Source organism: Eumetopias jubatus, unplaced genomic scaffold (assembly GCF_037043125.1).
Source record: "Eumetopias jubatus isolate StellerSeaLion01/CBP00866 unplaced genomic scaffold, mEumJub1_p1.0 scaffold_8, whole genome shotgun sequence".
NCBI classification, from domain to species: Eukaryota; Metazoa; Chordata; class Mammalia; order Carnivora; family Otariidae; genus Eumetopias; species Eumetopias jubatus.
Genome location: NW_028274814.1, coordinates 7343360 through 7487538, shown reverse-complemented (window position 1 = coordinate 7487538; position 144179 = coordinate 7343360). Strand labels below are relative to the sequence as shown.

At 37.6% G+C, this 144179-nt stretch overlaps 1 protein-coding gene across 5 annotated transcripts; it reads left to right on the top strand.

Moving 5' to 3' along the window:
• The first annotated feature begins 51259 nt into the window (after positions 1-51259).
• WAC (WW domain containing adaptor with coiled-coil) lies at positions 51260-135599 on the top strand. 5 transcript variants are annotated; one of them, XM_028120863.2, is made up of 14 exons: positions 51260-51337; positions 53021-53057; positions 54674-54869; positions 98955-99061; positions 105260-105375; positions 105964-106076; positions 110684-110992; positions 123709-123954; positions 125300-125422; positions 126309-126457; positions 129315-129433; positions 130903-131089; positions 132115-132242; positions 134137-135599. In XM_028120863.2, the coding sequence occupies exons 3-14, from the start codon at positions 54731-54733 to the stop codon at positions 134204-134206; spliced, it is 1806 nt and encodes a 601-aa protein (XP_027976664.1). In that variant the 5' UTR covers positions 51260-51337; positions 53021-53057; positions 54674-54730; the 3' UTR covers positions 134207-135599. The 5 variants fall into 5 exon arrangements, with proteins under 5 accessions (XP_027976664.1, XP_027976658.1, XP_027976655.1 ...); XM_028120857.2 differs by lacking the exon at positions 51260-51337 and adding an exon at positions 51770-52000; XM_028120854.2 differs by lacking the exon at positions 51260-51337 and adding an exon at positions 52124-52600.
• The last annotated feature ends 8580 nt before the right edge of the window (positions 135600-144179 follow it).

Genomic DNA, 144179 nt, shown 5'->3' with positions numbered 1-144179 from the left:
TCTCAACTCACTGAGTTTGGATGAAACAACTCTTTATCAGTATTTTAAAGATTCTTTTTATTTTTAAATTTTTTTTAAGAGAGAGACAGCATGAGTGGGGGCGAGTGGAGGGAAAGAGGGAGAGGGGGAGAGAGACGCTTAAGCAGGCTGCACAAATACTTCGTGCAAGTAGTTTGTGTATTTTTCTATCTTTATATCAATTATGTCCATTTTGGAATAGAAGCCTTTGAAAGGTGTGGTGGTTTGAAAAATATATCCACAAATTCTTTTTTACTCCTTACCTCAAGAGGTAGAACTTAATTCTCTCCTTGAGTGTGGGCTGGATCTAGTCACTGACTTCTAGGCAATAGATTTGGCAGAAATGATGTCACTTCTTTATTTTTATTAGTTTTTTAATATTGTGGTTAAATATATATAATATTGACTAATCATTTTTCAGTGTATGGTTCGGTGTACAGTTTAGCCTTGAGAGAGACCCCAGCGCAGAATCACCCAGCTTCACTGTTCCCAGATATGCGAAGTGAGTGGTACCTTCCAGTGTGTAGTTCCGTGTAATGACATTCACAGTATTGCAGCCAATACCACCATCCACCTCCAGAACTTTTTCATCACCTCAAACTGAAATTCTATCCTCATTAAACAACTCCCCACTCCCTACCTGCCCCCAGCCCCTAGCGACCACCATTCTTTTTTCTCTGGCAGTTTGATTATTCTAGGTACCTCATATAAGTGGAATCATACTGTGTTTGTCCTTTTGTGACTGGCTTATGCCATTTAGTATAATGTCCTCAAGGTTCATCCGTGTTGTCTCCTGTGCCAGAATTTCCTTCCTTTTTAAGGCTGTATAATATTCCACTGTACCATACATTATATGCCACATTTGCTTAGCCCTTTGTCAGTGGACACTTGGACTGCTTCCACATTGGGGCTATTGTGAATAATGCTGCTATGAACACAGGTGTACAAGTCCCTGTTTTCCATTCTTCTGGGTATATATCTATGAGTGAATTGCTTGATCACACAGTAATTCAATGCTTAATTTTTTGATAAACTGCCAAACTGTTTTACACAGCAGCTATACCATTGCACATTCTTTTTTGCATCTTTTTAAATATTTTATTTTTAATTGCATAATATATGCACCGTTTTACATTCTTACTAGCCGTGCACAAGGGTTCCATTTTTTTTCCACATCTTCACCAATACTTGTTACTTACTGGCTTTTGATAATAGCCATCTTAATGAGTGTGACGTGAGATGTCACTTCTGAAACTAGATTATAAAAGGACTTTTGTCTTAGATATGTGTGGCTCTCTGCCTGTCTCCATCACTCACACTGGGGAAAGTCATCTGCTCTCTTATGGGGAAGCCCTAGGGAGAGGGAAGTAGGCTGAGTACACTCAGGCAGCCCGTGGAGAGGTCCATATGGTGAAGAACTGAAGCCCCCCGTCAACCAGCCCATGAGTGAGCTTGGCAGGGGATCCTTGCCCAGGGAGGCTTGAGATGACTGCAGCCTGGTGAGAGACCTCAACCCAAATTCCTTCGCCAAGCTGTTCCCAGGTCCCTGACCCTTAGAAACCGTGAGATAACAAATGTGTGTTGTTTTAAGCCACTGAGTTTGGGGTAATTTGATATGCAGCAACAAATAACTATTCAGGGAGTAAGAATTTCATTACCAGTTTAGTCAACAGTTCTACAGATAATTTCCTGAGCCACTCTGCAGGGCACTGTTGTAGGCACCGGGAGGAAACAGTCCTGATCCCATGGAACTTACATCCTAACGCACCATGTAGCTTCTATCTATGAGTCTTTGTCTGAGCCAGGCTCTGCTTCAGACAGGAATGACTCCAGCAGAAAGGCATTGCAAGGGAATCACAAGGCTTGGAGGGCAGACTCTGGCTGAGCTTTCAGAACAAACTTGTAGTGAGGCCAACCCCACAGAACCAGCCCCACAAGGGAACCACTTCCTCAGTTCCAGTCATGAATCCAGACACCCCAGGAGTTGCTGCCCTGCCGTGGGCTCTTGGGCAGCACCGCTTTTGCTATGGTTCACACCACAGAACAGATGCCCTCACCCTAACCCTCTGCTGCACCCGCCTCAGAAAAATCAAATTTCTGCCGCTGCAGGGGCAGGTCCCCATCTTGGTCCCCACCTTGTTAGGCTCTAGAGGGCAGTCCGCTCAAAGAGGTGGAATGGGGCGGAAGGAGCCAAACTAGAATATCTCCTGGGATGTGACTGATAGGGGCTGACAAATAATCAGGAATGAGAATGCTGCTATAGCCGTTGCGAGGGTAGACCCACTGTATTGTGACCATCATTTGAAGGGAACTCAAAGGTATACTGAGTAGCTACTGTGTGGTTGGTACCAGATTATGAACTTTGTATTGTTATTTTACTTAATACAACAACCCTATGAAATAGGTATTATTATCCCCATTCTCAGGTGGGGAAACTGAGGCTCAGCCAGATTAAATAACTTGGGCAAGTTCCCATGATAGAGAGAGATTATACATATGTATATATATCTGTAGCAGGGGCATCTCCTTCCAAGCACAGGGCAAGAGACACTGCGTTCTTAGTGCCACACAAAATAATGATAAATAGGTGAGATGATTTGTTGGTGTTATTTTTAGTCTCTGTTATGGACTGAATGTTTGAATCCCCTAGAATTCTTTCGTGGAAGCCCTAAACCCCCAATGTGACTTTATTTGGAAATGGGGACTTTATGGAAGTAATTAAGATTCCATGAGGGGGTGGAGGGTGGAAGAATTGGAGAAGGTGGTCAAAAGGCACAAACTTCTAGTTATAAGAAAAATAAATACTAGGGATGTGATGTACAACATGATGACTAAATCTAATACTGCTGTGTGCTATGCCGGAAAGCTGTTAAGAGGGTAAATCCTAAGAATTCTCACCACAAGGAAAACAACATGAAAAAACATTACCCTTTCTTTCTCTCTTTCTTTCTCTTTTTCTTTCTTTCTTTCTCTCTCTCTTTTTCTTTCTTTCTTTCTTTCTTTCTTTCTTTCTTTCTTTCTTTCTTTCTTTCTTTCTTTCTTTCTTTCTATCCAAGATGATGAATGTTAACTAAATTTATTGTGGTGATCGTTTGACAGTATATGTAAGTTGAGTCATTATGATACACCTGAAACTTCTATAGTGCTGTGTGTCAATTATATCTCAATAAAACTAGAAGGAAAAAAGACAAAATGAGGTCATAAGGTTGAGGCTCTGATCTGATAGGATTAGTGTCTTTATAAGAAGGAACACCACCTACCTCCACTGCTTACTGGCTCTGTGACTTAGGCAAGTTACCTCTGTGCCTGTCAGGGAAAAATAATGGTGCCTACTTCATAGGGTTATTACAAGGCTCAAACGAGTCGATATTTGTGAAGCAGAGTGCCCAGCTCACAGCAAAGGTACACGTGTGTGACAAATAAATAAGAAACTGATAAGTCACATTCTATTAGGAGAACAGGAGCCACCTAAGTAGTTTGAGTACGAAGTTTATCACTGGGAATGAGAGACTTAAACAACCCCTAGGGATAAGGAAGGCAGGGATGATAGATAGAAGGCACGGAACGTGGATCAAGACAAGCTCCTTCTCTTCGACCCTTCAGCCACGCAGTGGGCGATTCTCAGAGTACAACTGAAAATCACAGGCAAACACCCATGTCAGCCGTCTGCATCTGCAGATGTTCACACTGGCTTTGGGGAAGAAGAGTCCCTGCTTATCTTCTGTCCCCCAGCACCTCTCAGATGCTTCCCTGTGCGCAGGGGAGATTGGAAAGTGTGGGTTTCAGGCTGTCTGTCCACAGCCCCCGGGAGAGCTCAGGAAGGCAGGACTGACACCAGGTCAAATTGATTTGGTTTCCCTCGCAACTCATTAGAAGTAGGAGGTTTTCACAATGAGATACCACCTCACACCAGTCAGAATGGCTAAAATTAACAACTCAGGAAACAGTAGATGTTGGTGAGGATGCAGAGAAAGGGGAACCTTCCTACATTCTTGGTGGGAATGCAAACTGGTGCAGCCACTCTGGAAAACAGTATGGAGGTTCCTCAAAAAGTTGAAAATAGAGCTACCCTACAACCCAGCAATTGTCCTACTCGGTATATATCCAAAGGAAACAAACATAGTGATCTGAAGGGGCACCTGCACCCCAATGTTTATAGCAGCAATGTCCACAGTAGCCAAGCTATGGAAAGAGCCTACATGTCCATCAACAGACGAATGGATAAAGAAGATGTGGCATCTATCTCTAGTGGAATATTACTCAGCCATCAAAAAGGATGAAATCTTGCCATTTGCAACAACATGGATGGACCTCGAGGGTATTATGCTGAGCGAAATAAGTCAATCAGAAAAAGACAAATATCACATAATTTCACTCATATGTGGAATTTAAGAAACAAAACAAAATAAAACATAGGGGAAGGGAAGGAAAAATAAAATAAGATGAAAACAGAGAGGGAGGCAAACCATGAGAGATTCTTACTATAGGAAACAAACTGAAGATTGTTGGAGGGGAGAGGGGTGGGGGGATGGGGTAACTGGGTGATGGGCATTAAGGGGGGCACTTCATGTAATGAGCACTGGGTGTTGTACGCAACTGATGAATCACTAACCTCTATCTCTGAAACTAATCATACACTATATGTTAATTAATTAATTTTAAATTAAAAAAAAGAAGTAAGAGGTTTTACTTAACTTCTGACTATCTTTGTATGTGCTTTGCCTTGATTTGTTATTCAACATTCAAAGAGCCCTCAGAGATCTTGTGTAAAGCTCTATTATCATTAGGATAATATACATCCTTACATTAAGGAAGACCATAGTTTCTATTTCTTTTACCTTTCCTTTGTGCCTTTTTTTTAAAAAAGATTTTATTTATTTATTTGACAGAGAGATAGAGAGAGAGCACAAGTAGGCAGAGCGGCAGGCAGAGGGAGAGGGAGAAGCAGGCTTCCCGCTGAGCAGGGAGCCCGATGCGGGGCTCGATCCCAGGACCCTGGGATCATGACCTGAGCCAAAGGCAGATGCTTAACCGACTGAGCCACCCTGGCGCCCCTCCTTTGTGCCTTAATAGAATTTTGCACTTGTAATGCACTATGTATGCTCAAGAAATTTTTATTTATTGAAGGAAAAAAACCTTTATGACCAAAAGGACTATAAGCAATACAATTCAAGCAACAACAAAGCAGACTGAAATTCTTTCAGATAAAATTTGTATTTTTAAAAATCTGCTTTCACTTTTTTTCACAGTAATAAAAGAATTTATTATGAAAAATGCAGTCATTAAAAAAAAAAAACCATGGCATGTCACAAAGACACGGGAGCCAGCCTGATGGGACATCCATCGGCCAAATCTAGAACAATTCGAGCACCAAAATAATTAATAATATTCTAAACGATTGAAAAATAGTAATCTGTGCGTCCATATTGATCATAATAGGTAATAACCAATAATAAACAGAGAAATAAATAACAGGATAAGGAGGACCCTTGCTCAGGGTTCACTGATCAAAGTGAAGATGTGCTGGAGTTGAATACTCATAGTAAAGCCTGCACTGGGCAAGAATCATCAATAGATGCTCAATCTAGGCATTTTGATGAGGCACTTGGTCTTAAAGTGTCTCCCCCTACACCGCTTATTAGTTGCAAAAGGGGAAGAAAAGAGCAATTAGACAATGGAGAAATTGGACACTTCAACTGGGATGATCCAAATCAACATTACCAGTGAAGAACAGATGGGCATCAGGTGCATCCAGAGGTGCTACCCTGAGAAAGGTACATCATCTGTGTAGTATTGTGGCCAAGAATGCACACTTGCATCTAATCATGAGGAAACACTAGCCAAACCCAAAGTGAAGAACATTCTTTTTTTCTTTAAAAAAAAAAAAAAAGAAGAAAGGGTGGGGAAGTTATATTTTTCAAAAACGTCAAGGAAAGCTGTAGAAATGTTCTCGACTAAAGGAGACTAAAGAGGCAGGACAACTCAATGCAATGTGAGCCTACCCTGACTCCTGTACTGGAGGAAAAATTCTACAAAGGATGTTGTTGAGTTAACTGACAACACTGGAATACCGGTCCCAATGGCAGATTAGATTAGACAAAGGCATTATATGGCGCTAAGTTTACCGAAGTTAATAACTGCACGTTGGGAAATAAACATCGTTGTTAGGAAATAAACATCGTTGTATGTAGAGATAAAAAGGCTTACTATATGTCACTTACCCTCAAAGTTGAGGAAAAAAATATTAGAAAGACATAGGTCAAAATGATAAAGCAAAGGTGGTAAAATGCTAACAACGAAGGAATATGGATGTTCTTAGTACTAGTCTTACTCTTTCAACTTTTCTGTAAGTTTGAAATCATTTCCAGATAAAAAAGGAAAAAAAATTTAAATCTCTGAAACCATTTTTCACTTTTGCCTAACTTTAATAGGACAAATTTCAAACAAATAAGAGATATAAAGGAAACTATAACCAAATCCCATGTACTTATTTTTTACAGAAAACTTTAACAACAGATAAGGGTCAAGTAGATTCCTGGACATGGTCTGGAAACTTAGGAATTCTCAAGTATGCCCTTTGATGGATACTTGTGTTGCTAGCAAAAGTGGCTGAGAAGGGTCTGCTTCTATCAGCCTTGAGGGCAAGGCTCTTGTCCAATCTCTGTTATCTTCAGGGCCCACTACACAGCTCATGGTAGAGCTGCTACCCAGCGGACTTTATTGTGTGGCTGAGTGAATGGATAACGAAGGGATAACATGGCCCTCAGAGCCCTATCTGTCCCCAGCCAAGTTTTGGGGCAGTGCTGTGGTTTCTAGGTTGCCCACCTTTCTCCATGAGTTCATTCCAGTGCCCTGAGAACGAGGAGAACTGGCCCCACCTCTTCCCTTTCAGCTCTTCCAATGGTTCTTCTAATCTATAGGGCCTTGCTGAAGCTATTAAAATTATCCAGACCTGGAGCATTCTTGTTTATGTTTCAGTCAACAGAGTTAACTGATGGATTTAATTCACATACCAATTTTTTTCATCATTCGTTCTCCCTCCTTTTAATGAATGATATTTGGCCCTGAATTCAGAAACTGTGCTTGGTTTTAAATTATCCATGCAAAACAAAATAGTTAAAAGATGATTTAGCCCAGGTTCTCTGGGAAGCAGATGCCAAGAAGGAATTGGAAATGTAAGACACTTATTGGGGAAAACATCTGTGAGGGATCGTAGGGAGGGAGCAGAAGGAGACAGGGAGAACTATTAGATGGTGATGCGGGTCTGAGATCCATGAAGAAGATAGGGAAGGAGAAAAGGAAGAGGTGGGGAGGGAGGGAAGGAGGAAAGACACAACCTACTTGTGGTTCTCAGAAAGTTTCAGCAAGGTTAGGAGGGAACCCTTGAGCCACACTCTCTCATCATTGGCACCCCTGTCTGCCAGGAATGGTCTCCTTCGTATCCCTGCCATGTTCAGTTACTGGCCAGGAGCAGACCATGAGAAGTGTGGCCAGCAGCTAGGGCTGGAAGCTGATTATGCTTCCTGCAGTAGGACATGAGAGGCATATCCCATTGGCTGCCACCAACAGTTATTTGCATGATTTAGGCTGAGCTGCCTTCTGCTTTTACCTGGTATGATCCAAGGCAAGTTTGGAGTTTCGGCCGTAATCATCCATCTGGACTCTGCGGTCAGTGTCATGTAGTTTTGAACAGGGAGGTATAGTCAGGGCATCCTAAATAAAAGGGACCCATGAAGTGCTGAAAACATTAAGCCATAGCTCTGCAGCAAAATAAGTTCTGCTTTCGTTTCAAAATACAGTAGGTGCATTATTTTCCTTTTGCCTCAAAAAGACACTGATTCCAGACGTTGGATGCCCATTGACTCCCCAAATCTAGTGGCTAAATTATTCCAAAGCCTCACTTAAGTATTTATTTTAAAAATTTATTTATTTATTTGAGAGAGAGAGAGGGCACAGGCGGGAGGGGCAGAGGGCAAGAGAGAGAGAGAATCTTCAAGCAGACTCCCCGCTGAACACAGAGCCCAACACAGACCTGAGATCATGACCTGACCCAAAATCAAAAGTCAGACCCTTAAGAGAAAAAAAAAAAAAAAAAGTCAGCTGCTTAACCAACTGAGCCACCCAGGTGCCCCTAATTATTTTTATAGACTCATTTATGGATCAAGAAAGCTTTAAATTTGCCTTTGTTTTCAAATGTGAAGATCACCTTATGGTGGGCCATCTTTGCGTCCACACCCTAGGCCAGCTAGAATATCTCCCCTCAGAAACACTGAGGCTTTCAGTAACACTGACTGACATCAACTAGATGAAGAGAGTTGGCTTTTGCCTCTGCAAGGTAACTATTTAGGAAGCCTGGGTTCTTAAGTGGCTTCCTTTGCAGAGCCTCCTTCACCAAATCTCTCATTTTGGGAACATGGTAAAAATGTAAGGATAGATCTAGTAGGATCTCGTGCAGACAAGCATAGTCTTGATTCAGAGGTGATGAAATCTGAGTTTGAACCTGCTACACTGCTCTCAGCAAGGCAGGTGGCATATCCAAATGCCAGGCAGTTGGAAAAGTTCCAGAAGGAAAGGGACGTCTAGGAGTAGTTATTGGATACTTGGTCACAGAATAGTGGCATTCAGAAGGGGAATTCATTCACCGGCCTAGATGAAGCTGGAGAAATGGAGGAGAATCCAGTTCACAGGGGTTAGAGGCAGTGAAGCATAAAGAGAAGAGTAGCAACCAAGTTTCCAACCCATTAAAGTAGAAGGCAAGGCCTCAGATACAGAAGTATACATGAGGAATCAATGTCCTGCAAATACTGGGGTGCAAGGATCAGATCCTACCAGCAGTTAGAGCCTGATTCAATGTTGGGTTGAGGATATATGGCCCTTGCTTTCATTCTCCACCATGTATAGAGGATCTGAATTATTCCAGTATGAGCTGGAACTTTCCGACCTTACACATAGGGACTAAGCAGCCCTAGATGCAAACTCCTAAGGTTCAGAATTTGGGAGACCATAACCTCAAGAAGCTAGAAAGACTTCTATGAACACTTCTATGTGTTCATACTTTAGGATGATAATTTCTGTAATAAACACTTCACAAACAAATCGAATGTCAATTTACTCAAAAGTGTAAGAGACTGTTAAAAAAATAACACAGTGGGGACTCATTGATCAAAATAGGATCCCAGAATAACTGCAGATTGGCTGTACTCACATGTCATCGAAACCACCAAGAAATCCTCAGTTTTCATTACCTTTTTGACAACATGATGAGAATGAACAGTCCTTTCGGATTATTGATGTATCAGCTGCCACTGCCATACACAATCAAAGCATGAAGTGAAAACTATATCAAGATGGTTGCATATTTAGAACAAAGTATACCTTAGAAAAAGAAACAGTATTAGAGGTTAGGGTTCTGCTATTTTCTTATTGCTTTATAGGGACATAAGCCTTTATCTGGTAAATTTCATAGTTAGAGGCATTTCTAGAGTATTCCTTTAAAGGTATTTAATCCTCTATTTAGCAAGCTTCATAAGCGAGAGGTACTTCTGGTCTTATAAATGTTTGCTTCGTTTAATGGTTTTTGGTTGTCTTCAAGTTTTTTTGTTTTTTGTTTTTTACAAATTATGGACCATGGCGTGCATTATGCAGCAATCTTATCATTATTTTAGAGGAAAAGAATGCTTTATTTTTGACTTACCCTTAAATTAAATATGTAGGGGAAATTACTAAATTACATACTTAAGACTAAGTCTATGGAATTCCAGAAGAAGGAGAAATTACATTGCCTATGTGCTCTACACCTTTTACCCCTTACCCTGCCTTGTGAAAAATTAATTATGGAGGTATAATCTGGTTAAAACATTATCAAGGCGATTTTGATGGGGAAAGAAGACAGTGAAGGGAAGGAAGCTTTGAGAGATAGATAAATAAATAAAAAGAAATAGACATGGCTTTGGTATGGAGACTGTAAGGCTGCATTATGGATTGATTTTATTTATATGTGTCTATTACTGCCTAAAGTCCTTTTTCAGTAACAGTTTACAGTGCTATGTCCCATTTCCTAATTTAGTACCTTCATGAGTCCAAGACTTGGAGTCTGTAATAGTTGGGCTCTACAGTTTTAAGGTGGTCATTGTGGTGTGGTTTCCTCAGAAGAGCTCTGTGCAGAGCATCTTCTCTTCAACGTTTGGCTTGTGTCCAAGGCTACATCTCACCCTCACCAACCACCAGTCATGCTGATGATTAAGACAATGAATTGGTTGCCCGGGAGCAAGATGGCGGAGGAGTAGGAGACCTGGATTTCGTCTGGTCTCAGGAATTCAGCTGACTAGGGATCAAACCATTCTGAACACCTACAAACTCAACAGGAGATCGAAGAAGAGAGTAGCAACAACTCTCTGAACAGAGAAGCGACCACTTACTGGAAGGTAGGACGTGCGGAGAAGTGATTCGGAGGCGATATTCGGGGGGATAAACGGTGGGGGAGGGAGCCTCCCTCGGCCACTTCTGGCAAGTGATAGAGCCACGGAGCACAAAACTGGAACTTTTAGAAGTCCGCTCTGCTGAGGGACGTCGCTCCAGTGGCTAAGCGGGGGGTGGAACACTTGCGGGACAGTGTGGTCTCAGGACCCTCGGGGTCACAGAAAAACCGGGGGTGCCTGAGTGCAGCAGAGCTGCCAGGTATTGGAGTGGGGAAGCCGGCTGCAGAGACGGAGCCGAGGTGCGGGCTCTCAGCTCGGGGTTGCCATAAACTGTGATCGGTGACAGTCGGGCCACCTCTCCTCCAGCAGGGACCCAACAAGCGGCAGAGCCGGGGAGACTCCCCTTCCTCCCCCGGGAGGAGCGGCGCGGGAGCGCACCACAGGGATCTGCTGGGTTTGGAGATTCCACATGGGGTCGGGTGCCAGAGATAGAAACACTCGGTCACAAGCTGGGTGAGCACGGAGTGCGGCCGGAGACCAGGGAGACAGGAGTGACTGCTTTTCTCTGGGGGCGCACTGAGCAGCGGGGGCCCGAGTTCTCAGCGCCTCCAGGTGGAGATTGGGAGGCCACCATTTTCACCCTGGTCCTCCAAAGCTGTACCGAGAGCTTTCAGGAAAAGCTACTGAGAGCAAACCCGAGCAGCTTGCTTACCCGGGACCGACAAGAGCGGGGCAATTCAGCCTCCGGCAAAGACATTTGGGAACCACGGCAACAGGCCCCTCCCCCAGAAGATCAGCACGAACAGCCAGCCAAGACCAAGTTTACCGATCAAGGAGAACAGGAGAACTCCAGCGCTAGGGGAATACTGCACATAAAATTCACGGCTTTTTTTTTTTTTTTACCATGATTCATTAGTTTTTCACAGTTAATTTTTTTAACTGTTCTTTTTTTTAAATTTTTCTTTATCCCTTTTTCAACCAACATCTTATCAATCCCTTTTTAAAAAAACATTTTTTATTTTTCATTTTTGGAGTCATATTTTATCCCTTCATAGTAGTTACCATTATTTTTGGCATATATATATAAGTTGTTCTCTCTTTAAAATTTTGAGATACAGTTTCTTCTAACAGATCAAAATATACCCTAAATCACTAGTGTATGGCTTTCTTCTAGTCTCCTGCCTGATCACATTCTCTCCCTTTTTTTTTCTAAATCTTCTTCTTTCTTTTTTCAAACAACTACTTATCTCATCAATTCCATTTATAAAATCTTTTATACTTTCATTTTTACAGTCATCTTCCATCCCTTCATTGTATCAACCTTTATTTTGTACATATATAAGTCTTTCTTCCTTTAAAATTTTAGGAGGCACTTTTTTCTAACAGACCAAAATGCGCCCAAAATCTAGTGCGTGGCACTGATCTATGCACTAGCCTGATCATATTTGATCATATTCTGTTTTTTTTTGTATTGTTCTGATTTTGTTTTGTTTTCTTTTTTTCTCTTTCTTTTTTCTTTCCTTCCCTTTCTTTTCCCCTAGTTTCAGGTCTTTTCTGATTTGTATAGAGTATATTTCCTGGGGACGTTGTTAACCTGTTAGCATTTTGTTCTTTCATTCATCTATCCTCCTCTGGAAAAAAATGACAAGACGAAAAAAATCACCTCAGCAAAAAGAACAAGAGGTAGTACCATCAGCCAGGGACCTACTCAATACGGACATTAGTTCGATGTTGGACCTAGAGTTCGGAATCATGACTTTAAAGAAACTAGCTGGGCTTCAGAAAAGCATGGAAGTTATTAGAGAAACCCTTTCTGGAGAAATAAAAGAACTAAAATCTAACCAAGTCGAAATCAAAAAGGCTATTAATGAGGTACAATCAAAAATGGGGGCACTAACTGCTAGGATAAATGAGGCAGAAGACAGAATCAGCGATATAGAAGACCAAACGATGGAAAATAAAGAGGCTGAGAAAAAGAGAGAGAAACAACTACAGGATCACGAGGGCAGAATTCGAGAGATAAGCGATACGATAAGACGAAACAACATTAGAATAATTGGGATCCCAGAAGAAGAAGAAAGAGAGAGAGGGGCCGAAGGTATATTGGAGCAAATAATAGCAGAGAACTTCCCTAATGTGAGGAAGGAAACAGGCATCCAAATCCAGGAGGCACAGAGAACCCCTCTCAAAATCAATAAAAATAGGTCAACACCCCGACATCTAATAGTAAAACGTATGAGTCTCAGAGACAAAGAGAAAATCCTGAAAGCAGCTTGGGAGAAGAGATATGTAACCTACAATGGTAGAAACATTAGATAGGCAACAGACCTATCCACAGAGACCTGGCAGGCCAGAAAGGACTGGCATGAGATCTTCAGAGCACTAAGCGAGAAAAATATGCAGCCAAGAATGCTATATCCAGCTAGGCTATCATGGAAAATAGAGGGAGAGATAAAAAGCTTCCAGGACAAGCAAAAACTAAAGGAATTTGCAAACACAAAACCAGCCCTCCAAGAAATATTGAAAGGGGTCCTCTAAGCAAAGAGAGAGCCTAAAAGCAGCATAGATCAGAAAGGAACACAGACAATATACAGTAACAGTCACCTTACAGGCAATGCAATGGCACTAAATTCATATCTTTCAATAGTTACCCTGAATGTAAATGGCCTCAATGCCCCAATCAAAAGACACAGGCTATCAGATTGGATTAAAAAACAAGACCCCTCAATATGCTGTCAGCAAGAGACTCATTTTAGACCCAAAGACACCCCCAGATTGAAAGTGAGGGGGTGGAAAACCATTTACCATGCTAATGGACACCAAAAGAAAGCTGGGGTGGCAATCCTTCTATCAGACAAATTAGATTTTAAACCAAAGACTGTAATAAGGGATGAAGAAGGACACTATATCCTACTTAAAGGGTCTATCCTGCAAGAAGATCTAACAATTGTAAATATCTATGCCCCTCACATGGGAGCAGCCAATTATATAAGGCAATTAATAACAAAAGCAAAGAAACACATGGACAACAATACAATAATAGTGGGGGACTTTAACACCCCACTGACTGAAATGGACAGATCATCTAAGCAAAAGATCAACAAGGAAATAAAGACTTTAAATGACACACTGGACCAAATGGACTTCACAGACATATTCAGAACATTCCATCCCAAAGCAACGGAATACACATTCTTCTCTAGTGCCCGTGGAACATTCTCCAGACTTGATCACATCCTAGGTCACAAATCAGGTCTCAACCGGTACCAAAAGATTGGGATTATTCCCTGCATATTTTCAGACCACAGTGCTTTGAAACTAGAACTCAATCACAAGAGGAAAGTCGGAAAGAACTCAAATACATGGAGGCTAAAGAGCATCGTACTAAAGAATGAATGGGTCAACCAGGAAATTAAAGAAGAATTTAAAAACTTCATGGAAACCAATGAAAATGAAAACACAACTGTTCAAAATCTTTGGGATAGAGCAAAGGCAGTCCTGAGAGGAAAGTATATAGCAATACAAGCCGTTCTCAAGAAACAAGAAAGGTCTCAAATACACAACCTAACCCTACACCTAAAGGAGCTGGAGAAAGAACAGCAAAGAAAGCCTAAACCCAGCAGGAGAAGAGAAATCATAAAGATCAGAGCAGAAATCAATGAACTAGAAACCAAAAGAACAGTAGAACAGATCAACGAAACTAGGAGCTGGTTCTTTGAAAGAATTAACAAGATTGATAAACCCCTGGCCAGACTGATCAAAAAGAAAAGAGAAATGACCCAAATCAACAAAATCATGAATGAAAGAGGAGAGATCACAACCAACACCAAAGAAATACAAACAATTCTAAGAACATATTATGAGCAACTCTATGCCAGCAAATTAGATAACCTGGAAGAAATGGGTGCATTCCTAGAGATGTATCAACTACCAAAATTGAACCAGGAAGAAATAGAAAACCTGAACAGACCTATAACCACTAAGGAAATTGAAGCAGTCATCAAAAATCTCCCAACAAACAAAAGCCCAGGGCCAGATGGCTTCCCAGGGGAATTCTATCAGACATTTCAAGAAGAATTAATACCTAGTCTCCTGAAACTGTTCCAAAAAATAGAAATGGAAGGAAAACTTCCAAACTCATTTTATGAGGCCACCATTACCTTGATCCCAAAACCAGACAAAGACCCCATCAAAAAGGAGAATTACAGACCCATATCCTTGATGAACGTGGATGCAAAAACTCTCACCAAAATACTAGCCAACAGGATCCAACAGTACATTAAAAGGATTATTCACCATGACCAAGTGGGATTTATCCCTGGGCCGCAAGGCTGGTTCAACATCTACAAATCAATCAACGTGATACGATACATTAACAAAAGAAAGAACAAGAATCATATGATCCTCTCAATAGACGCAGAAAAAGCATTTGACAAAGTACAGCATCCTTTCTTGATCAAAACTCTTCAGAGTATAGGGATAGAGGGTACATACCTCAATATCATAAAAGCCATCTATGAAAAACCTACAGCCAATATCATTCTCAATGGGGAAAAGCTGAGAGCTTTTCCCCTAAGGTCAGGAACGCGGCAGGGATGTCCACTCTCACCACTGCTATTCAACATAGTATTAGAAGTCCTAGCCACAGCAATCAGACAACAAAAAGAAATCAAAGGCATCCAAATCGGCAAAGAGGAAGTCAAACTCTCACTCTTTGCAGGTGATATGATACTGGATGTGGGAAACCCAAAAGACTCCACCCCAAAACTGCTAGAACTCATACAGGAATTCAGTCAAGTAGCAGGCTATAAAATCAATGCACAGAAATGAGTGGCCTTCCTATACACCAACAACAAGACAGAAGAGAGACAAATCAAGGAGTCGATCCCATTTACAATTGCACCCAAAACCATAAGATACCTAGGAATAAATCTAACCAAAGAGGCAAAGGATCTGTACTCAGAAAACTATAAAATACTCATGAAAGAAATTGAAGAAGACACAAGGAAATGGTAAAATGTTCCATGCTCATGGATTGGAAGAACAAACCTTGTGAAGATGTCAATGCTACCTAGAGCAATCTACACATTCAATGCAATCCCCATCAAAATACCATCCATTTTTTTCAAAGAAATGGAACAAATAATCCTAAAATTTGTATGGAACCAGAAAAGATCCCAAATAGCCAGAGGAATATTGAAAAAGAAAAGCAAAGCTGGCGGCATCACAATTCCGGACTTCCAGCTCTATTACAAAGCTGTCATCATCAAGACAGTATGGTACTGGCACAAAAACAGACACATAGATCAGTGCAACAGAATAGAGAGCCCAGAAATGGACCCTCAACTCTATGGTCAACTCATCTTTGACAAAGCAGGAAAGAATGTCCAATGGAAAAAAGACAGTCTTTTCAACAATGGTGTTGGGAAAATTGGACAGCCACATGCAGAAGAATGAAACTGGACCATTTCCTTACACCACACACAAAAATAGACTCCAAATGGTTGAAAGACCTAAATGTGAGACAGGAGTCCATCAAAATCCTAAAGGAGAACACAGGCAGCAACCTCTCCGACCTCAGCCGCAGCAACTTCTTCCTAGAAACATCGCCAAAGGCAAGGGAAGCCAGGGCAAAAATAAACTCTTGGGATTTCATCAAGATGAAAAGCTTTTGCACAGCAAAAGAAACAGTTCACAAAACCAAAAGACAACCGACAGAATGGGAGAAAATATTTGCAAATGACATATCAGATAAAGGGCTAGTATCCAAAATCTATAAAGAACTTATCAAACTCAACACCCAAAGAACAAATAATCCAATCAAGAAATGGGCAGAAGACATGAACAGACATTTTTCCAAAGAAGACATCCAAATGGCCAACAGACACATGAAAAGGTGCTCAACATCGCTCGGCATCAGGGAAATCCAAATCAAAACCTCAATGAGATACCACCTCACACCCGTCAGAATGGCTAAAATGAACAAGTCAGGAAACGACAGATGTTGGCAGGGATGCGGAGAGAGGGGAACCCTCCTACACTGTTGGTGGGAATGCAAGCTGGTGCAACCACTCTGGAAAACAGTATGGAGGTTCCTCAAACAGTTGAAAATAGAGCTACCATACGATCCAGCAATTGCACTACTGGGTATTTACCCCAAAGATACAAATGTAGGGATCCGAAGGGGTACGTGCACCCCAGTGTTTATAGCAGCAATGTCCACAATAGCCAAACTGTGGAAAGAGCCAAGATGTCCATCGACAGATGAATGGATAAAGAAGAGGTGGTATATATACACCATGGAATATTATGCAGCCATCAAAAGGAATGAGATCTTGCCATTTGCAACGACGTGGATGGAACTGGAGGGTGTCATGCTGAGTGAAATAAGTCAATCAGAGAAAGACATGTATCATATGACTTCACTGATAAGAGGAATTCTTAATCTCGGGAAACAAACTGAGTGTTGCTGGAGTGGTGGGGGGTGGGAGGTATGGGGTGGCTGGGTGATAGGCATTGGGGAGGGTATGTGCTATGGTGAGTGCTATGAATTGTGCAAGACTGTTGAATCACTGATCTGTACTTCTGAAACAAATAATGCAACATATGTTAAGAAAAAAGAAAAAGAAGAAGATAGCGGGAGGGGAAGAATGAAGGGGAGTAAGTGGGAGGGGGAGACGAACCATGAGAGACAATGGACTCTGAAAAACAAACTGAGGGTTCTAGAGGGGAGGGGGGTGGGGGGATGGGTTAGCCTGGTGATGGGTATTAAAGAGGGCACGTTCTGCGTGGAGCACTGGGTGTTATGCACAAACAATGAATCATGGAACACTACATCAAAAACTAATGATGTAATGTATGGTGATTAACATAACAATAAAAAATTTTAGAAAAAAAGACAATTGGTTTTTAATGAGATAGGGATAAAGATACCCTGTTTCTATCTGTGTTATCTTAGACAAATCATTTAATGTTTGTGAGTCAGTTTCCTCATTATTAAAATGAAGGGGTTGCACTAAGTATCTTTCAGTTTTCAATGTTTGTCTATGTACTTCATAGTTACGCTTTATTGTTAAGGCAGGTACTTGTAGAAGTTGATATTTTCGCTTGGAACTAGGTTGATGAGAATACTGTATAACTGTAGATACATTTAAAAAATTCAATAACTGTGGGGCGCCTGGGTGGCTCAGTCACTTAAGCCTCTGCCTTTGGCTCAGGTTATGATTTCAGGGTCCTGGAATTGAGCCCTGGGTGGAGCCTTACATGGAGAACCCCCCCACTAAACCCCCCCCTTCAAGCCCCCCCAACGAGCCCCTGGAGGAGCTCAGCAGGGAGTCTGCTTCTCCCTCTCCCTCTGCCCCTCCCTCTACCCCTCTCCCTACTCTTGCTTTGCGTGCTCTCTCTCTCTCAAATAAATAAATAAAATCTTTTAAAAAATTCAGTAACTGCGGGACGCCTGGGTGGCTCAGTCGTTGAGCATCTGCCTTCGGCTCAGGTCATGATACCAGGGTCCTGGGATTGAGCCCCACATCAGAGTCCCTGCTCAGAGGGGAGCCTGCCTCTCCCTCTGCCCCCGCCCCCCCGGCTTGTGCTCTCTCTCTCTCTCTGTCAAATAAATAAATAAAATCTTTTTAAAAAAATTGAGTAACTGTTCTTGCTATGTGGAAAAATGTATTTGTTAGAAGTGGATATTTCCATTTTGGAGTAGACTGATAAGATTATTTAACCATGGTGGACTCATTTAGACTCAATTCAGAGTCCCTATATTTTAATCCTACTCTGCCACTGGTTACTTTTGTTTTTTATATGAGTTATTGATGACATGAATATTCACAATCATCCAGCCTCTTTGGATCATTGTTTCTTGATAGGTAAACTTTTTTATAAAATTTAGGAAAATTGTTACAAAGTGTATGTTAATAATTTAGGCTCTATTTCAGTTAATGTATCTTAACTGTGACAAGAGAAATGTGAACTATTAAGCAAGAATTTGGATATATCCGAAGTGAATTTCTTTTTATTTAGATCACATTTATGGATTAAGAAGACAAGTCAAGATAAGTTTCCAAACAGGTAATGAAAGTGAAAGATAGAAAATATGGATGACAATTAAGAGACATGTGAGATCAATCCAAGAGGTCTAATGCAATTCTAGGAAGAGAAGAGAAAGAAAAAGGAATAGAGTTAGTAACTAAAGATACGATAGAGAAAATCTCTCCAAGCTGAGATTGATAGGGCCGTCATATGCCAAGCAGAATAAATTTTAATAAGACTGACATTTAGCCACATCCTCCTGAAATTTTACAAGAGTGACAAAGAACTCTTGGAAGTTTTCTGATATAAAGAAAACAAAACAATAGGTTAGAAGGCATAGAACCCATACTTTCAAAGTTCTGAAAGACAGTCACTTTTATATTCCAATTTTTACTGTACTAATCGTGAAATACATTTCAGTTCTTGGGTTCTTCTTGTAAGCTTGTCATTCATAAAACTACCTGCATTTTCTCATATGCATATTTTAACTGAAAAATTGAAATGCTTTTAAATTTAACTTCCTGGCCAAGAAGATTCTTTGAACATAGAAATATATACATTAAAACAAGGAGCTTGGTGCAATTAAATTGTGTATTTTTCTTCATTTCCAAAAACTTGATATGCAATTTGGATATACTTTTAAGAATTCATCCTTTTCCTAGGTATGAGCTTCTCCAAACTGGCAAGATAAAGAGGACATACAGTCTCGCTTTGTGCTAATTGTGGACTTTAAACAAAGTCCTTAGGCACTACTCAACACATAAAGCTCAGGCAACACCGAAATGCAAGTATTTAATGTCTCAGGCAAATTTTCCCCTTCTTCTTTTTTTTTTTTAGAGATTTTATTTATTTATTTGAGAGAGAGAGAATGAGAGATAGAGAACAGGAGAGGGAAGATGGTCAGAGGGAGAAGAAGACTCCCTGCCGAGCAGGGAGCCCGATGCGGGACTCGATCCTGGGACTCCAGGATCATGACCTGAGTCGAAGGCAGTCGCTTAACCAACTGAGCCACCCAGGCGCCCTGCTATTCAGAGCAAACCTCAGTTGGAAAGTAAGGGAAATCCTCAGGAGGAAAGAAGGAAGGAAGAAAAAAAAGAAGGAAGGAAAGCAAGCAAGGAAGCAAGCTCACGCTAAATCTGTCTTAAAAGCATTCGCTGATTTCTGTAAACTGGAGTACAACAACTACAGTGTAGGGTCAGAGACCCCATGTAAAGTGAAAACCCTCAAAGGAGACCCCATGGTGGATGAACTGCAAAATGATCTATCTCTAGAAAAAGGATATATAGTTGACCCTTAAACACTTGTGGGTGTTAGGGTTGCCCACCCCACATGTCAAAACCTAATTTCTATTAGCCTACTCTTGACCAGAAGCCTTACTGATAACAGAAACATAACATAGATAGTCAGTTAACACATATTTTCCATGCTACATATATGATATACTGTGAGGGGCTCACACTCTGCCCCTGGGAGGTCGTTGGGATCACGTCCTGTGTGCTCTTTGACTCCAGATCCATTTCACTGTTACCCATTTAGAGTGTGTAAACTAGTTATCTAGTCCAGGCAAATATTTAGGTACAAATTATGTACAAAGGAAGCAAATAAGCATATATGTTGCTTAAAGCCATTTAACTCATGGTCCTGTGGAGAGCTGTCTTTCAAATTGTTTCCAGTTTCCATCTTAGTTCACTTATTTCCACTGCCAGTCCAAGACCAGAGTCATATATTTATTTGGTTAGTTTAGATATATACCCTGACTGCTACTAAGAAGATTTGAAGCAGCTGCTAAATTTCTTTTTCTCAGTTCCCTTGGGCACTGGGGAAGCACATTCCTTTCTATCTGAGCCCTAAGCCTGGCCTCCCAGTACAAGTGAAAAATGCACTCCTGATAGCCAAATAAACCCCTACCTAGTTTAACACTGATTCTTACAAAATATTCTTAACTCTGGTTCCCTTTTGCTGGGAATATAGAGCTGGGCTTATCTCCCCTAAGCTGTTCAGGCTTTCAAGCGCTCACACCCACTCAGAAAGTATGGTTTCTCTGCAAGCTTAATGTATTTCCATTCTTCTTCTAAACTTGAACCAGCCCATCTCACTAACACAAGGCTCATATCTTGATTTTCTTACAAACCATTGTCCTCTGGTTAAACTTTATCATATGTCCACTACCAAGATATATTCCCAAGTCTATGTTAGTTTTCAAACAGAATTTGCAAAGACTCAGCTTTCCTTTTCAAAAATGTGATTATTCCTAATAAATGCCAAAATTTTTATCAAAAATCTTCCAAATATAGAAACTCTTAGATTTTTGCTGTTCTGTAACGTAAGTACATACTATATTTTAAAACATGCTCTCTGGTGAAGCCTAAACTGATCTATTTTTACTCTTTCTCAAATCTTAGTCCTGACACAGTCATTCTTTTTTTTTTTAAAGATTTATTTATTTATTTATTTATCTGAGAGAGAGAGTACATGAGGGGGGGAGGGTTAGAGGGAGAAGCAGGCTCCTCGCCGAGCGGGGAGCCTGATGTAGGACTCAATCCCGGGACTCCAGGATCATGACCTGAGCCGAAGGCAGTCGCTTAACCAACAGACCCACCCAGGCGCCCCCACAGTCATTCTTTTTTAAAAGTTTCCATGCTTGCTATTTCTGATAGAAAAAAATTGACTTACAAAATAGAGCAAACAGTTGAGATACATTGTTAATATGGAAAAGGAGTTAACAGGGTCACCCTTAGAGAAAGGGAAAAGAGGGAGCATGGGTGGCTCAATCGGTTAAGCATCTGCCTCTGTCTCAGGTCATGATCCTAGGGTCCTGGGATCGAGTCCCACATTGGGCTCCCTGCTCAACGGGGAGTCTGCTTCTCCCTCTAACCGTCCCCCCTGCTTGTGATCTCTCTCCCTCTCTCTCTCTAATAAATAAATAAAATCTTTTTTAAAAAGTGTGGGGGGGAGAAAAACACTCTTAGAAAACTAGAGTGGGAAGATTTTGTCATAATCTGTTCTTTTCTACCTATATCACTTCCTACTTTTTACTATATCACAATCTTAGAGTTGGAGACAAAAATCTAGAAGCATACTACCCTTAGCTTTTGTATATTTATCTAATACAGCTATTCATTTTCAAAGCGGACTATAATTTAGGGGCTGTACGGACTTTTCAGGATCTCAGTAACCAGTGATTATGTTGCAGCAAGTTGTTGGTCAAGAGCAGTTCCTTTGGCTTAAGCTCATCAAAGAAAAATCTGAAAAGCCAGCAGCTAAACCTAAGATTTTGTTTTAGCTGAATTGGAGGGAGAATCAGTGGAGAGCCACAGAATGCTTCTCCACAAATGTACTTTGGCAAATTTCCTGGCGGGTCACAGACAGGCCTTTGGGGTGAGTGACCTTGGGATGGCTTTATTGAAGTCTCCTGGAAGTTGGCTCCCTTTTTTTTTGGAAAAAGCTTTGGGTACTGAAGAGAAGAAGAAGGGAGTTGCAAGTTCTCGGTCACCATTGTCTTCTCTGCCCACCAGAGCTACCACTACCGGTGACCACAGCTTTGTGGAGTTCCGGTTTTGATAATGCAGGGAAGTGGTACTTGGTAGGAACTGTCTGTCTGTCAATTCAACCACAGAAAGTTCTATGGTGTTATCTTCAAAATCCTGATATTTAGCTTAGTTTGTTCAGTTTGCAGGAAAAAAATATTGTGAATTTGCTCAGGCCACACTGTCTTTTGCTTATCACTCATAGTGGATCATAAATACCTAAACTCCCCAATGTGATATGAAGATTTTGAAGCCCAGCACTCCTGGATTCAAATTCTATTTCCTCACTTTTAACTAGCTGTGTGTTCTGAGGCATATTATTAAAGACAATGCAAAATGCCTACCATCACAGTTAAGCCAGCCCTTGTGTGTGGACCCTCTACCATCCATGTGTCGTCTGGGCAGATGTATCTCAGAGGTATTGCAGGTTTGGTTCCAGACCAGCACAATAAAGGGAATATTGCACTAAAGCAAGTCAAAGGAATTTTTTGGTTGCCCAGTGCATATGTTTACACTCTACAGCAGTCTATTAAGTGTGCACTACCCTTATGTCTAGGGAAAAAAATGTATATACTTTCATTTAAAAATAGTTTATTGCTGGGGCACCTGGGTGGTTCAGTCGGTTAAGCCTCTGCCTTGAGGCTTAGGTCATGATCTCAGGGTCCTGTGATTGAACCCTGCTCAGTGGGGAGTCTGCTTCTCCCTCTCCCTCTGCCCCTTCCCCAACTTGTGCTCTCTCTCGGTCTCAAATAAATAAATAAATAAAATAAATAAAATTTTAAAAAATACTTTATTGCTAAAAAATGCTAATCATCGTCTGAGCTCTCAGTGAGTCATCATCCTTCTGCCAGTAGAGGGACTAGCTGAAGGCTCAAGTGATTGTGGCAATGTCTTAAAATAAGACAGTGAAGTTTACCACATCAATGTACTCTTCCTTTCACAAATAATTTCTCTGTAACATGCATTGCTGTTTGATAGCATTTTACCCACAGTAGAACTTCTTTTCAAAATTGGAGTCAATTCTTTCAGACCCTGCTGCTGCTTTATCAACTAAGTTTATGTAACATTCTGAATCCTCTGCTGTCATTTCAACAGTCCTCACAACATCTTGACCAGGAGTAGATCCCATTGCAAGAAAACACTTTCTTTGCTCGTCCATAAGGAACAATTCCTTATCTGTCCAAGTTATGACACAAGATGGCAGCAATTCAGTCATCTGCAGGCTCTACTTCTAATTCTAGTTCTGTGCTGTTTCCACCACATCTGCAGGGACTTCCTCTGAAGTCTTGAACCGCTCACAGTCATCCATGAGGGTTGGAATCAGCTTCTTCCAAACTCCTGATGCTATTGACATTCTGACTTCTCCTCAGGAATCATAAATGTTCTCAATGGCATCTAGACTGGTGAATCCTTTCCAGGAGGGTTTCAATTGACTTTGCTCACATCCATCAGAGGACTCGCCATGTATGTCAGCCATAGTCTTACAAAAGGCATTTTATAAATAATAAGACTTTAAAGTCAAAATTACTCCTTGATCCACAGGCTGCAGAATGGATGTTGTCTTAGCAGCCAAGAAAACGTTAGTCTTGTCCATCTCCATGAGAGCTCTTGGGTGACCAGGTGCTTTGTCAATGAGCAGTCATATTTTGAAAGGAATCTTTTTTTCCCTGAGCAGATCTCAACAGTGGCCTTAAAAAACCCAGTAAACCATGCTGGAGACAGATGTGCTGTCTTCCAGGCTTTGTTGTCCCATTTATAGACAGAATGGATCTAGCACGATTCTTTAGGGGCCTGGAATTTTTGGGATGCTCAATGAGCATTGGCTTCAATTTAGAGTCACCAGTTACATTAGCCCCTAATAGGCAAGTTAACCTGTCCTTTGAAGCTTTGAAGCCAGGCATTGACTTTCCCTCTCTAGCTATGAAAGTCCTAGGTGGCATCTTCTTCCAGTAGAGGGTTGTTTCATCTTCATTGAAAATCTGTTGTTTAGCACAGTCCCCGTCATTAATGATCTTGACTAGATCTTCTGGATCACTTGTTGCAGCTTCTACATCAGTATTTGCTGTTTCACCTTGCATTTTTGTGTTATGGAGACGGCTTCTTTCCTTAAACCTCATGAACCAACCTCTGCTAGCTTCAGACTTCTCTTCTGCAGCTTCCTCACCTCTCTCAGCCTTCACAGAATTGCAGAGAGTTAGGGCCTTGCTCTGTATTAGGCTTTGACTTAAGGGAATGTTGTGGCTGGTTTGATGTTCTGTCCAGATCACTAAAATTTTCTCCGTATCAGCAATAAGGTTGTTTCACTTTTTTATCATTTGTGTGTTCTCTGGAGTAGCACCTTCAATTTCTTTCAGACACTTACCCTTCGCATTCACAACTTGGCTAACTGGTGCAAGAGGCTTAGCTTTTGGCTTATCTCAGCTTTTAACGTGCCTTCCTCACCAAGCTTAATCATTTCTAGCTTTTGATTTAAAGTGAAAGATGTGCAACTCTTCTTTACACTTGAACACTTAGAGGCCATTGTGGGGTTACTAATTGGGCTAATTTCAATATTGTTGTGTCTCAGGAAATAAGGAGGCCTACGGAGAGGGAGAGAGATGGGGGAATGGCTGGTCAGTGGAACAGTCAGAACACACAGAACATTTACCAGTTAAGTTAGCCTCTTTTTTAAAAAAGATTTATTTATTTATTTGAGAGAGAGAGAGAGAGAGAGAGCACATGTGTGAGTGGGGGGAGGAGCAGAGGGAAAGAATCCCCAAGGAGACTCCCTGCTGAGCACAGAGCCCCGCATGGGGCTCTATCCCACATTCCCAAGATCATGACCTGAGTGGAAACTAAGAGTCCGACCCTTAACCAACCGAACCACTCCGGAGCCCCAAGTTAGCCTTCTTATATGGGTGCAGTCTGTGGCGCCCAGCCCCCAACAGCTACAATAGTAACAGCAAAGATCACTGATCACAGATCACAATAACAGATATAATAATAATAAGTATGAAATATTGCTAGGATTACCAACATGTGGCACAGAGACACCAAGTGAGCAAATGCCGTTGGAAAAATGGTGCTGAAAGACTTGCTCAGTGCAAGGTCTCCACAAACCTCCAATCTGTAAAAAATGCAGTTTCTGCGAAGTGCAATAAAGTGAAGCACAATAAAATGAGGTATTCCGTAGGCAGTGAACTGTAGGCAATATTAAACATAAAAGGAAGGAGAGCAGCCAATTCCATAGTTTTCTCCTCTTATCTATTGCCTTAAATCAGTTCTCAGAAAGAGAAAGGAGAGTGAGCTATATTATTATTATTATTATTACTATTTTTACTATGAGGAACATCATTAAGATTTGAATTACTTCATTAGGTGGAGATGCCACAATCAGCCAAAACTAAACTTATAGCACAACATGGTATATTTCTTTCCATATTTGAGAGTTAATTAGCTACAAGTAACAACAACAACAACAAAAATCCCAAATCACAGTGACTTAACAAAATAGCAGGTTATCTTTTCTCTCCCATGAAAAGCTCTGGAGGCAATCTCTCTAGGGCTGATAAACCATTCCATGGTGCCAGGAAACCAAGATTCTATGTTCTGTTCTATCACCCTTAGCACATGGCTGTCATTTCACAGCCCAAGCTGGCTTATTCAGGCTCCAGATATCACATTCACATTGTAGCCAGAGGAAGGAGAAAAGTATATATAACAGCCCCTTTCCTTTAAGGACATTTCCTGAAAGTTCCATGTGCTACTCCTGCTTATATCCTACTGAACAGAATTTGGTCACGTGGCCGCATTGAGCTTCAGGAAGGTGGGGAAATACAGTCTTCTTCTGGACAGAGATGGACCCCATCTAAAACCAGGGATTCTTCTAAGAGAGAAAGGGAGAAAAATTATTGGAAGGAAACATCTTTGCCGCAGAGGGCTTTTAGATGTGTAATGTTCCACAGGTAAATGTATTTATTATATAAAAAGGTCAATATCCCTGCAAACAGGAAAGTAACTCTCATATAGTAAACATCAAAAATCTATTTTGGAATTTCGCAAACTAAATTTAACTTTCTAAATGATGACTTAAGATGGCCTATTTTTGATATAGCTGATGAATATTCCTTTCTCTAGAAGTATACTTTGTAATGAAGAAAGAATGAAAGCCAGATGGAAAACAACATTTTAAAAGGAAGGAATTTGAGGGGCATCTGGGTGGCTCAGTAAGTTAACCAGCTGACTCTGGATTAAGGCTCAGTTCATGATCTCAGGGTGCTGGGATCGAGCCCCTCATCTGGCTCCATGCTCAGTGGGGAATCGGATTGAGGATTCTCTCTCTCCCTCTCCCTCTGCCCCTCCCCCACTCATGCTCTCTTTCTCTCTCTCTCTCTCTCTCTCAAAAAAAAAATAAATCTTAAAAAAAAAAAAAAAGAAGGAATTTGGTCCTGTCATTCAGTTGCATTTCACCTGGCCAGGAGATAACCCTAAATAAGTTTGGAGCCCTGCTGATGGAGTCATATGTCCCTACTAGGCTGGGCTACAAGGCCACACACCTGCTTGTGTGTGGCAAGGGTGCTCCCTGCTGCAATGTGCAGTGGCCTAAAAACATATAGTCTGCACCAATGGTGAGCTTAAAAGAATATTCCTACAGAAGTCATATCATCTCAATAGGATAATGAAGCTTGATTATTTAAGAAATACTGGACATTAACACGAGCGAAATTATTATATCATTTTCTGAAACTCTGCATGTAAAACTGGGTACCTAGTCATTCTATTCCAAGTGGAATTGAACTATAGCCCTCAGGACACCTTTGATCTATCTCCCGGGAATTCAAATTATGAATAAATATCCGAATATGCATGTTAGAAAGGTTTTGCCGAAGTGGACCCTATGATGCTTTGATGGAGCTTTAGAGTCTGTGAGGAGAGAATGTTGACCAAGGTAATGATCGCTAGTGACAGGATCCAGAGAAACCCTACTTTAACAACAAAATAATTGCAGAAAGTGTTAGAAACCTTTAGTGTTCTACACCACACTCCACCTCTAAGTAAATTTTGCTTTGGCAAAGACCCCTTTAATGGGTTTGATCTTTCTAAAATTTAGGAGAAAAAAAAGAGTCTGAGGAAACCACTTATAGGATTTCCCTTTGCTTTGATTCAAACACAGATAATAGCTAACAGATGATACAGAAGCCTTTGAAGGCAGTGATAAAACTCTTTTTTATGGGTGAGGGGCCAGAGAAATTTTGCTAGATTATGTAGTTCCTACACTATAAAAAATAAAACCATTCTTTTCATTCACAAGAGTAATTTCAGTAGCTTGGTAAAAGGAGATCAAATTATGAACTTTCTCAAAATAAAAATTGGCTTTCCTATTTTAAAAAGTAGCTTACCATTCTCTTAAGATTTTATACTGTTTTGCAAAAAGAAGTTTGCAAAGGGAAGTTTGCATTGCAAAACAATGTGGATAAACCAGGGATCTGAAGAGTAAGGCCTGAGCAAATGTTACTGTAGCACTTGAACTCCCTGGCCAAGGGGAGTTGCCTCATAGTTGGATAACTGGTGCTTCTTTTTTGGGGTAACTTCCTGGTACAACTGAAAGCTTCCCTTTTGGATACAGCTGCTCTATTGTAATATGACCAGGATTGCAAAAGAAAAGTAAAGCCTAAAATGGGGACCCAGAAGCAATGTTTCATCAGTCTAAAATTTTCATCAGTGAGTGAATGAGCATACATACAAATAGACAATGCCATGTAAATTACATTGACTATTGTGGTTTTATGGAACAGGGATTCCTATCTTGGGGTCATCTGTGCTGTATGTCTGATTATTCATTTCGTACGAGACATGTGGTGTTATGATTCAGATTGTACTTTAAGTTATATAGATAATTCCTCACAGTGTTTTATTTTAATTGTGGTAACATTTTTAAGTGTTCTGTGCATTAAGTACGTTCACATTGTTGTGCAACCATCACTACCATGGACCTCCTGTTTTTCATCATATCATACTAAAAGTCTGTACCCACTAAACACAGCTTTCTAATAACCCCTCTTCCTTAGCCCCTGCTAACCTCTACTCTACTTTCTGTCTCTGTGAACTTGACTAAAATGGGTACCTCATATAAATGGAATCATACAATATTTGTCTGATTTGTGTAAATATGTAAACCTTTGTGGCTGGTTTATTTCACCTGGCATAATGTCTTCAAGGATCATCCATATTGTAGCATGTGTCAGAATTTCTTTCCTCTTTAAGGGTAAGTAATATTCCATTGTATGTGTGTACCATATTTTGTTAATCCGTTTATCTGTCAATAGATGCTGGGTTGCTTCCAGCTTTTGGCTATTGTGAATAATGCTTCTGTGAATATTGGTGTACAAATATCTGTTGGGGTGCCTGGGTGGCACAGTTGGTTAATCGTCCAACTGTTGGTTTTGGCTAGGGTTGTGATCTCGAGGTTGTGAAATTGAATCCTACATCAGGATCCGTGCTCAGCACGGAGTCTGCTTAAGACTCTCTCTCCCTCTGCCTCTCCCCTTTCCTCTCTAAAATAAATAAATAAATCTTAAATATATATATATATATAAATATATATATATGCATATATATATCTGTTTGTGTCCCTGCTTTCTTTTGGGTATACACCCAGAAGTGGGATTGCTGGATGTTATGATAATTCTATTTTTAATTTTTTGAGGAATCTCCAGACTATTCTCCATAGTGGTTGTACCATTTTACATTCCCATCAGCAATGCACAAGTTTTCCAGTTTCTCCATATCCTCAACAACATTTATTACTTTCTGGGTTTTTTTAATAATAGCCATTTTAGTGGGTGTGAAGTAGTATCTCATCGTGGGTTTGATTTGCAATGATTAACGATATTGAGCACATTTTCATGTGCTTATTAGCCATTTGTTTATTTACCTTGGAAAAATTTCTATTCCAGTTCTTTGTCTATTTTTAATCAGGTTTGTTGTTATTGTTGTTGTTGTAGGGAGTTCTTTCTATATTCTGGAAATCAATCCCTATCGGATATATGATTCCACATAGAGTTTTAAGGGGGAATTAAGTCCACAATGGTGGCTGAGTAGTAGAAGACTCGGGATGAACACAAGCTTGTTGTAAGTGAACAAAACATACTGTTAAGCAGGTCTCATGGGGGAAAGAATAAGTGGTCTAGAAATCCCCCACAAAGTGAAAGGATCAAATCAGTCTTAGGCAGAGTTCTCCTTCCTTTTTTCATCTCCCTTGGTGTGTGGGCGTGGCGTTACCTGAAGGTTCTCCCTCTTTTTCCCAACCCCAACAACTATATCAAAGACCCACCCCAGACAGATCAGTGATTTGCTTTAGGGCAGTGTTTCTCAAACTTCCCTCACTTAACAATTTTTGCCATATTCACGTAATATGTAACATTTTTTTCTAACACTTTTCGTTAAATCAACTCAATTGTAAAAATTAAATTTATCTTAAAAGAAACGTTTAAAATCAATATTATAAATGGCAAACCAGAATCAGGTGCCCTTCCAAGCACAGCAGATTATAAACATCAGTTACTCCTTTGTCATCCAGAACATCCCTTGCTGGTGGCCCTAGATAAGCATGCCCTGGCCCTAACAGTGGGTCCCATTACATCTGCCAGCAGGCTGGGGTGAGACTATTTATTGGACAGAAGGTGCTGTTCAATGGACACTCTGTCTTGTGCACAGATTTGCACCCAGGGAGTGGAAATGGGCTGATGGTAGGATAGTACCATCACAAATGGTTGTCTATAATCATACTATGTGAAACACTACTTGAGCCTAAAGAATAGTTCTTAAGATTTTCTTCTTGTGGGGGGAGGGGGGAAGCCACAGATTCCCACAAGGTATGCTCTGTATATGTGAGAAAAATGTCAGTTGTCTGAAGGTAATTCTTTAATTTGGTAGTCCTCAAACTTAGTGGTCTCAGGACCTCTTTATATCCTTAAAATTAGTGAGCTTTTGTTTATGTGACTTTTAGCTACTGATATTAACATATTAGAAATGAAAACAGAAAATTTTTACTAATTCATTTTAAATAATAATAAACTACATGTTCACATAAATATTTTTATGAAAAATAACTATATTTTTCAAAACAAAGGACGAGTAGCTTTGTTTACATTTTTGTAAATCTCTTTAATATCTGGCTTAACGGAACTCAGCTGTATTTTCATATCTGCTTCTGCATTCAGTCTTTTGCAACATCACACATCATGTGGCCTCTGTAACCTCATGAAAGAGAGTGAAAAAGTCAAATAATGTTTTATTATCATAAGAAGTAGTGACTTCATAGATCTTCTGCAGGAAGATCTTCTTAACTACTCTCCAGTCACACTGGAAAGCTCTGCTTTAATTTATTTGGAGCTAGCTAGTGGGGTATAGTGGTTTAGAAGGCCGATATTAGAGGTGCCTGGGTGGCTCAGTCTTTTAGCCTTCGGCTTGGGTCATGATTCCAGGGTCCTGGGATGGAGCCCCACATCGGGCTCCCTGCTCCACGGGAAGCCTGCTTCTCCCTCTCCCACTCCCCCTGTTTGTGTTCCCTCTCTAGCTGTCTCTCTCTCTCTCTCTCAAATAAATAAATAAAATCTTAAAAAAAAAAAAGGCAGATCCTAGCGCTAAACTGCCCCACTTCTGCCTGCCACTTTTATCATCCATTTGATTTTGGCCAACAAATTTAACTGCTTTGTGCCCTAGGTAGAATAAAGATAATAGTAAGGTGATAAACATAAGGGTGTATATCTATGAAATTAGTAAAATAAAATAGAACCTTGAAAGGGGGGTGTATGTAAGTGCTCAGTTTAGTCTTGAACTAGAAGTTCATTATTACTTTCATTGTATTTCTTAGTTTATATGTGAAGCTGAAAATTTTTGGTATGTTTATCAGCTATTTGTATTTTTTTGACTCATTTATTAATATACTTTAACTACCTTTGTGCTGAGTTAGTCTTTTTACTAATTTTATGACCTCTTTATATAGTATACATATTAACTTCTCAGTTCTTGTGTATATTGCTATTATTGTCTCCAAATCCATAATTTACCTTTTAACTTTATTTGGGGTGCATTTTTCATCATGAAGGCTTAAATTTGTATGCGTCAAATCTATCGGTCTTTTTCCCATGGCTCCTGGTTTTCATGTCTTGTTACTCCTAGATTGAAACTATTCTACATTTTATTTCTGTAGTTTATACTTTAATTTTTAATATTTGGAGATATAATACACTAAGAATTTATTTTGGAGTATTATGTAGAAGAGGGGATCTAATTTTTTTTTCTGCAGAATGGGTAGCCAATTGTTTCAACATCATTTCTTGAATATGCCATTAACTTGCTGCTGATTTAGAATGTCTTCTTTATAATACACTAATTTGTTATAACCATGTGGATCTACTTTTGGATTTCTCTATTTTGTTCCATATAGTATTTGTCTCTTCCAACATCCATAATATTCATTTTAAATTACTTTAGCTTTATAGTAAATTTTAATGTCTGATATGAAAAACTCCCCTTCATTATTCTCCTTTCTCATAATTTTGATTTTTTCATAAATTTATTTCATGAATCTTTGAATGAATTTTTCAAATACAACCCTTACTTCCCCCACATTGTGATTGTAATTGGAATTACATTACATTACATTTATTTATTAATTGGGAAGCACTGTCGTCCTTTACAATATTAAGTTATCCGAGGTGCCTGGCTGGCTCAGACAGTGGAGCATGGGACTCTGATCTCAGGGTTGTGAGTTCAAGCCCCATGTTGGACTGTAGAGTTTAATTAAAAAACAAACAAACAAACAGATTAACTTATTCCATCCAGGAAATTAAACGGCTTTTAATTTAGTCCAATTGTTTTTTTACATCTTTCAGCAGATTCTTAAGATGTTCTCAAAATAGGTCTTGCTATTTCTTTTAAAACTTGTTCTTAGGTATCAAACAGGCTATTCTGTAAAGATCTGTCTGTGATTATCACCCTCAATCAGGATAAAAACTCTAAGGCAGATTGTGAATTATAAGATGATTGTGAATTTTCTTCTGCACCACATTTTTGTTTTGCCTCATCTTGAAAAATAGAAGTTAAGGTATTCAAAATTTATAAGGTGAGCAAAATGCATGAAGAATTAAAGATAATTTTGTACTAAGAAGGGTGAACTGTTTGTCTGCTAAACTGTTTGATCCATCAAATATGTCTCCTCAAGCAAAATAAAGAGTTTGAGTCAAAAGTAGATTCTATTCCCCTACCTGGGTCTTAGAAAAGTAAGAAATAAGCTCCTTGATTTTAATGTATAGAATCTCCAACAATCATGTGCAACAAAATCACTTGGTGGGCTTATTAAAACAAAATTTGCATTCTAAAAAGTTTTCAGGTGATGCTGCTGCTGTTAGTCCAATGACTACACTTGGAGAACCACTGGTCTAGTGTAATAATCCTGGGAGAGAAATTCCAGTAGCCTTGCTGCAATAGATGCAGGAAGAGATGGTAGAGAGAGCATTATAATTTAGATCTCTGATCACAGTAAGAATTACTATGTTTGGCATTATATTCCTTTAAATCTATGATGTTTTACTCAGAGTTTAGGTCTTATTCATATCCCATATATTTTGTATGAAATGTTCTGGGTTTTCAATTTGCATACAATTGTAATCCCAACTTTAACTTCTGCTGTAACCCAAAAATTAGTAAGGTGTTACATCTTTTTGACTCATTCGTTCACTCATTCATCAAATACTTATTGAGCATCGTCTGTGAGTCACATGCTTGGGATGTATCAGTAAGAAAAGAGACAGATTTCCACCTTATGGAGCTTACATTAATGGGCAAGAGATGAGCAACACATGATAAACAAAAGAAGTAAATTATATAGCATGCCAGAAAATGATAAATGCTATAGGTACAACAAAACAACAAGAACAACAGAACAGAAAAGGGAATCATGGATGCAGGTGGAGGGGCTGCAATTTTAACCGAGCTAATCAAATTAAGCCCCAGTGAGAAGGTGAAATTTGAGCAAGGACTTAAAGGAGGTGAAGGAGTCAGCCAAGTGGATATGTAGCAGAAGAAAGCAGAGTAAATACCCTATGCAAAAGCACTCAAATAGTAGCATGTCTAGAGTATCTGAAGAACACGGAGGCCATGGAAGCAAGCAAGAGTGGAGAACTGGAGATGAGGTCAAAGATATAAAGGGGGCCAATTCATATATGATTTTTGTAGGCCACTGTTACAACTTTAGGTTTCACTATGAGCAAAATAGGGAGCCAGTGAGGAATTCCAAGCAAATGAGTGACACAATATAATTTATATTTCAAAGCATCACAGGCTATTATGTTCAGCATAGACTATAGGGAGCAAGAGTAGAACCAGAGAGATCAAGTAATAGGCAACTGAGGAGTAATCCAGGTGGGGGGTGATAGTAGCTTGGATCAGAGTGGGGGCAGTGGAAGAACTGAGAAGTGGTCAGATTCTGGTTCCATTTCAATGGTAGAGCCCACAGAATTTCTTGATAGAATGGATGTGTGTTGTAAAAGAAGGAAATCAAGGATGACTCTCAAGTTTTTAGCCTTAGCCATATGAAGGATGGAGTTAGCAACAGTGAAATGAGGACAATAACTGAACAGGTTTAGGATTGAAGATCAGGAAACTGGTTTTGGATGTTAAGTTTCAGATATCCACTTGACATCCAAATGGAGATACTGAGTAGACAATTAGATATAGGAAACTGGGTATCAGGAGAAAAGTCAAGGTAAGATATAAATTTGGGATTTATCAGCAAATAGATGGTTTTGAAAGCCATGAAACTAGATATGATCACCAAGATATATAAAGGACCAAACCCTGGCACACTCTAATGTGAAGAGATCAGAAAGAAGCATCAGAGCAGTGAAGGAAACACCAGTACTGTAAGGAAAAAACAGATTTTGGTATTCTGGACATCAAATGAAAAAAGTATATAAAGAAGGAAGGAGTAATCCACTATGTCAAATATTGCTGTTAGGTCAATTAATATTAGGACTGAAGATTAACCATTGGCATATGGAGGGTATTAGTGACTTTAACAAGAGTGGTTTTGGCGATGGGGTGAAAGCCTGATTGAAATAGGTTCAGGTAAGAATTGGAAGGGAGGAATAGTTTAGAAAAGTATAGACCATTATTTCAAGAAGCTGTTTTGCAAAGGCAAGCAAAGAAATGGGACAGTAACTGGCAAGCGAGGTAAGGTCAAGAGTTTTGTACTTTTTTTTAAAATGGAAGAAGTAACAGAATGCTTGAATGACAGTGCAAAAATCTAGTATGGAGGCAAAAAACTTGTTGATGGAGGAGAGAGAAGGGAGAATTGTTGAATAGATACCATTGAGTAGCTAAGAGGATAGGATCTAGTATAGGAATCAGCAAACTTTTTCTGTAAAGGACCAGATAGTGACTATTTTAGACCTTGCTGACCACACATGGTGTCTGTTGTATATTCTTCTTCCCCACCCCCAGCTTTACCAAAATGTGAAAACCATTCTTGTCTCATGGGCTATGTGAAAACAAATAGCATGATTTGGCCCATATGTTGTAGTTTGCCAATCCTTGATCTAGTACACAGGCAGAAAGGCTGATTTTATTTTTATTTTCTTAAAGATTTTATTTTTAAGTAATCTCTACATCCAACATGGGGCTTAAACTCACAACCCCAAGATCAAGAGTCGCACGCTCTACCGACTAAAGCAGCCAGGCACCCCAGAAAGGCTGATTTTATATAAGAGCATGGAGAGCATGCAGAGCCTTTGTATCGTAATGGTCTGGAAGACAGAGTATATGAGTTCAGCTGCTGATAGGCAGACAGATGTAGTAGGAGCTCTCTTCTGATTGCTTCAATTTTCTCCAGGAAATAGGAAAAGTTATCAGGAGGTAAGACTGAGAGCAGGAAATGCTGATATCTGAAGAGGAGAATTGCATGAAATAGTTGTCTATGAAAAGGAGAGTGAATAAGCTTGGAGCCTATGTATTTTGATTGCCTGGCAGCATTTTGAGATCACCTGAGGTTTGTGTTCATCAAATTTAAAGTGAAGCCTCTTCACACTTGTATTTTTCTTCCAGTCATGGTTAGCTTCCTGGGAGCAAGAGTGAAGTAAGTAAAGACTTGATTAGAGTTACAGTTTTACCAGGTGAGTATGATGAATTAAGAGAGAACATTAAGGAAATGTCTGAAGAGTGATCAATGATAGACCATGAAATTTAAGCAAAGTGAAGAGGGGAAAAAAAGTGAGGGGCAGTGAAACAGTGATAAGATCAATATATTGGAATTCCCAATGAGTGTGAAGAATTATTGGGAAGCAGGTGTCTAGAGCAGGTATCTAGAGCTGGAAAGATAGGAAAAGATGGTCATAGAGGGGGATGCATGAAATTAAGATATTGGTGGGTTTGTAGTTACCGGTAATAAGTAGCTCTAAATAGGGAGCGACCAAGGGAGTGGTGTAGGTAGTATGAAAAGGACAAGTAGTCAAGAAGATGAGCGTCAAAGCATTAGAAAAATCACTGATATGCATATTAAGATCACCAAGAATTGAGGCAGGAATGTTGGAGAGACTGACAAAGTTAAAATCATCAAGAAATAAAGGTAACCTCTGTTGACTTGAAGTTTTTTTGCACTGACATCTTAAGAGTAGGTTTTAAGATTTTTACCTTTTGAAATTCACTAAGGTTTTCTATGTGGCCAAACTCGATTAATATTTGGAAGTGCTCCATAGACATAAGACAATATGAATTCCCTACTTGTAAGATACAAAATTATATTTATAATTTTTTTTCATTATTTTTTTCTCAGTGAATATGGAGAGATCAGTTAAGAGGAGATTGTATAGACAAAAATGGTGGTTTAGTTGAGGCTGGTGGTAGTAGAGATGAAAGGAACTGGATGGACTAACAGAAATTGATGAAATCAAATCATCAAGCCCTAATGATGAATTGGATATGGCATGTAAAGGAAGGAAGCAACAAGAACATCTTCTGGGGGGCGCCTCGGTGGCTCAGTTGGTTAAGTGGCTGCCTATGGCTCAGGTCATGGTCCCTGTGTCTGGGACAGAGCCCTGCGTAGGGCTTCCCTGCTAAGTGAGGAGTCTGCTTCTCCCTCTGCCCCTCCCCCCCGCTCATGCATGCTCTTTCTCTCTCTTTCTCAAATAAATAAATAAAATCTTTTTTTTTTTAAAAAAAAGGATGTCAGGGGCACCTGGGTGGCTCAGTCATTGGGCATCTGCCTTTGGCTCAGGTCATGATCCTGGGGTCCTGGGATCGAGCCCAGCATCCGGAAGCCTGCTTCTCCCTCTCCCACTCCCCCTGCTGGTGTTCCCTCTTTCGTTGTTTCTCTGTAAAATAAATAAATAAAATCTTTAAAAAATTAAAAAATTAAAAAAAGGATGTTTTCTGGGTTTCTATAAAAAGGTGAATGATGGTCTAGCATTATCATTGAGAGCAAATATTTTGAGGAGTCAGGATACCTTTGTTCAAAGTTAGCCTTACTCACAAGGGATGTGATATCAACAAGTTATTTTGCTTCTCAATTTTCTCACTTCAAAAAGCAGGCAATAATATATGAAGTTCTTGTGAGGATTAAATGAATTAATGGTTATAAGACACTTATTTCCACCTTAACACATAGTAAGCCTTCAATGAGTGTGAGCTATGTTTATAGTCTTTTCTGAAACATTCAAAGATGATCCAGTTTGAAAGGCAAGTAATGAGCTCAACTGTGTATATTTCAAAGCACTTAAAGCACACATGTGGAGGTGTTAGGTAAATAAGCAGTTGGATATTCAGGACTGGAACTCAGAAAAAAAGATCTGGGCTAGAGATGCAAATTAGTGAGTCATATGTGTATAGATGGTAGCTATACACAGAAACCATGTGAGTGGATAAGAGTGCCTGGGGAAAAAATAGTGAGGAAAAGACTGATTTTGTTTTGTTTTTTTTTTTTAATTAAGAGAAAATTCATATGACATAAAATTCACCATATTAACCATTTGACTGCACAATTCAGTGACTTCCAGTACATTCACAATGTTTGCAACCATCACCACTAAATTTGAACATTTTTATCACTCAACAAAGAAACCCCATATCCATTAAGCAGTAACTCCCCAGTCCTGCCTCCCACCAGCCCCTGGCAAACACTAATACTGCTTTATACTTCTATAGATTTGCCTATTCTTGACTTGTCAATCGAATGGAATCATACTATATGTGGCTTTTTGTGCCTGGCTTCTTTCACTTAGTATGTTTCTCAAGGTTGATCCATGTAGCCGTACCTCATTCTGATTTAAGGCTGAATAATTCCATTGTATGGATACCACAATGTGTTTATCCATTCATTTATTGATGGACATTGGGGTTGTTTCTACTTTCTGGTTATTATTTAGCTATACACATTCAGGTACAAGTTTTGTTTGTTCTCTTGAGGGTATGTTTAGGAGTAGTATTGCTGGGTCTTATGGTAATTCAATGTTTAAACTTTTGAAGAACTAAGAAACTTTGGCTGCACCATTCTACATTCCCACTAGCAATTTATGAAGATTCCAGTTTCTCCACATTGTTGCTAATACTTGTTTTCAAATTATAGCCACCCCAGTGGGTGTGAAGTGGTATCGTACTTACTTTGCATTTCTTTAGTGGCTTACAATGTTGAGCATCTTTTCATATACTTCTTGGCCATTAGAATATCTTCCTTAGAGAAATATATTTTCAAGTCCTTGCCCATTTTTACATTGGGTTGTCTTTTTATTGGACTTACTAGAGTTATTATATATTCTAGATTAGAGACCCTTAACAGATATATGACTTGCAAATATTTTCTCATATTCAATGGGCTCTTTTCCTTGATAATGTTTTTTGATGCACAGTTTTAAATTTTGATAAAGTCCAATTTATCTATTTTTAATTTTGTCACTTGTGTTCTTGATGTCATGTCTAGAAATCCATTGCTAAACCCAAAGAAATGAAGATTTACCCCAATATTTTCTGAAATTTGTATAGTTTTGCTATAACACATAGGTCTTTGATTCATTTTGAGTTACTGTTGTTACATGGTATGAGGTAGGGGTCAAAATTCATTCCTTTGTATGTTGATATCCAGTTTTCTCAGCAGTATTTATTGAAAATACTATTCTTCCCTCAGTGATCTGTCTTGATATCTTTATCAAAAATCAATTGACCATAGATGTATGGGTTTACTTCTGGGCTTTCAATTCTATTACATTGATTTATATATCTATCTTTCTGCCAGTACCACACTGTTTTCATAACTGTACACTTGTAGTAAGTTGTTTTAAAGATTTTATTTATTTATTTATTTATTTATTTATTTATTTATTTATTTATTTATTTATTTATGGTGCACAAGCCGGGGGAGAGGCAGAGGGAGAGGAGAAAAAGAATCTCAAGTAGACTGCGCTGAGCACGGAGCCCAACAGGGGGCTCGATCTCACAACCCTGAGATCATGACCTGAGCCGAAATCAAAAGCTGGACACTTAACTGACTCATCCACCCAGGTGCCCCTGCAGTAAGGTTTAAAATCAGGAACAATGAGTCCTCCAACTTTGTTCTTTTTTAAGATTGTTTGGGGATCCCTTGTTATTCCATATGAATTCTAGTGTCAACCTGTCAATTTCTGCACAAAATAGCAGTTGGAATTTTGATAGGTATTGCAATGAATCTGGAGATCAATTTAGGGAGCACTGTCATTCTAACAATATTAAGTCTTCCAATATATAAACACAGAAATATCTTTTCATTCATTAGGTCGTCTTGAATTTCTTTCAACAATGTTTTGTAATTTTCAAAAAACAAAACAAAATGAAACAAAAACCCCCAACGTTTTGTAGTTTTCAGTGTACATCTCTTACACCTCATTTAAATTTATTTCATGTATTTTATTCTATCATATTCTTTTTGATGCTATCAGTGGAATTATGTTCCTAATTTCGTTTTTGGAATATTCATTGCAAATGTATGGAAAGACAACTGAGTTTTGTATGTTGATCTTGTATCTTGCCAAATTTATTTACTAATGAGAATAATTTTTTCATGGATTCCATTTGGTCATGGTAGATAATCCTTTTACTGTGCTGCTGAATTTACTTTTGTTGAGATCTTTGTATCCATATTCATTAGGGATATTGGCCTGTAGTTTTATTTTCTTGTGGTGTCTTTGTCTGGCTTTGGTATCAGAGTAATGCTGAAGTGATAGAATAAGTTAGGAAGTGTTTCCTCTTCATTTATTTTGTGTGTGTGCGTGAGAGTTTGAGAAGTTTTTTTTTTTTTTTTTTTTTTTTTTAGGAGAGAGGGGGAGAGTGAGAACAGAGAGTGAGAGAAAGAGAGAGAATCCCAAGAAGGCTCCATGCCAGCATGGAGCCCCACATGGGGTTTGATCCCACAACCCTGAGATCATGACCTGAGCCGAAATCAAGAACCAAATGTTCAACCAACTAAGTCACCCAGGCCCCCCAGACTGGTATTGTTTTTTAAATGTTTGATAGAAGCCACCAATGAAGCCATATGGTTCTCAGTTTTTCTTTTTTGGAAGTTTTTTGATTTCTGATTCAGTCTCTTGTACTGTTATGTCTACTCTATTTTGAGTCAGTTTTGGTAGTTTGTTTCTAGGAATTTGTTTCATTTAGATCGTCTAATTCTTTGGCATATAATTGTTAACAATTCTTTTTATTCCCATAGAGTTGGTAGTAGTAGTAGCAATGTTCCCACTCTATTTTTGATTGTAGTAATTTGAATTTTCTTTTTTTCTTGTTCATTCTGTTTAAAGGTTTGTTAATTTTATTGATCTTTTCAAGGAACCAACTTTTGGTTTCATTGATTTTTCTGTTTTCTATTATCTATTTCACTTATCTCTGCTCTTATCTTTGCTAAGTCCTTCCTTCTGCTTGCCTTGGGTTTCATTTGCTTTTCTTTTTCTAATTCCTTAAGGTAGAGGGTTAGGTTATTATTTCTAGATCTTCTTATTAAATGTAGGCATTTACAGCTATAAATTTTCCCCTGAGTTCTGCTTTTGCTGCAGTCCATGTTTCAGTGTGCTGTATTGTCTTTTTCATTCACCTTAAAGTATATGTAAATTTCTCTTGTGATTTCTTCTTTGACACATTCATGATTTAAAGGTGTCTATTTGTAGTTTCATACCATTGTGGTCAGAGAAAATACATGATATGATTTTAATCTTTTGAAATTTATTGAGATTTGTTTTATAGACCAACCTATATTCTATACTGGAGACTGTTCCACATGCACTTGAACTGTGGATATGTTGGAATATCTTTTTCCATCCTTTCACTTTCAACTCATATGGTTCTTTGGTTCTAAAGTGAGTCTCTTGTAGATGGGATATAATTAGAACATAAAAAAAAAATCCATTCTGCCAATCTCTCTGGACGTTAATTGGAATTTAATGCATTTACATTTAATGTGATTAGTGATAAGGAAAAACTTACTTTGCCACTTGCTTTTTCATATGTTGTATATCTTTTAGTTGCTCAATTCCTCCACTACTGACTTCTTTTGTGTTAGATATTTTCTGGTCTATCTTTTGTATTTCTTGTCATTTGTTTCACTACATTAGTTATTTTCTTAATAGTTGCCCTAGGGATTATAATTAGCAACGCATAATAACATTTTTTAAGTAAAAACCAACTTAGTTTCAAGGGCATAAAACATCTTTGCTCTTACGATTCATTCTCTCTTGTTATCACAAATTACATCTTTATACATTATATGCCCAAGGACCAAGATTTATAATTACTGTTTTCGTAGTTGTATTTTAAATCATACAGAAAAAAAAGAAGTTACTAACCAACAATACATTAACTTTGACTTTTATATTACCCACATAGTTACCTTTAACAGTGCTTATTCATGTGGACTCAAGTTACTATCTAGCGTCCTTTTCTTTCAGGTTAAAGAACTCCCTTTGGTATTTCTTGTAGGGCAGGTCTACTAATAACAAATTCTCTCAGTGTTTGCTTATCTGAGAATGTCTTAAGTTCTTCATTTTTGAAGGATAGTTTTGCTGGATATAGAATTCTTAGTTAACAGGGACGCCTAGGTGGCTCAGTCAGTTAAGCATCTGCCTTCAGCTCAGGTCATGATCCCAGGGTCCTGGGATTGAGTGCCACATCAGACTCTTTGCTCAGTGGGGAGCCTGCCTCTCCCCCTGCCTGCGGCTCCCCCGTTTGTGCTCCCTCCCTCTCTCCCTCTGACAAATAAATCTTAAAAAAAATTCGTAGCTAACAGTATTTTTCTTTCAGCACTTTGAATATGTCATTCTATTGTCTACAGTTTCTGGTGAGAAATCAGCTGTTAATCTTATTGAGGATCCCTTGTGTGTAAGGACTCACTTCTCACTTGCTGCTTTCAGGATTCTCTTTGTCATTGACTTTCAACAGTTTGATTACAATGTGTCTTGGTGTGGGTCTCTTTGAGTTTATCCTACTTGGACTTCATTGAGTTTCTTGCACATCTAGATTCTTGCACATCTTTCATCAAATCTGGGCAGTTTTTTGCCATTATTTCTTCAAATATTCTCTGTGTCCCTTTCTCTCTCTCCTCTCCTTTCAGAATGCCTCTTATGCATATATTCATATGCCTGATGCTGTCCCATAGGTCTCTTAGGCTCTATTCATTTTTCTTTAATCTTTTTCCTTTCTGTTCCTCCAACTGGGAAGTATTAGTTGACCTATGTTGAAGTCTGCTGATTCCTTCTTCTGACAGCTCACATCTACTGTTGAATCCCTCTAGTGAATTTGTAGTTTCATTTATTGTACTCTTCAACTCCAAGCAAATCGAATTTCTATTTGCTTCCTTTTTATAATTTCAACCTCTTTATCAATATTCTCTACTTGGTGAGACATACTGTCCTGATTTCTTTTAGTTCTTTGTCCATGGTTTCCTTTAGCTATTCCAGCATATTTAAAAGAGTTGTTAGAAAATTTTTGTCTAGTAAGCCCAATGTCTATGCTTCCTTGGGGAACAGGTTCTACTAACTTTTTTTTTTTTTTGCTGCCTTGTTATTTTTTGTTGAAAACTGGACATTTTGATTATTATAATGTGGCAAGTCTGAAAATCGGATTCTCCTCCCTCTGTAGAGTTCATTGTTGCTGCTTATTGTGGTTGTTGTTGTTTGTTTAATGATTTTTCTAAACTAACTCTGTGAAGTCTGTATCCCTTCTTATGTGTGACCACTGAAATGTCTGTTCTGTTGGCTTAGTGGTCAGCTAGTGATTTAACAGAGATTTCCTTAAATGCCTATAACCAAAAAATGATGAAAACAACTTCCAGGTTTTGTCAGAGGGCTCTTTCTAGGTGTGTTCGGGCATGCCTTTATCATTCAAATGGGCAATTTATAAGTCTACCTTATCTTTCACTTTCTATCTGAGCAAAGCCTGAATGTTAGTCAGAGGTGAGACTTTAGGAAGTTTGCAGTTTTTTTCTGTGCATTTGCCTTACTCAAGATATATAGGTAGCCATTTTTTAAGATTTTATTTTTAAGTAATCTCTACACACAACATGGGGCTTGAACTTACAACCCTGAGATCAAGAGTCACATGCTCTACCAACTGAGACACTCAGGTGCCCCCAGGTAACCTTTCAGATTCCCAGGAATATGTAGGAGGTTTTCAAAGATTTTATTCTCCAAAGTATCTCACTCTTCAGCTTTTTTTCCCTGTGTCTATTATTTGCCCCAATTGTTATTCCTTTCCCCAACTGGCATCAGCTAATAAACTTGCCTTTAATATTTCCTGGGTAGTCACTTCTGCCTGAGGAGAGTTCTAAGTTAGGCAAAATAAGGGCAAGCCCTTGCACCAGTCCTCCAGGGAGCCACCAGACAGGTCAAAATAAACTACTACCATTCTTTGAGAACAAGGTTCATTCTGCTACCTCTGGCACCAGGAACCTACACCAGGAATGTAGGCTGCTGTCCAAAACTGCCACTGAACTGGGGATGAAGAAATGAGGCTAGGGTAAGTTTCAATAGCACAAAGCTCTCCTACTGGGATTCAATCACCTTGTTCTTGATTAAATGTTTGCCTGGTTATTGTAACCTTTTACTAATTTCCAGAGTTCACATAAACTTGATTCTGATAATTTTTGCCAAATTATTTGCTGTTTATGTGGAAAGACAGGTCCTTGGAGTTCTATAATGGCCATTTTTATTGATGTCACCTCCCAGAGACTGATTCTTGGAGAACCTCAACATTTGGTAGTTGGATAGAGAATGAGTCTGCAAAAAGGAATGAGAGGAGCTGCCAGAGGTAGAAAGAAAACAAGGAATGTGATGTGTTATAGAAGCCAAGAAAGAAATGTAATGCAAAGGGAGTAGCTATCAATGCCAAATATTCTAAGATTCTAAGAAAAAGATTGTAAAATGTTCGGTGAACGCAGGTACATAGAAGTTATTTGTGACTTCAAGACTATTTTTCAAGAATCCTTTCTTTCTTTCTTTCTTTCTTTCTTTCTTTCTTTCTTTCTTTCTTTCTTTCTTTCTCTCTCTCTCTCTCTCTTTCTTCTTTTTTTAAGTAATCTCTACATCCAATCCAACATGGGGCTCAAACTTATGACTTCAAGATCAAGAGTCACATGCTCTACAAACTGAGCAAGCCAGGTGCCCAAGACTATTTTTCAACAGGTTCACATTGCTTTTTGAGCAGGATAATTCTTAAATGTGAGAGACTATCCTACAGATTGCAGTATGTTAGGTATCCCTGACCTCTGACAACTAATCACCAGTAGCACCCTTGACCCTTAAGTCATAACCAGAAATATACAAATCAAAACCAAAAAGTACTGCCACATATCTCAAAATGTCCCCTGGAGAATTAGCACTATCTCTTGAAGAACCACTACTTTAGGAATCTCTATTTTGGTGATATTAAAGGGGCAGATGTCAGATGATAGTAACATGGAATATGAATAAAGGGGTGAACAATGAAACCAGTGAGATGCCAGAGACGAGGCTTACTGGAAATTTGGCTGAAGTGAGGAATGTGACAGGGCAGCAAATGGGGTCAAGGAAGTGTTTTTTTTGACATAGGATTCAGATCTGTTTAAAAATAATGGATATGATCCAGGTAAAAGGGAGAGTTTATACAAAGAAAGGGATACTTGTTAGTCTAAAGTAACTCAAGAGGTGGGAGGAAAGTATATGTTAAGGAAGTGGCCTTAAAGAGGAAGTTTGACTCCTGTTTTTGAAACAGTGACCTTAGGACAATGCAGTAGCATCCTAGGTAGTTTCCCTGCTTCCTTCCTTACCATATAGACTATTCTTAACACAGTAGCCAGCATCACTTTTCTGCTTTTAACTCTCCAATGGCTTCTCATCTCACTTAGAATAAAAGCCAAACTTCTTACAATGGCCTATTAGATCCTTCATGATCTGCCCCTTCATTCCCTCCTTTAACCTATTTGATCTCATTTCCTGAAACTTTTCCCCTCAGTGACATTTCACCCCACAGCTTTCCTTATTATTCTTACACACCAGGCACATTCCTGCCTCTAGACATTTGCTCTTGCTGTTCCCTTTGCCAGGAATACTCCCCTCCAAACACCCATACAGCTTGCCCTCTCACCACCTTCAAGTGTTTGCTCAAATGTCATCTGCTCAATGACTACTCTATTTAAAATATTACTCCTTAATCCCGCTCCTTCCTATAACCTTTCATTCTTCTCCATAGTACTTACTACTTTCTAGATCATCATATCACTTATTTTATTCCTGTCTTTCCCCACTAAAATATAAGCTCAAAGCCCAGGGGGAGGTAAAGATTTTTCTTTGTATGGTTCATTGATGTATCCCCAGCACATAGTGGGTACTCTATACATTGTTGAGTAAATAGGGAGAAGGATGACTGTAGGTAGATTTGCATATTTGGAAGCAGGAAGAAATTTCCCTTTGGTGGCTTCAGTTTGGGAGGAAAGTGGTGATGTTATCTGCTGAGAGTAAAGGGGAGGTAGTAAAGTGAGGGGGACAGATTTGAGGAGAGTGGAAGTTTGAAAACCTTGTTAAAGTGGCGAGATAGTTGAAGAGAGAAATAAAAGATTGCCTAGATGTACTGGGGGTTCATTTGATTTTGGTGATCATGAGATTTTAGTGGAATCAGTCTACTGTACTGTCCAATAGTCTTCAGCAGTGTGCAATTGCTCAGAGGCATTGAGAAAGTGAATGATTGGGTTAATTCAGGCTGCAGTTTTGCCAGACAGAGGCAAAGGGTTTAGGGTATAGTTCTCCATCTTGGCTGTACTTTACTATCTATCAGTTGGTAGGACTTTAAAAAGTAGCCAGTTTGGGGGGGAAAAAAAGTGGCCAGTTTGTAAATCCAGAGCTTACCTCTACTGCCTCTACATGAGTAAATAAGGAACTCTGGATCTGTCAACTATTTACATTGTTATCTCTGCTTAAAAAGATACATCATATACTGATATGGTGCTGTCCTGGAGATTTTTACTCCTCATTTCTAAATAGCAATTTTTGGGGCAGTTTTCCTATTTTTCCACATACTTGAATGAAAGCCTCACATCACAACTCTGAGAACTCAAATGATCTCCTTTTAGTTATATATTAAAATATAAACTCCACAGAAGCAGAAACCAAGTGAATTTGCTTAATACTGTGTTCCCAAGACATGATACTGAGGTCAATAATGTTTTTTGAATGAATGAATGATAACCGCCAGCAGTGGGGGGCATGTATGTGCCAGGTGCTGCACATTTACGTAAAGTGATTTCATTTACTTCTGACAAACAGCCCTATACCCTATCAAGCCAATTTTAGAGAGTAGGAAGTATAATCTCTGAAATTTCGGTAATTTGCCCAACATCACACTGCCTGTCAGTCAATAATGTAGTCAGAGCTCTACATTGTCATTCTGATTCCAAAAGCCGTGTTTTTAACCACTATACTATCCTGTTTGAGAGGAAGTCAAGGACAGAGAAAAAAAAATGCAAAGATTAGGTAGAGATCCCTGGGTGGCTCAGCTGGTTAAGCATCTGCCTTCAGCTCCAGTCAGGATCCCAGGGTCTTGGGATCAAGTCCCACATCAGAGCTCCTTGCTCAGCAGGGAGCCTGCTTCTCCCTCTGTCTGCTGCTCCCCCAGCTTGTGTGCACTCTCTCTGATAAATTAAATAAATAAAAGAGTAGGTAAGAGTTTCAGAGAATACATTTATTATTTTGTGATCTTTTAGAAATTCTAGCAAAACCTCTTTTAACCCCTTTTACAACCAGAAACATGAGAACTTCACTTTTTGATTTGCCATGAATAGGATCACATTAAAATCATGGTCACCTATAGTCTATGGGCTGATAGTTCTCCCCCCTCTATTAGTTGATATGTGTTAATCTGTTGGTTGAAATATGGGTCTTTTGGGGTGCCTGGGTGGCTCAGTTGGTTAAGCAACTGCCTTCAGCTCGGGTCATGATCCTGGAGTCCCAGGATCGAGCCCCGCGTCGGGCTCCCTGCTCAGCAGGGAGTCTGCCTCTCCCTCTGACCCTCCTCCCTTTCATGCTGTCTCTCATTCTCTCTCTCAAATAAATAAATAAAATCTAAAAGAAAAAAAAGAAATATGGGTCTTTTGTGCACTTACAAAATTGTAACCTCTCAATAGAGAGGAATGCTAATAGTTTAAGATTTGCTATACAGGCAGTTATGTAAATTTTCAAATGCTATCTAATACAGTATTTTATTGGTATTAGTTATAAGCCAGCTTTTCCTTATTTATGACAGCAGGACTGGATCTTATAACCACGTCTTTTCCTCTTAGGAATGAACAATATTTTTCTATTTTCTTTGTAATTTTGTAGGCAACAAAATTTGTATTATATGGCAAATAGTAAAATAAAAATAGAGCAGGATGAGAGATAGTAGTGGAGTACCATTTATATAGCGTTCTCAGAGGGAAGATCCTTCTGACGAGATTTAAGTAGAGACCTAAAGAAGTGATACAGTGTGAACCAAGTAGGACCAAAGGGGAAGAACACTCTAGGCAGGACAGTAGGGCAAAGGTCCTCAGACATGCTTGGTATATTGGAGAAAAAGGGAAGAGAGTGATGGGGGAAAAATGAGCAAGTAAAAAAGTCATTGGATATGAAACCAGAGGCAATATGGAGGGGGTAGTTCACTTATAGACCATGGTAAGAACTTTGCCTTTTATTCTTAGATGGGAAGCCATCGCTGGGTTTTAAGATAGAAATAACACTGACTTGTAAAGAGATCATTCTGACTGCTGTGTGAGCTAGTAAACCTAGGTATAGAAAGTAGGTGTAGAAGTAGGAGATGAGTTAGGAGGCCTTTGCTATGGCCTAGGGATAAGATGGTGACTTGGACCAGAGTGAATGTGATGGAGGTAGTGAACAAAGATCAGACTCTGAGTATATTTTGAAGACAATACTTGTGGCATTTGCTGATGGAGTGGATCAGGTATGAAAGAATCAAGGACTCCAAAGACTCTAGTCTCAACTAGAAGAACGGAGTTGCCATTTCATGAAATAGGGAAGACCTAATCAGAATTTATTTAGGGGTGGGGGGAATTAAGAGTTTGGTTGTGGGTATATTAGGTTTGTGATACCTAGACATTTGAGCAGTACTGTAGAGTAGGCAGGCGGTTGATTGTGAGCCTAGTGTTTAGGGGAAAGATACAGGCTAGAGATTCAAACGCGGGTTTCATTTAGCCAGACACATGGATAGGATTGCCTAGTGAGGGAGAGCAAAGATCAGAGAAGCAGTCCAAGTTGTGAGATTTGAATCTTGGGGCCCTCCAGCATTTTGAAGCTAGAAAATTAGGAGGAACCAGCAAGAAGACTAAGCAACAATCATTTAGGAAGAGAAGAGAAGACAGAATGGAATCCCGGCAGGCCAGATAAAGATCTTCAGGAGGAGAGTAATTCATCAGCTATGTCAAATGCTGCTGACAGGTGAAATGAGATGAAGATAAAGAAATAAAATTGGATTTGAGAACACAGGTTACTGATGATATTGAGCAGTTTCACAGTGGAGTGTGGAAATCAAGTCTGATTTGTGGATTTAAGAGACAGCAGCAGAAGTGGACAAGTTTGTACAGAAGAGCAAATCAAAGAGGTGGTGGGTATTTGGAGGGAGATACAGGTCGTTTTTTTTTGTTTGTTTTTTAAATGATGGTAGCTATTAAGACATGTTTTTAAGTTGACAGAAGTGATCAAGTTGAGAGGAAAAAAAATTGTAAGGAAAGCATACAATTCCAAGAGTAAAATGGAACTCAAGGAAAAGGTGGCAACTTTGATCTTGGGAATTTTGACAGTTTATCCATAGTTACAGGAGTGTAGCTGTGTATTCAGATGTAGGAAGGTTGGTAGTTGCAAGGGTGAGTAGGAGGGAGCTGTTATTGATTTATAATTTTTTTCTATTTCCCTAGAGAGTTAAGAAGCAAGATAATGCCTTATTCAGAATTTGGAGTGGGGGATGTCTTCCTAGTTTAAAAGATTTGTTAAACAGCCTTTTAAGAGTGCTGGGTAAATGGATTAGGGAAATTAGCCTGGGGGGAGGGTGATGAATACAAGGAGCTCAATCCAGAGTTAGCATTGCTGTTTTTCTCCAGCCAAATTCAACTGGAAGCACACAGTGATAACCAGGATTGTGGTTTAGACAGGTAAAATGGAGGAAGAGAGAAGAAAAGGATTGAAGGTATTTGTAAAGGATTTATAACAATGTGATAATGGAATCTAAAATAGGCGATGAGGGGCGCCTGGGTGGCTCAGTCGTTAAGCGTTGGCCTTTGGCTCAGGTCATGATCCCAGGGTTCTGGGATCGAGCCCCGCATCAGGCTCCCTGCTCCGGAGCAGGAAGCCTGCTTCTCCCTCTGCCTCTGCCCCGGCTTGTGTTCCCTCTCGCTGTGTCTGTCAAATAAGTAAATAAAATCTTAAAAAAAAAAAAAAATAGGTGATGAGTTTTTTAAAATTGGGTATAACGTTTAGATGGGTCCTTTAGTAAGTAGTTGATTCTTATTTGAGGTAGTTCTTTTAAAGCTTTTATTTGACAGATAGAGACACAGCAAGAGAGGGAACACAAGCAGGGGGAGTGGGAGAGGGAGAAGCAGCCTTCCCGCGGAGCAGGACCCTGGGATCATGACCTGAGTTGAAGGCAGATGCTTAACGACTGAGCCACCCAGGCGCCCCTAAGGTAGTTCTATTAAGTCACTGTGAACACTGACCCACTCCTATGGAAAACAGGGTTAGGTTCCTGAACGACTTAGGTCACATTTTCATTAATGTGTTTCTATTTAGACAGCTTATATATATATACTGTTGATTCCTTAACACTGAACTCATCATGGCCAAGGGCAGTAACAAGCCTGAAAGTTTATCTAGGACCTGTGTTTTCTCCACCAGGCACACCACATCTTGTGCTTAGGATTACTAGATAACACTTAAGCACTATGCTTGGAGGGGCATTTAAAAAAGCAAAACCACGTATAAGCATGAAAAGTGCAAAAACCCTGAAAGTATTTATATTGTAAAAAGCACATTTATTTACAGTATGAGAGCAGAATTAACCAGTGCTGTCTTGTTAAATTCAGCTGGGAATGTTAAACTTTTCACCACTTTGGGGCGCCTGGGTGGCTCAGTTGGTTAAGCGACTGCCTTCGGCTCAGATCCTGGAGTCCCAGGATCGAGCCCCGCATCGGGCTCCCTGCTCGGCAGGGAGTCTGCTTCTCCCTCTGACCTTCCCCCCTTCATGTATTCTCTCTCTCAAATAAATAAACAAAATCTTTAAGAAAAAAAACAAAAAAGTTTTCACCACTCTGTGCATGTCCATGACTGCTGTGCATACTGATTTGGCGATCTCAAATTTTAATGAGTAGGCAAATTTGCAAATATAGAATCTATGAATTGAGTAAGCAACTTTGCAAATATAGGATCTATGAATAATGAAGACTACATTGCCTTGAACAGTTTCCTCCAGTTTGCTGCTTTTCATCAAATGGTATTTATCAAAATTTCAGCACACCATTACCATCAAAAAATTAGTAATAAATTTTGCTGCCAGTTTTCAAAAAGTTTCTACATAAGAGATACTACTTTGTGTACTCTGCAAATCTATCTTCGGTCTTCAATGCTTCTGCCTTTGGCTCAGGTCATGATCCTAGGGTCCTGGGATCGAGCCCTGCATCGGGCTCCCTGCTCAGGGGGAAGCCTGCTTCTCCCTCTCCCACTCCCTCTGCTTGTGTTCCCTCTTTCGCTTTGTCTCTGTCAAATAAATAAAATCTTAAAAAAAAAAAAAAGTTCAACTCTTGGTTTCAGCTCTGGTAGTGACCTCAGGGTCATGGTATCCAGCCCTGGGTGGGGCTCCGAGCTCAGCTGGAATATGCTTGAGATTCTTTCCCCTTCCCTCTTCCTCCCCTTGCCCCATGCTCTCCCTAAAATAAATAATCTTTAAAAAAAATAAATTGCACATAAGGCTCCAGGTTTTTTAAAAGAATTTTTCCCCGTTTCAGTCATTGGCAGTCTTTTTAATTACTGATAGCTTATGGGGCATCAAGTAGCTTTCACTGGTTCTGGAAAACAGCAATAATCCTGACACCTGGCAGGCATATGTGACGTGTAATCATTTCTTTCAATCAGTTGTGATTTCAGGGCCTCTTCCCCACATCATTCCTTCTCTTCATTAGGCCCAGCAGTAACGTTAACTTGTTAGATACCAAGTCAGTCAGTTACTTTTTGATACTGGTTTTTGGTGGGGCCTTATTTCTTCTCGTTTCCTCTTTTACCCTTTTCTTCTGTTGAAATATATATTTAGTTTATGTTTATTACAATCTTTTCGTTAAATTAATGCTGCCTTATAAGGAGTTTAGAGCAAGGGAAAAAAACCCCACCTGAGTATCAACCACTACCCTCAAGTAAAACTTAATTTTGGGGGGTATACTCGACTTTTCCCCCCTCCCAATATGCCAATGCTGGTATTGCGCCTGCAGCGGCCTATAAAATCCAATTCGTCGCAGCTTCATTCAGCACACCCTATGTCTTTATTCACATGCAGAACCTCCGAATGAATGAATGAATGTTCTCACACCAAAAAACTTCAGCGAGGAAGAGAAACTAGAAGAGAAAAATGGGAAATTAAAAAAAGGAGAGGCTGGGGAGGACACCGCGCGGGGGGGGGGGGGGGGAGCGGAAAACAGGAAACAAGGAAGAGGCGGTTCAACACTTTCCCCCAGTAACGCATTCCCGCTCTCTGTCAGCCTCGGTTTCCATTCACCGCCCAGAGCGGCGCTCCCTCCTCCAACTGGGCACGTCCACCTTACAGCCGCACCCGCGCACGGCTTTCCCGCATTCGGTACGACAGCCCTTAACCCCTGAGTCTTTCCTCGCTCGGCAAGCTCGCTTTCCTGCATGCTTCTGGGGGTGAGACTTACTTCTAACGTGCCAACGGGCAAGCTCCAGGCAGCCCCGGCCTACCGAAGGCCCGGCGCGCGCCGGGTCTGAGACAGGTGCCCAGGCCCGGGTTCCGGCTCCCGGGAGCGGGCCGCAGGGAGCAGCGGCACGCTCCCCACCTCCCCGAGGGCAGCTGCCGTCGCTGCCGACCGAGGAAGCCCCTTGGTAACCGCCCGCCAGCCGCCCAACGGTGGGTGGGGGGGCGTTCCGACCACCCCGCCGGAGCCCGAAGGGGCGGGGGCCGGCGGCCGGAGAGCTCACCCAAGGGCACCCTCCCACCCCCGCGCCTCTGGGCGCACGCGCAGCAGCCGCAGCCTCCTTTATTTAGTCCGCGATGGCTCCTCTCGCGCCCCACCGTCCTCCTCCCGAAGGCGGCTCCCACCCCGCGCACCCCGGAGCCCCTGGGACCAGCCTCGAGCAGGTCCCCGAGCGGGACTGTCCCTAAACTGGAACGGCAGCGGTCGGACTTGCGCGTGAAGAAAAGAAGCGACAACCGGAAAGAGCTGACGGGTCGCGAGGAGGCGAGCCAGGCCTCAGAGGAAGAGGAAGGCCGGGGCGAGCCGAGGTTTGCCGAAGGCGGCGTTCCGGAGCCGCGCGGGGCGGGGAGGAAGACCGAGGGTGGGAAAGGAGGGGCGCGACGGAAACTGCCGAGGTTTTCCGAAGGCCGCGGCGTCCGAGTTGCCCGGATGTAGTTGGTGGAGCGGCAGCGGCGGCACCAGCGGCGGCGGCGGCGGCGGCGGCGGCAGGAGGCGGAGAAGGACCAGGCAGCGGCGGCTACGGGGGGAGGAGGGGAGGAGGCGGCGGAGCAGGAGGAAGAGAAGGCGGAGGAGGCAGTAGGTCTCCGCGGGGCTGAGCCGGACGCGTCTTCTTGCCCCCCTCCCCCCGGTTCGCCGCTGCCGCCGTGTAGTTGGCGCGGCTGCCTGGGCTGAGAGTGAGCGTGGTGTCGGCGGAGGGAGATGGCCCGGGAACGCCGGCGCCAGTAACGGGGAGGTGCTGAGAGTCGCCGAGGGCGCGCCGGGCCCTGGTGCCGGTCCTGCCGCCCGCCCGCCGCCTGCGCGCCCGCCCGCCCGCTTCTCGCGGCCGCTCTCCCCCTCCCCCGACACACACTCACAGGCCGGGCATTGATGGTAATGTATGCGAGGAAACAGCAGAGACTCAGTGATGGGTAAATTGTCTTTTCGTTTCGGGCCGGGCCGCAGCGCGGGCGGGGGGCGGTGGCGGCGGCGGCGCGGGGAGGGGGGGGCTGTTCCTCCTTATCTGGTGCTGGCCGAGCCGCCATTTTTGTTGTTAACCCTGATCCGGATCGGGCTGGGAGGAGGAGCAGCCGCGCGAGCAGGCGAGGACGGAGTGAGTGTGGAGGCAGCGGAGGGCCGGGTTCTCGGCGTTTCGCCCTGGTTACCGCCTTTCAGCCGGATGTGTGTGTGTGTGTGTGTGTGTGTGTGTGTTGTGTGTGTGTGTTGTGTGTGGGCTCATTGCCGGTAGGTTTGGTAGGTCTCCCGCGGGGAGAGGCGCTGGGGGGGGGGACCCGTTTTCTTCCTCCCCCGCCGAGGTGTCTCATATCGCCGTCTCTCTTCCTGTTTTTCAGCTGTCACGACCGGAGGGGGGACTCGCAGCCTTACCAGGTACCAGCCGAGGCCGGGGTGGAGGGGTGGGTGGGGGGACGGAGGGGGGAAGGGAGGAACTGCTACTCGAGCGCAGGCTTCAGAAGTCGCTACAGGCCCTTCGGTGCAACAAATCTGAAACTAGCACCGCCGGTCCCCTTAAAATTTTGTGTTTGGTTCTATTAGCGCTCTCCAGCAACGTTTGGTGACTTATTTTGACAGGTGACTGGAAGAAGTTCAGGGTTTTGTTTTTTTTTTTTTTTTTTAGGAAAAAAAATCATTCCTAGCCAGGAAGAACCTAATTCGATTATTTCGGTGTGAAGGAATCGATGGGATGAGACGATAGGTGACTTCTGAGCCATATTTACTGTATTTGGGAACCAAAAGTTAACGTAATGATACTTGAATTAGATGGAAAGCTTGGGAAGAAACAACTAATTGATTTGCAACTTTTATGTGTGTCCTAAACTATCCCTTCCCCATTTTAATTGTTTTTGGTGTAAATAGTTGAGTTACTAGTGAAAGATAGTGCTTTTTCTCTTTGTAAGAATTGAGATCTTTGGATACTTGGATAATTCGTTCTATGGCCAGAAGTCTTTTTATGGATAATTCTAATATAGATGGTTCTAGGTATGTAGGTTCCTTTTTGTTATTGCGGTTTCTGCATGTAAAGGTTTTTTAAAATTGTGATAGAAGTGGGCCCTGTTTTGAGGGGGAAATCTCATAAGTGGTTGGTAACTATCAGATGACACCAGAAATAAACACTTCCCACTTTCTATACTTAATCACTTAAAGGAGTTTCTAGGCTGATAGTACTGTTACTGGCTAGCATGAGTTGTTAAAGCTCAAGTTAAAAACTCTCGGTCCCTTGGTGTGTATAATCATTATCTTTGGATAGTCAAAAGATTAAACATAGTTGAATCTGCCCTTCTGAAACATACTAATTATACATAGTAAAAGACTGGTTTATTAATGGTTGTCTTAAGTGTGTGTTAAAATAAAACTAAACCATTGTGAGGGAGTTCCATTAAATAATGTTAGAAATATCCACCAACATTTTTATACCTTGAAATTATTTTCCATACCTGCAAGAGTAGGTAAGTTAGGTATGAAATGGTTTTTTTTGGATCAGAAAATTCGAGCAACTGATGCTTTCTTTTTTTGTGTTTGCAGAAACATGCTTATGTATACTTGTGTCTATGCATATCAGTTGTAGAACACAAGATTATTAAATTAGCACTCAAGATGAAATTAGTACACTAGTTTCTACTTTGGAGTAAATTTTGTAATTCCCAGAAAAATTTATTAAGGAATTAATGTACCGAGGTGTTTGATTTTTTGTAGTTACGAGATATTTAACAAAAAAAAATTTTTTTTAAACATGATTTGTACAAGAGTCTTAGGTATTTAGGTGTTGTCTGAATAACTTAAAGGCAGAATTGAATATAGAAATTTTAATTTAGGTACTTAGGTGTTGTCTGAATAACTTAAAGGCAGAATTGAAAATAGAAATTTTAATTTTATTGATATAAGTTCATAAACAAGTTAATATGCCAAATTTTATGATAAAATCATTTAAGAAGTTAAGTTTAAAGTTTCAATTCTTTCTTTCTTTTTTGGGGGGTGATGTTTTACAGGCACTTAAGTATTCATCGAAGAGTCACCCCAGTAGCGGTGATCACAGACATGAAAAAATGCGAGACGCCGCAGATCCTTCACCACCAAATAAAATGTTGCGGAGATCTGATAGTCCTGAAAACAAATATAGTGACAGCACAGGTCACAGTAAGGCCAAAAATGTGCATATTCACAGAGTTAGAGAGAGGGATGGTGGTGAGTAGCTTTTTTGATGAAACTTCCACATATACTTAACAATAGCTCTCTGTAAAACAATAGGTGGCAGTGATATTTCCAGCTTGGGGACATTACCGTATGGTTATGTCATCAAAATATTTTATTTCTATTAATTTCCTTAATTCCTAAACAAGTCACTGTAGAAATAAGGTATTGAGCTGAGCATCTTAAAATGGATACCAGTGGCTTATAATAAGAGAATGTGTTTATGAATATGCTTTATTGAGAGAATGCAGGACATTTTTCTAAGAAAAGAACTTTCACCTTTTCAAGTAAAGTCTTCAGTTTATTTGACTCAGTTAAAGATTCTTGTTGCTGCTTAAATTTATTTTTAAAGGAGTTCAAATGTATTTCCTATTGATAAATTATGAATTTAAAAGCTTAATACAGTTTTTGAGATTGTTTACAAGTTAAAAAAAAACCACCTGTGATTATAAAATTCTTTTGGGTTTTGGTTAGCATTTAAAAATACTATTTTCCAGATTCTCCAGGATTTTATTAATGTAATTTTTATACCGTTTTCATACAAATATTCAACTTTTTTAAAGTTAGCCTCATTTCTTTTGTACGGTGCTGATACCCTTCAGTTATAACCCTCCCTCAGGCTCTTTGTGGTAGGAGGCTAAGAAAAAGTAAATCCGTAACTATTTTCAGATTTAATTTGCCCAGATTTTACCAAAAAATCAGATTTCATGTTTAAAGCATGTATTGAGGCACAAACCATTTTCACTAGAGTAATTTAAACATCTGGTTTTTCCCACTGTAAGATCTTCTATTTAATAGATAACGTGTTTGAGATACATATATACAACAGTGATTGCGCTTTCAGAAGCTTCTAAGGAAACTCAAATGAGTGCCATGTGGCTTTCTGTCCATGAACTTCTCAATACTTTGCTCACTTTTTAAAAATATCCTTCATCTTCTGGTCTTCTTTTTCCGCCTCTTAGGGTGGAGATCAGCTTTATTCAGTGTGATCAGATAATCAGAAACATGGGTGTTCTCTGTCCATAGTTACTGGGTTGAGGAAATTAATGGTTAGAAGATTGCATTGAAATGGAAGGATTTAGACACTGGATGAAAGGAGAATACAGTTCTGTTGAATATAGCTATAGCATTGTCCTACTTATGCAGATAAACTTTATTTGTATGTAACCAGTAGGAGGTGGGTTTCGTTATTAAGTGTTACAAGTCCTTTGATGGCAAAACTACTTAAACTATTAATATTTTTAATTTTGTGGGTAGATTTTCCAGTGTTAGATATGGTTTGAGATGATACTATTTTCGGTTACTCTTCTATAGTGGATTTCATTTTAAATGTTAGCTCTTGGAAGGCAGGTCTTATTTTGTGTTGTACTGTGCTTTATTGTTAAAATTTCGGTGATTGTGACAAAATAGGATGTGGTACAGATGAGTATCTTAGATTCTCTTTTAGTGATTGTGGTCTGGTTAATGTATTCTCTATCTCCAAATCCAGGAAGAAGTCAGTTTAGGCACTCTGGGAAAGTTCTGTAAATGTTTTTGAACATTCACAGTTAACCATACCTGATAATTCCTTTATAGGTGAATTAATCCCAAGACCGTTCTGTTGCTTATTCATTCAACAAACATGGGGCAACAGTTGTGTGGTATTCCTGGAAGTAAAGATAAAATGTGATCCTTGCCTTGAAAACTAGTTTGAAAGGCTTTGACTTTTGGCAGCTAGTGGTGGTTGCAGCTGCTAACTTTATCTGTACTCCTTTTTTCTTCATTTCGATTTTAATTTTGCTTCTTATGTGAACTCCAGATACTTCTAGGGTTTTAGTTTTCTTTTTATTTGCATCTGGTTGCTGATGCTTCTTACAAAACTTCTAATTTTTCTCATCTAGTCATTTGCTAAGTTAAGCCCCACTTTCTAATTTGCTTTTTAGCTGTTTATCTGTCTTTTTCTGGAGGCTTTTAATTAATAAAATAGCTCCATTTCTATCTACCATTTCTAATATGCCTGGCTGCCATATTCCTTTATACTATATATGAATAATAATTATCATAAAATATGAGATCTCCATTCTGAAGTTTGGAATGTCTCTTTGATGTTAATTCTCTTAAAGATGTGAAGTGGTTGTTCTTTTCTCATTAATACTTAGATATTTAGTCCTTATACACTGACTGCTGGTATTTTATTGCTGATATGTGTTTGAAACTTGAGTTTTATAAAGTGCATAAGTATGATTTTTTTTTTACAGGCATTTGTATTCTTTTAGATTTTTATTTTTAAGTAAATGTAAGTTATATATATGTAAGTATTCATAGATGTAAAGTCAAAACCATTTCCCAGTGTTAACTGCAGTGATCTGTGCACCTGTGTAAGTAACTTAATTTAAGAACAGGTTAGGGGGCACCTGGGTGGCTAAGTTGGTTTAAGCATCTGACTCTTGATTTCAGCTCAGGTCATGATCTCAGGGTTGTGAGAGCCAGTCCCACATCTGGTTACACACTGGGTGTGGAGCCTGCTTAAGACTCTCTCCCTTCCCCCCTCCCTCCTTCCCCCTCTCCCTCTTAAAAAAAAAAAAAAAAAACCACTTTTAAGAACACGTTAGTATATTGTTTATTGACCTAATATTAGTATGTTATTTTCATTTTCATTTTAGGTTTTTAAAAAAAATACTTTAATAAATATCTACTAACTTAAGAGCCTATGTGATATGATTTGTAATTTGCATTTTAGAAAGCAGGTTAAACAAATGTGGAACTTACAAAATCAAGGTTGGGCTTTACTGGCATCTATCTACATCACAATGTATTTTTTACAGTGATTACTAGATTTCTTTTATGACACCTTGGATTTCCTTGGAAAGTGCCAGTTCGAAAGTAATGTATAAAAGGACTTTAAGTAATTTACTAGGAAAAGTAAAAGCAAGGAGAAGGATTGTCAGTTGTAGAAATCTTAAAAAAGACTTACTGTAGCATAATATGTACAGTTAAGAGAGTTAGATTTTGTCCTTTTCGGATTTATTAAAGGGAGTGTAGATTATTGTAAATTAAGGGCCGTTGAGAGTATAATTAAAGATTCTTTAACTTGGTGAATCAAGTTATTTATATTCTGTGATTTATTTGCAAAACAGTCTTTTGTTTAAAAATAACCAAAAGCAAGAATCTTAAGGTACAGTCATTAGATTTGTTTTTATAACTTAAACATGTTTTGAAAAGTGCGGCTGACATCCAAACCGCAGAAGTATGAGCATACAGTACATGTTTAATTTGTATTTTCGTGGAATTTTAAAAACACTTTCTCTTTAGTTATTAAAGTATGTTTTTCTTGAGACTTGTTTTAAATGATTATTTTACCAATTAACTTCAAGAATGATAGTGCAGATGAGTATAGGATGAAAGGTATCTTAAGGATTCTGGAAAGATGTTCCATAAAACTTCAGCCTCTTGGGGGTTGTCCTATTTTTCACATCCCTCTCAGAATTATTTGTAAGAAACTTATTAGAAGATATATTTGGAATACTTGTTAGAAACCTCTTTTTTGGGGATAGCTTAACTCAGTTGACTAATTGAAAAATATTCTTCATTGGTTTCCTGAGCATTTAGATATCTTTGAGTACAAAGTAAAGTTGCCTTTGGTGGTTTTGGTAACCATTGTTTCTAAAGATTTGAAAAACTTTCAGCTACATAGTGGCTATGTTGTTTTGTCATGTAGCTATGTTTGGAGATATTTGGAAATGTATATTCATTTAATTTTCAAACAAAGGATACTATGTAACATTTGAAGAAATTGTTCAGTAGGGACTATTTGGGGATAATTGGTGTTTTTATAGTTTTTTTAAAATATAATTTAGTAATGTTTGAATCTTTTCACATTGGCTGATAGACTGATACTTGGGTAACACGCACGGCCTTATGGTTATTCAGGTAACTATGTTTTAAATAAAATGTGCTTTGCATTTGTAATGCTAGAAACTTATAAAAGTGAACAGTCTCCTTTGATCCTCCTATTGCTCTTGGAAGGTAGAACAGATAGCATCCGTTTTACAGTTTTACAAATGAGAGAAAATTTACTTGTATAAAATTGAACAAATAGTGGCAGAGCTGACTCTAGAAATTGGTCCTCTCTATTCTGGTAAATTGTTTACACTGTCAGAGAGGAAACATTTAGGCATATTGATAGCTTATTTGGTGGGTGTTTACTATAGCACAAACTTAAATTTAAAGTCATATCCTCTTGTGTCTTAAAGCTTTCACCCAGCGTCCTCAGTGGTTACACCTAATTTAGTTCTTATCAAAGCCACGGCATTGACATTGGCACAATATATGTGTGTAGTTCTAGACCAAGATAGCACATCAGTGTTTTACTTTTTAAAAGAGTTTTAACATGAAAGTTTGCCAAACTTTTCGTTTGGAAGCAGCCATTTTTCTCACGGCCTCATATTCCGGTACTTTGTTTTCAAAGCAACTTAGAAATTTCATACAGAATCTAAAGTTTACTAATAACTTGGATTTCAGTCCAGTGAAAGAGATAAATATTACCTATTTTTATTGATCCATGCTTTATAACAAGATAGTAAAGTAGGCAGGTATATTTGCATTGGATCTCCATAGGTCAGTTAAAAACCACAGGAAATAAGTATTCCATTTCAAGAGAAACAGAATAAGCTTGGCAGGTTAGTAGTCCTAATATTTCAGTTCTTCAGTGTTTTTTTTTTTTAATTTTAGGAAATATAGACATGTGTGCATGTATTTGAACACATCCATGTCATTTGTCTTAAAACATCACTTTTTAACATTTCTGTTCTTAAAGGGATGGTTATATATTGTTAATGATATAATGGTATTTCTGTTTCACATCAAAAATATTTTGGAATGGTTCACTTTGATCTTTTTAAGGCAGTTTTAATTGAACTGTTCTTTAGTTGTGCAAGATGTAAAGTTTCTGGTACAGGATTTTTGGTCCATAATTCACAGAAAACTAGATTGTCTCTGTTAAGTGTCTGCTTATTGTCTTCTGTTGTGCTAGAATGGTTGTGGTGTGTGTAGTTTATCATTTTGTTACAATGCTGGAAAGAGTGAAGGTAGCAGTGAGCTGGGGCATCTTTACAGGGCTTCTGTAAGTGGGACCACATCTGTAACTACTCTGCTTCTGGGACTGTACTTATCAGAGATACTATTTGTTAATCATTTCAAAAGCAGTTATTTAGGTGTTGCAAATGTCTCCTAAGAGAAGAGTCTTTTTTCTACTTATTTATCTGATACTTTATCATTTTCAAATCCCTTTTACACTGTTTCTCATCTGATCCCACAACCCTTTGAAATAGACTGATGAAGATTATTCCTGTTTAAGTGGGAATACTTGGGAATATAATATGAAGGTAGAGCTAGGGTGTTACATATAGCTAAGAGACTGGCTTTCCAGTTTTAAGAATTAATAGTAGCTTAAATATTTCACTTGGATTGTAGTTACAACCACTTTCCAGTTCTTAAAATTCAACCATTATACTCCTGGCTACCACCTTCTCTTAACCAGGACTCTGCAAAAGCCTCTGAATGGTGTTCTTTTTGCATCACACAATTATTTCCCACACAAGTGGTCCAGTTAAAATGCCACTCAGCTCACATCACTCTCTTTCTGAAAACCCTCCAGTGGCTCTCTGTTACTTTAAAAGGCCTGTAAAAGACCCTGTGTAATCTGGTGTCTGGGTATTTCTTCAGCTTCCTCACCTACCATTCTTGCCCTTGTTTGTGCTGCTCTGTCCATTCTGGCCTTACAGGAAGAAGTTTGTTCTTGTCTCAAGAGTACTGCATTTTATGCTCCTTTCTAGGATGTTCATCTTTTTGTGTGTCCTCCTGGTGCACTCTCCACTTAAGTAATGTGCTTAAATGTCACCATCTCCCCAAGGCCTTCCCTACCCTTCCCGATCACTCTGAAACCGCCATCCCCGTCATTGTCTATCCTTTTCACTGAGTGTTCTTCCTTGTACTTCACATAACTTGATGTTACTTACTTAGAGTCATTCTGCTATAACATGACTTGTGTGTCCCTGAAAGTTGTCATGCTATGCAAAATCCCACCACAGGATTTATGGGAAAAATGAAGTTGGGCACATTAAAGAGATAGGAACCCAACAAAAATCATAGCATGACATATTAAATGGTTAAGGAGTACATTAACAGTACAATAAATATGGTACTTTACCTTCATAAACACCTGAAATTAGCTTGTGGGAGGTGGGCATCTTTTGAAAGGGCTGCAGCTGGTGAGTTATTGTGAAGTGATGGAAGGAGGGTTATCTGAAATAACCCTCGGAAAGTTGTAACACTAATTGTGGATGGATATAATTCATAACTCATAGGTTGAATTGAGGTAGCTTGAAGATGTTTGGGGTGTGTGCTTTGTGAATTCCTGTGTAGCTTGGTTCGTCTGGGTACAGCTAATGTTTTTCACAGGTGAAACTGCTCATAAGTGGGAAATTTGTGTTATGCTCAGATAATTTCTTGATTTGCCAATAGTGCTGGAACAAATGTGCATTTTCAAATACAAGTGTTAATAGCAGAACTAACTATATTATAGCTTTTCTTTGCTTGCCTTCTGTGGAATATATTCCACCAGAACAGGGAGTGAATTTTTGTTAACTTGTATTTCTCTTGCGTAGAACAGTGCCTGATACCTTGTAGCATTTCAGTAAATGGGTGGCTAGAATAATATTGGAATTGTTATTACATGTAAGGTAAATGAAATTGCAGTTTTCTGGAATAGTGCTTTTGAAACTTGAATGTGTATGGTAATACCTGGGGATCTTGGCTAAAATGCATATTCTGGTTAATGTGAGCCACAAACGCAAATTACATGTGTGGTTTTCTAGTAGTTCTGTTGAAGTAAAAGTAAAGTGAAATTAATTTTAGTATATTTTCTAACCTAGTCTGCCCAGAATATTACCATTTCAACATGTACTTGTTATTTTTATAGCTATTAATAAGATTCTTTACATTCCTGTTTCTGTGCGAAGTCTTTGAAATCCAGTATTTTACACTTACTTTATAACACCTTTCAGTTTGGACTAGTCACATTTCTTTTACACTTACTTTATAACACCTTTCAGTTTGGACTAGTCACATTTCATGTGCTTACTTGCCACATGAAGTGGCTATTGGACAGCAGAGTTCTGGAGAATATGATCATTCTGTTGGTCTGTCTAGCTTCACACATCTCTGTTTCTCTCAAGAAATTTTTCATATGCCTGATTTCTGAAATACCATGTAAATGCAAGGTATGGTTAGAGTTAATGAATCCTTGAACTATAGAGTGCTCTTGTACTAAAATTTTTCTCTGTTCAGGACACATCAGAAAAATTAGAGAAAGGAGGAAAATAAAATTGCCTTAAATCCTGTCATTTGGAGTTAATCAGTTTTTTTTCATAGGACACATTCTTGTCCTAAAATATCAGAAGGATTTTACAAATAGCTTTTCCAGAATTTTTATTAAAATGGTTTCATATTCTGTTATGCCCTTTATTTTGGCTTGTATTTAATATTTGTGTAGTGGGTTCAGTGGACACTTTGTGTTGAGTATCAGTCTCAGAGGACTGACTAGGAATACTTTTTAGTTGGTTCTTAGAGAATATTAGTATTTCATTTTATCTTTAATGTATCGAAGTCTTCTTTCAGTTAGTGTTTAAGTCTAGTGTCTGATACTTGTAGCTAGGTGATGTTAGGCACAGTACAAAATCCGAGTTTCTGTGCCCACTCCCTTAGGATTGTTGTGGAAATTATGTATTGAAAATGCTTTTAAAGCACATGGCTAAGTGCCTGGACTGTGACACCCTAAATAATTAGGTTCGCTCTTACTCCTTTGACTAAGTTAGTGTCAGATCAGCAGCTGTAGGTCTCAGACTATTCTCTTCTTTAGAGTTAGGAAGGAAAACAGTGGATATTTCAGTTGTCAAACTGAAGGCCTGACAAGTGAGAGCTACATGAAGGGGGCTCTGGGGTGACTAACTTGGTGCCTGCTCATGCCCAGGACTTTGCAGTTCACAGATTTTTAGATAGATGTAAGGATTATTTCCTCCAGATTTGGCTGCCTTATTAGAGTCACCTGAGAAGCTTTTAAAGCAGCAAGGTCCTTGACTCCCTCTGAATTACCATGAGTCAAAGCAGTAGGGGATGTAGCCTAGAAAACTGAATTTTTAAATAAACACGATTTATTTTAGATATTATAAACTGCAGGTCTAGGGAGAGTACATGGAAGAGGAGGAACTCTTGAGTGGGATAGTAAAGAATTTTATCATTAGGAATCTGGAAGTCTGGAGTGGTTTATTTGCCAGATCATATGTTAATGTGTTATCTTCGTTTTAAAGAGTTTTCTTCTCTTTGACCTTCTTTCCTGATTTATAGATTATGCAGTTTGTGTGTAGTTTTACATTAAATAGCTAGCTTAGTTTCATGTGGCATGGACATCTAATGCCCCACAGTAGAACTAATGCTGGACAGTGGAGAAGTTTCTAACCAGTATCAGCAACTGGCAGGCAAGTGAGATATATTTGGGTAGTATCAGGAGCTACTGCTATTGCTTTTTAGATGAAACTGTCTTTGGCACTCGGGGTAGCCTCCTCCTCCCGCTACCCCCCAATCCCTGTGCCTTCCTTTTGTCTTGAGACTGTTGAGTGGTAAACTTCATTTAAGTAACTGATTTGTGAAGAATAATTTTGCAGACTCTTACAACTTCATAAAAATGTGTGCTGGTTGATCATGAAAACGTTGATTATAATAGGAAAAAGCTAGCAAGTTGGAACACAGTATGATAGGCTGTAAAAAGTAGTGTTTTCCGGTGCCTGGGTGGCTCATTTGGTTGGGTCTCTGCCTTCAGCTTGGGTCATGATCCCAGGGTCCTTGGGATCGAGTCCTGCATTGGGCTCCCTGCTTCGTGGGGAGTCTGCCTCTCCTTCTACGCCCCACCCCCGCTTGTGTGTGCTCTCTCCTCTCTCAAATAAATAAAATCTCGCCCCCCCAAAAAAGTATTCTCTACTGCCCGTGGCCGCCTCTGTGGTGGTATGGGCCAGTTTCTGTTCCTGCTGTTTTTTGGCTCCTTACTAGGGTTTTAAAGCCTTTGTATTTAATACTGTATGCATAAATACCTCTATCATGGGACATTTAAATTATAAAAAATATTAAGGGTTAAGTCACAAAGCTGTACCTAATAAAACTGTAGACTAACCTTAATTTTATAGTTTTGTGTAATTATGATAGTTCCTTTTTTATATAACTGTTGAATGTCAGTGCTGATTATTTTGGAAAACAGGACAAAGTGCTTAGCCTTTAAAATCTCCCCTTTGATTTGGGCCAGTTTTTTATTACCTTGACAAGGAGTGGGTGAGTTCCAGACACTGACTCATATGTAGGGATGTTCTTCATTTCTTGGGAAGAACAGATTCAAAATGCAGCTCTCATCTTAGTATTTCGATGTTTAAACTATTACTTTCAGTACAGACATTAGGAGGTGGAAATCTTACCTTACTGTTTGTTTAATTTAGTGTATTAGTTGATTTTCATTTTCATCGTAACTATAAAAATAGCTCACGGAAAGACTTAAAATAAGTATGGTCAGTCTTGAGCAGGAGAACTACTGGGAGCTGTTATGCTGTTTAATTGACTTTGTCAGCACATGTTATTAGCATAGTTAGGGAATTATACACTGTTCACTACTTTTTCCCCCGTTATGTCCTTGCACGTTGGCACATCATACATTTAGGATTTGAAATTGTCCTTTTATGTGATGATTTTGGGCACATTAGCTAACTTTTGGTTATATAAAGCCATATGTTACTAGCATTGCTTGTAATTAGGATTTGGATTAAGATAGAAGTAGAATTTAGTTTTTATTTTTTTAAAGATTTTATTTATTTATATGACAGACACAGCGAGAGAGGGAACACTAAGCAGCGGGGAGTCGGAGAGGGAGGAGCAGGGAGCCTGATGCGGGGCTCCATCCCAGGACCATGGGATCATGGGACCATGACCTGAGCCGAAGGCAGACATTTAACGACTGAGCCACCCAGGCACTGCTAGAAGTAGAATTTAAAGAGAATTACAGTTGATATGAATACTTTGGCATCAGAATGATAGAAACGTTAAGGAAGAGCTCAAGCTTGAACCTGATACACTGGGAGAATCCAGGAGATAATAACGGGGCATGGGGGCCTAGAAAGTTAGATATAATCTTGTTTAGAATTTTGCTATATGGGAACCATATCAAAATTTCACTAATGTGGATACTTCTCATTTCTACTTTGATAATGTAGAATGGGTTGTGTTAAAAACATCTTATGTTACCTATTTTGAAACAAAAAGGTTTATTTAATTTTTATAAAATCAGTATTTTATAAAACCAAAGAGCAGTTACAACAATGAAAGCATGTTCAAGGTAGTCATTATATGTAGTTCCTGCTAATTACATGTTCTGTTTCTTCATTAAAATTAGAACAGCCGGTCGTCTGGATGGCTCAATTGGTTAAGCGTCTCTGTCTTTGGCTCAAGTCTTTGTCCTGGGGTTCTGGGGTCAGGGAGTATGCTTCACCCTCTGCATCTGCCCCACCCCCCGGGGCCCCCTCCCAGCCCAGCTTGTGCTCACACTCTTTATCTCAAATAAAAAAAAATTAGAACAGCATTGTTGATGAAAGGTAGAATATACAGTTCTTCTGCAGCCCTTCACTGTAGTTCTATATGAGGTTAAATCATACGATATTGCTATTTCTGTAAGTAAAAAAAATGATACTTAGTTTCATGTGGTTCCACCTAAATTATAACAGATTTGTAGCATATTCTGCTTCTTGTTAGGGCAGTCCCCTTGTTTTTCAAAAACATCTAGGTTGTACTTAAATATATTTTCCTGCCTCAATAATCTTTTTAAATGTTTATTGCCAAAAATGGGCATCCATATAATGTTCATTGTGTTGGTAATGAACATCCTTGTTCCTGACTTTAATGGGCATACTTCTATGGTTTCACCTTTAAGAATGTTTCTTTTAGTTTTTTTGGTAGGTATTTTACCAAGTAAGACATTTTCCTTTTCCTAGTTTGCCAAGAGTATTTATCAGGAATGTATCTTGAATCTCATGCTTTTTCTGCAACTGTTAAGAAAGATTATCATATCATAAACTTTTTCAGGTTATTAATATAATAAATTACAGTAGGTTTCTTAATGTTGAAGCACCTTTTCTTGGTCATGGGATTCATGACTTTGATGTGCTAATTTTTATTTTATTTTTTAATTTTTGCCTTTATGTCCACAAATGAGAAGCACTGTTGAAAATGGATGAGAAACATTTGTCTTTTTCTGTGCCCTGAAGCAGCTTAAATAATAGCAGAATTAATGGTTTCTGAAAACTGTGGTTGAATTCTGCTATAAAACTCTGCTGTTATTGCCTTAATGAGTGGTAGAACTTTAGCTCTTTTCACATTTTTTGTATGGTTATTGACTCTTTCCCTACAGCTTTAATATTTTATTAGAAAATGTATTGATATAAAGTTTAAAATTTATATCTATCAACAGTTTGACTCTTTTCTTGTATTAATATCGTTACTCTCCTATACTTGTTAAGAATCAGACTTAACCAAAGATTCATTTCTTGTATTGGTATTTTTAAACAAGCTACAGAGGGGCACCTGGGTGGCTTAGTTGGTTAAGCATCTGCCTTTGGCTGCGGTTCTCCTTGCTCAGCGGGGAGCCTGCTTCTCCCGCCTGCCGTTCCCCTGCCTGCGCTTGCTCTCTGTCTGTCTCTCTCTCTCACTCTCTGTGTGTCAAATAAAATCTTTGAGGGAAAAAAAAAAAAACTACAGAGAAACAACTCTTTTCTACTTTTCATTTCTTCTTGGATTCTTCTTTGGCTATAATTTCTTCAGTTGAATAGTTTATTTTGATTTTTTTGTTTATTGAAAACATTTAAACATGTAAATTTTCTAAATTTCACTGCTTTGTTCATACTGCATAGATTTTGATGCAGTTACAGAGTGATTGCATTTTTATTCAAATCTAGATGTGATTCCAGTTTTGTTTTTTCTCTCTTTTAGCCCAGGAGTATTTGGAAGTACGTTTTTAAAAAAAATTTTTTTTTGAAGATTTTATGTATTTATATTGGAATGAGAGCATGCGCACAGAGGCACATGGAGGTGGGGGGCAGAGGGAGAAGAGAGAGCATCCTAATCAGACTCCCCCTTGAGCAGGGAGTCCAATGTGTGGCTCCATCTCATGACCCCGAGATCACAACCTGAGCTGAAATCAAGAGTCGGAGGCTTAACCGACTGAGCCACCCAGGCGCCCCTTAAAATTTTTAATGAATTTTATAAGCCAGTATTTTAATAATTACTACTACTTGACTTTCTGTTAAATTCTAGTTTTATTGGCCTGTTCGAATTAAGATTTTTTTTTCCTTATCAGAATAATTATTGTAAGTATTTTGTGGATATTTGAAAATAATGCATTTCTTTATGGTACAGAGGATTCTGTCAGATCAAGTTCTTTATGTAGCATAACTATATAATATAAATCTTCCGTAATCTTAATTTTTACTTGATCTGTTTTCTGACAGGTGAGAAAGTTTTCCATTGTGATAGTGGATTTCACTTCTCATTCTTTAAAACATTTTTTGCCTCACGTGTTTTATCTGTTTGCATGAAGATTTGGAACTAATATTTTTTATGAGTGGTAATCTGAAGTTTTGCATGCCCCAACATGTCTTCATTTTGTCCTTATACAAGAAGAATGATCTTTTGGCTAGATTAAAAGATATGAATCCCCCCCCCCCTTTTCTGAAGATACTTCTAAATTGGTGATTACTGTTGTTGTTGCAGGTGAGAAGTCAGATCTCAAACCTGGTCTTTTTATAGATAGCTCTCCATTATGATGTATGTCTCTTAATTTAATTCTCCCACCCCCTACCTGGAGAGCTTTTAGGATTTTTATTTTTCTTTATCCTAAGATGTAAAATTTCACCAGTATCTTTTTGTAACTGGGGTCTTTTCATACCTCTCCTTATGGCTGTTTTCATCAAAAGAGAGCCCTTAGAGTTGTTCCCTCCTCCTCCTCCTCCTACCCTCCCCCTCTTTAAAAAATTTATTTATTTATTTATTTTTATTTATTTATTTTTTTAAATTTATTTATTTGACAGAGAGACACAACAAGAGAGGGAACACAAGCAGAGGGAGTGGGAAGAGGGAGAAGCAGGCTTCCCGTGGAGCAGGGAGCCCGATGCGAGGCCCGATCCCAGGACCCTGGGATCATGACCCGAGCCGAAGGTGGATGCTTAACCGACCGAGCCACCTTTTTTAAAGATTTTATTTATTTGAGAGCGAGCTAGTGTGGGAGCATAAGAGCACAAGTGGGGAGGAGGAGCAGAGGAATAGGCAGAGGGAGAAGCAGGCTCCCTGCTGAGCAGGGAGCCCCATGCCGGGCTCTATCCCAGGACCCCTGAGATCATGACCTGAGATGAAGGCAGACACTTAACTGACCGGGTCACCCAGGCGCCCCTTAAAATTATTTTTGACTCTTCACCTTTTGGAACTTTTGTTAGATGTCTTTTGGTTATATTCTACTTAACCTCTTTCCTGGTAAACAGTAGATACTTGGATACTTTTTGAGAGTGAGAATACGTTGTACTCTGGAGACAATCCGTTGGCATATTTCTTCCAGCATTCTAATTAGATTTAAAGATGTGTTCATTTCATTCATCTATTGAAAGTTTTATTTTGGACAGTCTACTTGTAATTTTTTTATAGGCTATAATTTTATGAATCTGATTCAGTAGAAATACTCTGGGAATTTACATTATTTTTAGTTTTTTCCATGTCAAATATGTTTCCTCAGAAGGTTTTCTGTTTGAGTTTTGTGCTTCTCTTCCACATTATTGGGTTCCACGGATATTTGCTCTTTGTAGTTGACTGTTCACATTTGGGAATGAGAGTTTAGGTTAGCCACTGTCCAATAGAACTTCAATGTGGTTGAAAATGTTCAAGGTCTGAGCTGTCCATATGGTAGCCACTAGCCACATTTGAAATGTGGCTAGTAGAACTATGAAATTCAGGTTTTAAAGTTACTTATTTAAGCCCATTGCCATTATGCTGCTTCTCTCCTCACTTGAGCTGCTGCTTTTTTATTGTTATGTTAATCACCATAGATTACATCATTAGTTTTTGATGTAGTGTTCCATGATTCATTGTTTGCGTATAACAACCAGTGCCCCATGCAGAATGTGCCCTCCTTAACACCCATCACCAGGCTAACCCATCCCCCCACCCCCCTCCCCACTAGAACCCTCAGTTTGTTTTTCAGAGTCCATAGTCTCTCAAGGTTCATTCCCCCCCCTTCATTCTTCCCTTCCTGCTATCTTCTTCTTTTTTTTTTTTTAAGATTTTATTTTTTTGAGAGAGAGAGAGCATGAGAGAGGGGAGGGGCAGAGGGAGAAACAGACTTCCCGCTGAGCAGGAAGCCTGACTTAGGACTTGATCCTGCTACTCAAGGATCATGACCTGAGCCGAAGGCAGTCGCTTAACCAACTGAGCCACCCAGGCGCCCCCCCCCCTTTTTTAAACATATAATGTATTACTTGTTTCAGAGGTACAGGTCTGTGATTCAACAGTCTTGCACAATTCACAGCGCTCACCATAGCACATACCCTCCCCAATGTCCATCACCCAGGTACCCCATCCCTCCCACCCCCCACCACTCCAGCAACCCTTAGTTTGTTTCCTGAGATTAAGAATTCCTCATATCAGTGAGGTCATATGATACATGTCTTTTTCTGATTGACTTATTTTGTTGAGCTTTTTTTTGCAACTGCTAATGATTTCTTGGTTAACAAGTCCACTGAAAAACCTTTCAATTCATAAGTTGTTTGAAGTGATTTTTCCTTCTTTTTATTGATAGATATTTTATGATGCTGGTTTTCTTTTCTGTGCTGTTTTCATCTCACTACCTGCACTGAACAGTTAGTATTTCCTGAGGTGTTCTGCCTGGGCTGCTGCTTGTTCTATAAATCCTACCCTTTGGTTTCCAGGGCCACCTGTCGTTTTGATTATTAAGCATGTTTCATATGGTTTCCTCATAGATAACTTTCCTAAAATCTTTTCCTAAATTGATTATTCCCTGGTTAATGCTTTCTTTTTTTCTGTCTTTAGAGGGGAATTCTAGACCTCACTGTCCTCTTAACTATTGCAGCATCATTTTAACAGATCTTTTGTTTCATTCCTTATGCATTGCTGTCTGAATAAAAATTTTAGACTAAGCATATTATTCTCTTCATTGACCCTTAAAGTCTTCATTGATAATGTATTGACAACATAATTGTCTAAATATATGACTTTTCCTCCTTCCTCATGTACTTATCTGGGAAATATTCCTGTCTGGTGTACATAAAGAACACAAATGAAAAGGGAACACCTTTATGTTCACGCCAGAAATCTGGCATCTCAGAATAGATTTTTTGCTTGTAAATACAGCTTGAAGATTTGAAGAATTTAAAATCTTCTGAGTCATCCTTGCCAGGAGTCCAAACTTCTCCTTTTCTCAACCCGCCCTCCCTCTCTCTGTACTACAGTCATGTAACTCTACCTACCCAGTCCTAGAACATCAAATTGCTGTTGTCTTTATGTTTTCACAGCTAAAACTGTCCTCTCTCCAATCCTACCACATTTTTTTTCTCTTGGCAAGCCTCTGAATCCTTCAAGATCTCAGTTCTTTATTGTATGAAGACTTCCTTGAACCTTTTTCTCTCACAGTTCTTTTATAGGGAATTGTAATTTTTTGCATATGTGGTTTGTCTCGTGTACTATAAGCTCTGAGAAGGCAGAGACTATTTTAATTTTTACTGTATCAGGACCTGGCATATAAATGTAGGTGTTCAATAATGTTAAATGTCTTATATGCCATTTGACATGTCTAGTGCATGTCAGAAATAAGTGAGTGGTAGTAACCTTTAGGGAATTAATTGGTTTCAAGTTAAAGTTAATTCTTCAGGTGCAGTTAAGAGTAAAATAATAAGAATTTACTATTTCAGAATTCCTAAAGTGTGATTGAACTTGGTTTTTGTACTATTTATGAAGGACGCACATAGTTTATTCAGACCTTTAGGAAAACACATAAAGTTTTAGTTAATAAACTTAAAATTGTGTACGTAATCAGTAAGTTAATTCCACCACATTATTACTAATCCCTTAAGTGGCTCTGATTTTTAGACTAATATCAGTAGCTTTATTATAATCATATATATGATATTCTAAATTCTGCAGACTTTTTACTAGTTTTAACTGTTCCTTTCCTAAATTATTGTTTCTCAAACCCTCTTAAGTTCATGCCCCACTATAGAGTTTTACTTTCTGTAGTATATTAGGCAGAAAAATGGGTTGGATTTTTTTTTTTTTTATGGGTTGGATTTTTTTGTTTTTTAATTGTTGTTAGTCTGTTTTCCAACTATAACCCTGTATTTGAATATTCAGTAGGTTTTTCAAGCTTATTGAAATGAAGAATTTCCCTAGAAATTCTCATATGTAGTGCTCCATTTCTCAAGGGTAAGCCCTTGAGAATTGCTGCTCTAATTATTCTTAATTAGTGATTCATTGTGTTGTGTTTTATTCCTAAAAGTGACTAAAATGTTAACTGAAGATCATTTTGAATCAGGGAAAAAAAGGAATGCAACTATAACATGGCATACTTTAGCTCTTGAACTTGTGCATTTTGACAGTAAAACTGATTTTTAAAAAGCAAACTCTTTGAGGGGCACGTAGGTGGCTCAGTCCATTATGCATCCTATTCTTGATCTCAGCTCAGGTCTTGCTATCGCAAGAGTCGTGGGTTCAAGCCCTGTGTTGGGCTCCACACCTATTTAAAAAAAAAAAAGTTAACTCTTTGAAGGTGTATAAGCTACTCCTACCCAGCAATGGCTAAGTTGGAAGTCTTTTGGGATTGAATTCACATTTTGTTGAAAATCCAAGAGCCACAAGTAGCAGATCATTCTTAATTTCTCTTTATTTTTTTTAAGATTTTATTTATTTATTTATTAGAGAGAGAGAGAATGAGAGAGAGCACATGAAAGGGGGAAGGGTCGGAGGGAGAAGCAGACTCCCTGCTGAGCAGGGAACCTAATGCGGGACTCGATCCTGAGACTCCAGGATCATGACCTGAGCCCAAAGCAGTCGCTTAACCAACTGAGCCACCCAGGCGCCCACTTAATTTCTCTTCTCATTTTGTTTTTGATATGAAACATTAGCCAACGTTTCTTCTACTGTATTTGCCAGTATTTTCATTGAAATTACTCATTGTCTTTAATACCCAAACCCATCTTCAGTGATTAAAGAATTAGCTTAAGATATTTGAGTGAGGGGCGCCTGGGTGGCTCAGTTGGTTAAGCCTCTGCTTTTGGCTCCCGTCATGGTCCTGGGATAGAACCCCATGGGCCCCTTGCTCATGGGAGCCTGCTTCTCCCTCTTCCTGTTCCCCTGTTTGTATTCTCTTTTCCTCTGTCAAATAAATAAATAAAATCTTAAAAGGAAAAAGAAGATAATTGAGTGAATGTATTATAGGTTCAGAAATGGTTTCTCAAGGAGGAGTAATAATTGAGAATTGACATCGGAGAGTCTTAGGGTGAATACTTTGAAAGTTCCTAATTACTTTTTTGGTATGTGAGTATTCTAATGTTTTGTTTTTTTTAAATCACATTGTCACTTTTCCAATTTTTTCTTTGTGTTTATTTTGAAGGATATATGTGGTTTTTAAAAGCTATCTCCTGACTTTGAAAAGCACTAATTTATGTTTTTATAGCTGTTGGAATGGTGTATCATAAGATTTTCCCTCTAGGCTCGGAATTGATCAAATAAGTGGAGAAAGTCATTTTGTTGGGCAGAGTGGTATTTAAGCTTTCGTTTGTTAGCCCTGTCTTTTTTTTTTTTTAACATTGTAATCCTTTCAACATCATTAAGATTAGTATCAATGGAGGAAGGCAGGGAACCATATAGAGAGCTTTCATTATGTGTGGTGTTATTTCAGAAGAACCTTATTGGTTGGTCTTTGAGTTACTAATATACATGTCAAAGCATCATGTTAAGGAACTATTACCAAGTAAAATTTAAAACATCAGCAAAGAAAATATTGAGTCATAGAGCCAGAACTTTTTGAATATTGACTGGATTCTTTTGTCTGTAAGGAAGTTCTTTGGAGTTTGGATATAATGTGTCTTTCAGGATGCTATGCTGCTAGAGCTAGATCAGTTAACTTGATAAGAATTAAGATGAAAACATGTAAAGTGGAAAGAGTACCAATCTTGCGATGTGGATATTACAGTTTTTGCTTTGCTGGTTATGAGCTTTTTAACCGTGGGCAAATACTCATGTTACTTCTTGGCTACTGATTTTGTTTTCCTTTCCCTTTTTTCAACAAGTTGGATTGATAATCTCCAAGGTCCTTTCCAAATAAATAGCTTGAGATGTGTACATGAGAACCTTCTGATTTTTGTGATTTAATTATGATTTCTGATATTTGCTGTGTGTCCTGCCATTCCATGCTAACTAAAATACTTTTCCTGCCAGAAGTATAATAAATTTGTGTAACTTCTTTTGTTTGTGTGAGGACCTTTGGAATATTTTCCACCAGTGTTTATTTGGTATTCTCACTACTCTATAGTGAAAGGTAGAACAGCATGATAGTTTTCTTTGCATTTTTTAAGTTTAAGTTGAGAAACAAGGTTTATATTTTTGAAGACCCTTATCAACAGAAACCCTCTTAGAAGTTTTTACTGTATATAATGTAGAAATGAGATTTTGTTTATATAAAAAGTGGTTTAGTTTTTTAACCTTATCAGTACAAGTTTCCAGTTTATTAAGTCTTAAGTTGCCCACCAAATACAGAACTCATGTTTTGCTTTAAGTCAGGATATACTCATTTTGACTCTCCAAATAGAGAGTATTAAACATTTTAAAGTTAATCTACTCAGTTTCTTGTGGGTTTACTTTTAAAAAAATGAAAGAGATACTAATTTCATATTTTAGAAATTCTTTTGTATTCTTTGTATTTTAAATGGAGAGCCTTTTCTGGTTTTTACTTGATGGATGAGATACGGGAATTATAAAACAGGCATTATGCAGTTACATAGTGCCATTTAACACTTGGGAAGAGTCCTTACAGGTTTTATGTTTAAAGTGTGTAAGTGAAGCGTAAATGTTAATACCTAAATTTGACAATTTGTTTTTGGTGAAAATTGATTTTTCCAAATGCAAATATCTGGCATGAGTAAATACTTGTAATATTGTATAGGTTTATGTAGCTGCGGAACTCAATGAGCACTGAGGAAACATCCTGGTTGTGCATTTATCAGTTGTATGAGCTTCAGTTCTCTTTGCATCTTGGTTTCCTTTCCTTAGCATTTGACACTCTTAATGCCATTATCCTCCCTTATCCACATTATCCGCTTATTCAGTCTCTTAGATCTTGCCTCTGAAATAGCTTTTGAATTCATTCATTTTTTCTAACTCAAACCCTGATCCTCTTTTGCTTGAATTAAAGCAGTGGCATACTGCCCCTTCCCTCCCCCACAGTTCATTCTCCGCACCACAGCCAGAATCACCTTTTAAGGAAAGTACATTTGCTCATTCTTTATGTAAAAATCTTTCAGTGTCTTCCCACTGTCCTTAAGATAAAGTACAAATGTTTCACTGAACAGCTTCCCACATCTCTTTCTAATTTTCTAGCCCTCCTATATGCTTCAATTCTTTGAAGATAATGAGTTCTGTCACACCTGGGTAGTATTTCACACATGCTGGTTCCTTTTAGAAAATGATCTCTCCTCCAGGCGCTTTTGCCTCGTTAATACCATCTTGTTTTTTAGGCTTCGATTAGAGAAGTTAACTTCCTCTAACCTCGCAGTCGCCAGTCCAGGTTGGTTAGGACATCTGTTACCACATTTAACACTTTATTTATGGTGATTATATGGTAGTGCCCAAAACTTAGCTTCTCATTTTCCCCTCTCAAACCTGCTTTTCCCAGTTTTCTGTATTTTGTTAAATAGAAAATGTAGCCTCTCAGTTGCTCAGGCCAATAATCTTGAGCCTCCTAAACCGATCCTTCTGCTTTCCTACCTTCTAACTCTTCAGTTTATTCTCCATGCAGCAATCATATCAAGTTGCTCCTCTACTCAAAACCTTCTCAGATGTCCTTACAGTGACCCACAGGCCCAGTGTGATTCGTTCCTTTCCCCATTGTTACATCTCTGACTTTGTGTCATTTTACTTCTCTCTTGCTCAGCTTTAACCATACTGACATCCTTGTAATTCCTTGAGCATTTCATGCACATTCCTCCCTCACAGTCTGTCTTTGCTTTTCCTCCTTATTGAATATCTCTGATATCTTCTATCGCTTAGGTAGTTTGAAAATGGTATATAAAATGTGTGATTAAGAGTAATTATTAGAGAGTAATAATGAACTGAATGAATTGAATGGAATAATCAAAAGGATTACAGCGACATCTGTGGTTCTGTGGTTCTTACCCAGGACAGCAACAGAGTGTTCAAATGCTTGGTTTCTCATCAATCTTTTTTTCTCCTACCAGAGGACTAAATCTTAAAGAGTAAATCCAATGCAGTAATTTAGTCTGTATTTTTTTCTTTTTAATAGAAGTTGAACATACACTGTGAAATATACTACCAGTAACTTTAGTCTACCAGTTTTTTTCAGTGTTCTTCAGAGCATACTTTATTTCAGAGAAATCTGTATTTATTACAGTTTTAGAGAAACATTCTGACTTTTTTCCCTCCCTTATGCTCAAAAGCATGTGCAGGTATGGTTCATGGACCAGTTGTTCCAGAATCCTTGGGGTGTTTAAAAATGCCACCCAGTTCTACTCAACAGCCAACTGAATCAGAACCTCTGGGTGATGAAACCTGGATGTCTCATATTTAACATGCTCCCAGAAGTCATGTTGGTGCACATAAAGTTTGACAGCCATTGCTTTGTGCTACATGAATGATAGAATTAGAATTAATAATGGAATAGAGGAACTAAGAATTCCATGCCATGATTTATTAGTGCCAGAAAGTTTGGGATAGACTTTAATTTAAAATTTAACATTTAATTTAAATATATTTAAAACTTTGAAAAAATTTTAAGTTTATAATTCTGATGCTGAGAGAACATGGGTTCTTTAAGAGTGCAGAAGTACCCTTCGTTTTTTTCTGGAGGCAAGTATGAAACATTTTGGATTGATCCAGGATCCAGGAGGAGTTGTTGATACTTACATGCCTTCTAATTCTTAATGACATTTTGTTACTTGGGGATTACAGTAGAGAACCTTGAGAATACTCTGTGATTCAAACCATAGAAACATAATGTAGAGTATTGTAAAGAGTCTACAACCCCTTCTTTCTAGGGAAATGCCTTTTTTATCTTGGTGCTTTGGTTGCATCAACAAATTTTAGATGTTTGTTAGAGTATTTGTGAACTGTTTTACATTAGCACTCAGTTTTTAGCCTGAATGTGAATGGGTTATTTTGGGTTGAGGACAGCTATTTTTTTCCTACCTTCTCACAGCTTTATTAAGTAAAAACTTTGCTGCATTTAAAATCCATTTAGTGTATAACAGTTTTAAGTAGGAGATTGTCCTAAACATTTGGGACTGGCACTTGGATACTTTGGTTATGTTTCTGAAAAGGCTGCTTAAAGTCAAAATTATTTAACATGAAACAGTCTTTTTTTAGTAAAAAGAGGTGGTTATGCCCTGAGGTGTTTAGGAATTAGCTTTGAGTACCTGTGTAATTGCCGTATAAGCTGGTGGGCATAATGTAATGCGTTTGCAATGCCAGTATAAATCATTGAGGCAGTATAACAACAGCAGTATGAGACTGTATTAATGACATACAGTATTATCATTAGCTATATAAGGTATGAGATTTAGCAAGCTCAGTCTTGAGAGATAAAACTTTACCACTGTGAAATTATTTTTCATTTTTTTTCCCTGCTGTCACTTTACTTTGTTCTCCAATGTTACATGCAGCAGTCTACTTTTCTCTTTTCTTTTTTTTTTATCCTGTGCGAGGCTTGAATTCTTACGACCCAGAGATCAAGACCTAAGCTCAGATCGGGAGTCCAGCGCTTAACTGACTGAGCCACCTGGCACCCCAGCAATCCACTTTTATAAAAATAAATTACAAAGTTTATGTGAGCAGACCGACCTGTGTAAATTTGGTAATTCTTCTCCTTGATCCTCATTATTGCACTCTGTTGTGTCAAAGACTACAGTTATTTTAATGAAAGCAAGTAAAAAAAAAAAATACTGAATTTGCTTCAGAATCAGTAAAAGCTGGTGCATTCAAGAAGTTCAAGGAATCCCAAGGTAGGATGGTCCTGGGGCTTAAAGACACTGTAAAGAGTGGAGCAAAATCTTTATACACTGTAGCCTTTTTAGTTGATGCAGTTGGCAGGCACCTAGAAGCCAAAGGTTGACTAGAAACAAAAATGAGAAGATAGCAAGGAATTGTAAAATGAATCTGTAGTCGTGCCGTTGGTACAGATCAACCAACATAAATTTGTTACTGTAACAAATGGAATATGTAAGGTAAGAAAACATAAGGAAAAGTGTGACTTTTTTTTTTTTAAAGATTTATTTATTTGACAGATAGAGAGAGGGAACACAAGCAGGGGAATGGGAGAGGGAGAAGCAGGCTTCTCGCGGAGCAGGGAGCCCGATGTGGGGCTCGATCCCAGGACCTTGGGATCAATACCTGAGCCAAAGGCAGACACTTCACGACTGAGCCACCCAGGCACCCCAAAGCATGAAATTTTTCATAAGATGTTGATGTAGGACATAAAAATAGATTGGGCATCTACCATGTGCCAGGCATTCTGGATATTGCAGAGAACAAGATAGTTAAATCTGCTCTTAAGAAACTGACATTCACAGAGATAATAAACTTAAAAATATGTGAGTTAGAGAAAAGTGCTACCTCATAGAAAAATAAAGCTGAATAAGAGGAAATAAAACAATCTAGGGAAGTAGGGGTTGTTACAAAGAAATGTTGGAAGTAAGGGTTGCTATAAAGAAATGAGGAAGGTAGGCATATGACTATGGGGTGAAGAAAGTTTGTTCCAGGCAGAGAACAGTAAATGGCAAGGGCTTCACGTGAGAGCATGTTTGATGTGTTGGAACAAGATAGCCATGGATGTTTTTAAGGTGAGGAAGTGATAGAAGGTGATGAGCTCAAGAGAGGTGAGGCAAGGGAGCTCAAGAGAGGCAAGCAGGGCCATGTAGGCTTTTGAAAGGATTTGGGCTTTATTTTGAGTAAGATAAAAAACCATTGGAGGATATTGAATGACTTAATCTATATGAGTAAGAGAAGCAGCGAGGTCACTTAGGACACTATTGCATTAGTCGAAAGAGACAGTACTGGCTTGAATTAGGATGATAAAAGTGGTATGATTCTGGATGTATTTTGAAAGAATCAGCAGATAAACTAGAAGTGAAGAAAGACTCCCAAGAGTTTTCACCCAAGCATTTCTAAGCTGGAACTGTCATTGAGATGAAGAAGACTATACAACAAAAGGTTTGGGGTGTGGGTAGGGTTGTTTTACATTGGAGAATCCTGTTCAGACATCAAAGGGAGATGTGGAATAGGCAGATGACTGGGTCTGGAATTTAAGGAGGAGATTGGGCTGAAGGCATCGGCATAGAGAGTAAATTTAAAACCATGAGACTAGATTTCACCCAGACTATGAATAAAGATGAGGGGTCTGCAGCCTTTCTTCTCTGTAAAGGACCTAGATAAGTAAATAGTTTCATCTTTGCAGCCAAAAGGTTACCCGCAAATAATCAGCTTAACCAATGTAGTGCGGTGGAACCATGGCATTTTGTAAAGGAATGGGTGTGGTCAGATTCGACCAGCAAGGCATTTGCACACCTCTGCTGTCAAGAGATTACCGCAGATTTATCTGGTAGTACCAGATGTTTGGAAGTCAGGGACTTGAGTGACTAACAAAGGAGATTGGGAAGGAGCAGCCAGTAGAGTAGAAGAGAACCTTAAGAGTTATCTCCTGGAAGCCAAGTGAACAAAGTGTTCCAAGATGTGTGTGATGACTTATGTCTAGGTCTGCCAGTAGGTTGGGTAATGTGGGAACTGGCACCCTTGAGGGTTTTGACTTTGATGGCAGTTTCCTTGGACTCGAGGGAATGAAGACCTGATTGGGGTGGGGAGAGAGGTGAAGACGTTGACTGACACAGAGGAGTTTTGCTATAAAAGGAACAAAAGTATGGTGGCGTAGGATGTGGGTTAAAGGAAAGGGTTCGTTCTTGTTTCTCTTTCCTTTTCTTTTTTTTTTTTTTCTTTTCCTTTTCCCTTGATGAGAGCCATATACTGATGGAACTGCTCCAGTAGAGAGGGAGAATTTGCAAAGGGCTAAATTGCTGGAGCAGTGTTGAGATTTAGTATACAAAATAGAAGGTTGGCCTTAGATTGGAGCGTTAACAGTTCAGTGATAATAAGTAAGAGGGCAGTTTATTACTATTACAGTGTATATACTGATTATTCTTTGTCAATTATAGCTGGAGAGATCACTGTTACACCGTTTTTTAAAGGAAGATTTATTTGAAACTATAGTTGCTGAATTGGTGTCCTTCATGCTTTCAAACTGCAACCTTTGGTGCTGTTGGTGTTCTGCAAAAGTACCTTGCTTTGTTTTAGATAGCTGTTCTGGGTAAGATTTTGTTTTGGAAAGAGATTCTTTAGGCTTTGAAAACCATTTGTCAAAATATATTCTGTTAATATGAAGTGATAGATGTCAAACTTAACAGTAATGCAAGGTGATGATCTGTAGCTCTTTAGAACTGTATGCTCCCCACTTAATTGAAGAAATACATCATTACAAATAAAGGAAGCCTCTTGTGTACTACCCTTTCTCAGTCATATTATCCTTCGGACACCCCACCCTCAGCCCCATCCCTTTCCTAGAATTACCCTGATTTTGGTGTTTGTTGTTCCCATGAATTTGACTTTATTGTTTAGATTTTGTGTTTTAACATTAGATTTTACATTTCTAAAATACACTTTTATAGATTTTCTTTTGACAAAAATTCAACCAGAAATGAAAAGTTTACTTTTAAATGGTGTTTTTAAAAACAACAGTTTAAAACAATTGACATTTCGGTGTGTGGATGTGTGTTTTAATGGGGTTTTGACCCTAAGGGGTAGGTGGGATGGTGAGTGAAATAATGGCTTCCTCTTCTATTTTATCAGAATCTTTTCTGGGGTGGGGGTGGTTGGGGAAGGGTTAACTTGAGAGGATCGGGGAACAGAGAACGAGGAACTAATCGTGATACATGATATGTCACAGACCTTTGAGATGAGTTGTTTCCTAATAGATAATCTAAGTGTCGCCCCCCCCCCCCGCCCCGAACTCCTTTAGGGCAGTGACATTAATTGAAAATCTGATTCAAATAGAGTGCACCATTTACAGCATGCTTTCTGGAATGTGTTGTCCTTACACATAATAAATGCCGAATAATACGGTGATTTAATGAGAAAATAATGTTATGGTTAATAGTTTCTGAGTTTGAATATCTTTTAATATACTTTTAGGAGATGAGAAAGGTAACAAAAGTTAATAAAATTGACAGTATTTAGGCATTTTCTAGTCCTTTTTTGAAGGGGTCAGACGAATTGAATATTGGTTTTCCTTTACCATATGTCAGTTATGTAAATAGTGTGATGCATAAGTGGCATTGTGGTACAGTGAAGATAACAAAATTAACAGTAGGGCAAAGGACACTAACCCATGTTTGTCTTCCATTTATTAACTCTGTAGCCTTGGGCTCATTATTTAAAAATTTTCTCTAAACTTTGAACTGTAAAATAGGGTTTAAAAAAATGATTAGAGAGAGAGAGAGCGTGAGAGAGCGAGAACGTATGTGTGTGCAGAGAAGGAGAGGGGAGAGAATCTCAAGCAGACTGGATGGAGCCTTTGGACGCAGGGCTCAGTCTCCCCACCCTGAGATCATGACCTGAGCTGAAACCGAGTCAGATGCTTAACTGGCTGAGCCATCCAGGTGCCCCTAAAATACGTATTTTTACTACTCTCCCCTCAAAGATTTGCTTGATGATTAAATGAAATAATTATTTGAAATCTGTATCAATCCCTAACGTGTTCAAGGTAATCAAGATTTTATTTTGTTTCTGTTTTATGATACTTTCTGTTTTGAGTAAAAATCTGTTTGATTTAGGCACAAAGCAATATTATTCTTTGAGCATTACTCTTCTCAAGTAAACTCTTTCTCCATACTTGGGATGTTTAGTAATACCTAATATTTCAGTCTTTATTTTGTCTTAGATCCAAGCTTAGCAATTGTGTTTTAGAAGGTAGAACACGTGAGATTTTGGATTTAAAAATAACACAAAAAGGGGAAATGTTAAATGTGTCACTGTTTTTTCTTTTATTGAAAATATTTCTTAGATTTTAACTCTTAAAATGCTATATTTTATAGCACTGATCAGTTAGATTTGGGAATTTTACAGTGTGCTTGACCTGAACTGTCTTAAGTCTTTATGAATACTTCGAACTTTTAAAAATTTATGGCAGTTTTAATGATAGTGACACAAGAGATTACTCTGTTTTTAAGAATTATAGTAAAACATCTGAATAAAGTCTTTCTGAAATGTCATCAAATCTAGAAGTGTAAAAAAAAAGAAAAATCAAGAAGCAAGAACAATGTGGAAAGGATAGTGTGGAGTTCATTGGTGTGATTGGCTGATACTGGTGTTGTCTCTACAAGGCAAAATGACTTCTGTGAAGGTGATAGAATGAGAGAATGTGGAGTTTAGACGAGTGAGCAGGGTGATTAAACATAAAACATACTTCGTGGAGATGAGGAGCTTTAGTGGGGATAGTGAGGAGCAATGATGAAAGTGCCCTTCCAGCAAAAATACTACAGAGAGGTTCTGTATACTTTTTATCTATTGCCTGTATGTAAACAACATGTTGGCATAACTATAGTATACTATCAAAACCAGGAATGTGACATTTACAGTTGTAGGTGTGGAAAAATTTTTGTTTCCTTTCTGAGGTTCTTTGACATAAGTTAATAGGAGAAAAACAAGTGCACTAAACATGAGACTCAAGGGCGCGTTGAGGCACTTGTGACAACATCCTGAGCTAAGGAATGGGATGGGGCCTGGGGGCTTCATAGGGGAGGAGGGCAACTCAGAGCATGAGAAGAAGAGTGGATGTTTGTAATTATAAGTTGGTCCTGCCATACAAATATGTCTTTTATTTTTTTATTTTTTTTAAAGATTTTATTTATTTGAGAGAGCACAAGAGGGGGGAGCGGGAGAAGGAGAAGCAGACTTCCCGCTGAGCGGGGAACCCAGTGTGGGACTCTATCCCAAGACTCCAGGATCATGACCTGAGCCGAAAGCAGTTGCTTAACCAACTGAGCCACCCAGGTGCCCCCAAATACATATGTCTTTTAGTTTAAAAAGTTACCTCAGGTAATTAGTCTTTTTCTGGTTCAAGCTTCCTATCTAAATTCTTTTAGGTAGTGGGAGAGGGAGAAGTTTTTCCTGAGTCTGTTGGGTCTTGATTGCTTTCAGCTCAAAATGATCCGCATGGCAGAGTGGCATATTTTGGGGTGACATCCTGTTCTCCTCCACAATCCACTGGCCCTATTCAGATTTTTACCAATTTTACATGCAAGGTGTGTTTGGTATGTTTCATGCAATTTTATCCCATGAATTGATTAACATGACTACTGCCACAGTCAAGATACAGAACAGCTCATCACAGTAATTTTCTTGTGCTACTCTTTATAGCCATAGCCATCTCTCTCCTTCCAGTCTTCCCTCACCTCTAGCAGGCAAGCTGCTTTCAGTCATTACAGTTTTGTCATTTCAATAATGTTATGTAAATGGAAGCACAGTGTGTGACCTTTTGAGATTTTTTTTCCGCTCAGCATAATTCCCTAGAGGACCAAAGGGGGTGTGTATCAATGATGCATTTCTCTTGTATTGCTGAGTAGTATTCTGTGGTATGATACACCTCAGTTTGTTTAACCATTCACCTGTTGAAGGACAGTTGGGTGGTTTGCAGTTTTGGACTCTTAACCAACATAGCCATGCATTCATATACAAATTTTTGTGTGAAATAGCTTTTCTTTGTTAGCTGCTTAACTTTTTAATGACAGTTATTTGTAGGGAAATCTTCACTTGCTGTACCCAGTCATCAAACTCTTATTACTGTTGCCAGAATTTAATCCTCATCCGTGGTTCTCTCTCTTAATCACATTCTTCTTTAAGTCATTACACCAATACCTGAATTTTTTTTAAGGAAAGGCTTGATTACTGGATGTCAATTTAATATTTCAATATTTGTATCTAATGTAGAGTGATGGTAAATGTATCTGATTTTCTTTCTACTTTGCTCAGAAAATAGTATAAGCAACTCTTCTGAATAACCTGTATTTTCATATTTGGTCAATATATTCCTTGGAACAAATATACTATTCGTTTAACCTAGCAAACTCTTGCACTGTTATATTTTCACAGAAGTAATCTTGCTACTGTATTTTTAAGAGATTTAAAAATTGTGTTGAAAAAGCAGTATCACAATCTAGAATCTGACATTTGTAGCAGAGTGCCAATACCTACTAAACTGCAATTGTCAAAAAACTTGAAATAGGATAAAATACAGGCAACAGTAAAATTACTGGATGTTATTTAATCTGCCTTTGAAGATTTAGGAGACTTGAAGAGGTTGCAGTATATGTTGTAGCTTTGGCAGGTATCTGTCAGTCACCTGGGAAGTTCAGACAAACCAACCAACCTGAAAATTTTCCTTATTAAAAGTGGTGGTATGGGACCAGGAATCTTAACCGTTGAAAAAGCACCTCAGTTTCTGTTGATACACATAATTAAGTTTGGGAAACTAAAACTCCAGGGAAGAATGATTTGTTTGATTCTGTTAGAGTCTTGTACCATCCTGGGCATTTGCTGTTTAGTATTTGTCAAGTGAGTATTCTTATGTTGTTCGGGGGTGGGGTGGGGTAAGTCACTGTTACTGAGTGCTTTTATGAAATGAAATTACTAAAGGAAAAATTTCAAGAGTATATTTTGAGGAAATTAGTATTTATACCATCAGTCATTTGGCATAAAAGTTTTTGAAATAAACAGTAATCATAAGTGGCTGTTGATTCCAGATACTAAGCAGGTGAGTTTATGTGCATTTAGTGCATACTGTTGTCTTAGAAGTTATAGCTTCTCTCCATTTGCAGATTTCTTATTTTGCTTTTTCTTATGATTGTTTTTCTGTGTTAATCTAAGCCCGGCCCCCAAGTTATGAGTGCTTTGATTTTTGAATTCTTAAATATTTGATAATGTTCTCTTATTGTTGCCTGGTTGGAAGAATAATTTTCTGGGTCACATCCATTTTTTTCTCTTAGCTAAGACATTACTACTTTGTATTGTAGCATTTAGGATTTCTTTGGAGAAGTCTGAGGTTAGCCCTTTTTTGTTTGTTGTATAAGTGACATGCTTCTGCTGCCTGGATGTTTTAAGAATTTTTTATGTTTAAAATTCAGCTTCATCAGACTATGAAGATATGTTTCAGTTTTTATCGGTTCTTAAATTTTTCCTGGTACATGGTAACCCCCTTCAGTCTCCAGATTGAGATCTTCCTATATTTCAGGAAAGCTTTTTTTTTTTTAAATACTCTTGAGTGTCCTGTTTTCTCTTCTCTTCTTCAGTATCTCCAGTTTTACATATGTTGACTTCATTTTTCATTTGTGGCATTTTTATCTCTAACTGCTTATCTCTGTCCTTTTATGTTTTATGATATTTTTCATGTCGGTGTTCCTCCTTATGGTTGACATTGCTTTCAGCACTGTTGATTCTTATATTACTTCAAATGTAGTATTTGCTTCTTTGATGATTTCAACTTTAAGTTCTTCCTCTTATTTCTTCCAGCTCCCCCACCCCTTTATTTGTTTTGTTTCATAGAATTCCTGTTACAACAGAGATACAACAGAATTTGAAAGTTACTGGTTTCCTGATGTTTATTTCAAAGTATTATTAATAATTCTATATTAATGTTAATATACTATCACTTTGGTCTCTGCACAGGCTGTGTAGGGTGGTTTCTATGTATGTACTTGTGTTGAGTGAATTTGAATATATACATGTGTATATGTGTATGTATATGTGTAAAGTGATTCAGTTCTCTTTGATGCTGTTTCTTATTCTCCTGACACTACATTAATTGTGTCCTTAAAAGATGGTTGCTTATTATCTGCCTAGAGATCAGAGAGAGGTACGGGAGATGTCTCTTGGGAGGAGTGATAATATGGGAAAGAGCAGTTCATTCATTCTGTTTTTTTCTCAACTCACACCTTATGTGATTAACTCTCCTCTCCTCAGAGCTCACTCTTGGGGTCCAGACAAAGGTTTAGAATGGCAGGGCCCTCCCTCCCCTGTTTCAGGTAGTTCTCTCCTTAATTGAGCCAAAAAGTCAACTTAATGGGCCAAGCGACCTTTCTCTCCCAGCTCTTCTGCCTGCCGTAGTTTTAAATTTTTTTAAGATTTTATTTACTTATTTGACACAGAGAGAACCAGAGAGAGAGAGAGAGAGCAAGCACAAGCAGGGGGAATGGCAAGCAGGGGAGAAATAGGCTCCCTGCTGAGCAAGGAGGCCAACGTGGGCCTCGAGCCATGCAGGTGCCCCCCCTTTTTTAAGATTTTATTTATTTATTTGACAGAGAGAGAGAGAGTGAGAATAGGGTCACAAGCAGGAGGAGTGGGAGAGGGAGAAGCAGGCTTTCCTGCTGAGCAGGGAGCCTGATGCGGGGCTCCATCCCAGGACCCTAGGATCATGACCTGAGCCAAAGGCAAACGTTTAACAACTGAGCCACCCAGGCACCCCTGCCATAGTTTTTAAAATAATGTATCCTGACAGACTTTAAAGGAATTGGGTGTTGGTCTTTAGTAATTTTCCTGTACTGAGTATGAATTTTAATTTTCTCTTGAAACCATTTTTCAGTACAAGTTTGTTGGATTGTAACTATTCATTAGTTGGATTTGATTACATTTTTTTATGCCTAATTTTGATAGGTTTGATAGAGGGCAAATACAGAAACATGCTCATGCTGTCATCTTTCTGGAAGCCTGCTTTTAATGTAATTTTTATTACCAAATTGTGCTGTGTGAATCATTTAATTGTTGGAGTATATTTATTATTTGAATCATTGAATTATAGGCTTTTAAAATTAGTTCAGAAGTAGTCTCTTAACATGACTCTTCCATGGTTCTTTTCAGTGGTAGATACTGTTGACTCCATTTTCGTATGGGTTGGGAATTCCAACACCTAGATAAATGGTAACTAGAGAACATAAATGTTTCTCAGATTCACATATTGTGTTATAATGCATGCAATGTGGAGTACAATGTTGCCATTAAAAATGATGATGTAGTAGAACGACTTTTATTGATGAGTGAAAATGTTCCAGGATATTAAGTAGGAAAATCTACACATTAAAGTAGTATGATTCTATTTTGGTTATTAAAGGTACATGTAGGAAAAAAGCCTGAGGATAGAGTTTGTTTTCCTGACATTTTTATAGATTCTGAGTATAATATTAATGCCTTTTCTTTATTTTAGAAAGATAAGTTACTGCAGTTTCCAATGGCAATTTCCAAAAAAAGTGGTATTTAAAAAAAAAAAGACTTGATTGGGGATGTTCTTGGTATTACTTGGTGATAAATAATCACTATGTAAAGATCATCCCTTTTTGAAATTTCTCTTTTTCGTATTAAGGAAACATCTACTTATTCCTACGTTAGTTGGTAATTTGTTAAAAGTCTGCTTAAATTTTATCAAATGCTTTCTCAGTATCTGTTTTTTTAAAATTAGCATTCAAGGGCTGCCTGGGTGGCTCAGTCAGTTAAGCTTCTAACTCTTGATTTTGGCTCTGGTCAAGATCTCAGGGTTGTGAGAGGGAGCCCCACATTGGGCTCCCTCCCTCTGCTCATGTGCATACTCTCTCTCTCTCATTTTTTAAGATTTATTTATCTGAGAGAGTGACCACAAGCAGGGGGAGGGGCGGAAGGAGAGGGAAGAGAAGGCTCTTCACTGAGCAGAGAGCTGAACATGGGGCTCTATCCCAGGACCCTGAGATCCTGACCTGAGCCGAAGGCAGATGCACCCCTCTTTCTAAAATCTTAAATAATAACATTCAAGATTTATATTCATGCAGATCTTTCAGTATTCAACTTTAGTGCATTCCTCTCTTGAGGTGTATATGTAGTTGTGAATTCTCTTAATTCTGTATTGACCTGTGGTTATCTTTGTCAGAATTTTGTAGTTGTTTCTTTTAGGATTGAATCTGTTTCTGAAACAGATACATGATAGGAACTACTTTTTCCTTGAAAGTTTGAAACAATTCTTAAATAAACCTATATAATCTAAGTCCGGCTAGGGCTGTGATTGGACAGGGAAAGTGGTGAGAAATGGAAAGATGGGATTGAAGGGACAGTGAAGAGATATGTATATAGTATTTGTCCAAAGAATGTTGCCGTAAAATTGATATGTCGGTTAAACATTATCAGCAAATGTGATCGCTTGAGCTTCTCTAATTACTGAGCTTCTGTTTCTCATTTTTAAAATACCTCATAGTAAGCAACATTTGCATCTGCTGCTTGATGTGTATAAAATTGACTTAGACAATGTGGCAATGTTTACTTTTCCTTTTAATAGACAGTCATTTCACGGAACACCTAGACACAGTGTGTCCAGTGTTAGATTACCAGTAGCTGTATCCAAAACTGCAGCCGTGACTGTCTCAACACAAAAGCAGGATGACTAAGCAGCAGAGACAGATGGGAGTTTTTGGATAAATGCTGTTGTGTGCATGTATCTCTAATAAGACAGACACAAGAGCAGTATTTAAAATTCTAAAAATTTAAAAAGTATTAAAAATATTGAAAAAATAAGGGAAAACCCCATGTTTTCTTTGAGGTAACTGCTGTAATATGCTGCCCTTTTCCTTCTAATAACCTCATGATTTTGGGAAAAGCATTTTTCCAATTTATATTAATGGGTACAGGTAAAAGAAGGGGAGGAGAGTAATTTTTTTTTACTAATATGTATTAGTAATACAGTCAGTGGGTGTTAACAAGTAATGTCTTCTTAACACTTTTTTGCTGTGTTAATATTAGTTACATTTAACAGGTGAAGTTTATATACTTGCATGTAACATAGGATTTGTTACTACTACCCAGCTTTTTGACAGCTAATTGGTAGAGATGATATCATTCCTTTTTAAATGATGCTATATGGAGGCTAGAGGTTCCAAGAATGGAACTGAGCATGTTGATCCTCAATCCCCCATTACCCTTATTGCAGTAAGAGTGGCTCCTGTTTTAAGTATTCCATTCATGCATTTGTTTTATTTTAGTCTTCTGACAGACTCAAGCATTGTTGTAATTACAGGGATTATAGCCAGGACATGACAGGCAAAGTCCCTGTGTTCAAGGAGTTTTTCTGTCCTATAGAAGAGATGGACAATACGGAATAGGCAGACAGGATTATTTTGTAATTGTGATTTGTGCCATAAAGGAAATAGTGTTTTGAAATGGTAATGGCACATGGTAGGAGGTGGTCGGGCGAAAAGCTGTGTTAGAGGGTAACTTGTGAATTGATACCTGCAGGATGAGCAGCCAGCCATGTAAGGAAAGAATTCTGTGGCTTAAAGTTGGGGGAAAATACTAGACAGCCATTTCCTTGAAAAAATTTTCTTTAGTCTTCGTGTCATCCTTAAAGATGCGTGCTTTCCCCCCCCCTTAAAGATATACACTTTATTTTTAAAGATTTTATTTATTTATTTGACAGAGACACAGCGAGAGAGGGAACACAAGCAGGGGGAGTAGGAGAGGGAAAAGCAGACTCCCCGCTGAGCAGGGAGGTGATGCAGGGCAAAGATACACACTTTAAAGTCTCCCTATTTCATGATGCACCCAGTACTGTTCAAAAGCATTGAAAAAACCCAAAATACTCAAACAATCAGTTCTTAATTGTTTATTTAGAGAGTTTTTTGTCCAAAAGATAGAATCTGTTTTTTCCTTAGCTTGGCTTCCAAGCCCGTTTAGTAGTCTTTGGCTTAAGTTTAGCTTTACACCCCTTTTATCTCATCTATAGGAACTTTGTGTTCCTGTCAGACTTATTTTACTCCTTGCCCTCTGAACCCTTATCATCCTATTCTTAAGCTATTTCTCCTGTCGTTTTTCTTGATTGAAGTTTATTCTTCACTTCATTGTACCCAGTTAAATCTCTTTTCTTTAGATGATTTTTGTAATTACCTTTATTAATATAACTGAGAATTACAATTGTGTGAAACATGAGAGCATAGCACATACCGGAAGATTCCTTTGTCTTCATTTTTCACCCGTTTTTAGTTTGAGGGGTACCATGAGGTTTCCAAAGTTGAAATTGTCTTGCTCAGTTGATTACAGTCCGGAGGTAAAATTACTTGGAGAGACATACAGGCATGACGGGACCTGCCTCTCTTTCTCCTTGTTTGCTGTACGGCTCTCTAAAGGCATCAGCTTGGGAAAGGGTAATACTCAGTTTGCAACTTCATTATTGCCTATCCACCCTTTCAGAATCTTATGATAATTTGAGACATTTTCTTAAAACTTACTTTTTTCATGTTAACTTTTTCTTTCAAAGGAGTGCTTTCCTTTCTTTGACTAGCCCCAAAGTTAATACAAAAACAAGGAAACAGAGGAGATAGAGGTGAAGATAAAGAACGTGTGAAGGATCTGGGATAGGAAAGAACTGGGCATGTATTTAAAGAACTGGAAGTGGCCAGGATAGCTAAGGTGTAGTGAGCAAGGTGTGGTGGGTGCTGCAGAATGAGGCTGGGAGGGTAAGTAGGACCATGAAGTTGAATGTCTTCCCTCTGTACCCATTAAAATTCAAGACACATGTTGTGCTCAGAGGCAGGCTTGAAAGATTACTTTGACTGCTCTGTGAAGACTGTTTTGAAACGAAGACAAGAATGAAAGTGGGAGAGCATTGAGAATATTATGGTGAACCCAGTGAATTTCAACTGGAGTCAGTAAGAATCAGATCCTTAATCCAAGATTAATTCTACATAGCCCTGTAATGCCAATTATTTGTTCTGTGTAGTACTGAATCAAATGCTTGAGATCACTGAAGAGTCAAGAGTCCCGTGTTGATAATTTTTCTAAACAAGTGGAAGTAATTCTACACACTGTCCAACCAGTATCTTACTTGACAGTGAAGATAACCATAGAAGTTAGGAGACCTCCTCACTTTTATTTAGTGAGGTAGAGGCAAAATCTGGACTGAAGCCCAGATTACCTGACCAAGTGCTCTTTTCATTAACTGAGTGGTTCTCATTTCACATATTTATTTTTAAAAGTAGAGGTATAATTCACATACCACACAATTATCACCACCACCACCCCACCGAAAGCCTATTAGTAGTCACTCCTCTCCCCAACCATTGATCTACTTTCTATCTTGATAGAGTTTGCTGTTTTGGATATTTCATATAAATGGATTACATACGTTCTTTGTGACTGATTTCTTTCACTTAATACAGTGTTTTTTGTGGTTCATATATTTTGTATCATGTATCAGTACTTAATTCTCTTTCTTTTTTCCAGGTTAAAGTTTCTTTACTTCAGTAATTCTTTAAAGTACAGTTAAAATTTTCTATAAGAGAATATCATACACAACTTTTTCCAGACTTACATGGCTGTGTGACATTTTTTTGTTCAAAGCATCTCATAGGATTAGTTTTGAGAAATGATGAATTAGGGATCTCTGTCTAAGCTATACATGTCAAAGTCACACGTAAGGTATGGTAGATAATTTTTTTTGGTGACAGTTTTGTTGATGTGTAATTCACCTCCTACAGTTCACCATTTTGAAGTGTGCAGTTCAGTGTTTTTTTTAATGTATTCCCAGTTGTGCAGCCATCACCACAATTAATTTTAGAACAATTTCATCACCCAAAAAGAAACCCTATGCCTATCACCTTGCCCCCAGACCTAGAAAAACTCCTGTCTATAGATTTACCTATTGTGGATGTTTCATGTAAGTGGAATCCTACAATGTGTAGTCTTTTGTGACTGAGTTATAGGACTTAGCATAACGTTTTCAGGATTCATCCATGTTATACCTTGTGGCAGTATTTGTTCATTTTTATTTTTGAATAATTCATATTTATTTGTTAATCAATTAGACATTTGGTTTGTTTCCAACTTCTGGCTGTTAAGAATATAATGTGCTATGAACATGTGTGGACACATGTTTTCACTGCTCTTGGATATATACCTAGAATTACTGGGTCATATGATAAATCTGTGTTTAACCTTTTAAGGAAATGCCATACTATTTCCCAAAGCAGCTGAGTATTTTGTATTTGCAACAGTAGTGTATATGAGGGTTTCAGTTTCTCTGCATCCTCCTCAACACTTGTCTTTTTGACTATAGCTATCCTAATGGATGTGAGTGGTTTCTCATGGCAGGTTTGATTGGCATTTCCCTAATGACTAACATTGATGAGCATCATTCCGTGTGCTTTCTGGTCATTTATATGTCTTCTTTGAAGAGATGTTTGTTATCTTTCAGTCATTTAAAATTGTGTTATTTATTCTTTATTGAGTTGTAAGCATTCCTACTAGAACTAGATAAAAGTCTTTTGCATAGGATTTGCAAGTATGTTTTCCTATTCCATGGATTGACTTCTCATTTTCTTGATGGTATCCTTTGAAGCACAAAAGCTTTAAATTTTGACAAAGTCTTAATTTATATTTTTTCTTTTTTCACTTGAAGTTTGGTGATGAAATAAGCCTATGTTTTCTTTATAAGAGTTTTAGTTTCAGCTCTTATATTTGGGTGTGATTCATTTTATAGTAGTTTTTGTGTATAGTGTGAGGAAAGGTCCAACTCAACTTGATTCTTTTGCATGTGCACCATCCCTTAAAAGTATTTTGTAAAATTCCATTTCTAGGCTTTAGATAAATAATATATGTTACCTACACGTGTAAGAGTAGGAAAGATGTGAGTAGTTCCAAAGGAAATACTAACACATACTTTGCACAAAGTAGTTTGTATCACTGTGCAAAAGGATATGTAGCATATTCATTTGGGGTAAACATAAAGGATAGCAGTATTATTTATTTTTTAGTTTTTTAAAGATTTATTTGAGAGAAGGTGTGCTTACATGAGCCGGGGGGAGGGGTTTGGGGGGTAAAGGGGGAGAATCTCAAGCACACACTTTGCTGAGCACTGAGCCAGACGTGGGGCTTGAGATATGACCTGAGCTGAAATCACAGTCAGACACAACCAAATGAGCCATCCAGGCGCCCCAGCAGTACTGTTTTTAAAACAAGCTTTATTAATGAAATTCAGTGAAAGCTGCATCTTTCCTTTATCTCTGCTAGTTTAATAATTTTTGGTCCTTACTCTCTTAACAAAGGAATCTCCTTCATATTATTTGTTCATGATAGATAGAAGTGCAGATGTATATAGTATAATTGTTGATGAAATTTTTCCAAGTGGTGAACATCTTGGTAAAAGTTTGAAACAAAACTAAGTACTCTGCAGTACAATTTGCACAGCAGTTATGTTCCCTAGAAAATGTAGCATATGGTGTTAAGCAGGTTCTGGGCTCAGCTAATTAGAAGCTGATTTTTTGGATGGGATAGGTCTTTGAGAAATGTCCTCTGCCTCATAGGCATCTCTGGCCCCCTTCCACTAATTGTCAGTGGATGCCTTCATCTAGAGTAGTGCTGTCCAGTGATCCATGTATGCAATTTTAAATTTTCTACTAGCCAACATCTGGAGTTAATTTTAATTTTAATATTTAATATATCAAAAATAGTTCATCATGTAATCAATATAAAATATTAATGTGCTATTTTACGTTCTTTTTCTATTCGGTCTTTGAATCTAGTGTGTGTTTTACACATGCAGCAAATTTCAATTTAGAGCGGGCTATCACTTGGATAATACCGATCTAGAGGGAGTAACTCAACTATAGGGCACTGTCAAATGCAAGCCTGTGGTTGACACATTATCTGAATCATTTCTACCCTTACCAGGAGACATAGTCTGGTTAGCTACATTTTGCTTTTCCACCACCATTTAGCTCATACACACTTAGTAAATTGGAGAATGACATTAATAAACTGAAGCTGTATTGGTTCATATGTGAAATTTTTTTTCCTAGGCAAGGAGAATCAGAATAGCAGGAGTAGGGTTATAACCTTCCAATAGAAAGGAAAAAGCTGCTGCACAGGCAAGACCCCTAAAGAAAATTCAAGTCTCCTCCCCCAGCCTTGCATGGCTCTGTCTGTGGCAAGTTGCACTTTCTTCTCTGTCCTTTTTAACTGTAGCCTCAGAACTTGACTTCTATGTTCTCAGCCCCAGCAAGCCTCATTTCTACCCAAATGTGGGGTTTTTTTTTGCATTTTTAATATCCCCTGAAACAGTGTATAACCATGCTGAGCTGTTTGCCTTGTGTTGGTTATAATAAAGTTGCATAATTTTGAGTGATTTACTCCTACTCTATTTTTCCCATAAGACTTACTTTTAGTCTGATTTTGCAGAATTTAAGGTTTGTCAGGAAAACATTTATCATGTTATGGTAAAAATACTCATTATAGATGTGGCTTTCTTTGTAAAATCTCTTTGTTTTTAACTGTTTGTGGTCTCTTGTTTTGGACTGATGAGAGGAAGACCAAAGACAGTGGAAGGCAGTAGAGTACTTAAAGTGTGGCCCAGATACTGGCCATATCAAAACCATGTTATTAAAAATTTACATCCTGGGGCGTCCCATCCCATATACTGTGAATCAGAATCTCTGTGAGATTCAGCCTTGAAATCTACATTTTTTTAAATAAACTGAAGTTTGAGATCTACTGTGGACCTTTATTCAGTCATACCTACTGTCTGCTTTTATTAGTTTGAATAGCAGTTTAGGGTGGTAGATGTCCTTGAAATCTTTCATTTAGTTACCCATTCTTTTCAGTGATTTGTAGATGGCATTAAGACTTAATTTCTAAGTCTGAGGATCTGGTAGTGAATTCTAGTCGTCGTCATGTTCTGAATAAGGACACAAATGCCATAATATTTATCCCTGAATAGAATGAAAACTGTTGTTTCACTTTTTGAAAAGCTGGTTGCATTTCCCAGCTTTGTTTGCTCATATAGAAGTATATATTCTTTTTGTTTTCCCTCTAATATCCAAGTTCCTTTTTCTAAATGGAAGTGCAGTGTTACTGCTTAATTTCTAGCTGAATCAGGTGCATTTTGCTACATTTTTTGACCCATTTCCCAGAGTACTCTCCTAGGGCTCCATCTTTATGAGTCTGGAGGTTCTAGCCTTCGCACCCTTTAAGATCTAGCTTCTGAAGTTACAGAGGATGCCAAATAGGGATTATTTTGCCTTTTAAATATTGAAGATTCTGTCAGGGAGGTCCATATATTGCATTACGTTAAATTAATTGCTTATTTTAGATTAATGTCTAATCCAGGAATCAGCAAAGTTTTCTTAAAAGGCTGGATAATATTTTAGTCTCGTGGGTCCCACAGTCACTGTCACAATTAAAAGAAAAAAGTAGCCATAGGTAATACTTAAATGATTGGCTGTTGCCATGTTTTGATAAAACTTTATTAACGAAAACATGCATCCAGCAGATTGTAATTTGCTGATTCTTGGATTCTAGTCTGACATTAGCATCCAATCAAGTTAAAGCATCTCTGTTTTATATCTGCCTTTGGTTAAGCACTGGATGAGAGAACTTTGCCCAAGCATAAACATATAACCGCTTTATTTCACCTCCCCCACCCCAAACCCAAGTAATTCTCAATAGTATCCTTTCTTTAGAAATCCTTAAGACTTGCTTCGTTACCCCTGTCATTTAAGGTCAGTTGTCTCCCACTTAATCCATAAATACTACTTTCCTCAAATAGATTTATTTTTTTAAGTATGAGCCTCTATTTTGGTAATATGCAGAGAGCATAAAGGGCACCAGACCATATAAACAGCTTTTGCTCCCATTACTTTCTTGGGCCAAATAGCGTCCATGAGACTATCTCTTACAGCATATATGTTATATCATCCTTTGTGCACTTGAATAATCACTGATTTAGTATTAAAATTCTGAGTTCAAGTTTTATGCATGGCTCTTCTCTTTGGATATATTGGCATCCACAGATCACTTTTTCTTTCTCTGAGTCTTAGACCTACATCATACTGTTAATAAAAAAAAAACAAAAAAAAACAAAACAAAACTGTGTTCTTATCCTTAAACATACAAACTCATTTTAGGGTAGGAAATAAAAACTGAACGTGAATTTTTGAGATAAAAAGGAGATTTCAAAGAAATTTTGTGTTGTAGCACTTTGTATATTAGGTATGGAAAATGTAGCTCTGGAAAATCCTAACCACCATCATCATTAATCTGATGCTGGCTGGGTAGGGTGTGTATAATCACTTTGCTTTTCAACTTGTTAACTTCAGTTTGGAAAGAACTACATGGAGGAATTAAAAGGTTCAAATGAGATACCTCCCAAAAATACTTTGGAAGATAATATAAATTGTAGCTTTTATAAAGGAGAGTTAGCTGTAACTTGGTATGATCATGTTATTTAGGGGCTAATCTGCCCTGTATTCAGTTCTTAAGCACATCCTTCTGGCTGGAATCTAAAGATTTATTGGCTACCATACCACACCATGCTTTCTTTAAAACCTCTTTTACTTAGTTTTGGATCCTATTTAAGAACGTCAGTTTATTCTTAGTCCCTTACTAAAATAATCTGTATCTTAATCTTGCTTCTCACTTCTTTTTTAAGTGTCAGTTGTTAGTTTTGCTAAGTGGTCTATAGATAAATCTATTTCACAGGATGTAGACTCTATAATCCCTATTCAAAAAGCTTCTGTCTCTGAAAATGTCTTCCCTCTTAACAGCTGATTGAGTTTTCTCTTGTCTCTAAAGTCTTAGGCTAGGGTGCCTCAATACTTGCATTTTTTTCAGTATGTTATGCCCTCTGAAAAAACATCTGCTAGGCCTAAAAGCTGTCTGATACCATCTGTCAGACTGGTAGAGTATACACTGTTTCTTCAGAGGTAAGAGCTTAACTAATTGGGTGCTTGTCACTTTCTGAATTTTCATTGATAGTAAGAATAACACTAGAGTAGATTCCTGGATCTTAACCTAGAGATCAGTAGACCTCATTCCTAATATACCTTATGTTTATAGGGTACTTCAGTTCTCGTGTCTTTTAACAAATCTTTAATGTGGCACTTTTATTTCATAGTCTAAGTGTAGGTCATCTTGCTTAAGAATATATGCAAATAAATGTCAGGGCATCTAACCCAAGCTTCTTAAAGGCTTATTCTAGGATTCATTTCAGTCTATAGAATTGGCCTTTTCTTCATTATTGCCGACATGTTTATGGAAATTTCAATGGGAATCTCAACTCTCTTAGGGATGGATAAATACGACATTCTTTGTATAACTCAGTTTCTTATCTGTATTGTCCTGTAAACCTGATTTTTTTTTAAATGAGTTACATCTGAAAAGTGCAAATTTTGGCATAGGTTTAAGATTTTCTTAAAAACTTGGGAGTATTAATTTTTCTTTGTAAATGCGTGTGTTGGAGTTTGGTGATTCTCTAAGAGGGTTACAGGACCCAGTGTACAGTCATTATCATGGCTATGAGTTACTACTGTGAAAAGATACAAAGCAGAGTCAGCTAAGGGAAAAGGTATGCAGAGCAAAGCCTGGAGGAAACCAGATGCAGGCTTCCAAGAGTCTTCTCCCAGTAGAATCACACAAGACATATTTCATTCCTTCAGCAATGAATTGTTGACCATATTTGTGAAATGTTGACTAATAAAGGAGGCTTATTAGAGATTTAGTTCCCAAAATTTTTATTGGATTTAGTTTGTTACATAGGCATCTCTACCTAGCATGTACCAAAAATCTGGATTCCCATAGGAAAGTATATATTAAGCATAAACCATATTGTATGCACAAACATCTTAGGCACAGTGAACAACTGTTAGCTCTTAAGGGAACGCTCCAGAAATCTAGGTTCCCACATGTCAGCCAAGGGCCAACTGTGCAAGTGGGCCTTTCTAAGGATAGAGGTCTTAGGCCAGCAGTGTTAACTTTTCTTTCTTTTTTTTTTTTTTTTAAGATTTTATTTATTTATTCATGAGAGACGGAGAGAGAGAGAGAAGCAGAGGGAGAAGCAGGCTCCCAAGGAGCAGGGACCCCGATGCAGGACTCGATCCCAGGACCCTGGGATCATGACCTGAGTCGAAGGCAGACGCTTAACCATCTGAGCCCCCCAGGCGTCCTGTGTTAACTTTTTTGCCCACTGAGTTTATCTTGACTCATTTCTTTTTGATTGTGTTTATTCTTAAAATGTTTACTGAAGAATATTTTCCCTGCTGTATTAAAGTTTAGGGTGTTTTTATATAACACATGCCATACAGCAAGATAAAATTAAAAACAAGTAGATGAAGTCATCAAGCAGTTTGCTTGTTGAGAAATGTCCTCTGTTATACCACCTACATGATGCCACGTTCTTCAGTAACCCTCTACTGTCTTTTGTCACATCACTAGTGTTTTTGGGTCTTTGAATCTGCTTCTAGCTTCCCTTATAAACTGGCCCTAATCCAAGGTTAGGTATTGGCCATTGCCTTCTCTTGCCATAGTCTTACTTCATTCCAAGCTCATAGTGCTTGTTGGTACTATGCAAGGCAAAGTCCCCTGCCTTTCACTTACAATGGAGGAGACTTCCAGATCACTTCTGAATTCCTAGTGCTCTGTAGGTCTGCTGACATTTCCACTTGGATGTCTGAAACTTTATAGTCATCATCTGTCTGTCCCAGTTCACTTTTCTTATCTACTTAGTTTCCCTTGCTGATTGAAATAGTTAATTCTTAAATGATTACTACTTGAAACAACTCTGGTTCTAACTGGTGACTAATTGCTAGACCACTCAACCATTTATATTACTCATGCCACTTTTTGTTCACTATAGTGTAGCCTTCATACCATTGCCAGTGTAGTTTAAGTTGAATTATGGTACGTTGTTGCTGGGAAAAAAAGTAATGAAATTGAAATACAATTAGAAATTGTAATAGCAATTACACTTTTATGGTGAACCTTTTTGTATCTTTAATCAGTGTTTTTGCAAGTCTTTGTTTTTATACCTTGGCTTTTCTTAAGACAGTAAATACTATCATTCCTGATGGTCTTTGAGATGTGTGGATTATTTATAGAACTCATGAATTACTTTTAAGCAGTTCTTAGAGTTGGTCCTCTTATTAGGAGACTAGATATCATCATCATCTTGAAAGAGAGTACCTTCCATAAGATTTAACCTTCTTAATAATGTTTTAGTTGAAAAATTGGCAAAACTATTTAAAATCAAGTTGCAGAGGCTATTTAGGAAATTGAAAAATAATTGCAAAAACATACTGGATATTTATAACTTTTAGTTCTGTATCACTGAATTTTTGTGCCTTTTTTCTTTATGTTGTGTTTCTGTCTTTCCCTAATAAAACTTTTATTTTAAAAAAAAGGGGGCGCCTGGGTGGCTCAGTTGGTTAAGCGTCTGCCTTTGGCTCAGGTGTTCTGGGATCAAGTCCCGCATCAGGCTCCTTGCTCTGCGGGGAGCCTGCTTCTCCCTTTCCTACCCTCTTGTGCTCTCTCTCACTATCTCTGTCTCTCTCTCTCTCAAATAAATAAATAAAATCTAAAAAAAAATTTAAAAAGTTGCTAGAAATGGTATTGATGAGGTTTTGCTCATCTAATTCTACATAACAGGCTATCAGCCATGTAAGCTATATGCTCTTCAAGCTACATCTTTAGTATGCTTACAAATACTTTATGTGTAAGAAGTATGAATATGTACATATTCCAGATGCTTATGTAAAATGATTTAGGGATATACAGTGATCTATAGTATGATAGAAACCAGTTGAAATTAAACATGAAATACAACTTATAATTCACTTTGGTCTTTATTCTTTTAAGGGACCAGTTACTCTCCACAAGAAAATTCACACAACCACAGTGCTCTTCATAGTTCAAATTCACATTCTTCTAATCCAAGCAATAATCCAAGCAAAACTTCAGATACAGTAAGTATATAAACGTGCCCAATTTTGGTTTGGGGGTTTCGTGTGTGTGTGTGTGTGTGTGTGTGTGTGTGTGTGTTTAATTTATTACCCCCCTCAAAAGAAAACCCCAAAAACTCCTCCACCAAGTCTTGTTAAATCTAAAGTTGACCTTTTTAAAATATATTTGAAGTAATGAGCTGACCTTCTTAGTAGAACTGAGAATAGTCAGGAAATATCATTTGGTATTATTTCATCACTTTTCCTATACAGAGCAAAATTTTACCATTGCAATGTCTGAGATACAAAGAACTATAGATTATGAAACTTGTCTAGTTACTTAAAGTGGTTTACCTTGAGCTTATTCTTACTCTGTAATATATACACTTCTTAAAACATATATTCAGACATCTGTGTATTATACACCCTACTAAATACTAGTGATGTAAAGATTCTTGTCCTCAAGGCAATGAAAGTCAGGAATTTTAGGTATTTCTAAACTGAAGTAACTCAGCTTGGATTTTTTTAAAGTCAGGGTTCAAATGGAAGTTTTAATACATTCATTCAACAACAGTTTAATAAGTTTTCAGTTTGCCAAGCATATGCTAGGTTGTAGATATATAGTACTAAGAAAATGTGGCCCATCTTAAAGGAACTTTTGGACTTGGGGTGAAGACTGCAGAGTAAAGTTAAAACAGTGCATGTTAAAGTTGCTTTGGGAACATTCAAAAGGGGAACTCCAAACTTGGATGAGAGGAACGTATTAAAGAACAAGTAACACTCCCCAGCGGATTGAATATAACAGCTAGTTGAAGAGGTCTGGAATTTGTGTGGTATGCAAAGGGAATAGCATCTACAAAGACATAGAAGTGTGAAATAACAGAATATTTGGAGAACTGCAAGGATTTTGAAAGTGTGGAAGAATGGCAAGAGCTCAGGTTACAGAGATAAGTGGGAGCTAGATCACAAAAAATTGTGTATCTTACCAAGGAATATGAATTTTATATAAAGGGAGTGCAGAACTATTGAAGGATATAATTGGTGAAGGAACCTCATAGTTGAAATTAAAAAATTCATCAGGTAGTAGTGCGGAAAATACAAGAAGGAAAGAACAACTAGAAGGCTATAGAAGTGCAGGTTGAATCCAACAGATCTTGCCTTGGATATTTGGGTGATCATCATACCTTAACACTGAAAGGTCCTTGGGATTAGATTTTCTTAGCCCTTACTGAAGCTGTGTGGATAGTACATTTCCAAAGAAAATCAAGACATAAATGATAGCATTTTCATAAAGATAAACTTAGATAAATATTGTATCACTCAGGGTCTAGGTAGGAAAACAAAACATGCTAGTTATTTTAGCACAGAAAATTTGATAGCACAGAATTTTATGTACAGGATTGGCTAAGCAGATACTGCATGTTCTCGAGGACTGAAAAAAACAAAAAGGAACACCAAGGTAATACACATAGAGTATATAGTATTCATCCTTAGGGCTGGAGTACAATAGGAAGAGGTTGTGGTTATTAGAACCTAATAGCTTAGAGGAGGAGCCCTACGGAACTGGTGATAGTACTTGTGAATGGTATGAAGAAGCTAGTTCTGGTTTGGGTCATATGGCAGAGAGCTGGAAGTTGGAGACAGCTGTGGCTGTTAGGCTTCTCGTGCCTTTCAGTCTTAACTTCGGTGCCTACTATTGGCAGAATCTAACAGGTGGCCTGCTGACTAAACAATGTAATTTGCCCTAGCGTCACAGAACAGTATAGAAGAGGGTGGTAGTGGTGGTGGTGGTGGTGGTGAGGCTGAGACGACAGCTTGGTAAACCTTAACAGGTGTTATCATCAAACTGCTTGTGATGAGTTATTTCCAATAAGGTGTATCATCATCAAGATTTTAGAATGAGTCTGTTTTTGTGGTAAGTGGCCCCATTAATTTACAAAGTAACAAACGCTAAAGTTCCGTTTATCACTGACAATTCCAATTTGGTATTTGTCTGCTGATAGTTACAGTGGCAGGCCATGTGGACATTGTTTTGGCTTAAAAAAAAATCTTAGTTCGGGAAAAACTAATTCTGGTTGTTTTGATTTCTAAGACATGGATTAAACATGAAATCAGAAAGAATAAATAATGGGCAGATAAGCTTGATCGACCCAAATCATAAATGGGGTCAGAGGATTTAATTTTGTGGGTGGAAGCTGAAGACTGTTACCTGAATGGATTAAGTGTTAACATGTTTTAAGAATCAGGATTTCCCTTTCTGTAAATTTCAACTATAGGTATATAATTAATCTCCAAGTAGTCTTTTTTATTATAATATGCCCAGTGGGCATGAAACATATATTATTTATACAAATTTAATCTTACCTGAGAAGTTAGCTTTTGAACCTTTCTGCAGGTTACTTATAAACTTTTTGTCTGTAATCACTTCTAATGGAATTTTTTGAGTAGTAAGTAAAACAATTTAAAAAGTAGTTCTTTTTTCTCTGAAGTTTTCAGGTTTTAAATCTGTCTTTGAAAATCAGTAACAATATTATCTAGTTATCTACACAGACATTTGGTTGTATGGGTGATTTATATTTATCAACTGTTGATAGTCGAGTTGAAGTTGCCTTATTTTTTCAGTATTAGATTAAGATATTCACATGTAGTTCCCTAAGTCCTGTGATGAACATTTATAGTGGTTTAACACAGAGCCTAGCCCATGATAAGTGTTTAGGAAAAGCTTTTTGAATGCCTCATCCTTCCTAATCTAAATCATAATAGGACTTACAGACCTCATGTAGCTTGTTTTAAGATTAGTTATGCTTATTTGTGATTTTTAAGAGGCCTCTGAATTGCTTCATTTAGAAAAAAAAATTCCCACTTAAACACATAATTGATATCTTCTACGTATCCACCAATCTTGATTTGCTGGGAAATACTTTACATTCAGTCACAGGTGACTTTGCATTTATATTCCAGCTCCACTTGTTATCATGTAAATTATCTTCTGCATTTTTTGGAGCTTTTCAGCTTGAGGCTCTCAAGTTTATTTTCTGTAACCAGTCTTTGCCTGAAGATACTCTACTTAATTTTTAAAAATTAGAAATTTATCAGAACTCTTAGGACTCCATGAAATTCTTTATAGTAAATGCCGTTTTTGATGTTGTTATTCAGTGAAAGGCTCCTTATTAAAAATTCATAAGTTAATTCCAGGATTAACCATTTCTTTTCCATCGTTTTACTTGGGGAAGAAGTAGTAGGATTCTGTATTTTAAGAGAGAGAGCAGAAAGAGATACGCTTTTTTAAGAAAAGCACACTTAAAAGACATTTTGAATTGAGGGAGAGCTTTTTATCAATATTTACCATATTTAAAAATTAAAACTTGATAAATATGAGGGCCGCATAGGTGGCTCAGTTGGTTAAGTGTGTGCCTTCGGCTCAGGTCAGGATCCCAGGGTCCTGGGATGGAGCCCCACGTTGTGCTCACTGCTCGACGGGGAACCTGCTTCTCCCTCTGCCCCTCCCCCTACTGTGTGTGGGTGTGTGGGTGCTCGTGCTCTCACTGTCTTACTTACTCAAAATCTTTATTAAAAAAACAAAGATAATTTTAAACTCAGTTGATTGTAAACCCTTTACATGTTAGCATATATACTGTTTTTATGAAAAATAACTTTGTAAAACGAATAGTATCTCTTTAATGCCTGTCTTAATAGGAGATACCTAGAACTTCACATGTGCTCTGCATTCAATCTTTCGTGATAACAAATCTCTTTCCACAGCATCTGGGGAAATTCCACTCTGTTGTGATAGAATGAGGAAGAAAAAGACAAAATCATTTTAGTATTATTATGAAATAGTTTTGATCTTTTGAAATGATTTTTGGGGTCCTTCAAGGGTTTCTGGACAACACTGGGAAAACTGCTGCCTTAGTGCTTGTGTTGGCAAGTACATCAAGCCTAATTCAGAATATTTGAAATGTTTGCAGGCCTTTTTGGGGTTTAGTTCTTAGTTGTAGATACTCTGTTTTTCCTAATCAAATTTAATAACTTAAGATCTAATGTTTAATATGGTGATCATAGTTGATAACACTATACCGTGTAATTGAAACTGGCTGAGAGTGAAGACTTAAATGTTTTCACAAAATCTGTGAGGTGATGGATGTGTTAATGAACCAGATAGGCGAAATTCTTTACAGTGTCAAATCATCACAGCATACACTAAGTATCTTCCAGTTTTGTCAGTTATAATTCAATAAAGTTGAAAATATATAAGAAGAAAAGCAGTAACACCTGTTGCACATCAGCATTTTAAAAATTCCTCATTACTAAAAGGGTTCCCCGCCCCCTTAACCTTTTTTTGAGGATGGAAGTGGGGTGAGAAAATTAGTTACTGCTATGTTACTATAATGCTCTACCCTGAAACTCATTTTGTTAAGTAAGACATTAACTTGTACTAATCTAAGATTGGGTGGGCACAATCAGAGCAGTGTTAATAGACTCAGACTCTTCAAGGTTCTGGTCTGTGAACTTTTAACTGTCCTGGAGGTTATGCCAGGATGTAAATTAACTGTCATTAAATAGTATACTGTTTACTTGAGCTGAATTTTTTTTTTTCTTAAAGTGAGACTCTTGACGAGGGAAAGAGTATGTCAATATATATTTTGATGCCTGCTCCTTACCTTCTTCAGAAAATTCACAAAACCATCACTTTGAAGAGCACTGATGTGTAGACCACTCTGCCATACCCTGATGTCATCTATCCACCTGCCTCAAATCTTAATCTACTTCTTCAGATCAAACTAGTAATCAATCCCATATAACCACTTCCCCAGGAAACCAAATCTTCCAGATATCCATAGAAGTGTTCAGTTTGTATAATAATTGAGGTACAAGGAGTGGTGAATGTTGAAAGAGAACTTTTTGCATTTGGCCTTCTGTGATTGGGTTTCTGCAACTTGGTTGTAGCCTACTTCTGAAAACAAGGGTTGAGAATTAACTTCCCCCTGGTATGAGAGTTTTGGAGGCACAGGGCTGATTGCCAATCACTTCATTATTTTGAGGCATAATCCCAAGAGCATAAATGTGGCAGAATCTGCAATATTTTTTCATGTACCTTCAAAGTTATTGCAGGATTTTGAGAATTGGTCCTGATTTGTTGGAAATAATGAGCATCCTGAAACCTAGGATTTGATCCTTTCTTCCATCACCAGTTAGTTTTGTGACCTGTAGACAACTTGTACGTTCTCTAGGCTTGTTTTCTAGTTGGTAAAATTAAAGCTGAGTCAGCAGGGCATGAGAATTCGTTTCTTTCCTCAGACTTTCAAATTGTGTCACTGTACACTGGTGAACCCCGAAGAAGTGTAGACTACCAAAGTATAACATCATTTCAAGCTCCTTTAACAAAATAGGCAAGAAATTCATCTCAAGTGTACTTGGGATTCTACCAGATTTCCTGGGCCCAGTGCACTTAAACTTTACACTTTTTATATCAATACCACGGAAAATTGGGCCTCCTTTCAGATTTTTCTAATTTCTTTATAATTTTACAGTACTTATAAAATACCTAAAGAGAATGTATCAGAGTTTTTGAAAGGCTGGTTTTTGTTACAGGGAAATGAGTGATGCTGCTGACCCATATATTATGTGAGACAAGGTTTAGCTAACACCACATCTCATGGATTGTAACAGTGAAACAGATAATAATTTGCTTTGTGTTTATGTTTTATTAAATGTTTTTTTTTCCACTAAGTAACAGTAAATACAGGCAGATTGTTCTCTGTTAATAGTATATGTGAGTACTGTCGTGCATAATGAGTTTAGAACTGATGGCTGTCATATCATCAAATCAGTCAGTTGACTGTGGGTTTTTTACACTGCCCCCCCATGTGACTGGATTTCAGCAAATAAAATTATAATAGGGAACTCTGGTAATGCTTTTCTAAAGTCAAGATGTTAATTTTGCATTTCTCATTTTGTGCCTAATAAACTAATGTCTGTTAATCTCTTTAATTTCATATTTTGCAGGATTTTCCATTGTTATTTTTTAAGGTGTTCATAGACTAAAGTTGTCCTAAGATATATATACACAGATAATTATATTTTAGATCTGGATGCTTTTATTTCATGGTCTTTTCCCTTTTCCCTTATATATGCTTTGAAAACCATTGACATTCTTGATGTTTCATAATAAGTGATTAAATAGTATTAATATTTTCTAATTTTTAAAAATGTATTTTTAAGCCTTATGATTCTGCAGATGACTGGTCTGAGCATATTAGCTCTTCTGGGAAAAAATACTACTACAATTGTCGAACAGAAGTCTCACAATGGGAAAAACCAAAAGAGTGGCTTGAAAGGTATTTGCTCTTACTCATTGAAAAATATTTCTTACTCTTGATTTTACAGCTTTACATCTTTAGAACATTCTGAGTGTAGGTTTCTTAGAGTGAAACTCATCATACCCCTCTTTAATTGTAGTTGGCCCATGTGTTTTCTGTAATTTCTCTTTAAAAAACAAAAAAGAAACTTTAAAAAAAAAAACTTGGACAGATAAGCAGCTGTCCACAAGGACCTTGTAAACCATCAGTATATTTAAGATTTTATATCAACCTATACTTAATGCATCTTCCTTATAATTTGTAATAGAAATCTTCATAATTCTTAAAGTATAATAATATGTTCCCTTCATATTTGTAGAATTAATATTGGAGAGTTTGGCTGTAGGGTTAATGACATTATAAATAATTGCTGTAATATGACCATCATTGAGAAACATTACTGTTCTCTTAGCCCTATCTCATCTCCGACACCAGTTGATATTATGGCTGTGTTCAGTTCTTTTATTTTCCATATACCATTTTGTTGAACATTTGACCAGAAGTGTTACATGTAAACTCATTGTACTTGGTGTAATTTTTATGGGTTTATCTATGTTTTATTTTTAGAGAACAGAGGCAAAAAGAAGCAAACAAGATGGCAGTTAATAGCTTCCCAAAAGATAGGGATTACAGAAGGGAGGTGATGCAAGCAACAGCCACTAGTGGGTTTGCCAGTGGAAGTAAGTATTAATTTTTTTCTTTGAAGCAACATGATGTTTGATTCACTCCTATAGTTCATATATTTATATCTGTATGCATAGCTGTTTACATATGTAAACTAAAGTAATAGAAACATAGGTTTCTTTTATGTTAGATATGTCTTCCTAACCTTCACCATTTTGTTTCCTGAAAAGAAAAAGGGTGCTCAAAGGAATAGTGCACATATATATTCATCACTACTCATAATGGCTATAATGCAGTTGAATTGGTGGAAAACAAAATTTCATATTGTGGATTGACTTCTTTAAAACTGGAATTGTTTGGTTTTCCCCCCTTTCCTGAATTGTGTCCTATTAAACTGGACAGTGATATCCCTTCCAAAACTCATTGAGTCTTTCAATCTAATAATTGAATAATAGTCACACACAGATAGTGACATCAAAGTGTCTGTTGGTGTTTTATGTTTATCAGTGAGAAACTTTTTTATCCTTATATCTGGAAACTGATTTTATCATGATCATAGATCTAGGTAACATCTCCATACTGTGGGCATACCTTAATGTTTTTTGAGGTCAGATTTTGTCTTAAGTGGGACAATATGAGTAACATACATTTGTTTCTTAATTCAAATTAAGTTTGTATTTGGAGCTTTTAGTAAAGGTATTCTATTACCAGTGACTTCCCTTGCCTAGAATAGAATTTAAATGCCACTATAGAATTCTTAGGCTCTTTATCACCGTTTGAAATTTTCAGAAAAATTTTTGAAAGATGTGTTCAGGGAGTTCTTGGACCTTTAGCATTTGAATCTTCCTCCTGTAACTTAAGTAGGGGTTGTATTTGGTCTCAGCAGGGGATACTGATTTTTTGACTGGAGAAATTTTAAGATGAAACAGATAGTAAAGTAACATAGTTCTTCACTGAATGTTTACGATATATTCCTTGGAACATTTAATTTTTTATATTAGTGAAATTGCACTTAATTCTTAGAAAATGACTTAAAGTACTGAAGTGAGGAAATTAAAACTGTTAAATTTTGAGACAGAAGACTTGGGTTCTACTTCCATTTTACTTAATATCTGTAACTGTGACTTCTGGCAAGCAGTTAGAAATGAGGTAAAGGTTTTCCTCTCCAGGTTAAAAAAAAAAAAATATCCAGCTTATGGTCCTCCTGAACAAAACTGCAGAGGAATACAAGGGGGTATGGGGGAGGAGTGGCAAATGGGTATAAAAATAATCACTTTTTCTTAGATATTGGGCCAGGCCTCTCACTTAGTGGGTGAAGGTTCCCAGAGAGAAAAAAAGTAAGAGCCTAGTGTGTCTGCTTTATTCTTTCCAAAATACCCTATCATTCCTTCTCCCTTGAGGTGTAGAGTAAATGAAGGAAGTAATTAAAGATCTGATGGAAATATTGTTGGAAGTGAAAGTAGTAATTTTTTGTCTTTTTAGTAAACCATTTTTAAGGAAATAAAATCAGAGTTGTGTTTTTATTTTTACTTATTTTTTTTAAGATTTTATTTATTTATATGACAGCAAGAGAGGTAACACAAGCCGGGGGGCTTCCTGCCGAGCAGGGAGCCTGGATGCGGGGCTTGATCTCAGGATCCTGGGATCATGACCAGAGCCGAAGGCAGACACTTAACAACTGAGCCACCCAGGCGCCCCTAAAGTTGTATTTTTAAATTGTGTGCATCTTTTTCTTTCAAAAATGAAGGGGTTCCTTTTCTTTTTTCTCCATAATTTCGAAAGTGAGGCATGTTTGTTATTAAAAAATAGTAAGGAACGTTTTTTAATTCTATGAGCCAGGAACATTTGGGGACGTATACTTTTTTTTCTGTGTATATAAATTTGTATAAAAACTACACATGTATATGTTTTACATCAAAAATGGGATTATATGTTACTGTTTCTAACCTTTTCTTTTCAGTAGTATTTCAAGGAAATGTTTCTGTGTCAGTTTAGAAATCAGTGTGTTAAATTGCTTGGTTTTCCTTTTTTATTTTATTTTTTTTGATGTGCCCTCATTTATAAATAATGCTCTATCCCTGGATACTTATTAGGTGGTTTTTAGCCTTTTCCTATTGTCAGCAGTGCTGTGATTTCTGTCTTTGCCCACTTACTCCTTCTTTAGCCAAATTCCTAGAAGTGCACATAATGAGTCAGTAGGTTGATGTGTGTGTTGAACTATAGTCATGTGTCTCACTTTTTCAGTTTTAAGTAATATTTGAGAAAAACTTTAGCTATATTTCCTTTTATTTTTCCTTAATTGGTCAACTGATTTAAATACTTAAGTGTGGTAGTAATGAAGTCATTAAACCATTTAAGTGCTTAACTTTTTCTATGCAAAAAGTGTTGGCAGAGTTTTCCCATGTGTCCATTGGTGTTCATGCTGGGTAAGACCTAAAGATTTGTAGTTTGTAACTGCCAATAAAAGGGGGGAGGGGGGACTGAAAGACTTTATATGTTAAAAAGATAAAGGTAGAAAATAGATTTATTTTTTGCACTGTAGCAAATAATGTTATCCAGAACTTGACATTGAAAACTTTATGGATAAAACTTTTAATTTGGTATTACTGTTACTAGATTGTTTTCATGGTCTTTAATTTGTGCCTCATAGAATGATTGTGCTTAGGGATACCTTAATTTGGGGTTTCTCAACAGTAGCACTAATGACATTTTGGGTTAGGTGATTCTTTGTTGTGGGATGCCGTCCTGTGTCATAGGATGTAGAGTACCGTACCTGGCCTCTATATGTTAGAGGCCAGTAGCACACCTCTCTCCCTAGTCGTGACAACCCAAAATGTCTCCATACATTTGCCAAATGTCTTTGTTGTGGGGGTGCGAGTAGAGTCACTGCATTAACTGTGTTTTGTCTAGAGTTGTGAATCCTAGAAAGCTGTTGCAGCTACAGCTTCCTTAGTTCCTGTAAAGTTGCTGCCATTTTTCTCCCCCAGAGCTTACAAGTGTTTGAAGAAATATCAGCTTTAATTTTCATCTGAGTACATTTGCTTGATATTCTTTGACTCGTCATAAGGAACTGAGAGGGATTTTTCTTGGTGTCCAGTTTTTGGTAGTCAAGTGACAGGATTGGTGGGAATTGGGCATGGTATTATTTCTGTTTTATCTGTCCCTAAAAGTTTCTATTGTAGCAGTATTCTTTTCAGGAAGAACTTGTAGAATAAAATTTCTTAAGTTTCTTGTGCATGCAAATTGATAGTTCACCAATGAGTTAATATACAACAGATGTTTGTATTCTACTGTGATAGCTCAATCTGTTTGTTTATTTTTTCTGTTAAGGTTAATATATGTGTAATTTATAACACTGAATTTCATTTTTAAGTCAAAAGACTTTTTTTTATTGATACAACTGAAACTTTTTGGCAGTGTCCAGTACATTTTGTTTAGTGTAACATGTAGGAGTTATGCACTGAAGGTTTGGAAACTGACTTGTAGTTTAAGCATACTTCCTTCTTTGTGCTGTCTTGGTCTCTAGACTAGGAGAAACCATGAATTGGAAAAAACTAAAATACTCAACAGGGAGGGCATCCTTTGGTAATATTATTATATATGTGCTTTTGAATCTTAAGATGTTTCTCTACTTTGAAAGTTGTTTAATTTTTAGTTACTGATTAGACTATTACAATTTTGGTTAGAGATTTTTCAGTAAATATAAATTTTATTATCATGATTATTGAAATTTTCCTTATACTCTTTTTGGAAGCAGCAGTACTTCTGAGGTTTAAATATTTCTGTGACTTTAAATTGGAAGAGAATGTTTTTAGTATAACTGGTAATAGCAAGTAGATTTTTCCGACTCTGCTGCTGGATGTAGGCCTTCTATTTTCAGATAGCATTATCTATAACTTGAGTTTATAACTAACTGGTATTGTTAGCATTATCAAAAATATGAACTGATTTACTTATTGAATGCACAGTTCATCATAAATTCAGCCATCCCAAAATGAGGTCATGTAAGCCCTAGCACAGACTACTTTAGAGACCACTAATGAGCTACTTTAGTATTCAGAAAAATTACGCTAATAAAGCTAATATTCTTTTGCTATTGAGCCACTGTGGGTAATTCAGTTATTAGAACCCATGGCCAATATTTTAAAAGAATGGGCCATTTGCTTTTCATATTTTTAAAATACTTAAAATTTTTCATTTGAGTAAAATGTTAGAACTCCACATATATTGATTTTTTTTTTTAATGTTTTATTTGAACTGTGGTGTGGTTCTAAAGAATCCCCAAAACTAGTAGCCCACTTGAAATATGAGTATAGATTACTTAGAGTTGAGCTAAAAATTCTCTTTCAGTATTTGGATTTTTTTTGTTTGTTTAAAGATTTTATTTATTAGAGAGAGTGCGCATGAGTAGGGGGAGGGGGAGAGGAAGAGGGAGAAGCAGACTCCCCACCACAGAGCAGGGAGCCCGACGTGGGGCTTGATCCCAGGACCCGGGGATCATGACCTGAGCTAAAACTGCAGACACTAACTGGGCTTGCAGTTCTATAACAAGATACAAGTATGTTGCTAAATTAGCTGATGTTAAAGACAGGATTCTAACGTAATCTTTTTTCTTCCCCCTTCCGTCATTCCTACATCTCTTTTTTCGAACTGTGAACTAAAGTGGAAGACAAGCATTCCAGTGATGCCAGTAGTTTGCTCCCACAGAATATTTTGTCTCAGACAAGCAGACACAATGACAGAGACTACAGACTGCCAAGAGCAGAGACTCACAGTAGTTCTACGCCAGTACAGCACCCCATCAAACCAGTGGTTCATCCAACTGCTACCCCAAGCACTCTTCCTTCTAGTCCATTTACGCTACAGTCTGATCACCAGCCAAAGAAATCATTTGATGCTAATGGAGCATCTACTTTATCAAAACTGCCTACACCCACATCTTCTGTCCCTGCACAGAAAACAGAAAGAAAAGGTATGCCATTATTACTAGATGCTGCACGTTGAACTGTAGTTTCTGAATTTTTGATTATATTACATTATCTCCATTAGCTTGAATAAGACTCTTAATTATAAATTCTTTTTAAAGTTTTTTAGAGTGTTACTGCGTAGATTTAGGTCTAGAGTTAGCCATATTTAGATTTTTTTCTTCTAATTTTTAGTTATGAAGCCTTAGAACTGTTTTTTGCCTTTGACAGTTTGAAGTCAAGTGCTTAATTTATAAGTTAGTAATGGCTTAACTAACTTAGCAGAGTCAAACGACTGTCCCTTCATATTTGTATAAAGTAGTTTTTGGTTTTTGTGATCATTGTCATGATGGTTTAGTTTAGGTATTGTCTCAGTTTTCTGTTAATTAAAATTTGATCCGAATAGAGACATTTTAAAACTTGTTACTTCTGCATAACATGCAACTATTCGTTTCAGTTTGTGAATTAGAAAACTGTGTTCTGGGCCACAAGATAGAGTCTTAATGCCTCAATTAGAACTCAAATCTGAAGAGAAGATAACTTTATCACTCTGAAGTGTTTATCCAGCTCAGTGCTGATAACCATAGCTTGTCAAAAGAGAGAAAAATTGTGGCAACAACTACTTTAGGAGGTAACACATAACAGAAGCAGAGTGAGGAGATAAGTATATTTGCACAGATCACTCACAGTTCTAAACTTAACACGTTATAATGTGTTTTAAGAAGTTAAGGAAATTAAAAGACAATAAGTAAATAAATTATGGGCAGACCCATTAGCAGACTAATGAGCAGATTAGCATAAGTAAATATCGAGAAACTTTTAAATGTCCTGTGGGTTTAGGAGATGCTCCAGGGATTGATGAGTCTTTAAGCTTTTAATCTATTGTCTGATTCATTATTTCACATTGATTTAATTTGCTGACAAAGAGTTCTCATAATTAGATTTCTTTTGCTTCTCGTTTCCTTTTATGCATGTTTCAATTTCTTCTGTAGTCTTCATTACATATTATAAGCCACATACTTTTATCGTATAGCGCTTAATACATTATAAACAGGTTGTTCCAAATGTTGTTAGATTCCCCTAAGATGGTTTGAACCAGAATTCATATGTATAAGTCATATTTACCCTGATGCAGATTAAATTAGTATTGTAAAGAGAATTCTTGAGAGATGAAATCTAAATTAATGCAGTAATTGTTAATGTAGTAGTACTTTCTAAAGGATGTTAATGGTTCTTCAATTTTTAAAATTTTGATTATTTGGTCACAGAAATTTTATTTTAAAATCCTGGTCAGTTAAAAAAAATATCTGATGGCCTTTAAAATGTCTTTATCTCATTATCTTGTTCATTTAACTCTTCCTTTTTGAAATTCTTTTCCCTGGCTTCTGGGATACTGCTAGCCTTCTCCTAGTTCTCTTTTCACCCCTTAAATACCAGTATTGTTCAGCTTTTTACTGTGTTTTGTTCTTTTTTTCTTGCTCAGCATGTTCTCTTTTGCTGGGCAGTCTTGTCTACAAAAGTGACTGCCAAGTCTTTATTTCTAACTCTTAACATATATCTGCTTCCTTTCTGTAAGCACTTGGTGTGTCCCAGATTCCTCCCTTTCCCCACAACTTACTCGCAGGTTCTCAGTAAGTAAATACACTGTCCTCCCAACTCTTTCTTGTTCTTCAGCATTTGTCCCTACCTACCAATCAATAAATCTTGGATTCTGCCTTCTGTATCTTTACGTGTATATATCCTTTCTCTGGTTATTGCCACTCCCATTATTGAAACTCGGGACATCTCTCTTGAAATAAAACTGTTTATAAATAACTGCTTCCTTCTACCCTGACTATTCACATATGGTGGCATCATTATAAAATATAAATTGGATTGTGCTTTTCTCCTTCTAATGGTTTTCCATTATCCACAGGATAAAGTCCATGCTTCTTAGTAAGATTATAGCAAGTACTTGAGAGTCTGGTTGCAGCCTGTCTGAGTAGCTTGATCGCCATCATTTCACTCTTAACATTCCTTATAATTCATCTTTTGCAGACTTACACATTTCTTAGCGCATGTTATATTTTCTTGTTTTGAGCCTTTGCTGAAAAGGACATGTTCTTTCTTCCATTCTGTTGAACTCAGTACTCTTTCTTTAAGGCCAGCTCTAATGTCCTTGCGTTCTCAGTGTCAGTTAACCTCTCCCAGTCTTGTCCCAAACACTGGTGCTTATATTTGTTTATTATAGCACTTAACCACATTATAATTTTAGTTCATTTAATTAAGCTGTTTAGAATTAGGTGTTAATTACATGTTGAACTTGTTCTCCCTCCATGCTTCAAGCACCATTCCTGACAAACTTTTTAAATATTAAAAATTAACTGTGTACCAGGCATGGTGCTAAGTATTTAATATATATTTTAGTTTATTTCTTAAAACAACAGTGTAAGGGAAGTTGGTGTATCTCTTAGATAAGAACCTGAACGTTGCCACTGTTTAAGTACATGATGTGTTAGAGGCAGTTTCTCTAAAATTCGTGTTATCTCCATAAAACTGTAGGTAATAAAAGACACAATCAAATCTGTATTAATTTGGACTCCAATAATTCAAAATTCCTAACAAATGATAGATGGGTCAATTTTAATTCTACAAAGTATTTTGCTAATCACAAACTTTACCTAGAATTTCTGTATATAATAATTTTAAACTTAAACAGGAAAAGACTTGATTACCTTGCGACTGACTGTTGAAATAGGGAAAATTGTATAATCTTTCCAAGTACTCCTTACATATGAATGAAGGCAATATTGTTTTTTTTAAATTGTATAACAATTTGAATCTTTACAGATTGTTTACCAGTTAGTCTAAATTTGTAAAGTGTCCATTAATTTGAAATATATTTTTTTCTCAATGGAGACATTCATGTTATTCAAGTTAAACTTCCTATTGACTCTTCTCATCAATATAGTGATTTCCTTGTTTGATTTTTCCTTAATGGAAAATTTATATTAAAAGGTTGATGGTTGGGTAAGCTCAGACTCTTCAGACTTTCGGTTGTAAGTGCTAATAGTATAGCTAAGCTCTATCTGGGGGTCAGTGGTAGGATGCTGTAATAAATACGAGGGCAAGATCTTTGCCATTGTGAACCATTGTGAACTCCGTTCCTAGTTCTTGACAAAATAATAGGCAGTAAGTATTTACTGTAGATGGATAAATAACTGAAAGAATGGTAATGAGTGTGTTAAAGGTTGGGGAAGCACCTGCAGTGGTCATGGTTTTAAAAATGTATTTGGAGAAAAAGAAGAGTATTACATTTGTTGTGAATCTAATTAAAGGATACCAGCAATAGATTTAGATCTGTCTAATGCCAGTGTGCCTTTGAAGAAAAAGAACCTAAGATAAATTCAGTCTGTGCTTGCTTGAAGAGTGTGTGGAGAATCTGAAGCTGTGGTTTTTTGTAGGAAACAATCCTGGTGTTAGATAGAGTGAAACAAGGTTAGGTATCCTGTATTTGTTGTTAGGGTAACATTTGAACATCTTTTGGCAAGATTACTCAATATATTGGATAACCATAAAACAAAGTAATAGAGACAGTGGTGTGCTTAAAAATCTAAAACTTGATTTTTATCAGTTGGCATCCTGTTAACCAACCAACGTATCTTCCTTCCTTCCTCTCTCTCTTTCTTTCTCTCTTTCTTTCTCTCTTTCTTTCTCTCTTTCTTTCTCTCTTTCTTCCTCTCTTTCTTCCTCTCTCTCTTTCTTTCTCTTTCTTTCTTTCTTTCTTTCTTTCTTTCTTTCTTTCTCTTTCTTCCTTCCTTCCTTCCTTCCTTCCTTCCTTCCTTTCTTTCCTTTCTTTCCTTTCTTTCCTTTCTTTCCTTTCTTTCAAGAGTGATTTAGAGAGCAAGAGAGGGAGTATGAGTGGGGGTGGGGGAGAGGGAGGGAGAGAGAATCTCTAGAAGACTTCCCGCATAGCTCAGAGCCTGACGAGGCACTTGATCTCTTGACCCTGAATCATGACCTGAGCCGAAACCAAGAGTCAGGAAGCTCAACGGACTGAGCCATCCAGGTGCCTCTGCCTTCCCTTATCCTCCCATTGACCATTCTAAATTGTTACTATTCTACCCTCCCTTCCAGATTCATGAAATGACAAAATAGGCAGGAGACCATTACTTTGGCCAAATGACTGCCAGAGTCAGAGAGTTTAATGACCTTAGTTATTAATGCAAGTTTATTTAGTAATTTATTAGCGTTATGATTTATTAGCATAGATAAACTTGAAAAGTAAAGCAAAATAACCAAAGCAGCAGACGTTTGCTAATCTTCTGAGGGCTAGCATGTATCTAAATATCTTAGTGGTTACATATTTCCACACTCAATCTAATGGGAGGGGGCATTAGTCATTCATTAACATGAGGTGTGAGCTAATCACTTGGAATAAACTTCCCTTTTATGTTTTGATGGTATCTATACATTTAAATGAACCTGAAGACTTCGTATGCATTAAGGCAGTAGCCTTTTATAGCCAGTGTAGAAGGTCATTAACTAGCTTTAGTGGGCCATGTTCAGCTCTCCCTCTGTTGCTTTGCTTTATAATAATTTTTAGGATTACTAAGTATTCATGAAAATTAGGAAAACTGGCCACAGAGTTAGTGACTCAAATTTTGTTGAATAACTGAATACATTAGTGGAAGAATTTAGTCTGTTTTAGTCAAAAAGTTTAAAATTATGTTAGTCAACCTAAGATGGCACTTTGAACAATGAGACGGGAAATAGCTGTGATGAACGAATATTAGAAAATACTGTTTATAATTTGAGGGGTAGGGGAGGGCTTTTTTTTTTTTTTTTTTAAGATCTTATTTATTTGACGGAGAGAGAAAGCAGGAGCAGGAAGGAGGGGCAGAAGCAGAGGGAGAAGCAGGCTCCAGGGAGCCCAATGTGGGGCTCGATCCCAGGACCCTGGGATCACGACCTGAGCCGAAGGCAGCCTCTTAACCAACTGAGCCACCCAGGTACCCAGGGGAGGGCTTTTTAAATCAAGACCCAAAATGCATTTGCCTTTAAAAAAAATGTTGATAGATTTAAACACATAAGACATTTAAAACTCTCTGACAGAGATAAGTTTGAAAGACACGTCTCAGATTGGGAGAACATACTTTTAACATATGTAACAGTATGTTACGGTTACATTAAGAATACATCAAAACAATAGGAAAAAGACAATCCAGTAGAAAAATGAGCAACAAATATGAATAAGCAGTTTATAGAAGAGGAATTTAAGATTGCCAGCCTTGGTTTACAGTTATAAAAGTTAGAATGAATCAAAGACCTAAACTTAGCTAAAACTCTCAAAGAAAACAGGTGAAAATTTTTATGACATTGGATTTGGTTGTGATTTCTTAGATGTGACACAAAAACCACAGGCAACAAAGGAAAAATAGGTGAACTGGACTTCATCAAAATTAAAAAAACTTTTGTGCATCAGAGGGCACTCTAGAGTGAAAAGACAACCCACAGAATGGGAGGAAGTAAATTGTAAATCATGTATCTAATAAAGGATTAATACCCAAATATATGAAATCCTATAACTGAACAATTAAACAGCCTGGTTCAAAAATCTGCAAAGGACTTGAATAGACATGTTCTCCAAGGCCAGGCAGAGTAGTAAGCACATGAAAAGGGGTTTAACATTGGGGAATGCATATCAAAACTAGAATAATTAACATTTCACATCCTTAGGATGACTATTACAAAAACAGCAATGAAAATAAGTGTTTTTGAGGATGTTAGACCCCTTGTACATTGCTTGTAAGAGTGCAGAATGATGCAGCTCCTATGGAATACCGTTTAGCAGTTCCTCAAAAAATGAAACATAGAATTACCTTAGGATCAAGCAATTTTTTGCCTAGGTATATAACCAAAAGAAAGGGAATCATACAGGTGTTAATACACTGATGTTTGTACCGGTGTTATTTACAATAGCCCAAAGTTGGAAACAGTTCAAGGGTCCCATCAGCTGATGGACAGTAAATAAATAAAACATGTTATTACTCAGCCTTAAAAAGGAATGAGATTCTGACACATGTTGCTGCAACGTAGTGAACCTTGAAGACCTTAGTGTAAGTGAAGTAAGCCAGACACAAAAGGACAAATGTTATTCCACTTAATATGCAGTACTTACGATGGGCAGATTCATAGAGACAAGTAGAACGAGTAGTGGCTACTAGGGAGTGGGATGGTACGGAGCGCCCTTGTGTAATTGGTTACAGAAATTGGAGAGACGAAAATATTTTGGAGATAGTTAGTGGTGATGTTTGCACAATAATGGGTAAATACTTAATGCCCCTGAGTTGTAAACCTAGAAATAGTTAAAATGGTAAGTTTTATGTTATATGGATTTTTTTTAAAGATTTTATTTATTTATTTGACAGAGAGACACAGCTAGAGAGGGAACACAAGCAGGGCGAGTGGGAGAGGGAGAAGCAGGCTTCCCGCCGAGCAGGGAGCAGGGAGCCTGATGCGGGGCTCGATCCCAGGACCCCGGGATCATGACCTGAGCCGAAGGCAGTCGCTTAACCAACTGAGCCACCCAGGTGCCCCTATGTTACATGTATTTTAACAGGGTAAAAATTTTCAAGAGAAAGATTATCAATGTATACTGGAAATTAAGATTAAAATAAGATTTTTCACCCTTAAGCTTAGTGACCGTTACCAGTTGAATATGGGGAAGCACAGTTGGTGGGAGTAAGTTGGTTATTGCAGGAATCACTTTTTAATAAAGTATGTTAAAAGTTGCAAAATATGTTTATCCTTTATATGTAGTATCATAAAGATTTCCTCGGTTGAACAAAAAGCAAGTTGCAAAAATAGATTTTTTTTTAAGATTTTATTTTTTGACAGAGAGGGAGAGCGAGAGAGGGAACACAAGCAGGGGGAGTGGGAGAGGGAGAAGGCAGGCTCCCCACGGAGCGGGGAGCCTGATGCGGGGCTCGGTCCCAGGACTCTGGGATCATGACCTGAGCCGAAGGCAGACGCTTAACGACTGAGCCACCCAGGCGCCCTGCAGAAATATATCTTAATATATTTTACATTAGCACCATACTTACGTACCTTTGTAAATGCATAGTAAAGGTTCTGGGTGTATATATGATTTAACATATTCATGAATTGTCAAATTAAAAATAAATGAGGGGCGCCTGGGTGGCTCAGTTGGTTGGGCGACTGCCTTCGGCTCGGGTCGTGATCCTGGAGTCCCGGGATCGAGTCCCGCATCAGGCTCCCTGCTTGGCGGGGAGTCTGCTTCTCCCTCTGACCCTCTTCCCTCTCGTGCTCTCTATCTCTCATTCTCTCTCTCTCAAATAAATAAATAAAATCTTTAAAAAAATAAAATAAAATAAAAAAATAAAAAAAAAATAAATGAAAGTCACAGATTATATACCAGGTGCTGTCACCTAGCTACCTTATTACAGTTTTTTTTCCTACTACATTTGAATACTTTGTTTCCTTTGTAACTTTTCCATGTCCTCATCTTCAGTATAACACCACTACTACAAAATAGAACAAAACAGGCTGCCCTTGTTGCATCAGTGGTTTGAGCTTTGTTCACATGTCCCTTTGAATATTATTACAGCAGCTGTCTAAGCATCAGAGGAAATTGATTAGAAATGCAGTATAGTACTTTTTACTTTTTAAGTGCAGTGTGTCTTTAGATCTTATTGTAGATCTAAAAGGAATTATTCGGCATACCAAAAAAATGTAGGTCAGAAATAAATTTTTACTTTGGTTTATACTCTTGGATACTTTAAATAGGTGCCTAGCATTAGAAGAGGTGAATATTACTTTAAATCTTTAAGAGTCAGGGTATAGTAACAGATTTCTATTTGATTTATATGTGGCGTTTAGTCTTTGGTAGGTTACTCCCCCTACTGGTAAGCATTGTAAATGTAAATGAATAATTCATATTCACAAGCATAAAGGGAAAGTTTTGTCAAAGCGTATACACAAAAAACTCAGAGGATAGCCTATTTTAAAGCTCATATTAAAGAGTTGGTTAGAAGTCTGTAAGTCTTAGAAATGTCAAATGGGAAAGTGACTTAGTTTATTTAAGTTTAAAATAGTTTAGGTAAGAGACTGAAAAATGCTCAAAGGAAGCTAGGTTTTTTAATGCTTGGGAAAGTTTGCATTTAAAGACTGAGACTGGAGGATGATACTCTTTAAAAGTGGAAAAGCCTATAGAAATGGCTTTGTAATACAAAATACTACATTTATTCCCTTAAGCACATTTAATTCTGTCTTTTCAAAGATCCAAGTTTTTGTTTCTGTTTATTTAGTTTGATACAAATTTGTATAAGCACGTTGTTAAGTATATTAGCCTTACTTCGTAACAGATTCCAGATCAAAAGGTTTCAGGTAAATAGAATTGTTAATTAAAATTAAATATCTATATAGAAAAAAGTATATTTGATGACTGTTTCCTTTCTGTGTTTTTTTAAAAAAAAAGGAAGAGAGGTTTAGTATTTTACAAGATTATTTAAAATAAGCCTACATAAGTTAAATTTATCTCTAAGACTATATATAGTTACCTTTATGAAAATAGCATAACGTAAGCTGTTAATTGTCTGTTTTGTCAGTTATTTATGGATGGAAACCTTAGGCTTTCCTCCCCATTTTCCTAAGTTCTAAACCTAGAGTTTAAGAGGGAGAACACATGTACATGAACCTGGGCCTTTATTGCAGAATCAGGCACCCATTCAACAAGTACATGTTGATGCCATCTTGGTGCCAAGTCCTATTTTGTTACCAGGGCTACAGAGGTAAATACAACAAAATCCATCTCCTGAAGAAATTCAAGTTCTAATAGAAGGGAAAGATAATAAAAGAAGAAGTTGGGCAATATAATAGATCTGTGTTAGGGCACTCAGAACACAGAGGAGAGGTACCCAACCAATACCTTTCTTTTGTAATACTTCAATGGTAAAACTTAAGACTGCCTTTTAGCATTTTATATTTATATTAATTACTAAACTCAATACGTTTTTCTCAGTTATACATGTAGATTAAGGTAAGTAATAAGTAAAATGTTTAACATGTAACATGCTTTGGAAGGGCATTTGTATGGATGTGTCTTTTAGGGAGATGAGGTGAGTGGAGCCATTATTTAAAATAGTGTGGAAATACTTATGTGAACAATCTAAAAACCAAAACCAAGCTTACAGATACAGAGCACAGATTGGTAGTTGCCTGGGGAGAAATGAGTGAAGGAAGTTAGAAGGTGCAAACTTCCAGTTATAAAATAAAGCATGGGGATGTGATGTGCAGTGTGGCAACTATGCGGTTAATAATACTGTTGCATATTTGAAAATTGCTAAGAGACTAAATCTTGAAAGTTCTCATCACAAGAAAATTGTGTAGCTATGTTTGGTGATCATTTCACAGTATATATAGGTAACAGTGCTGAACACCTGAAACTAATAATGTTGTATGTCAGTTATACCTCAATAAGAAAATAGTATGCTGAAGACCTGTCTTGGAAAAAACATTTAGCACTTTGCTGTCTTGCATCTTACCTTAATTCCACTCACTCCTGTATGTTTGTGCTGTGCTGCTTTATTTTGTTTTAGTTTTGTTTCCTTTGGTTTTTAACGTTAAAAGCAACCTTGGAAGCTCTCTAATCTATTTTTTTCAAAAATCAGCAAGGGATGTCAGAATCACCCATAGAATTCTTAGAAGTTCAACATATGTGTGGACCTCTCAGGCTCATTAGGAGTGGAGGTCAGGTATCTGTTTTGTTTTGTTTATAGATGATTCTGGTACATATTCTGTTGAAAACTAACACTCAGAATCAAACCTTTTAATAGAAAAATTTTAGCCTTGAGATACAGATGTTACCTGTTCAGGAGTCTCGTAGATAGTAAGTAGTACCAACTGGTTTCCATACTAATCATCAGTGATCCCCTACAAAACTTCAAAAGAAACTTCTTACGGTTAACTTATTAGAACTAGGAGTTAAGGATATTTAGTTTTTGTTACTTTATTTCTTTGTAGTGATAAGTATTAGTTTTCTATTTTGGGGTGTTTCCTTTTCTTGGATTGAAGGGCAGCACTGAAGAGTTTTTAAGCTGTGCTAATATTTCAAATCTGTGGGTAGATTTAGCAGCATCAAAATACATTTGAAAACAGTTAACACCTTCTCCAGCTCCTATCATTAAAAACAGAAGAAAGCCACAATAAAAGTAACAAAAAGATTAAGGATCATTTCAGAGGTATGTAAGTACTAATTTGATTGTTCATGCAGAAAGTAAAAATAGAGAACTTGTTTCATTTTATGCATTAATCAAGAATGCCCCTAAGCTATCTATCCCCTAAGCTGACCCTTAGGGAATATGATCCTGGAGAAAACTGCTACTATCGTCTCTAATTACCCCATAAAATGCAATAACTGACAGGTTTACACAGGGAAAATCTTACTTCATTCAAGTTCTGTATACTTGTCTATGAATCCAGAACCACAAAGTTGAACATATTAGCAGACTGAATAAACCCTCCTTTAAAATGTGTGCCATCCAAAAATTCAGATGTCTTACACTTTTTAAGTTTTGATCATAGTTGATCCCATGAAATATATTTTAAAGCAGCTGTGAGGTCCATACTTCAGAGACCTATTGCCCCTAGTTCTTTTGACTATTACAGTGGTGGTATAAAAAGGCTGATAGAGGAGTCCCTTTTTAGTAAGTTTGCTTGTAATTCTCAGCTTCTGTGGGGACGTGATAACTAATGAATGTTTAGTTGTTAGAATTGGAATTGAGGATTTACAGTTATTAGGTAGCAGTGTAATACTCAAATGCACTGTGCCTGGAACTTTTATACATCATAATAGCAGTCTTAATTTGGGTTATATAATGTATATATGAATTTGAAAATCTTCAAGAAATGGGTGTGTATGAGAAATTAAAGATACGTTAGCAAATCTTCATCATATTTAGTCTTTGGGCCAATATTGTAAGAATATATGTGAACATCTTGAATAGTTGAGTCTTATGTTTTTACCCAGAGGTTCTCTGTTTCTCTCTTTTTTTCTTCCATTAAAGTTACTGTATTAGTAAAACTCCATGGTATGAAAATACTGTTCGTGTGCATCTTTCTGTTGGTGGACATTTAGTTTGTTTTTTGTTTAGTGCTAAAATAAAAACAAGCATAGTATTATAAAAATTGTTGAATGTTTCTCCCAATTTACATATATCATAGTTTCTCTAAGGGTATTATACCTAAGGGGAATTACTGGGTCATCAAGTGTGTGCATCTCCAAATTTCTTAGATAATGCCAAACTTTTCTGCCATGTGGTTATATCACTTTAGTCTCCACCAGAAATGTTAAGTTCCTGCTACACCTAAAGTTTTTGTCATTCTGGTGAGCATAAAAGGATATCCTGTTGATTCAAATTCGCATGTTTCTGATTATCAGTGAGGTTGATCATCTTTAGCTTTTTCTAAAACCATTCAGTTTACTTCTGTGAAATGTCTTTATTTCATGTCTTCATTTTTCTATCGTGTGGGTTGTCTTTTCTGATTTATAGAAGTTCCTTGGAAGCACTTTGGTTATCAATGCTTTGAATGTAATTGGTTTGCTTTTTGTAATTTTCTGCATCTAGATGTCAAAGATACCTTCTGGTTTTTGTCTACTAGTTGTAAAGATTTTAAACGTACATATAGAAGTTTAATCTACCTTAAATTGGTTTTGTTTTAAATATAAGTTTTTATACTGGCAAGACACATTTCACTAGCTGTGTTCTTTTTCTTCATGAATTTTATGGCTATACTAGCCCTTAACCTTTTCCAAATAAATTAATAGAATCAACTTGTCAAATGATGACAAAAATGCTCTTGGGGTTTTCATCACAATTGCATTGACTCTATGTACATAATTTGCAATGACAGCTTTCAAATAATTTTCCATGCAAGTTTTATACTTTAAAAAAATTTTTTTTTGAATATAGGGTATTATGGGTGAGGTTGCTATTTAAAAAGGATCCTTTTTAGTGCTAGTAATTTTTAAATGCTACAAACAGAGCTAGGTGCTTTATATATTTAATTACAAAAGGAAAGTACGTAATCTGGAAACTCAGTTGTTAAGTATAAACAGAGTCTCATTTATCTGCTCCCCTTAGCCCTTTTCTGGAGGTGCTCACCATGGTGCCAATCCTGATTCCTTTTCAAACCATTGTCATGTTTGGGAGGGTGAAATACTTGAAATACTGTGGTCATAAACATTTTCACCTTAAATTAAGTCCAGGAGAATTGTATTATCCCTTTATCCTATTAGAAGCTTATCTGAACGTGTAGTTAATACGTAACTGTGTTTGAAACAGTATTGCTAGTAAACAGAACATGGTACTTTTAGAATCAGACACGAATATGGTTGAATCACTGCTTTATCAGGTTTTGTGATTTCAAGCAAGTTACATATTCTTGTATGAAACTGGGATATAAAAATGCCTACCTTATTATTCTAATCAGGCAAATATTTACTGAGAACTTTTCTCACCTATGAAATTGGGATATAAAAATGCCTACCTCGTTATTCTAATCAGGCAAATATTTACTGAGCCCCCTCTGTGCTACCTTGGTAAAATTAAATGGGGTCACTTGAATTAGGTGTTTGGCACGTGAAAGTTGACTTTTTGGTGTTGGTTCCGGTTTCCTCTATTCGAGTAATTCTTTTCAGCCTTGTTACCTCCTTTTTACTTAGAGTCAACACCAGGAGACAAATCTGTATCACATTCTTGCACAACTCCTTCCACATCTTCTGCCTCTGGACTGAATCCCACATCTGCACCTCCAACATCTGCTTCAGCAGTCCCTGTTTCTCCTGTTCCACAGTCACCGATACCTCCATTACTTCAGGACCCAAACCTTCTTAGACAGCTGCTTCCTGCTTTGCAAGCCACCCTGCAACTTAATAATTCTAATGTGGACATATCCAAAATAAATGAAGGTAAATTTTCATAGTAACAGTTTTTTTAATTCATTTGCATTGTGCAGAATTCTGTGATTAGTAAAATCCCCAGCTTAGGAATGGTCTTTGTTTCATTTTGAAATTCACATTTGAGCTTCATTCTTTTACATTTATATCCCCCATTGTTTAAGGCCTTTGGTATTGTAATTGAGTTAGCAATACTTGGATTTTTCTGTATTTTTTTAAGACTTGGCTTTGTACCTGGTAGTTACTGGAAATAAGCTGTTCTGTCTGCGTAATATGTATGGTAAATTTTTTTTAAGTTAAACAAAGAGCATTTCCCAAAACTGATATAAAAACACTTGAATTCTAGCATATTTCAAAAAACCTCTTGTAAATCATTATTTGGACTATTAAAAATAGGCTAATTACTCAAAGTAGGAATTCAGGTAGTTCCTTAGAATACTTGAAAAAAAATTGGAGATGGGAGGTAATGGATAAAATTTTATGTTTTTCCTAGTTAATTGCATTGTTAATTCCAACTTTGCTTTTCAGTATGCTGCTAAATTACTTACGGAGCCACCTCAAAGAAGTCTGAATAAAAGTGCATGTAGTTTTAATTCACAAGCCATTCAAATAGTCCTAAGAGCATTGCAAAATTTTGACTTGGTGTACATTGTCATATAATATATTTAAGAGTAGTGTTAAGTGGTTAAGTTCTTCCCTTATCTTAAAAATGGAGCTATTTCAGGCTAGTTGGTCAATAATTCTGGGGATTTTTGTACTTTTCTGCATTTTGGTTTTATTCTTTTAAGGTAACTATGCCATTGTCCTACATGATAGGTACATGTTTTACTAGGGAAAGTGGGGCTTTTAAACAGTTTATAAAGAAATGATAGCATAAGAAATGTCAATAATAAGAGATCTTGTGCTCTGAAAATACATGATGTTCTTAAATTACCCAGCTTTTTAATGTCTGTTTTTAAAAGGTGGTTGTTGCTGGGTTTGAGTGGTCAGCTTGTCTAATAAAGCATTCGCATGAAATAGCTACCATTTATCCAGTGAATTCCATGTAACCTAAACCCTTTTAGGTATCAGTGAATAGGTTTCAGGTATAATCAGGAGTTACAGGGGGTTCCTGGGTGGCTCAGTCATTGGGCATCTGCCTTCGGCTCAGGTCATGATCCCAGAGTGCTGCAATTGAGTCCCACATCGGGCTCCCTGCTCAGCCATTTTATTACTCTTATCTTCTAGATTTCTTTTTTGAGAGTTCTAGTTTGAAACACTGCAGTTTCCCCTGGGGGGTTTTTGAGTTTTCAAGTTGTTACTAATGCCGTAATATGCTACTCTTGTGTTTTTATCTTAATTTAAGATATGTTTTTAGTTCTTACAGCAGCTGTGACACAAGCCTCATTGCAGTCTATAATTCATAAGTTTCTTACTGCTGGACCATCTGCTTTCAACATAACTTCTTTGATTTCTCAAGCTGCTCAGCTCTCTACACAAGGTATTCATTTTCTTAGGTATCGCTAGAATTATATATTGATTTGGAGGGGGAGTCATAGCAAATTTTTTTTTATTCTTTGAAGAGATTAGCTATAATGATTTCATGTTTGGTTTTTTTTTTTAACACCAGTATTTACAGTACTTTGGGGGGGGCGATGAGGCAAGCATTGACATTTATCTTGCAGTATTGCCATTAAATCTGTAATATATGTTTAATTCAGAATTTGTCAGTGAAATAGTTTACTCCATAAACCGATATGTTCTCAATCTTTGTGAAACATTGAATATATTTTAAGAGTTGAAGTTTGGTTCAGGCTTTATGTTTGGTAGTTTTTGACCAGAGGATACAGAAATGCTCAGGTCCTTTCTTAAATTAGCTGTTTTCTCTTTTTCTTTGAAAGCATCCAATGGAAAGAGACATACATGGGAACAAAGGAGAAATGAAAGGGTCACTTGGACTTGTCCCCCAACCCAGTTCAGAAAACTGATAAACTTAGCCAGGAACACTTGTTCTAAAATTGAAATATAATAGTGAAAAAGACTCAACAACCCTCTGGTGAACCTCATGAGACAGGAGATAAAGGCCTAAATGTAGAATGAAAAAGAAAATAAGAGTGGTGACGATGCCTTCCATGTGAGAATAGGTTCAGGCTTACCTTCTTGCTTCAGCCTAAGAAAGGGGTTGGGGAGGCACACATTGGGTGTGCTTGGTTCTGATCCACAGCTCATTTAGTCTGTGTGGCCCCAGTGAGTATTTCAGATTCTGACTTGCTCAGATAAGTGTTCTCTTTGGGGTTCAGGCGGCATGTGGAGAGATGGAAAGACTTGTGCACATATATTACAGAAGTTTTGGGTTCTTTGAAATTAATTGCTTCACTTTTTCACAGCCCAGCCATCTAATCAGTCTCCAATGTCTTTAACTTCTGATGCGTCATCCCCAAGATCGTATGTGTCTCCAAGAATAAGCACACCTCAAACTAACACAGTCCCTATCAAACCTTTGATTAGTACTCCTCCTGTTTCATCACAGCCAAAGGTATGTTTCCTTTGAGGGAAATTTGGAAAAGAAAGCACTCACTTTTGGAAAAACAAGAAAAAAAAGCCCTTGTCGAGAATGTAGTAGTGGTGGAATGAATGATGGGTGAGAATAGATGCAGGTTAGCTTCTCAGTAAATTGAGGGGGGCTAGAGGAGGGAATTGCATCTGCCACTTATTATTATTAAAGATTATATTTATTTGAGAGCGAGAGAGAGAGAAAGCAGAGCAGGGTGGGGGGGGTGTGGTAGAGGGACAAGCAGACTCCCCACTGAGCCAGGAGCCAGACATGGGGCTGGATCCCAGGACCCTGAGATCATGACCTGAGCCAAAGTCAGATGCTTAACCGATTGAGCCACCCAGGTGTCCCATCATCTGTGCTACTTTTACACGCTGATTGTTTTCTCTTACTGGCTTTGGGATTTGTGATATGGAGAGTGGGATAAAGAAGGGTATACTAATTGTCTTACTATTTGTAGAATTTTTTAGCTCTAAAAGATAAGGAGAGAACAGGTTTTCCAGGGGCTTTTCCTCCCATACTTTTATTTTAGAAATGAGTCCGTTTCTGTGCTAAGAGCTTTATAGGTATTACATTTAACTTCACATCATTAGAATCAACTACTGTTTGCTTCATTTAATAGATAAGAAAATGAAGCCTGCAGTTAAATCTAGTTTTTGTGGTGGACTCAGGATTTGAGGCCTCCGTCTTCCTGAATACAGAACCCATTTTACTAAGCTGTACTTACCTGTGTTTATCCAAGCAAAATCTTGCATGGATGGCTCCCCAGAGCACAGTTCAAAATTGTTGGTCTGTTCTTACTGGACTATAAACAGGACCTTAACAATGCTGCACTCAGATTTTGTACTACATCATTTGAGTCTTGCCCACAAATTCATAAGCAAATCCCAGTTACACTCATTCTTTGCTCTGTATACTACAAGCAAAAACATTAAAAGATTTGGAAGTTAGTATATGCAAGTTGCAATTGTTTTTTTTTCTTACTTGTAAATTTAGGAAATTCTTTTTAATAAAAAGTGGGCTATTTAAATCTTTTATGCCAAAGAATTTTTTTTTTTTAAGATTTTATTTTTAAGCAATCTCTACTCAGTGTGGGGCTCGAACTCACAACCCTGAAATCAAGAGTCGAATGCTCTACCTACTCAGCCAGCCAGGCATCCTGCGAAAAATTTTATATTGAAATAAAATCATACACAGAAGCCTTAAAATAAAAATGCATTGAAACATAACTTGAAATTGATGGTAGGCCAGGTCTTCCTGTTGGCTCATCCCTTCCCTATTTAAGTCATTTAAGCATGTTTTAGGGTCAATCTGGATTGGTTTTTTTTTTTTTTTTAATTCTGTGTTAAACGTATTAGTTTATTACACAGTTTCTTGCTGTTTGCCTGCATTTTGATGGGAGAAGAATAAAAATGTGAGTTTCAGCAATAGAAACCTTATTACTAGAGCTTAAAAACTCATCCTCAGGGTGGTATCTTAAGAGTACAATTAAATGATGACTAAAAGTGAAGTGCTAATGTTAGTTTTACAGTTATTTATAAAATTAGCATTTCAAGTCCCTTAAGCATATGGCTGTCAATTTTTTGCATATGAAAATTTTTCCAAGTGTTTTTTTTTTTGTAAAGCGGGCATTCAGTGATACGATGTAAACCTCATAAAAATGTTCTTTATAAAAGAACATGTTCTTTTATGTTCAAGTGTAAAAAAAGAAAAAATCTATCCAGAGTTTTTGGGGAGAATATTAATTTAAAAAAATGAAAAAATGAAGGGGCACCTGGGTGGCTCAGTTGATCAAGCATCTGCCTTCAGCTCAGGTCATGACCTCAGGGTCTTGGAATTGAGCTCAGCAGGGAGTCTGCTTCTCTCTGCCCACCCCCCGCCATGTTCTCTCTCTCTCTCTCTCTCTCTCTCTCAAATCTTTAAAAAAAATTTTTTTAAAACTGCTATTGGAGGATATGACTTATGGCTCTCTGCCTTAATTTGGGGCTTATATTTAAAACTACTTGTTTTCTCTCTCTGTGGCATCTAAATATATATAGTATATATATCCCCACTTGATAATCATGGGCCTCTTGTTCCACTTTTGTAGGGTACCATCTCTTTGAAGACCCCTCCAGTTGAATTTTGTATGGCCCGTAGCTCATTCTCTAATAACCAGTCTATACATTCTCTGCATTATGTGGTTGAAATTTGAGCAGCTGTATTTTTAGGATGTGGTAACATTAGTTTTTATTGATATAAAAGTAACAGTAAATCAAAAGAGGTATTTTGGTGTATTGGAAAGAAAACTGGGCTCAACATTAGAAGTAGTTTCTTGTGCTTTTCTGCTGCTAAGAAAGTAATTGTTACGACCTTGGGCCATTTTATGAAGAAATTAGATCTTAGTCTCAAAACTAGACTCTCTTCTAACTACATGAACTTCATTTGATTCTAATTCTTTAAATCTCTAGATTTTTTAGAGTTTTAAGATTATCCAGCTAGATTTGGAGGTGTGTGTGGATTTGGGAACTTAAATGACCATGATTTACATAATCAATAGTCTATATCACTAATGTTAATTTTATTATGAAACAATTCAGACAACTCATGTTATCTTAAAAATTACTAAAGAATAAAAGTGCAATGGTGAGCGCTGTGAATTGTCTAAGACTGATGAATCACAGACCTGTACCCCTGAAACAAATAATATATGTTAATTTAAAAAAAGCATTAAAAGCAAAAATAAATTACTAAAGAATAGAAATAATAGGAACTTTTCATTGGTAGTACTTTTGCTTTTATCTAGTTTCCATGGTATTTATGTGATAGAAGCCTATCTCACCAGATTTTGACATTTCAGGTTAATACTCCAGTAGTTAAGCAAGGACCGGTTTCACAATCGGCCACACAACAGCCTGTAACTGCTGACAAGCAGCAAGGTCATGAACCTGTCTCTCCTCGAAGTCTTCAGCGCTCAAAGTAAGTTGATATGTGTTGAAACATTTTTTTCCTTAATATTGCATGCTGCATTGTTTGAATATTATAAAAATATATGTATAATAGAACGTGATCTTGGAAGAATCCATGGATAGCCTAAGTTTTATGTATTAAAAGACTTACAAAGGCAAATCTTATCTACAAGTAGGTTGTTGTCTCTAGTTAGGGAAGCCAGGTTATTTTTGAAGAAAGTGATTCTTTAGAATTTTACTTAGAATGTGATAGGAGTAATAATATGTGATACTTGTACAAAGAGGGCACCTGATTCTGTAATACTTCACTTGTTGGAAATGACCTCATTTTTAACCTCCTCATAGCAGCTTTAGATTTGAGTGTATTGATGAAGCCAAAAATGTTAAATTTAAAACATAGGCTGATATTTCCCAACTGGTATGTGTCAGGTTTTCCTAGTAGCTTCAGCTCTGACCCCCTGTGTGGATTGCTTGTCAGATAGGGCTGTATTGTGTTGTCACGTTTCTTTGTTAATTAACAAATACAACTTTAAAATGATTTTCATTTGATTGATTTTCCTATATTTATTTCTTGCTATGAGGTGGCAAAATAATTCAACTGTTGTTTTTATTGTTTTCTAAACAAGCATTTCAGAACTTATACATCCAAATGAGAGTTGTTCCCTTCAAAATAATCACCTTGGGAAGCTGTCTACTTACTCCAGCAATGTTGCCATTGCTCAGAACATTTTTGGGAAATTCTTCTTTTAAATTGTCTTTAGAGGCTGCAGTATTATTTTAAATATCCTCAGTGTTGAAAACTCTTCATCCTTTGGGAGATTTAGTTTTTGGAAATAACTGAAATTCATTCAGAGCCAAGTCTGGTGAAGCAGGTAGGAAATCAACTTGGGTGATTAAATTTTTGGTTCTCACCACCATATCCCCAAACCCTAGCCCAAACCATTCAGTTTTAGAAGAAGGCAACCAATCTCAGAGTGTTACATTTTTGGTCTTATTTTGCCACTAAACTCATTCATTGCTGTCCAATAAAATGCCTGTATTTTGCTTCACGTTATCTACCCTCTGATTCAATACTTAAACAAAGGCAATAGATTTTTTCCCCTCATCTACATGTATTTAAGATAGACTGTTCAGTTGTGCCTTATATTTACAACTGTTAAAATGTGATCATTTCTTAGTTACATTCTTACTAGTGTTTCTGGTATACAAAATCAACAGGTCCTGCTGTGGAATTTGGAAAGCACTATTAGTTTAAATTTAACTAACATTAGTGTTACTAAAAGGGCTCTTTTCCCCCCAAAAGTGTGTTAGAGGAATACGTGATATAAATACACTTTGGATTTTAAATTCTGTTTATTTGATGTTAATATAACAAATTTTTCTTAGGAATTTGGATATCTTTAATAGAAGGTATTGACAATTTCTAGGATACTGACTTTTTAAAACATAGTGCACATTCAATTCTGTTTCCTCTTCCAGTAGCCAGAGAAGTCCATCGCCTGGTCCAAATCATACTTCTAGTAGTAATGCATCAAATGCAACAGTTGTACCACAGAATTCATCTGCCCGACCTACATGTTCATTAACACCTACGCTAGCAGCACACTTTAATGAAAATCTCATAAAACATGTTCAAGGATGGCCTGCAGATCATGCAGAGAAGCAGGTATGTTACATGACTCACAGCAGATGTTTTACGTGTGGATGAGTGACAAAATATAACTTCTACTTCTAGAAAATCTAATCTAGGTCACTGAATTTAAGCTACATTTGAAATAACTAATTTCTAATTAGATTGCTTATAGTTACTCTATAAAATAGTTGGTAAATACTTATTTTAAGGTATTTATGAGATAATATTTTATGGTTTCACATAAAATATTTTAATATAATTATTGTAGCTACCATTATCAAATACTCAGCATTTAGCATGGTGCTGAGTGCTTAATTTTTTCCACTTCTCAAAACTGTTAACCAGGACAGTTAATGAGTTCTCCCATTTTACCGATGAGGCCCTTAGGACCAAATAAATTACATATCAAGGTCACCCAGTTAAAACAATGATGGGGCTCAAAGCCAGTGTGCTTTTTCCACTCAGCCAGCCGCTCTCATAGTTTTAGAACTTCTTCATACAACTACTCTTCTATCTCTCCAGTAGACTAGACCTAGAAGTTAGGAAACAGTTTTGCTTTGGAATGAGGGACCTTTGGACATTCTAATTACTGCCATTGGCTTCTTCTCTCTTTTAGCGGTTTACTGTCTGCAATTTTCTCTTAAGTTCACAGAGATAATGTTATGTATCTTAACGACCCAAGAATACAGTGAAGGTTCTTTTATCAGTGTTACTCCTGAACTTTACTCTGGCTGACTCAGCATCTTTTATTAACTACAAATCATGAGTTCTTCTATCCTAGTGCTATGCAGTACTGAAATTGGAAATACTATTTTCTCCAGAAGTTGAAGGGGGAAATTTTGAAAAGTACCTTCCACCATTAGAGACAGTTTTTTTGGTTTTTATTTTGGTTTTTTGTAAGAAAATCATTTTCCCCCTTAGATTCACTATCATTTTTGTGGATTTAAAGGAGAAGAATTATTCTGTAATCTTGGTATAAAGTTGTACTCAGAAATTTAATTTTTTTTGTATGTGATTGTGATTTATATTTTATGTGATCTTTATTTATCTAACTATAGGCATCAAGATTGCGAGAAGAAGCCCATAATATGGGAAGTGTTCACATGTCAGAAATTTGTACTGAATTAAAAAATTTAAGATCTTTAGTCCGAGTATGTGAAATTCAAGCAACTTTGCGAGAGCAAAGGTAAGTTTTTCATGGACAAAGTTTTTGTCTTAGCATTATAGATCTTAAATCAGACTGAAGAATATAAATCAAATTCATTTCTGAATGTAAAGTTCTCTTTGATATGTCATGTTCCATAACACTGTAACTGCATTACAAAAAATGTATATATTTTAGAGTTGGGGGCAGGGGGAGAGAATCTTCAAGCAGACTCCCTGCTGAGTGCGGAGCCTGACACGGGGCTCTTGTCTCAAGACCCATGAGATCATGACCTGAGCCGAAACCAAGAGTCGGATGCTCAACCGACTAAGCCACCCAGGCACCCCACACTATGACTGCATTTTTATAATTTAACTAACATTCCTGGTAAATGGTAATGGCATCTAGATTTTAGTTCTCTAACGCATGGTAAATGCTTCATTAGACTTTATTCTTAAAAGTCTGTAAGGTACAGTAATACTTAAAAAGTGAAATGTTAGAACACTGTATGTTAACTATATTGTAATCTTTTAAAAAATAAGAATATTTTGAAAAAAATTGTTGGTGGTCCTCTATTGCTGAGCGTACTTATTTCAGTTGAAATTTTAAATCACTGTTTACATTGTCCTTGGATCACCTATAGATCCCTTAGAAATTTAGTTGTCTAGCAAGTATATCTATTTTCTCAATTGTTTTCACCTAAACTCTTTAACTGTCTCACACTTCTTAGACTAGTATCCTACTCAAGTAAGGCTATCTACATCCCAGTAAATAGTATAGAACCTTTTTAATGCATCTTACAAAATCAAGGACAAACTTTTAATGGCCTCTCACATCCTGTCTATTTAAGTCCCTGGGTCACAAGTAGAGTTAGTCTTAATATGAAACCACAAATATTTAATAAATACCAAGTTGGAATTTATAGTAAACTTGGAAAAGTAAGTTTTTACCTAATCTTTCAATTACTAAACTGTCTGGAGTTATATTGTGAATATCAACTGGGATTTGTTTACTCTAGGATTGCTCTGAAAATACTTCAAACATGCATAAAACTTGACAACATTTTGGCTTAATAAGACAGATGATTTGACTTTTAGGAAATTATTTGCAGCCTCAACTATTGACACAGTGTACACTGGTAAATACCAAGCCACTTTATGATTATGCCTAATTCACTGGTACAGGCAGTAAGTATCATACTTTACAGAAGAGAGAGGTCAGAAGGGGAACAGTTTTATGAAGTTCATGAAAATCTAGTTTGTTTTAAATATGCATGTCAGTTGGACTTTGACTCAGCTCTATTTTTCTGAGCCTATGTTTATATTGAGAATTGTTCTTCAATATGATTAAGCTTCTTGCACCTAGTTAATTCTAGGCTTACTTTGTTGTGGCCTAGAAAACATATGCAGTATAAGTTTGTCTCATATTTAATACCTGCTGCTGTGTCTGTGTGTGTGTCTGTCATACAGCAAACAAACCATATTTTAAATCAATCTTTATAGTCAAATTACTGAGAAATTGTTAGAAAACTAGGAAACATTCTAACTTTTGTTGTCCTAATTCTTTAATAACATCATACATTCACTGGTCATTTTAACTCTAGGCTAATCCATATTTATTCATTTTTAAAGATTTAATTATTTGGGGGGGCAGGAGAGGGAGAGAGAATTTCAAGCAGACTCCCTGCTGTGCACAAGAGCCCTCTGGGGCTTGATCTCACGACTCTGAGATCAGGACCTGGGCTGAAACCAAGAGTCAGGACACCTAACTGACTGAGCCACCCAGGTGCCCTTAGATTAATCCATTTTTAATTACTTAGTTTTAATTGTAGTTTACTCATCTTTTTAAAGATATTTTTGTAGTTAAAGTTTTGTTTGGTTTTTCTGTAACATTTATATGAACCACACAAGTTCTAATGCCTTCTTTTATTTTTCAGGATACTATTTTTGAGACAACAAATTAAAGAACTCGAAAAGCTAAAAAATCAGAATTCCTTCATGGTGTGAAGATGTGAATAATTGCACATGGTTTTGCATACAGGAACTGTAAATCTTACTGCCCAATCTTAACATTTTTGAGCTGCATTTAAGTAGACTTTGGACCGTTAAGCTGGGCAAAGGAAATGACAAGGGGACGGGGTCTGTGAGAGTCAATTCAGGGGAAAGATACAAGATTGATTTGTAAAACCCTTGAAATGTAGATTTCTTGTAGATGTATTCTTCACGTTGTAAATATGTTTTGTAGAGTGAAGCCATGGGAAGCCATGTGTAACAGAGCTTAGACATCCAAAACTAATCAATGCTGAGGTGGCTAAATACCTAGCCTTTTACATGTAAACCTGTCTGCAAAATTAGCTTTTTTAAAAAAAAAAATTTGGGGGGTTAATTTATCATTCAGAAATCTTGCATTTTCAAAAATTCAGTGCAAGCGCCAGGCGATCTGTGTCTAAGGATACGATTTTTGAACCATATGGGCAGTGTACAAAATATCATGAAACAACTGTTTCCACACTTGCACCTGATCAAGAGCAGTGCTTCTCCATTTGTTTTGCAGAGAAATGTTTTTCATTTCCCGTGTGTTCCATTTCCCTCTGAAATCCTTGATCTGATTTTATCCATTTTTTTAAGGCTCCTCTTTTTCTCCTTTCTTAAGGCACTGTTGCTATGGCACTTTTCTATAACCTTTTCATTCCTGTGTACAGTAGCTTAAAATTGCAGTGATTGAGCATAACCCACTTGTTTGTATAAATTATTGAAATCCATTTGCACCCTGTAAGAATGGACTTAAAGTACTGCTGGGCATGTGTGCTGAAAGTACATTGATTGCTCAAATATAAGGAAATGGCCCAATGAACATGGTTGTGGGAGGGGAAAGAGGAAACAAAGCTAGTCAGATGTGAATTGTATCTGTTGTAATAAACATGTTAAAACAAACAAAAAATTGTTATTTTTCTTTTCCTTCGGTCAATGCATATTAGAATTTGAACTACCTGGGGATTCTTTATCAGAACTATTCTTGTTGAATATTTATACTTAATTGAAATAATTCCTTAAGGGAGGTTTTGTTTAAAGCATATTAACAGGGAATTGTGTATAAGATATTTAATGAAATATGAAATTCAACAAGAATGATTAAGTCATTTCCCAAGTGGTTGTCATTTGTTATAAACCCTGGTTTAACTTGTCTTGCTATTATGACATTTCATTTTGAAGGATGTTTGTGTTGTAGCTAACTGTTCAAGTCTGGTGCTGACTGCTGTTCTTAGCCATCACAAAACGCTAAATTTGTGTAATTGGAGCTTCCTTCTGTTATCTGGAAATGGTGGGAAAGCTCAGCTTTGTATATTGTTTCCTAAAGTATATTAAAATAAAAAAAGAAACTATTGCTACTATAAAATTACCTTGGCTTTTTTTTTCTTTCCTAAATTTTGGTCACATGGCCTTAGCATGACACTGCCAGTATTATATCAAATCACAAGGGTTTCTTTATGCAGAAAATTTAATTTTAATTTCAAAATCTTACCCGATCTAGAGACTTTTTTTTTTTTCTTGTTGAAGCAGATGTATTTATGTGCTTTCAGAACTGCCAGCACCAAGGGCTTACTTTGTGATGTTAGACGTTAATGTTACTGCATTTTTGGATATGAAAATTCCAAAATTGCTCTTGTGCTTTAAGCATATTTAAAGTATAGATGATAATGCTCAGACCTTTCAATAAACTTTAAAAAGTAAAATGTAAGTGATAGTATGAATGATACTTTCTACAATACAAAAAATGTTCCAGTGTAATTAAGAGGAATTAAAATCTTATACTGGAAACTGGGTTTTTTTTTTAATTGTAACTTGAGCATACTTCTAAAATGTAAGAAAAGACAAATGTCAAATCATATCATGAAATGTTCATACCTGTAAGATTGTTAACATTTGCTGGGCTTGATTAGTGCATGTAAATGAAACTCCAAAGATCAATGTTAAGCTAGAACTCTCACTGATGGAGTCCTGTATCTTTCCTGGAAAGAAGTGAGCAATTGTGATGTAGTAGGCAAATGTTTCCTGATCAGATGGCAACTTGACTTGTGATTTAAGGTAAATTTGAATTTTATTTGCTAATAGTTTATTGATCTGTGTCACCTTATTCCTTTGCTTTAAAAATTGTTTACATCCCTAAATGAGTTGCTCACATATATATAGAAGATGCCTAATATGATATTTCTTGGTGAATTTTTAAACAAAATTTTTGTGGAAATATTTTTACAATATTTGATTCACTTATTATTCTGTAGTAAATTATTTTAAGTATTGCACTTTAATACATTGTGTCCAGCTACTAACCTTGAGATAACCAGGGAATATTTATTAGAATAGGCATAATATCCAAGAATATTCTTTATATAGTTGGCCTGTTGCCATGGCTTTGAACATGTATCCCGTTTTGATTTGCACCATGATTCAGATAATTTGGAAATAGAAATACAAAGAGCCCCTAGGAAACCTCAGGGTTTTTATTTTTAAAAGGACATTAGTAGTCTTATATTCAAACCTTAAAAACTGATACTGTAATAAAATGTATTTTGTGAAGGTGGGTCTATAAGAAAATCTTTCCTCTTAGGAACCAGCTTTCCTACCTTTTTTTCCTTTATTTTCTGTTTAACTAGTTTGACTAACTTTTAATTTTAAAACTCGGACTATAACTCCAGATTTTAAGCACACTGAAAAACTCCATGCTTCAACTCTTCTTAAAGACATGATGCTGCTTTTATAGCCCAGATGTGAATGGTTTTATCTTCTAAGTTTTATATGTTTCACACTCATAAAACCTTGGAAAGGAGGTGCTTAAAACTTTGCAAAGATGAATTGTTACCCCATTTCAAACAATCTATTGTTGAAACCCAACTAGCTGTAAGGGATTATTTCGGGGGTGGGGGTGTCATGAAGTAATTTACTCTGCAAACTGGAACTACTGTAGTTCAGGACTTAAAGCTACTGTATTTAGATGTGGGGTTTGAATATACGGATTTCTTTTCAATACCTGTAAATATGGCTATATTCTTGTATTTGTACTGGAGTGTACAAAATGACACTTAAAGTAATAAATATGTTTTGACTATATTGTGCAGTTATTTCAGAACAGTCTTTTGAAAGTCTTAGAATGCATAATTTGCATTTGAGTAAGAAAATGCCAAATTACTGCTAAAATTTTAGTGTTTCAGAAGTTTCAACATAATTTCTTAGCACTATCTTAATGAAAATTTTGACTTAAAGATCTTCAGATTCTCTTCTAGTTTGCTGTACCCCTTTTTCCTGATCTCTGAATTTTGGGAGTGCCCTCAAGGGGTTTGCCTAGGTGATCTCATCCAGGCCCTTGGCTATAAGAATCCTCACTGTTAGGTCAATTTCATCCAAATTGTCTTTATTAAACTCTTTCTTGAGCTCTGAACAGGAGTCAGTTTAGATACTTGCCTTAACATGGCAAGTTCTCTAAAAAGAACTCTTGTCCTTAAGACTTTATTCTCCAATGTCCCCATTTCCAGTAACTGACACCATCATTCCCCATTTCTTGAGACCCAAACAGAGGAGGCATCCTTTATTTCTCTAACACTATATATTTAATCCATCATTAAGACCCACAAGCTCTCTCCAAGATGTATTTTGGATCTGAGAGCTCAATATCTCTGTTTACCACTCTATTTCAATCCACAATCATCTTATGAACCAGACTACTGTCACAACCTCCTAACCTTTCTCTCTGCTTGTCACCACCACCGCACATGCCAGTCTGTTCTCCAGACTGTTCTCATACCAGAGTGGAAAAAAAATCATTCTGTTCATAATCTTAAATAAAAATCAATGATTTCACATAAAACAAAATTGAAATCTCTTACTGTGGCTTGTGTTCGAGCCCCTGCATACTACCACAGTCTTATCCACTAGATTCTCCCTCACTCACTGCAATCTCACCTCAGGACTTTCGTATTTTCTGTCTGGAAAATTCCATTTTTAGAGAGTTGCAGAGGTAGCTGCCCACTCAGTCTCTTTTCAAAGGACACCTCAGGCCTGTTCTGACCTCCCATCTAAAAGAACCCGTCAGTCTTCCTTCACTCGTTTTCTTCAAAAGAGTGGTGTCTGATACATAGTAAGTACTCCAGATATATATGTTGAATGAATCAAGAAAAGGGGCTATGGAAACAATTCAAAATTTGTAAAGGTTACTGATACTTCTTTCTTTTGACTTGGTTCTTTCCTTGGGAGATAGGAAAGAAACAGCAACTAGTTTTTTGGTTTTGGGGTTTTTTGTTTTTGTTTTTTTTTTTAAGAAATTACTGCAATTTACTAATGGTTACCAAAGCCTAGGTCCAAACCTGTTTTAATCATTACCATTATGAAATGTGGTTTCTCTAAGCAATTTAATCAACTGAACCAGTACTAATTAGAGTGCTCTTACGGTAGGATACCTTGATAGGCGCATTTGGTTCAGATGCCTTCACATCCAAATCAGACCCTTCTGACTTTTTAGGATGGGTATAAGGCAAGAAACATTCAAGTCAACATTCTAAGATGTGTCACTAATAGAACATCTGCACTACATATAAAACCCTGCAGGAAAATGGGATGTGGGAATTCCCTGCTTTTGTGATGGGTGGGAAGTTTTAAGATTTAACAGGCCTTTGATACCATTGTATGTCCTTCATAAACAGGATCGTTTTTATTTTCTAAAGTGCCTAGTGTTAATCGCTTAATTTGATCAGCCTATGTGGCTGCATTAGGGTCAAAAGTTTTCTTATCTCTTTTGGGTAGTTACAGGTTTATTACCTTGGATGAGAAAGGCAGAATGCAAGAACAAAATTGTTTCTTGTGTATCTCCCAGACCTAGAAAAATCACAACAGTAGGTGCTCAAGATGTTTGCATGAATGAGTGAATGAAATACATATTTTAAATGTTTGCCCTGTTAAGTTTGCTGAAGTTTGTATTTAATCTTTAAGCATAATGTTTTAAAAAATATTTTTAAAGTTTATTATTAGGGGCACCTGGCCGGCTCAGTCAGTGGAGCATGTGACTCGATCTCAGGATTGTAAATTCAAGCCCCATGTTGGGGCTTTCAACAAGTCTCTTGCTTAAATGTCACTTTTTTTTTTTCATTTTGATGCATTGACATTTATTTTGTTATCTTTATGAACTAAAACTTAAAATGATAAAATATTACCATGGTTGGCAAGAGCTCTGATTTTTAAAATGCCAGTTCAGTCCTGGTCTACATCTCCATATACCTGTTTCAGAAGCCCAGGGGCTCCAAAGATACCGTGTAAAATACTGGTAATGGAATTGCAGGATAAGCTAGCTGATGAATATCACCCAATGCTTAACAAAAGTACTTTAAAGAGCCAAAATATTTCTCCACAAACATCAAAACAATGAAAGAAACATGAAACATATAATCTTTGAAAGGTGATGGATGGAAAGAAAGGAAGATAGAAAATTTTGGCATAATTTAGCACATTTAATCCTCCCAAATTAGAGTTCAGTCAGAAAATAGAAACCACCTTAGGTATTTCAAAAGGAGAGAATTTGAAACTGGTGGAGAATTAGACCAAGGCAGGCCTTTTTGGAGGAAATTAACAAACAGAGCTGGGAATCTAGACAGGGGCAGTATGAAGGGAGCTGGATCCAAGGAAAAGACAGCTGCTGCTGCTGAAGATGACTTCTGAAGCAGGGTGAGGCAGAAACCCAGGCTTCCCCCTCTAGTCCTCTAGTTCTGCCTACACTGGCAGAACTTACTCAGAAGCAAGAGGGCAAGAGAGTTTGGGACAGCCTCTGCAATGCTGAGAAGGGTAGAGAAAAGGGAGAAAAATGAATCTGAGAGCAAACAACCAGCATAACCTCTGACCCTACCAGTAGAGAAAAGGAAGAGCGAAAGTATGCCAATTTGAGCCACAGTTCTTGATATTAGGTAATGGAACCTTGTTTATGAAGTTCTAGGAAATGTGTAAGAAAATGTATTGTGTCCCAAATATTTAGCAAATTGCTCAAATATAAAAGCAACAGTGACTCCCAAATGTAAAAGCGTCAGAGACTATTATTGCACTCATGAGACCTTGGAGAAAACAGTAACAAAAGCTAACCAAGAGGTGAATGGAGAATGGTGATGAAAGCATTGTTGGTGACATGGAAACAATTTACACATGCAACTACAGAATGATGGGAAATGTGGTATATGAATGTAGTAAAATGTGGTTAAATGAGATAAAATGGGAGATGGTGAGAAGATGGGAGGAAATATAAGTGCATTCATTTTTGTCTTAGGGGGTAAGCCCAAAGGTGACTGATCAAGAAATAAAAGGGTACTATGTACTAGTAGACCAGGTTCTCACTCTAGTTGAAGCTTCCATTTAAGTAAAGGAAAAAGCAAATGCACACACAAAAAAATCAGAATTCAATACATAATGCATGATAAATACAGAAATAATTGTGAAGAATATAAAGGTGATAAATTAGAGACTCACAAGGGAGTATTAGCGATTTTAGATCATGTATTTAGGAAAAACCTTAAAAGACATGGCTTTTGAGCTGAGATCTGAGGAATGAGCGCACGATAGTCATGTAGAACTAATATCGTGCTTAATGACAAAACACTAGAAGCAGTTCCATAATAAAAGACTTTTACTTTTAATACTCTGGGAAATACTAGCCAATGCAATTAGACAGGAAAAAGAGATGAGCTGTAAATATGGAAAGGAGGAAGACAATGATTATTTTCAGTGATATATATACAGAAAATAGAAAGCTATTAAAGAATTTAGTAGGAGGGCTAATTCAGTAGCTTTGTTACATAGAAAATAAAATAGAAGTATAGATTTAATTTACTATAGCAATAAAATTAAGACATTAATTTTAGGAACATCTCCAATAAATAGCATTGGGAAAACCATATTCACATGCAAAATAATGGGCTATTTTATACCACTTATAAAAAATTAACTTGAAATAGATTAAAAACTTAAATGTAAGACCTGCAACTGTAAAAATCCTAGAAGAAAACATAAAAAAAAAAAATTCCCTTGACATTGGTCTTGCCTGGTTTTTTGAATACGACATCAAAAGCCCAAGCAACAAAAACAAAAATCCAGTGGAACTAGGGGCACTTGGGTGGCTCAGTTGGGTAAGTGTCTGACTCGTGATTTCAGCTCAGGTCATGATCTCATGGGTCGTGACATCGAGCCCCTCACTGGGCTCTGCACTCAGGGAGTTGGCTTGAGATTCTCTCCTTCTCAGTCTGTCCCCCCACTCTCTCTCTCAAAAAAATAAATCTTTAAAACAAAAATCAAGTGGAACAACACTAAGCTAAGAAGCTTCTGCATAGCAAAAGAAACAAAAAGGCAATCTATGGAACAGGAGAAAATGTTTGCAAATTATACATCTCACAAGAAGTTAATATCAAAACTCCTACAACTTAATAGCAAAAAAACAATTCCATTAAAAAATGGGCAAAGGACCTGAACAGAAACTTTTCCAAGGAAGACATACAAATGGCCAACAGATACATGGGAAAGTGCTCATCATCACCAATCATCAGGAAAATGCTAATCAAAACTACAGTGAGATGTCCCCTCACACCTGTTTGAATGGCTATTTATCAACAAGACAAGAGATAACAAGTATTGGTGAGGATGTGGAAAAAAAGGGAATGCTTGTATACTGTTGGTAGGAGAGTAAATTGGTGCAGCCACTATGGAAAACAGTATGGATGCTTCTTCAAAAAATTAAAAATAGAGCCACCATATGATCCGGTGATCTTACTTCCGAGTATATATCTGAAGGAAATGTTATCACTATCTCAAAAGAGATGTCTGACTCTCATGTTCATTGAAGCATTATTCACAATAGCCAAGATATGGAAACAACCTAAGTGTCCATCAATGGATGAGTGGACAAAGAAAATATATTTATAAAACAGAATATTATTCAACCATACGAAAGAAGGAAATCTGCCATTTGCAACAATGTGGGTGAAACTTGAGGGCATTATGCTAAGTGAATAGGTCAGAGAAAGACAAATATTGAAATGTTTCACTTTTATGTGGAATCTAAAAAAGCTGAACCTATAGAAATAAAGATTGGTGATTGCCAGGGGCTGAGTGGTGAGGAAAATAGGGAGTTGTTGATCAAAGGGTACAAACTTGGGATTAGAAGATAAGTTCTAGGCATCTAATGTATAATATGGTGACTATGGTTAATATTGTAGTGTATACTTGAAAGTTTCTAAAAGATTAAATGTTCTAACTATAAAAAAACCAAAATCATGTGAGGTGATAGGTTAACTAATCTTATGGTAATTATTGTGTAATATATACATGTATCAAATCATCATGTTGTACACCTTAAACTTACACAATATTTTATGTCAATTATTTCTCAATAAAACGGGGGTAGAGGAAAATATGTATAGGTCTGTGTGAAAAAATCTTTAAAGCTTTTCTGTGGGATACAGAATATAGCTCAAATAGCAAACATGCATGTTCTTGATAGGAAAACTCAATATTGAAAAAAGTCAAAATCCTCAATATGTTCAGTGTAATTTCAATAAAATACCACTTTTTGGTGAGAATTTGTTAGAATGATACCTATGTTCACCTGGAAAAATAAATGTACAGATTATTGGGGAAAAAATTCTTAAAGGCCTCTCAGGATGGCAGTTCAAGATGGTGACATAGGAAGATCCTGAACTCACCTCCTCCCATGGCAACATTGAATCTATAGCTACAAATGGAACAAGAGGAAATTCTAAAAAAAAAACACTTAAAAAAACCCTAAAGACTGGCCTTAGTGACAACTACACCTCGGGCAACAAGAAGAAAATCACTTCAAAATGGGTAAGAGAGGCTAGGACACAATCTCACCATAAATCCCACCCTCGGTGTGGCATCCCACAATGCAGGAAACTTAATCCAAAGCTTCTCCTTGAGGGGCAAGGCATTTGGACCCCACATTGGGCATCCCAACTTTTGGGACATACACTTGAAAGATGAGCCCCCAAAGCATCTCACTTTGAAAACCACCAGGGCTTGTGTCCTGAGCCCCGTAAGTGTCTAGTGATTTGGAAAGCTGCTCTTAAAAGGCTTGTGCTCTTGGAGTCCTCTGCTCCTGAGCCTAGCCCAGAGGCAGTCTGTCTCACCCAGACTTAAAGTAAAGGAGGCCCACCTGCTTATATTAAAGTCAGCCTGAGGGGCAGGTGTCTAATTTAACACACACATCCAGGAACCTGCTGGAACACTTGGGGATGGAGACTGATACCATCTTTAAACTCTCCCTTTGCTGTGCTCCGGTGTTTTTGGAGGTAGGCTTTTGACATGTCTGGTGCCCCAATTTTTGTGACTGCCACCAAGGGACACCTCTATGTCTACTGGCTCTAGTGGTTGGTGGGGCTTATGCTCGTGGGTCCCCCAGGACTGTAATCAATGGAGAAAGAGCTCTTCAACAGCTACCAGGTTGCAGCGGAGGCAACAGGCCCAAGAGCTCACTGTTTCTGTGAAGGAGGCCTATTAGCTGATGGTCATGATTGTGGCCGGGGTGGGCTTCTGATTAGGTATGAATCTGGGGACTGACTGCAATCCTTTCCAGAGACTCTGGAGAGCAGGCTCTATCTCATGCTCACCTTCCACCATGCTCCAGAGTGCCAGTGTCTTCTGGAGGAAGGCTTTAAAGATGGCTGGTGCCTTGGTTTCTGTTTCTGTTTCCCATTTTTTTGTGGTTGCTGGCCAGGAGACACCCTTGATTGCTTGGCTCTAGTGGCCGAAGTAGGGCTTGGACTCCTGGGTCCCATGAGGCTATGCAATCAGAGAGACAGTTCTTGGCAGCCCGCCACCCTCAGAACGCTGTGCAGACCGTGAACAGAGGCACATTCCCGGGACTTCCTGTGAAGGAGACCTCTTCACATGTCCTGGAGCTTCCGCCTGACAAGCAGCTGTAGTTTGGCACATGTGTAGG

Excerpts from the sequence above, each read along its gene's own strand:
- WAC (XM_028120854.2), top strand. The coding sequence starts at position 52,560 with ATGGTAATGTATGCGAGGAAACAGCAGAGACTCAGTGATGG. Across the intron at positions 53,058-54,673 it reads GGGACTCGCAGCCTTACCAG|GCACTTAAGTATTCATCGAA; the intron begins GTACCAGCCGAG and ends GATGTTTTACAG. Across the intron at positions 126,458-129,314 it reads CTGTTTCATCACAGCCAAAG|GTTAATACTCCAGTAGTTAA; the intron begins GTATGTTTCCTT and ends TTGACATTTCAG.